Source organism: Erythrolamprus reginae, chromosome 2 (genome assembly GCF_031021105.1).
Source record: "Erythrolamprus reginae isolate rEryReg1 chromosome 2, rEryReg1.hap1, whole genome shotgun sequence".
NCBI classification, from domain to species: Eukaryota; Metazoa; Chordata; class Lepidosauria; order Squamata; family Dipsadidae; genus Erythrolamprus; species Erythrolamprus reginae.
In genome coordinates, this window is record NC_091951.1 from 61,485,309 (window position 1) to 61,629,487 (window position 144,179).

Below are 144,179 nucleotides of genomic sequence, written 5' to 3' on the forward strand. Positions count from 1 at the left end.
TTAAGAAAGATGCAGGAGGATTAGTAGCACTTTCCCCTTTCATTCCAGCTATCCCCTGGAGCCTCAAAGTGTTTGATAGAGAAATATACAGCAGTAGCAACTTCATGACAGTCCCAAAGCAAATTCTAAGAAGCTTTTTTATGCCACGGGATTGTCCCTAAATCTCAGCCACGGATGTTCTTACAAAGTTTTAAAATGAAGTTTTATAAGGATATCCCAAACTCTGGAATGCGCAGAAGTGGAAAAAAACTGGAGATAGTGGTCGTGCATGCACAAGGGGGGGGGGAAGCAGGGGCACACTCCCGGCCCATTCTGGTAGGGCCAGGAATGGTAGCCCGCTCCTGTACACAAACCAACTAAAGCTCCCCCAAAATTCTTAAGTAAACCAAAAGTCTTAAGTAAACCAAAAGCCCCCAAAGAACAAAAAGGAGTAACCTATAATAATTAGTGTAAGATCTATAAAAGCCATTATTTAGAACAAACATGCAAAAAGACTAACAGAGTACCTGAACACCAACTAGCAGTCAAAAGACACACTAAAAACTCCTTAATTACAGAATACATGTACAGATTCCACCGTAATTTCAACTTGGAAACTGTGAGCATCTGTGATCAAGCCAAATCTTTTTTAAAAAATGCCTAAGAATTCCTAGAAGGCTGGCACTCAGCCAAATCGGCCATCAATAGACGCAAAGAAATGCACAACACCTACGTGCCAGTCAAATGAGACAATTGAAAAGCTAAACGGAGAGTTTATGCAAATTATTTGTGTGCCAATCACACTTGGCCAATAAAGAATATTGATCAATCAGTTAATCAGCACAATGAACACCCAGATGAGCAGAGATTAACATCAAGATTAATACAAGATTAACAAACAAGCAATAAAGAGTTTCTCCAGTCAAAAAACTACCGCCTCTGGCAAGCCATGCAACAATAAACAACATTCTAGTCAAGGAATCTTCCAGAACACTTCCATCAACACCAGGGGTGGGCTACTAGCCAGAATGGGGGAATGGCGAGTGGCCACTTACCTCTTTTTAGTCTATTTCTGGGTTTTCCGCTTCTGCACATGTGGGAATCTCGTCCTCATGTGAGACTCGGCGTGCACACGCAGAGCGTGCACACATAGGGCGTGCGTACTCCCAGCCCGTTCCGGTAGGGCTGGGATTGGTAGCCCACCTCTGACCATCACTGAAAGCCTGAGCCACTTGTATGTAAACATAGAGCAAGCCCCACTCCCTTCTAGCACTGATGCTTGTTTATTTTTTTCTTTTATTTATTTGACAAACATGTATAGGATAGTAGTTTGTATAAACATAAGATAAGTAAAAAGTAACGATATGGCTTGCCGCCATTATGCACTCCCCTTACAGACCTCTTAGAAATGGGGAGAGGTCGACTGTAGACAGTCTAAGATTAAAGTTTTTGGGGTTTGGGGAAGAAACCACAGAGTCAGGTAGTGCATTCCAGACATTGATCACTCTGTTGCTGAAGTCGTAATTTCTGCAGTTGAGTTTGGAGAGGTTTACATTTAGTTTGAATCTATTACATGCTCATGTATTGCTGCGGTTCAAAGTGAATAATGTTGGGTAATGAAACATTTGCAAGAAAAAAAAACAAACTACGAAAGCACCAAGGACTCCACAGTTCAACCCTGAACAGCAATTATATCAACTCCTCTACCTTCTCAAATTACTCTCATCTTACTTTTCCATAGAGGGGAAGGGACAGATAGGTACATTTATAAACCTATTTTGTTAGTACCTAAAAAGCCTCTAAGGTCTATATCAGGGCTAGGCAATTAATTTTGCCATGGGGCCGCATGAGAAATTGGGATGGTTTTTAGAGGGCTGGACTAATATAACTCAGTTCTACCCAATACTGTATATCTGTGTACCACTCCTGTACTGTTCACTGTTAGGAGATTTTTTCAGCGTTGACCAGTCTAAAGACCCAGACCCTGGCCTGACCTAAAAACCCAGACCCACTCTACAGACCCCTACTTGTTTGCTTTAAGGCAACACGATGCACCACAGTCACTGTGCTGGAGTGTTTGCATGGTTTCTGTGCTCAGCCGCTCTCAGTAGGAGGTCGGAGTCTGCTCCAGTGCGAAGATGAAAGATCTCACCATGTCTGAGTAGTTCAGACAACTGGCTGGCCCCAGAGTGGGGAGGGAATAGGGATTTTGCAATATCCTACCCATTCCACACCCACCAAGCCGTGCCCACAGAACCAGTAGGGAATTTTTTTTGAATTTCACTCTAGATCTTTTTGCCTTTGAATGCAAAGTGTTGCACATGTCTATATTTTAGTAGTGTCTCCGGATTTTCAACCTAGCCCTTGAAAGCATCGATACATTCTATAACTTCTCCGAGTCTTCGGAGAGGGGCGGCATACAAGTCTAATAAATTATTATTAATTATTAATTATTCTTTCTGTCCAAATTGGTTGAATTTCATGAAGATTATTTTAATTGATAAAAATAAACAACTGGGAAACTGACATAATACAAAACCAAACACCAGCTTTTGGCATAATCTGTCTTCCCAAAAATTGAAGGGCACCATATAGACCAGACCTGGGCAAGGGGCAGCCTGCGGGCCACATGCGGCCTGTCTGCTGTTTGTGACCGGCCCACCCGCTATCTGTGACCAGTCCATGGAGGTCGAGGTGCGCTCCAGTGCAAGGATGAAAGAGCTCACCACATCTGCCGGGACTCCTTCGGTTCCTGCTTTCCGGAGAAGCTATAGAATGTATTGATGCTTTCAAGGGCTAGGTTGAAAATCCAGAGACACTACTAAAATATAGACATGTGCAACCCTTTGCATTCAAAGGCAAAAAGATCTAGAGTGAAATTCAAAAAAATTCCCTACTGGTTCTGTGGGCACGGCTTGGTGGGTGTGGAATGGGAAGGATATTGCAAAATCCATATTCCCTCACCACTCTGGGGCCAGCCAGGTGTGGTTTTTACCAGTTGTCCGAACTACTTAAAATTTCCGCTACTTGTGGTCTCTAAGCAAATCCCAGACTATAGTCTCCAGAGACAATATCTTGTAGCTACTCATATATGATGGTTTAAGCATGAACAAAACCGTGAAAATTCAGCACAGGTATTCTTTTAATGACTCGAAATTTCCGCTAAAATTTAACGACTCAAAATTTCCACTACTACTCAAAATTTCTGCTACAGGTTCTTCAGAACCTGTTAGAACCTGCTGGATTTCACCCCTGAAAAAGGTGCTTAAGACAGACGGGGATGTGAATAGCCTCTATCAGCAAGTTCTTAAACCAAGCATTTGCAGTCCTGAGAAAAACACTTCGCAGGATCAGAACATCTGACTGGCAAATCTAAGTTATTCCTCCTCAGCCATTTTCCAATTGTCTCTTTTAGCTCCAGTCCTCCCTGTCTTTAGTCTAATGCAAGATGTAAATCAGAAAGAAGAAGTGAGTGATTGCACTAGCCCCCATCTAAGCAATTGAAATGCCATAAATCAAGCCAAGCCAAATAAATAAAAAAAAGTGGATGAATGATGCTCAGCACTCCAGCTGGAGCTTTTGCCTGATTGCTATCAACTTCTATAATTCAAATCAGATGCCTGCCACTTTCCTTGGCTTTTACCCTAATGGGTTGCTCTGATTTATACTGAGATTGTGTGTGCAACACCAGAAAATGAGCTTATTTTCTGAATCTCCCAGAGGGTATATTCCCCTTGGGATTATTCCTTCTCTTTGAAATTTTTGTATATAATACTTCAAGGCGAAGATCGCAAATTACCTGTGGTCTCCGAAAATCCCAAATCATAGTCTCAAGAGACAATATCTCATACCTACTCATCTATGATGGTTTAAGCATGAGCAAAACCGTGAAAATTCAGCCCGGGTATTCTTTTTTTTTAAAAAAAAATTGACACTTGTATTGCCCACAAGATCATATGCAGCAACGTCCTGCCTGTCGGCGACTACTTCAGCTTCAACCACAACAACACAAGAGCACACAACAGATTTAAACTTAATATTAACCGCTCCAAACATGACTGTAAAAAATATGACTTCAGTAACCGAGTTGTCGAAGCATGGAACTCATTGCCGGACTCCATAGTGTCATCCCCAAACCCCCAACACTTTACCCTTAGATTATCTATGGTTGACCTATCCAGATTCCTAAGAGATCAGTAAGGGGCGAGTACAAGTGCACTAGAGTACCTTCCGTCCCCTGTCCTGTTGCTCTCCTATATCTCCTATACCTTTCTTCTATTCCTATATCTCTTCTATTCTTTCATTTATATGTTCTATTACTATAACTTCTTTTCAATTATCTCTTAAATATATTTTACTATGAGTATCTCCTCTATAACTTTCATCATGTATTTTACTATGTGTATATAGATATATACTTACTAAAACCTTCATTGTGTATTGGACTAACTAACTAACTAATTAAGTAACTAACTAACTAACTAACTAACTAACTAAATAAATAAATAAATAAATAAATAAATAAATAAATAAATAAATAAATAATTGTTGAATATTGGAAAATATGAAGGGCTTGGAAAATGCCCTTTCTTGCCATGGCTGAAACTTCCCTGAGATGCTTTGGGAGTTTATTTTCTTGTTACAGTCTTGTCCCAGCAGGAAGTCAATGCTCTTTAACCTGAGTCAACTTCTGACAGAGTTAGCTGCAACATATTAGCTTCAAATTTGAGCACATTCAATACTAAACCAGCTTGGGGGGGGGATCTTTGCTTGTTTGTAAAGGCATTTGGAGACAGACATCTGGGAAAGGAAGGCTCTAGGACAGGGGTGTCAGACTTACGGCTAGATGCATCACGTGCTGGCTACACCCAACCCAGTTTAGCGAAGGGGAAACTAGGCATGGTATGTCACATGATGGCAATGTGATGCCACGAGTTTGACACTTCTGGGCTAGGATAAGTTGCTGCAGCCAACTAGCTAAGAACAACTCACCATAGGACAGCTTGTCATGGAACAATCATTCAGTTACTTTTATTGTTGGTGACCGTGTTCTCTTTGAAATTGTAAACATTGTATTTCTGGATAGACTTTATTTTTTTAATAATAATAATAATAATAATAATAATAATAATAATAATAATAATAATAATTATTATTATTATTATTATTATTATTATTATTATTATTGGCCACAGTTCCGTCGAAATGAATTTAACTTTTGTATTTGTTGAATTGGCCCATGGCAAGTTGGCTGTGGTGAGATGGCCACGGCGAGTTGGCCACTATAAGTTAGGCAATTGTACACTAAAAATGGCTTATTGAAAGAAGAGCTGTTAACTAGGGCAGAATAAAGTGCTAGCATGCAGGTTAATTCTTCATAATTCCTCTCTGTACAAATAGATAATAATAATAATAATAATAATAATAATAATAATAATAATAATAATAATAATTTATTAGATTTGTATGCCACCCCTCTCCGAAGTCTCACAACAGCAATAAAAACAATATTATAGTAGAACAAATCTAATATTAAAAAACATACAAAACCCTATCATTATTTAAAAAACCAAACAACACATTCATACCAAACATAAAACAAAATATAAAAGGAGCCTGGGGGAAAGGTGTCTCAACTCCCCCATGCCTGGCGGAATAAGTGAGTCTTGAGTAGTTTACGAAAGACCAGGAGGGTGGGGGCAGTTCTAATCTCCGGGGGGAGTTGATTCCAGAGGGCTGGGGCTGCCACAGAGAAGGCTCTTCCCCTGGGGCCCACCAAACGACATTGTTTAGTCGACGGGACCCGGAGAAGGCCAACTCTGTGTGACCTTATCGGTCGCTGGGATTCGTGCGGTAGCAGGTGGTTCCGGAGGTACTCTAAGATTGCCCACAAGTGCTCCAGACAGTTGTTCCCCATAAGGAGTCTGCAAGACAGTGGTCTCCAGCAGGTTTAGATGAGGAAATGTTGTCTCTGCATAAACCACAGTCAATACCTTTATGAATACCTGGGTTGCACATTTCCTTTTCTAATCACTTTTGGACATTTTTTGTTAATTGCTATTAGAAACCTTGGGTTACACATATGTTACAGCACTGAGTAAATTTCCTTGTTTAAAATACAAGTTTAAGTGCTTTATAAAAATCTTTTTGGAAGAAACAGCAAGGTGATTAAAATGTAAATTTTGGAAAGTTACCAATGGACTAAGGGTCCAGACGGATTTGAAATAAAAATGTGGAATGAATTATAAGAATCCTCCTAGTGGGAAAATGTTGTTGTGGTATGGAACTTTGAGGGTTGTATATTACAGGGAATCAGAAGGAACTAAAGATTACAATTAAAGAGAAGAATACTTAAATTTGACATGCCCAATACATAGTGGAGCAAAATATTTTAACACTGGATGTATTGAAGGATATTTGTGAACAATGGACCCTAGGGCAGAAAGTCCCACAAGTGTCTTTTATCATATTTACTGATAAAAATAACAACTGGTGCCTCAGGCCTCTGCTTCATTCTGTATAACAATAGTACAGCAGTAGAACAATAGTCTTCTACATAACAGTAGAATCAGCTCAATAGCTTTCTTGCTTTCAAATGGACTTGGGCATAATTAATTTTAGGTAATTCATAAGGAGTTCAAACCTCATTAAACACATGCATTTTTAACAAGCAATCTACTGTATTTTTTCAGAGTATAAGACTAAGATGACCAGACGCTTTTGGCAGGACTGCCTTCTGCCACACGAATCCCAGCGACCGGTTAGGTCCCACAGAGTTGGTCTTCTCCGGGTCCCGTCGACTAAACAATGCCACCTAGGTTAAGGTTCATCTTACATCCCCCATACCCACAAGTTCATCACGAGAGTCAGTCTGTGTGCAGGGGCTTATCAACTTCCTCTTCTCTTCAGTTGAGGCAGAACAAACGGTGGCCTTGGCATGGAGAAAGGAATCTTTGGTTGTGTCTAGTAACTTTCCCCTCCGACTACTCACTACCCACCCATCCCCCCTTGTGTTGTGTCAGGCTGAACTCTCTAACTCTACATGAATACTTTGGCCTGGCATAAGGTGCCTCTTATACTCCAGTGCATCTTATACTCCAAAAAATACAGTAATAACATATAATCCAATATGATCACACTGCTTTTTATGGAACCTGAGAAACACTTTTAACTTTTCAGTGTTCTGGCTATTTGTACAATTTCTTATTTGACACTCTATTATTTTCCATTTGGTCAGGATGGTTTCCAGTGGAATCCATAATTTTAAAAGATTTGCCCAACTGAAATTCTTATAATAATAATAATAATAATAATAATAATAATAATAATAATAATAATGCACTGTAGAAAGAATAGCTTTTGAGACATCTATCTAGCATATACATCTAATAATAAAGCAGCTTTCTTCAGCGCCCTCCAGATATCATAATAATCACTCATATGATTGTGCTGACTAGGGCCAATGGAAATGAATATCCAATGCACTTTAAAATGATAGATAGACTAATGCTACTGGTTCTTTAGAACTGGTAGCAGAAATTTTGCACTGCTCATCGAACCAGCAGCGATGACCTGTGGTTCATGTTCCCAAACTAGTCCTCCAGTCACTGCAGATTGAAAAAACCCCCTCCTCTGCACATGTGCAAAGGCTTCTGCGCATGCGCAGAGTCATTTCCAGGAAGCGGCACACATGCAGAAAACATGCACTTCCATCGTGATGTGAAACGGTACTGGACAAGGGTTGGAAAAGTCATTCACTGCTCTGAAGGTTGTCCCTGGTATGTGTGCATGCATAGACAACATGGGACTGTGTGGAAGGCAAATTATGCACATACATGCAGGAGCCTTCAACATGGATACAGAAGAATGCCACTTCACCTCTTCAAGGAGCATCACTCTGGCAAATCACCTTTTACTGAAGCTTTTCATAACCATAATGCTTATTGAGAGTTATGACACTGTCCAAAGGTTTACTGTTTTCCAAGTCCTAGACTTAGAAAGCCATTGTGGCCATCAAGTTTAACTTTCTGCCCAGTACAGTAATTGAAGCAGACGCATCACTGACAGTGGCTGTTCAGCCTCTGCTTGAAGTCATCCTGTAAAAAAATGCTCAATATTTCCCTTGGTAATTGGCTCCCCTAACAACTCCTATCATTAGAAAGGGTTTTCTAACATTCAGCTGAAATCTATTTCCCTGTAAGTTCATTATTCTATATCCTGCACTTGGAAAGACAAAGAATAGGTTGGGTTTTTTGAAAGGACTCTTTTCTCACTCTTCCGCTATCTTTTTTAAATATCAAAGCTGAGCATTTCCCCAATTTCTCTTATTTTTCTTCATAACACTTAGTTCTCAATCCACTTATCAACCTTGTCACCTATCTTTGAATCTTTACTAAAGGGCACAGAAGTAAACACAGTAATTGAACTCAGATCTGACCAGTACAGGAGGTTCATGAGAATAAAAACATGTGATTTTAAAAATAAAGGCCTTTTTATTAACCTGACGTGACATTTAAGAGTGTGGAGTATGGTACTGCAAATATGCAGAAGATATCTAACTGTACATTGGTACTCCAAACTGCAAGGGAAATGCTACTAATATCCTTCTCGTTAAAGATCTGGAAGGGAGAAAACAGGTTGAAGTAGCTGCTTGTACCTTAAATTCAGTGATGGGCTCCTATGGGTATGGTCAGGTATGCAGAACCACTAGAAAAATTTGGATTCCCCCCCCCTTTTTTCCCCCCTTCTGGGCTCTGGGTATGTTTTTCCTATCACAGTAAATGATGTTGAATGTGTATAATTTTAGAAGAGCTCTGTGTGTGTGTACATACACATACAGTTTATATAGTAGATAATGTATATTTTTGTGTGCCTGTGTGTAATATGTATGTACACATATGGCATATATACATAGAATTAAATAGTATACTGTATTTTGGATGTTCAGTAATAGTAAATAGATAGGGAAATTGTATCTCTTTGAGGCGAGGACAGAGGCCAGGCACCCAACCCTAAACCAAATCCTTGACGTGACAGTCACATGACCTTTAAGCCACCTCCCGGTCACATGATCAAGCCACTCCCACCTGGTCACATGGTTTCCAAGCCACACCCATAAAATAAGCCATGCCCAGTGTGGTAGTAAAAAATGTTGTAGCTCTTCACTGCTTAAACTTCTCTATTGCCCCCAGGGTTGTTTCTTGACAGGTAAGCACCTTCTTTCAAAGGTGCCTTTTCAGCAAGAAAGTGAACTTTCTTGTTTTTCTTTGAAGATGTTTTGCATTTCACCCAAGAGGTTTCTTCAGCTCTGACTGGGTGGTGGGGTATAGAAGGATTCCTTGCAGAGAGCTGGTCATTTGCATTGTTTTAGAAATTCATTGAGGCTACTTGAGGGATTTGTCCATGTCAGTGATTCTCAACCTTTCTAATGTTGTGACCCCTTAATACAGTTCCTCATGTTGTGGTGACCCCCAACCATAAGTCTAGCACCAATTCTCCCAACAGAGCATTAAGCTGATTGGCAGGAAGGTCAGAGGGACACCTCCACTGTAAATGCATGATTGGATGGATTGTAAAAATATGTTCCGAGATGCCAGAATAGAAGCTTAGTTCATTCATTCATTCATTCATTCATTCATTCATTCATTCATTCATTCATTCATTCATTCATTCATTCAATTTTTATGCCGCCCTTCTCCTTAGACTCAGGGCGGCTTACAACATGTTAGCAATAGCACTTTTTAACAGAGCCAGCATATTGCCCCCACAATCCGGTTCCTCCTCCAAATTTGTCTTTTCCCATGGTCTTAGCAACCCCTGTGAAACGGTCATTTAACGGCAAGTGGGGTCCTGACCCCCCCAGGTTGAGAACCGCTGGTCTACAGGGTCACCTGACTAGTGCAAATGAATGTGGAGCATCATCTATGAAAGAGCAAGTCTGTAATTTGGAAGTCCTTCGTACTCATGACTTCTGCTTGAGTGGCAATAGAAACCATGGCTAGAGGGGCTTATGCCTATCTTAATTTACTGTACCAACTGCATTGCCATCATGCTGCACTAATGAGTTCTACATTGGAGTCCTTTTTAAAGACTCAATTATGTGGACCCTGTCCCTCCCTGTCCATTGATTTCCAGGTACACTTTAAGCACTGGTAGGTTTCAAAAATTTTTACTACCAGTTCTGTGGGAATAGTGTGCCTTGGTGGGCATGGCTTAATGGGCATGGCAGGGCTTAGGATACTGCAAAATCCCCATTTACTCCTGATCAGCTGAGACTCGGGAGGCAAAGAATAGATGGGAGTGGGGCCAGTCAGAGGTGATATTTACCAGTTCTCTGAACTACTCAAAATTTCTGCTACCAGTTCTCCAAAGCTGGTCAGAATAAGCTGCAACCCAATTTTGCTGCATATATACCGTATTTTACTACTTGAAGCATACTCATTTCATCTGCCGATGTAGGAGATGTGACAATTTTTTTAAAAGGCTCTTGATAATTATTTTTCATTAATTGATTTAACAGGCATACAGGCATCAACTCGGGATGTCATATCTTTTATTTATTTATTTATATATTTTATTTATTTATTGGATTTGTATGCCGCCCCTCTCCGTAGACTCGGGGCGGCTAACAACAATGATAAAAACAGCATGTAACAATCCAATCCAATACTAAATAACTAAAAAAAACCTTATTATAAAAACCAAACATACATACAGACATACCATGCGTAAATTGTAAGGGCCTAGGGGGAAAGAATATCTCAGTTCCCCCATGCCTGACGGCAGAGGTGGGTTTTAAGAAGTTTACTAAAGGCGAGGAGGGTGGGGGCAATTCTAATCTCTGGGGGGAGTTGGTTCCAGAGGGCCGGGGCCGCCACAGAGAAGGTTCTTCCCCTGGGTCCTGCCAAACGACATTGTTTAGTTGATGGGACCCGGAGAAGACCCACTCTGTGGGACCTAACTAGTCGCTGGGATTCGTGCAGCAGAACACTGTGGCATATGAGGCAAATCTGTAGTTTAAAAGCAAATCAACAAAACGGGATCAATTTGTGAACCGAGTGCATTTGCTCTAGGTAGGAATAATTGGTAGAGGTTTATGCATGGATTTCTTTCTGTGAGACTCTCAACCCAGCAGTCAAGTTGTCACTGTAAAAGAGATAATAAAACATACACATTGAAATATTCACGATGTGAGGTAGCTTGTAACTTCCCGTATAGTCATGTCATCAATCTGCCTTGCCCCCAAAGATATATTTCAAACATTTCAAATATTTGCTATCAAAAATATTTTGCAACGCCCTCCTTTATTTTTGTATTCTAATGGCTGCAAATTGTGTTATTGTCACAACATGCTTGTCATGCACCCATCACACTTGACATTTCTTTTACTTAGAAACTCCCTACTGAATAGATAAGTGCAGCTCAATGGTTATTTTTAAAACCCATCCTTGTTGCATATACAGAGGGCATTCTAGATTCAATCATGATTCCTGCCATCAAATTCCATATTAATAACAGCAATAGCATTTAGACATATGCCGCTTCATAGTGCTTTTACAGCCCTCTCTAAGCGGTTTACAGAATCAGCATATTGCCCCCATCCCGGCTCTGTAATAAGTAAAATTTTCATGGGATGATTGGAAAAAAAGTAGCAAATGGTGCTACATGTAGTCCCAAAGGTGCTTTTCCAAGAGGCAACTGGGCTTACTTTATTTATTTATTGTTAGAGTTGAAGGGGACCATGAAGGCCATCGAGTTCAACCCCCTGCCCAAGCAGGAACCCCATAGCACACCAGTCAAGTGGCAGTTCAATCTTCTCTTTAAAATGTCCAGAGTGTTGGAGTTCACAACGTCTGCTGGTAGGTTGTTCCATTGGTTGATCGCTCTGACCATCAGGAAGTTCCTCCTTATCTCCATGTTGAATCTCTCCTTGGTCAGCTTCCAGCCGTTGTTCCTCGTCTGTCCCTCTGGTGCCCTGGAGAATAAAGTGATCCCTTCCTCTCTGTGACATCCCCTCGTATATTTGTAGACTGCTATCATGTCCGCTCTGGCCCTCCTTTTCTCTAGGCTATCCATACCCAGTTCCCTCAGTCTCTCTTCGTAAGTCTTGGTTTCCAATCCCTTAATCATCTTGGTTGCTCTTTTTTGCAGAGTTTCAATGTCTCTTTTGAAGTGTGGTGACCAGAACTGAATACAGTACTCCAGGTGTGGTTGAACCAGGGCGTAGTAGAGTAGTATTAAGACTTCCCTGGTCTTGGAGTGTATTCCCCTGTTGTTGCAGCTTAGGATTGTGTTGGCTTTTTTAGCTGCTGCTGCACATTGTTGGCTCATGTTTAGTTGATTGTCCTTCAAGACTCCGAGGTCTCTTTCGCAGTCGCTACTGCTAAGAGGGGTTTCTCCCAGGGTTTTGGGGGTTTTTTGGAAGATGTTTCACTTCCCATCCAAGAAGCTTCTTCAGCTCTGACTGGATAGTGGGGAATGGAAGGATTTACAGCTGATCATTTGCATTCTCTTAGAGAGTCATTGAGGCCAACGGAGGTTTATTGGCCTCTTCAGGGTCACCTGATTAATGCAAATATGTATGGAGCCTTTTTGACTCCTAGGATGTTTTCTGCCCCGTGTCCCTTTACTGTATGTATGCTCCTGTATTCAGAAAAAATAATGAAAAACTTGTGTTCAAATGGAAAGGAAAAGCAAGAGATTAAGTCAAGAGAAAATTTATTTATGTATTAATTAGATTTGTATGCTGCCCCTCTCCGAAGACTCGGGGCGGCTAACAACAATATAAAAAGACAATGTAAACAAATCTAATATTAAAAATAATCTAAAAAACCCCAATTTAAAGAACCACTCATACATACAAGCATACCATGTATAAATTCTATAAGCCTAAGGGGAAGGGAAGTTTCAATTCCCCCATGCCTGACGACAGAGGTGGGTTTTAAGGAGCTTGCGAAAGGCAAGGAGGGTGGGGGCAACTCTGATATCTGGGGGCAGCTGGTTCCAGAGGGTCGGGCCCGCCACAGAGAAGGCTCTTCTCCAGGGTCCCGCCAAACGACATTGCTTAGTCGACAGGACCCGGAGAAGGCCAACTCTGTGGGACCTAACTGGTCACTGGGATTCATGCGGCAGAAGGCGGTCCCGGAGATAAGAGATGATGGCATTATCCGGTTATTATTATTTATTCGACTTCTATGCCGCCCAATCCTGAACGGCTCCGTTGAGAGTACTATAGCTCCCAGAATTCCCCAGCTAGTGTGGGCACTGAAACTGCTGTTAAGGATCCAATCTGGCTCATAATGAGTGAAAAAATGACTTGCATAAGTAATATTACTTCATAAAAATTTGCAATTAAAATTAAAAAAATGGGTCTCCAAATGCTCAGCGCTGAAGATATAAAAAGACCAGGTTAGTACACAGAAAAAAACCTATTCTTTTTCACTTACCATAATGGTGGACTCCTGATCCATCTGGGGACTCTGAATGGATGGACATGGCACTGTCTGTACTACACATATTTTGGTTCCTAAGAATCACTTTTAACTCTGGTAAAAGACAAGGGCTAAAATAGGACAATACTTCTTCTTTAGACAGAGACAGGATTTTCATTTTCTTCTTTTCTGTGGGGTAAAAATTTTGAGGTTTTCTTTGATTTTATAAAATAGAGCAAACCAACTTTTGAATTTATGCTTCATTTTTTTTTTACAATTGTAGGAGGTCTAAGGGGTAGAAAAGCCATTGTTGGATCCTTCCTTCCTTCTTTCCTTCTTTCCTTCCTTCCTTCCTTTGTAGCACCCTATCTTCCTATCATGTTTATACCACCCATCCTGCCTAATTGACTCCAGCTGGTTTACAATAAAACATAAAAAGTAGTATAGAGACATATACTACGATAGCATGCTTTCGCTATTTCAAAAATCATCATTTATAAACTTCAGTGAATAACTTGGTGCATTGCACAAGCCAACATGGAACAAATTTCATTATTGTTTAACAAGCTTTGTAAGTCTAAATAATGTATTTTGGAGGAATTTTACGATAATCAAATTAAGTAGTTCCCTCACATTAAAAATGACAACCCTATGTGTCAAAAAAATTAGTATCTATGAAGAAAATAGTTCTGGATTTCTCCTTCTTCTTCTTCTACTGAGCCTTTTTGTTTCCATGTAATTTTTTTAATCCAGTAGAGTACCTAATCCTAGATCCATAAATTGAATCAGGATAGCCCTTAGAAGCTCTATGCATTTGTTATTCTGAATGTGTACGAGTGCCCTGATGTTATGATCAAAGCCAATTGTCTTGAGTCTCATAGTCTTGCCTTTGTCTGAAAAACATCCAGATGATTTGGTTTCTCAACCATCTATTTCTGGTAATCTAGTTTATTCTTATTAAGTTATTCATCATAGATTTTGGCAGAGCTCTCGGGCTCTTGCTAATGCCTGATTGCCTCACATTATATAATCGGGTTTCTTCATCTTGTTACATCCACATACAATTTTCAAGCAACGAAAAATTCCATGGGCTACATGACTAGGTTTAATTTGCTTCCGCTAACAGTACACAGGAGACTTATTCTGCTTTATTTATGCAGAAGCAGAGCAACGGGAAATAAATAATAATGCTTTCCCCACCTTTATCCCTTTTCATAATCACTGCTCTCATAAAAATTAAACTCTTCATCTCTTCGTTGTAGATTAGTTGACTTTCTTCTTTAGGCTAAAAAAAAGGAACTGTCCCCAGAAAGCCTTGCTGGGTTATTCATTCAGAAAATGTAAGAAATATTCCCATTCCCATTTAAGTATCTCCTACAAGTGAAACATCTTTCAAAAGCTGTGGACTGATGAAATACGAAATCCAGCATAGTGATCTTGTTTGCCGTGTTATATTGACATAATAATAATAATAATAATAATAATAATAATAACAACAACAACAACAACAACAACAACAACAATTTATTAGACTCATATGCTGCCCCTCTCTGAAGACTCTGCTCTGTTTTTTAATATACAGGTGAAACTTAAAAAATTAGACTATAGTGCAAAAGTTCATATCAGTAATGCAATTTAGTGAAATGTAATATATGAGAGAGACTCATTACATGCCAGGCAAGACAGTTCAAGCAGTGATTTGTCATAATTGTGATAATTATGAAAACAGCAAATCCCCAATCTCAGAAAATTAGAATATTACATGCAATGCATAAGACAAGGATTGTACATAGAATAATATCAGACCTCTCAAAAGTATAAGCTTGCATATGTACTCAGTACTTGATTTGGGCCCCTTTGAAACAATTAGTGCCTCAATGAGGCATGGCATGGAAGCAATGGCACTGCTGAAGAATGCTTCGGCAGTGGCCTTCAGCTCTTCTGCATTGTTCAATCCCATGCCTCTCATCTTTCTCTCGGCGGTTCAGGTCTGGTGAGTTTGCTGGCCAATCAAGCACAATAATCCCACAGACATTGACCGAGATTTTGGTGCTTTTGGCACTGTGGGCAGGTGCCAAGTCCTCCTGCAAATGAAGTCAGAATCCCCGTAAAGATTGTCTGCAGAAGGAAGCATGCAGTGCTCCAAAATCTCCTGGTAGGTGGTTGTGTTGATCCTGAATTTAATGAAGCACAGTGGACCAACACCAGCAGATGACATGGCTCCCCAAATCAACACAGATTGTGGAAACTTTTGCATCTCATTTGGAAGCCATGGACCTAGAGTATGGAGAAAGAATGGAGACACACACACACTACAAGATGTTTGAAATCCATTGTGAAATTTCCACAGTCTGTGTTGATTTAGGAAGCCATGTCATCTGCTGATGTTGGTCCATCAAAAATTAAATTAAATTAGATTTATGAAGAAATTGAAAAAAAGACGGAACCTTAAGAAACCCCACCACTTATTTCCCTCCACATAGATGTAGATATAGTACAATCATTAAAGACCATAAACTGAGTGTGGTTGGTCAGCCAACTAAAAATACAGTACACGTGGTGGTGTCTATCTCACATTGTTCTATCTTACCAAGAAGGTGGCCTGGTCCACTTTATCGAATGTCTTTCTGAAATCTAAATATGCCATATCCACAGCATTTCCTTGATTCAGGAAATTAGTCCTTTTATCAGAGAAATTTGTTTGGGATAATCTGTTCTTAATATGTTGTAAGACGCCCTGAGTCTTTGGAAAGGGGCAGCATATAAATCCAATCAATCAATCAATCAATCAATCAATCAATCAATCAATCAAGCAAGCAAGCAAGCAAGCAAGCAAGCAAGCAAGCAAGCAAGCAAGCAAGCAAGCAAGCAAGCAAGCAAGCAAGCAAGCAAGCAAGCAAGCAAGCAAGCAAGCAAGCAAGCAAGCAAGCAAGCAAGCAAGCAAGCAAGCAAGCAAGCAAGCAAGCAAGCAACGAACCAACCAACCCATGCTGGATTTTAGTAATAACTTGTTTATTTCTAGGTACTCACAAATCTACCACTTTTTCCACGATTTCCCAGTATTGTTGTGTAGCTGATTGGTCTGTAGTTTCCTGGAAACCCCCCCCCCTTTAAAAAAAATCTGAACCACATGAACTCCTTTCCAGTCCAGTCCTTTGGCAGTTTCTCTGTGTTCAGTGGTAACTCACTAATTTGCTGATTGGTTTCAGAACCCACTTTTAAAGGAAACAAATCATTTACCTGACATTTTTCTTTCTTTTTCAGCTTAGTAGTTTTTGGAAAAACCTGTCTTTATTAAGCATTATCCACCAATTTTGTTAGGAGAGTTGATTAGTGGAGGCTGTTCCATGGTTCTCTTGAACTCCAAAAAGTTCTGAATCATTCACAGGCAAAAGGCTAAAAAGGAAAAAGAAAAAGTCCCTGGTAGTAGCACTGCATAAGAAGTAATCATGCAGAGTAGTGCAATCCTGCATGTACCAGCCCACAGAAATAAATCCCCTTGAGTTCAGCAGGGCTTGTTCTCAAACAAGGAGATGGAAAATCAGTCAAAATCGATTGCTCTGCTGAAAAGGCTGGAAGGAGCAGCTGGCTGTTGACTGTGAAATTTTGGTCCACCCGCAGGGACAATATTTCCCACTATAGCACAACTGTGCATTTTCCTGTTCATACTAGTTGAAATATTACATGATTTACAGGAGCTATGCAGGCAACATCAAAGTTACATGACTGCTGCATTTTTCTTCTTTGCCCTGGAGTTTTACAATCAAACAAAAATGTAGTGAATTTCTTAACAAGAAGTAACATTCTAACTTCAGTGGCTGACAGCCTTTGAAAATAATTCAGAAGGAATGCCTTCTTAAAAACAAACAAACCTAGAAACATCACACTTCTCTGCTGTTTGTTAAAGGAGCTGCTTCTCTCATGAAACTGGGGAAAAAAGTGCAGTTGCTTGAAAAGTTACTCCAACTTTATTATCTTCCTAAATCCATGGCATTTTTATTTAGATTCAAATGAAGAAAAGAGGACTGACAGCTTTAATAAGTGATAGATGTCCAAAACATATTTAAGCATACATTTTCCTAGTAGCCATTTTCAATAAAACTCTGGAACATCCATGAGAAGATACGAAGAACTGAATAAATATAATGAATGGTTATAATGAAAAGTACAAACCTAATTGCCCTTTTAATTGGGTATAACCTCTTTCATGTGGGTTCCTCTGAACTGTTACGATGTCTTGTTTCTTCATATCTGAAGCATTTCTTTCATCCCTCGATATAGATTTTAATTCCACAAGCTTGCACGTTTCCTGTTTCTAAAATTCAGTCAATGTGACTAATTACGGCAGCTTAATACTTTCTTAACACTATTGGCTCTGCAGCACAGAAATGTGCATTACGCAGAGAGTGTCTATGGAGGTTCTCATTCATTCACTCTTCTCGTTCATATGTATTACGCAGGGAATTTCACAGTACTTAAGTGAAATCTGTCAGCATTACATGCTTCAGATACTTCCAAGTCACCAGCTTACTAGAAGGCCAAGAAGCAGTGATGAGAATTTTCAGTTCTAAAGAGCAATGTTGAGCAGACAGTTTTATTAAATCTTAAGCGAGCTTCATTTCAAACAGGCAGCAGGAATGGCCTTTGAAATCCAAATGGGATGTAGCAATATTTGCCATTCCTAAATCAGTGCTTCCCAAATCTGGGTAAAATACCCCAAATCGGATAAAAGTGTTTCTCCCTCCCACTTTGGATAATAATACAGGAATCCATTAATAGTTTTGCAGGATAAATGATTGAGCTTTTGTCAAGCAGTCAGAGCAAAATGCTACTAGAAGAAAAGATGGACTATTTGAAATCCTTCTGGTTAACAATTCACAATGATAATCCTGTGGTATTATTTATTTATTCATTGGATTTACATGCCGCCCCTCTCCGAGGACTCGGGGTAGCTTACAACATATAAAAGAAACAATATAAACATCCTAAATATAATTAATATAACTAATTAATCTAAAAGCCCCAGTAACATTAAAAATCACTCATTCCCATTCAAACAATGGATGCACGTTACGTTCATTGGCCAGGGGGCTAGAGTCTAGTGGTCCTATGCTTGGCGGCATAGATGAGTCTTCAGACTTTTGCAGAAGGTGAAAAGGGGAGGCAGTACGAATCTCGGGGGGAAGCTGATTCCAGAGGGCTGGAGCACCCAAAGAGAAGGCTCTTCCCTAGGTCCTGCCAAGCGACATTGTCTAGTTGACGGCACCTGGAGAAGGCCGACTCTGTGAGACCTAACCGGTCACTGGGACTCATGCAGCAGGAGGCAGTTCTGCAGGTAATCTGGCCCAATGCCATGTAGGCCGTAACCAACACTTTGAATTTCATACGGAAACCAATAGGCAGCCAATGCAGTCCGCGGAGTGCTGGGAAAACAAGGGAATATTTAGGAAGACCCATGACCGCTCACATGGTTGCATTTTGCATGATTTGCAATTTCCGAACACTCTTCAAAAGTAGCCCCATGTACAGAGCATTGCAGTAGTCGGACCTCGAGGTGATAAGAGCATGAGTGACTGTGAGTAGAGACTCTCTGTCCAAATAGGGCCGCAACTGATGCACCAGTTGAACCTGAGCAAATGCCCCCTCACCACAGCCGAAAGATGATGTTCCAAAGTCAGCTGTGGATGGAGGAAGACACCCAAGTTGCGGACCCTCTCTGAGGGGGTCAAAAGTTCCCCCCTCAGAGTGATGGATGAATAGATGGATGTGTCCCTGGGAGGCATTGCTATTTCCAACCATCTGTATGCATGAAGTTATACATTCCAGGTCAGCTCCCTTCTCCAAGATTAAGTCTCGAATGAGGGGGATCTTGTTAACAATAGACCTGGCATTAAACACCTTGAGCCCAGGGCCTTGATATCCCAAATCACCAGGTATATGAGATGAGCCCAGTGAACCAGGACCAAAGGGACGGAACAAGTAATCACTTTGAAACAGCAAGTCCTAGTTCCCTGGGAGTGGCCTACCCTATGGCTCTCGCTATATCTGCCGCTTGATGCTGCCACTTGATGTTGGTTAGCAAATCTGCTTGATGTTGGCTAGTGGGTCCAGGACCAGGGCGCACACATCTCAGCACCATTCAGCTGCATGGGGATGGATGGCAATCGTAGCAGCATTTCAGAGTTCTTGGCATTGGGGTCAATGCTCAAAAAAGTTCTCAATAAGAGTCACCAGGACATGCAGCCATTGCTCAACTGGCATTCGCAGTTCCAGCAAGCCGTTCTTGGGCATTCTCTGGCACCATGCCTTTTGGTGGCAGGCAGTGCAGTGGCCAGAGCAAACCTACCAGAGTGACTGCAACGGCCTCTTCTTCAGATGATGATTCTTCATATCCTTTGAAAGTATAATTCTCTCTGTATATAAGTATAATTAAGCAATCAATTCTGCTCAAAGTAACATTAAATACCAAAATTATTTGCATCACGCATACCAGCCTTGAGATATATAATTATATTTTACACTTTACTTAAGTTAGAAAGATTCTACTTTGATGCTGTGTTAAATACAACTGTACTAATATCAACTAAGAAAAAGAGGAAAAATACAAAATCAAAATAAAGAAAAAAAGCGAAAAAAATATAAAAACAATTTCCCCTTCCCTTCAGACAAGGCAAACTTCAGTAACTAACTTTCTCTAGTATTAAAAGTAGAAAAAACAACCCATCTCATCTCAATAAATATATTGTAAAAATGCATCATTCAGTTTTAATCAGCATAAATCCGTTACTAGAAAGTGTAGCATATGTTGCAGGATCCAATCTGGGTTTGTCATTGAGGCAAAAGATTTAGTTTAAAGACCAGTGACTGACCTAGACGGAATCCTGCAACAATACCCTGCTACATGTACCCTTGCCTTCATTTGTAATATATGCATTTTAATTTTAAATAATTTTTGTATTCAAACTTACCACTTTCTTTGAAAAATAGAACAAAAGAGATATTTCCTCATTTATAAACAAATTTTCAAAACCTTCAGTCCTGGTTTTAAAAAATGTTAATACGTATCAGAAACCACAACAGTTTTATTTTAACCTTGCTTGAATAAATCGGTTTTATATTCCTTCCGTTTACTTTTGCAAAGCTTAATCTTTAATCTAGTTAAAAAGTGTTCCACACGTTGGTTTTTTAATATTTTCTCTTTGCTTCCTCTAAGGACAGCTTCAGTTATTTAATACATTCCTTTTGTAAATCCAAGATAAGAAAACTTTCCAAGTCACTCTTGTGATTTATTATTTGTATGTTCTCTTTAGTTATGAATGCATCAGCCGGTGTTAGTTGTAAATCCATTGTGGCATCTTTTTCAATGTCACTTTGGTAGTCTAGCATTTTAAGATTCATTTTCAAATCTATGACACCTTTTTTCTTGTCACTATCGTACTCTGATTTTTTTTTCAAAATCCATTTTCAAATCCGCATGTGCTTCAGTCTCTCATACAGTAAAATCTGTTCTTCTTGTATACTCTCTGTTAAATACATTCTTATGTTAGAGATTCTTGAAAGTAATTTGAGTATATTGGAACAAACAGCCTTTATTTCCATTGTGTTCTGCCTGGCTAATGGCAATTAGCCACCTACGAGTTCAGAATGAATTCAAACACACGGCAAGGAAATTCAGCAAGTCTCTTTTATATTCCGAGGCAAAAATACATGTTTGGAAAAGCACAAAAACCAATTTATTAGTCCCAAGAGGTGACAGTTACTCACACCAATAGTTCACTTGACATCGAGGCATGTGCCAAAGCAGAGGAGTAATTTATGGAGTAATAAAGCCAGAGTTTCACACTCCAATCCTCCCAGCCCTTTCCGGTTTAAGTGTGTCAGAGTTCACAGAAGTTCCGAAACAGAAAGCAGCCCCACGTGGTTCAATCTTCTTCCTTCTTCCAAACACGCTAACGATAAACACCCATGCCCAGTACTCCAAATCTCCCTTATTTATCAGAGTCTCTGCAGTGTAATTAACCCCTGAACAGCTGCACTCCATTATCTGTTTTAGTGCCTGTGCAGTTGTTCCCTCCTTCCCTGTGCTGATCCTGCGCAAGCGGGGATTCAAGATAGGGTCATCCATGACATCTTCCCCTTCTGAATCCGAGGACTCTCTAGCTGGGGAACTAGCTGGTGGGCTGGCTGCACCCATTCCTGTCTGACTCTTCCCCCACACTGCCTCCCTCTGCTACTGATTCATCTTCACTGTCCAAGGCAGTTGGCAAACAGACAGGTCATCTATAAACAGAGGACTCCCACAGATGCACATCAAAATCCCCAGCTACAGGAGCTGGTCTAGAGCCAATCACAACACATTGTGGCCCATTATGTTATCTGGTGTCTCCTCCTTTCCTTGGTTGTCTTAGGTTCCCTCTAGTCAACCTTTAAACTACCTTCTTATCCTATGTTTATTTTTCAATCAATAAAACTTTTCCAAGGGAAACTTTCTTATAATTTCAAAATATTCATATATGCTTTTATAAAATATTGAACAAACCACAGTAATCATTCTTTCAATTTCACTTGGCCTCTTAGCTTTCCAAAATCAACATTCTATTCTCCTTTTCTAATTTCCAAAGATAAAAACTTTATCATTAAAGCTTATGTGAAACTTCTCTCGTCCAGGATAGAAGGAAACTGTCCAAGTGATACGCTATTTGCTTTTCAGGTTTTCAACATCCAAAGATTCATTAACAAGCAATTCCTAAATGAAGTGGGTGAACCAGTGTCCAAATAAAGGCCCTGAACGGTCAATTCCTCTGGATCCGAGCCATCAAATCAGTTGGAGTTTTATGATATCTTCATGAGTAGCCTCTGTGTTGAGCAAACCTGTGGGTAATCCTAGTCCAGTTGGCTCTTCTGATTTGTGTACTGCAACTCCCAGAATTCCTGAGCCAATCATGCTAGCTCAGTAATTCTGGGAGTTGAAGTCCACATATCATAGAAGAGCCAACTTTGCCCACCCTTGTCCTAGCCAATCCATTCACTTGCTATTTTTTCCACCACAGTCATCAGCTCTGCTTCTCTGGAAGACCTGTTTTATAATTTTTTATAATCGGCATTATGAGTCAGCTGTTGTTTTTAATCAAAGGCTCTCTTGCTGCCCTATAAAAAACCACCACATGGCAATAGTACATAGACTTATGTAAGTGCTTTATAGCCTTCTCTAAACATATTACACAGTTAGCATATTGCCCCCAATAATCTGGGTCATCATTTTACCGACCTCGTAAGAATGGAAGGCTGAGTCAACCTTGAGCTGGGGAGACTCAAACTGCTGAATTGTTGGAGGTCAGCATCAGCAGAATTTGCCTGCAATACTGCATTCTAACCACTGGATCACATACTATTCATTCTAACACTTGTATGAGTTTATTCATTACTTCACCATTTTTTCTTTACTAGTGGTTGCTTAAGGAAAATGACTACAGCAGAAAATTTATATTCAGTGGTTTCTGATAAAATATATTTTGTATCATTTATTAAATGGCAACTTATATTTACCTCCCCCATGCATACTTAAGCTTGTTTCACCTTGATTTTTTCATGCATACTTTTTCATGCTAGGCATAATGAATTGTGAATATTTAAAGTTTTAAAATACTTTTCCATTCCTGCTTTTTCATTTTTTGCTTACACTTGAGTTATACTTCGGTCATCTTTTTTCCTACACTTATTTTCAATTTAGCTTTGTTGTCTAATTTATCTAAAAAAACAGCTAGTCAGTTTTACTTTGTCAGCCTTATTCATGTTATAATTCATCTGCCAGACATCATGATAAACCTTTAAATTGGGCACTTATTTCTTTACTAGATTTGTATGCCACCCACCCCGTCTAAATTATTTGCAAGCTTCCTTTCTCTATAAAATGTATATCTGAGAAAACTAGCAATAGGACTAAAATAGCCTCCCATTATTTATCAGGTTCCTATGCATTAAAAAAGTATTCATCAACTTTGAAGGTATTGAACTGTGAGCATCCCAAAAAGAAAAAAAATGCACAACTCTGCTTAATAAAATAACACCCATTTATAAATATAGTTGACACTAATATTAATGTAAACTATGGATTGTGAAAGAGCAATCAAGCATTGCATGGTGTAAAAATATTTACTTTGGAAAATATTATTCTTGGGAAGGGGTGGGAGGCTACATAGAAGAGAAAATCTGTAGCTCAGAGTTGGACTATGCAGTTCTTGCTGCTCTTGGGGCTTGGTTGTTTGCTGGCAGAAAATTGTGTTACATGACCAGATAACATCTTTAGTGCTACTGGTAGAAAGGATTGGCTCGCAGTTTATACATGGTGGCTTGCCCTGTCAGTGTTGGTGGAGGTATTGTTTTTTTCCTTGGTAGTTCCTTGATTAGGCTGTTGTTTACTACTGGTCTGGTGTAAATTGTGGTGTTAAATTCTGCTTACCTGGGCTTTGAATGCTTGCAAGATGTTCTTTTTTCTTTCTAGCTTTTTTTACTGTATCTTTTGAATCGATGTGTCTCATGATGGTTGATATGCCTGAGTGCCAAGTTTCCAGGATTTCCCTAGCATTTTTTGATTGAGCTTGGTCTAGTACGCTCACATTTTTCTGTAAAAAACTATGATTACATTTGTCCATGTGTTATGAAGTTAAGGTGAGCATAAATGCAGTTCAGTAACTCAAGAAACAAACCACCTACGTCAATAAAATGAATACCCACACAATTTTATCCCCATCCCCCAAAACAGCCTGACCAGTCAACCACTGTAGCAAAATCAACCTAAGTTATAAGAAACAACATTAGGAGCCAAGAGTCAGTCCTCACCGTTGGTAAGCGGCTGACTCGGTAAGAAGATTTCATCCCCATACTGTCCATTTCCTTGGTTCTAGTTTTTATATAGCTTTTAAAATTTTAATTGGTTTCATATTTTATTCTTTTTTACTCTTTGTAAGCTACTCAGAGCCACCTTATCAAAGAGATGGATGGCAAATTAATTTGATAAATAAATAAACAAACAGTTCCATCCATCAAAAATATCTCAGAAACAACCAATAGACAATTACAACCACACAGCATCATACACATATATATATAGCATTGCCTCAATAGATAAACCATCTAAAAACATCTAAAACATCTTAAGTTAATTAAGTTAATTTCCGGTTCTGGTGGAGCAGCAGGCGGAAGCTCGGAGACGCTGCTCTGCCGGACTACGGCAGAAACACCTAAAAATAGGGGACCTGTAGTCAGAACTTACAGCTTATTTCCACAGCCCCAGGGAGACAAGAAGTCACTGCACCCAACGATCCTGTTGATCTGCCTTTGGTGGTAATTCTTCATAGCTCCATGAGAACTGAGAGCTGACCAGCCGATCAGCTGGGGCTCAGAAAATGGCAGCCACCATCATTTTTTGAGCTGCCGGAGCCGCGGAAATTGCCAGAATCGCCTGCCGCTTGCTGTCTGTTGTTGCCGTCTGTTGTTTGCCAGCCTGCCTGCCTGCCGCTGCCATGGAAACGAGCTCTAAGACACCTGGGCTAGCTCTGTCCTGCTGGAACGGAGTCCTGGAACGCCAGGGTGCCGAATGATTGGGGCGCCTGACGTCGTAGGGACTACCAACGATGCGAGAATTCGGACCTTCCCCTGCCATGGGGTGGAGAGTTGATGCAGAGGAGGAGAGAGAGAATGAGAGGACCTGCTTTAGAACTAAATGGAGGCTGTCCAGAGATGGTACGGAGACTGTACGGGGATGCAGAAGGCAAGGGGGGCTGGAGATGTCGCCCAAGATTGACAACTTTTGGAGGGCGACTGACAAGAACCGCAATTGCTACAGGAGAAGAAGAACCCGAGATAAAATTAAGTGAGGTAAAGACAGGACCTCAGAGTGCTGAGCAGTGGCAGTGGTCAGCACTGAGGAGACTATCTTATCATTGTACTCAGAGACCTGGACATTTGCATTGGATTTTTAGAACTTGTCAGCCTGAAGTCTGGCACCATCTTGCTGCTGTTGCTGTTTTTAAGAACTTTTTAGCTGACTAATGATTAAGAACTATTAACTAACAATTTATTTTTGTATATTTTTTATATTTAAATTTTTTACTTATTGTATTAGTTAAATTATTTGGGTTTTTTTTAATTGATGGATAATTGGGGTGGGTGTAGTAATGTGTTTGAAATTAATGATTGGAATGGGTGGGTTGAGTGGGAATATGGTATGAATGACATGTTTGGCCCACCTGATGCTGAAGAGGCAGAAGGGAAGGAGGCACCGGGTGGCAGAGGGTTGGAATATTTCGGTAGTGCTGGGGAGAGGCAGATATGGCGGGAGCCACAGAGCTAGCCGTTCCAGCGGAAGGAGGGATCAGTGTTTAATAATGATCCCTTGTTCCGGCTCCGTGAGCTCAATCCAGGGTACTGGTGACGAATGAAATTTTGGTCCTGGGCTCAGGCTGCTGCTACTCAATGCCAGGTCGATGGTAAATAAAGCTCTCCTCATCCGGGATTTGATATTGAATGAGGAGGGCAACCTGGCATGTGTGACCGAGACCTGGCTGGGCCTGGAGGGAGGAGTTTGGCCTCAGCCTCGACCCCAGGGAAGGTGGGGAGGAGTGGCTATTGTAGCCAGGGAGAGCCTTTGCCTATGTAGACTCATTGCTCCAGAGATTGCGGGTTGTGAGTCCCTTCTGGTGAAGTTGGACTTAGGGGTTCAGGTGGGCTTGTTACTCACGTACCTGCCCCCCAGCTGCATGTCAACAGCCCTGCCTGTGCTGCTCGAGGAGGTAGTCGGGCTGGCGGTGGGGTTCCCCAGACTTATTGTCTTGGGAGACTTTAACCTGCCATTACTCAGTGAAACCTCGGGGCTAGCGCTGGAGTTCATGGCCACCATGATAGCCATGGACCTGACTCAAGTAGTACAGGGTCCAACTCACGAGATGGGGCACTCACCTGACATGGTATTCCTCTCTGAGCAATTGAGTAATGGTCTGAGACTGAGGGGCTTAGAAGTGTTGCCTTTGTCATGGTCAGACCATTTTCTACTATGGCTTGACTTCCTGGCTCCAATCCTTCCCCGCAGGGAGGCGGAACTGACTAGGTGGTTCCGCCCCAGATGCCTGATGGATCCAGATGGTTTTCAATGGGATTATTCCAGATGCACTCGTCCACAGTTTGGTGGAGTCTCTTGCTGAGGCCTGGAACAAGGCTGCAGCGGAGGCTCTTGACCGGATTGTGCCGTTGCGACCTCTCCATGGTGCTAGACCCCGTAGAGCTCTGTGGTTCAACGAGGAGCTCCGGGAGTTGAAATGCCAGAAGATACGCCTAGAGAAGCGATGGAGTAAGAGTAAGGCAGGTGACATGGTGCTGGGTCCAGGAGATTGTCAACGCTTCCTTGGGGAGGGGGTCCTTTCCAGCTCTTTATAAGGAGGCACTTGTGTGCCCCCTCCTTAAGAAACCTTCCCTGGACCCAGCCATTCTTAATAACTATCATCCAGTCTCCAAACTTCCCTTTATGGGGAAGGTTGTTGAGAAGGTGGTGGCGCTCCAGCAGTCCTTGGAAGAAGCCGATTATCTAGGCCCTCAATAGTCGGGTTTCAGGCCCGGTTACAGCACGGAAACTGCTTTGGTCGCGTTGATGGATGATCTCTGGCGGGCCCGAGACAGGGGTTTACCCTCTGTCCTGGTGCTTCTTGACCTCTCAGCAGCTTTCGATACCATCGACCATGGTATCCTTCTGCGCCGGCTGGAGGGGTTGGAGGTAGGAGGCACTGTCTTGCAGTGGTTCTCCTCCTACTTCTCCGGTCAGTTGCAGTCAGTGTTAGTGGGGGGGTCAGAGGTCGACCTCTAGGCTTCTCCCTTGTGGGGTGCCTCAGGGGTCGGTCCTCTCCCCCCTGCTATTTAATATCTACATGAAACCACTGGGTGAGATCATCCAAGGGCATGGGGTGAGGTATCATCAGTATGCTGATGATACCCAGTTGTACATCTCCACCCGATTTGCAATACATAGACAGACTTAACCATAATTTCAACTAGGAAACTGTAAGTATCCTAGACTAAGCAAAACAAAATAATAATAATAATAATAATAATAATAATAATAATAATAATTATTATTATTATTTATTAGATTTGTATGCCGCCCCTCTCCGAAGACTCGGGGCAGCTCACAACAATAATAAAAAACAATATTATAGCGAAACAAATCTAATATTAAAAAAGAAGCATATAAAACCCTATCATATTTAAAAACCAAACAACACATACATACCGAACATAAAATATAAAGAGACTGGGGGAAAGGTGTCTCAACTCCCCCATGCCTGGCGGTATAGGTGGTCTTGAGTAATTTACAAAAGACAAGGAGGGTGGGGGCTGTTCTAATCTCCGGGGGGAGTTGATTCCAGAGGGCCGAGGCCGCCACAGGGAAGGCGCTCTCTACATTGTCAAAGCTCTGCCCCTGGAATTCCCTATTGCATTTCCCCACTTCCGTTTGAGCCTCCCGACCGGCCGACAACTGCATGGCTCTTCTGCGAAGGTGACAGCCGAGCGGCACCGCTTCTCGTCGTTCTCCTGAACCCGAATGCCGAACCCGAACTTTTGCCGAACTTCCGGGTTCGGCATTCGCGGCGGCGGGTTCATAAGGTAAAAAAATTCTGAACCCCGGGTTCATATCTCGAAAAGTTCGTATGACGAGGGGTTCGTATCACAAGGTACTACTGTACTACGGAATTCCTGAAAGCTTGGAACTGAGACAAATCAGCCATCAATAGGCAAATAGAGATAAACCACCTTTCCCCCCATCTTTTAAGAGTCACACAGACATAGAAAAAGAAACTAAAATAATCCCAAAACGCCAGATTGCCTCCTCTCCTGTTATCAACACCAAGATAGATATAGAGATTAACAACAGATAAACAAGCAATAAACAATATTCTAATCGAGGAACAACCAACTCAACCCAGCAATAATAAATGTTTATTTACAATGCCCTTTTAACAAAGGGCACAACAGCATGTTAGCAATAGCACTTTTTAACAGAGCCAGCATATTGCCCGCACAATCTGGGTCCTCATTTTACCCACCTCGGAAGGATGAAACAAGAATAAACAACAGCCTAATCAAGGAACCCAATGAGAAAGCAACAACCATACCAATGTTGGGGCAAGATACTATATATAAGCAGAAAGCAAATCCTACTCCTTTCTGGCACTCAAGATGTCAGGTAACAAAATTTTTGCAAGCAAACAACCAAGCTCAGAATTACATAAATTTCCACAAATTACTTTAATAGCTGAAAACCATCACACACATTGGAGCAGTTCAACAGAAACAAATTTCAAATCCCCAAATGATGCTTCTACATGACAAACTCATTGTTTAATGACTTATACTTTACACAATTTTGCCCCTGTAAAAAGAGTAATTCCCCTGAGAGTTCAAAGTCTGAACTGGCAGTTTTGACAGGGTATACAGTAGAAACAGTGGTCATAGCAATCAAAACCAAGGGTATCAAACTCGTAGTGTCACATCGCCATCACATGACATATCACTGCGTGTTCCCCTTTGCGGAGCTCAGGTGGATGTGGTCTGTAAATGACGCATTCAGCCCACAGGCTGCCAGTTTAACACCCCTGATCTAGATTGTCTGTGGCTTCATTCTTATAGTCTCTATCTACTGTTTGAACTAGAAACAACATAGCTCAAAAACAGTGTTTCAGAGAACATGAATTTAAATTTATATGTATTCCTCATACATATTTAAACATTTGAACATGTGCCTCTTCATTCTAGGTACAGGGTTTCAAAAAACTTACAGTAATGATATTTTTCTATACAACTTGAGAAGGATATCTACTTCAGTAGAAACTTGTGGATATTAATAATCTAATAGAACATTAGATCCAACAAGGAACATGTTTGATTAATACTGTTTCTCACAAAATAAGACATCCCCTGATAATAAGCCCAATTGGGCTTTTGAATGCATGGCAATAAGGCAAAGCACTTATTTCAGGACTGAAAAAAATATAAGACAGGGTCTTATTTTCAAGGAAAAATGGTACATGTCCCCAACATATTAGTAAAATATATTCTTTTGCTGGGAAGAATGAAAAGGTACACATTTCCAAGTTTGGCACTTTATGTGCTAAGTGCAAAAAAAAAAAGTGTTAATATAAATGGCTTAACTGGCTTATCGGTATACTAAAACATATATACTGTTCATATTAAACATGTAAAATAAAATCAAAACTTTACCTAGAAAGATACTAGCACAGCAAACTGACTTGGTCCTTTCCTCAACACCAAAGAATAGAAAATCAGATTTAATTAAATGTTACTATTTTATTTGTGAAAAAACTACAAGCAGAATTCATAAATAGACATTTCTATTTAAAGCAAGAAAATGATAAAGTGGCTTCTAATAACAGTCGTGCACATGCCGGTAACAGGAATATATTAACATCTTTTATTTGCTAGACAAAGAGCAGTGTCCAATATAAATTTCCCGAAAACATTTAAGACCTGTGAATTTTTCTGACCAGTTCACAAAATCACCATTGACACTTTTAGCATGAAGATTAAAAACAAACCTAACAGGACTGTCAGCTCTAAAGACTTTACAGAGCAGAAAACTTCCAAAGCGTTATACAAGCTGTCTTTCTGGGCAAATGAAAAATAGAGCTCGTATAATACATTAACATAAAAATTCACAAGATAAAATTATGTTTTGACATACTTAAACAAGCATTCTCTATTTGTCTCCAAACAAACAAAGCTAAAGAAATAATGTAACCATCTTTACACAGTAAATTAAGGTTACAAGTCATACACAAGAACAGAACTGCTTGCGCATTAAAAACTGTTCAGCTCCATTGTAGTATTGTATGTTGGCTCTCAAATCATTTTTTTTTTCAGTTACATACAAGCAAAGGTTATATAGTCAGCAAGTAATAACTTCAATAATTTATGGTAACAGTTTTTTAAAAAGTAGACTGGAAATGGTACTGGTAAGGCAGATGTATTTCTATGAATATAGCCACTGCCCAGTTTTAAAATAGAAACTGATTTTGAAGAAGCAAAATGCTTTCAATTAAAACTGCCCATCTTAAACATTTTTGCTTTTCATTGTTCTCTTTGCATGACATATTTAAAATATTCAAATAGAAGAAGTCAAGCAACCTGTTGTGTGTATGGGTGTGCATGTGTGTGTGTGAAAATTTAACTTTGAAAATGTAACACTGTGCTTTTTCCTTACTTGCTTTCTGTGCCACTGGCTATGAAGCGTTTCTGGCCCTTCTTATACACTAATATTTTAAAGCATGCTCTCCAACTACTGAACAGTTAAATGAAATGCAGGAAATTAAGAAAACCCAATGTTTAAAACTCATGCTTTCTTTTTTTTTAAAGGGGTGTTTGCTTGGTTACAACACAACAGTAAAAAAATGCGGCCCAAGAAAGTTTGAATGCTTAGCTGACAATTTCAGCCAAATGCAGTTTCAATCACTCCTCTTGTGCCAAAGATGGATTTGCATAACTTTATTCTAACAAGATAATATAGCACAGAGGCACACATAAGGGAAAAAAAGGAAAAAGAATACCCAAAGAGGATTTCACTGAATTGGTAAGCCAATGAGCAGCTCATTATGGTTAAAGCTTTTATTTCCTAACCTAAGGGACAGGTTTCATAAGGAAGAACTCATCAACCCCTGCTGCTTACCCATTGGAATGACAGCCCACAAGAAGCCCCCTTAGAAATGAATGGAGCAGCAATGATTGGAGGGTGGTATCTGCTGTAACTGGTTTTCTTAAACACGCACACTGACCTCCCCTCCTCCAACCAAGACTGTATTCTAGCAAGCCACAGAAGGAAGCACACCATATATATACTGGTGAACTTCCAGCAGACATGCTCAGAGATTGAGTCTTTGCTGGGAAGGAGCTAAATGCACGCAGGCCTAATTCATTTAGATTTAGAAGTTTCTTTTTTTAAAAAATCTGTGCAAATCACACACATCTGGGACTAAGTTGAAAACATCTCTAAAAATTATTATTTCTCCAAAAATAAATTATGGCTGACCAATTTACCCTCCCTGAGATCCTTTAAATGAATAGTCAAAATTGCAAAAGGAATGTTTACCAACGTTAAAATGTGGATTGATGTGGACTATTGAAAAGTACGATAATATTGTATTATCAGAGTTTAAGAAACATCTGTTTTTCCTTTGGTTCTTTATTTTTTAATAAATACTTTAAAAATAAGTTTTTTAAAAAAGAATAGATATAAGAACAACTGAATGAGAAACCCATCAAAATAGATGCAGCCGCAAAGGCACTGCTCTGCTACTCTACCTCTTTGAGCAGAATTACTTTATTCAGTTAAGCACAGGTTAAAATTTTGATATAAAAGAAGTTTGGGTTTATGACTTTAAATTGATAAAACAACCATTTCATGCCTCTCTAGAACAGAAATAATTTATATTATTCAAACAAGAAATTAATACAGTAATTGTCTAGCACCAAGTTCTGCCAAGTGGCCTTTTGAGTAAACCTACAAGGAAATCATTCTGATAAAACTAAAAAATGGTTACTGAAATTATAGCAAAGCACTCTGGGTCGCCTAAAAAGCACACAATAAGAGTTTGAAGGTTTTTTTTTTTAAGTGTTCCATCTTCTTTCTAGTGTTTTAAGCAGAAAAACATACCGGCTAGATTAAACTGTAATAGAGTTTGGATCTGTAAGTAAACATTCTCAAAATAGCTTTCAAAGCAAAAATTGAAATTATTTGCCATTGTGATGCTCCCTTATTAGTATAAAATGTCTTCACAACTTTTGCTCTCATATCAAGTTATGGTAGAGATATACATCTAATCACTGATAATCTTAAGGAAATGGAATTAAATTACTAACAAAAAAGCAGAATCACATATAGAAGATTTGAACTGAAAACAAGTCGTGTGACAATAGATCTCGGTTCATATTATTATAAGGGGAGCACTTATTATTAAGGCCTTGGACTGCCTTCTATTATAAAAGCTGTCTGACATTTCCTACTGATATTTAAAAATCTTTTCCCATCACCGATATAAATCTGGATAATAAGAGAATGAGATTTGTTATTCAAAATAGGCAGTGTTAATGTGCAGTCATCAGTGACATTAATACTAAGCATTTTGAAATTGGTGTTGTTCATTATTTTTAAAATTTGTACACTGTGGTAGGAAAGGGCTAGAAATTTATTGTTTTCTGATACTCTAACTGGAAATGCAATGACTTGGAGCACCTTTTGGATTTCAAAAAAGAACAGAAAATAAGAAAATAGATATCTATTTTTGTCCAGTACTCTTCAGCCAAAGCACAAGAGAAAAACCAGGTCCCGTTTCTGTTAGAATCTCTGGGAACACTTTGTTGATCTAAGACTGGTTCCGGTTGGGTTTCAGCACTCACCATACAGCACTTGCTGTCCCAGATCTTAAATTGCTTAGCTTCACAGTGTTTCAAGCACCAGCGTTTCCATGTATTGGTTTCAAATAACCCTATATATACTTTATTTATATATATATTTATATATTTATATATATATAATTTATATCAAAACTGATAGTACACAGTATAACTGGAAGAGGGAGATTTGAACTCAAAAAATATGCTGAAAAAATGAGAGAATGAAGTTTGAGAATACAATAAATAAAAACCCTCCTATAAGCCCGCCCTTCCCCTTACATCACATTCCCTCACCCCAAACAAAAATAAAATTGATGGTAAGATTCATGGAAAAACTGTGCACAGCAGATTTATAAAAAAAGTAGAGTCAGAAGCACATCCAATTATAAATGATTGTTAGGAAAATCATATAAAACAATGGAATACATAAACATCAGAAAGTAATTCTCAGGGTGCGAAATTCCTTGATAGCCAGATGCCCACAGTCAGACCAAAGCATCCAGGTGTCATCAATTAAGGGAAGGATATCCAAAAAGCATGTTGAAGCACAAGGAGAAAAAGAAGTGGCACTGGCAGCTTTCTCAGGTTGTCCTGGTGGACAGGTGGAATATTTGAATTTCATACCCTGATCTCATAAGTTTCCCACAATTCCATGTGCAATTCTTAGAAAGATTCGTCGTTGACTGCTGACATGTCGCCCTTTGGCGTAGAAGAGCGGGATGAGCCCTTGTCTGTGCTCTCGGAGCCCGAGCTACTCTGATTTTGCTGTTCAGATCCAGCACTGGAGGTCACTGTGGATGAAGATGTGGAGGAAGAGCGAGTCTTTTCTTTAAAGTCTGTGATAATTACTGTGACATTCCCTACTGTGACTGCCAGCTGCTGAGCGGTACTTCTGTCCACATTTTTCAGTCTGGGTCTACAACAACAACAGTAAGAGAATAGTAATAGCAGCAGCAACAATGATAACAACAGCAACAACATAGAATATAAATAATAGATGAGCCTTCTGCTAAGACACTTTTATTCAGCTTATACATAAGAATTCTAAAAACTGCAGATGTTCTACAGTAAAAAAAAGAATGAAAGGAATACTGTTTACCCCTCCCAGTCCCTGCAGCATCTGATCTTCTGCTGTCTTTAAATGCTTAGTCTAAAAAGTCTGTAGCAGCAGCATTTTCAATTCCCAGTGGGTAAATGTACTTGGGAATCAATTTTTGAGCTCTGGAGTTGTAGGAAATTATTCTCTGTTGCACTCAGCCAAAAGTGTAGTAATATGCTAAAGATACAAAGGTATCAAAGAAGCTTTTGGGAGTCCCTTTTGGAATACAAAAATTCTATGCTTGGAATCCTTCAGCCTCTTAGGCGCCTCAAAGCTGCAATTTTGTAGGACAAAAAAAGCATCTGCATGTGACAATGTAAAGGATCAGGATCTAAACTGTTGCAAATGTATGAATGCCAGTAAAAGTTGGCATCTTTCCCAACTGCTGGAATGCAAAGGAGAAAAACCTCACATAACCTTATAAAAATGGCTTATAGTCTTTTCTGAATGCACTGCTGAATACAAGCTATGGAATATAAATACTGCTCAACAGAATTGCACATTTTTTTTTAAAAAAAGGGGCTTAGAATAGTGTAAATCTTACTATAATCTTAGATTTGTGCCATAATGTTAAGCAATTAAGCATTGGCTCACATTCACATATGGTTAAATGTTCAGATCACAACTTTAATAGAAATACAAAGTGATATTGTTGATTATTTGGGAAACTAAACAAAATCTCTATTATCATGTCAGAAAGGGAAAAAAAACAAGGAAGGTTTTGAGCAAACATGAATGGCTCCCTTTAACAGCCAAAATAAGAGACAGTAAAGGCTTATTTCAGAAACAAAGCTTTAAAAATTAAAATGCTCAAAGTAACTATTATTTATTCAGATAGTTGCCAAAGCATTTTTACAGAGTTGACCGAGTGTGATACAACTCATGATCCACTTGAGCTAGCAAAAGGCCAAGCTCAATATTCTTTTGCCAGGAAGCGAGGAATGTGGAAATTAGTTCTCATTATCCATATTAATGAAATAATTTGGTAGGCACTGAAATTGGAGGTGAAAACTAGCACTGTCAACTATCAGATGAATTTTTGTATTTCAGCTTCTTTCACTACTTAGTTATAACAAATGGGATGAATGAAAAACTTAGAAGAAAGATTGTTTTTCTACACATCACAGGTTAGTTGCATAGGCCAATCACAATGTTTTATTTTTTTTCAGAGAAAACATAACTGTACTTAGAAATGTTCAAAGGTTATGGGTTAAACAAGTAAATAAATGTTTAGAAGAAACTGGCAACCAGCTGAACAATTAGTTATATAATTGTATAATAAACTGTTGAATATTTTGATATACACTTCATATGCTGCTGTCATCAAATATACATGGTAACATTTCAAATTGTGATTCAAAAAACTTTGTGCAGGTCTACTGATTATTAATCCAATACAGCCAAAATTAATGAAACAACAAAGGTAAATCTAGGGAGCACATAGAGCCATGAGGCATTTATTTCAGGGCAAGCTTAATCCAACCCATGGCAAAACATTCACCAATGATTTAATGAAATCTGAGAATTCTCTATGGTGCTGAAAGAGCAAAGAAATCAAAGTCCTACAGTGCCTCTCTTGAAAGAAGTAAACAGGGAGTTTCATTGTTAAAAACCAACCTTCAATCTAGATTGAAAATGGTTTATATTCCACCAATTATTCTGTCATATAACCTGGAGCTCACCAGGAAGAAAAGTCCTTGAAAACAAAGTGGGATTTAGAGGCTGCCGTGAACAAATACAGTTCCATTCTTATAGCCAAAACAGAGACCCAAACAAAAAAATCATAATAGTCAATTGCTGTATGAATGCATAATATTTCTATATAGGGTATAGACAGTATAGAAAGGGCTCTCTATAAGAGAGGTATTCATCAGTTAGGCAGAGGCTTATTAGCATGATGTATAATGATTCTATGACTTTCTGTAGCCACTGAATAAGTGACTATTCCAAACTATTTGCAAAGATCAAGAGCACCTTCAAGGCACTGTAATAAACCGTCCAGGAGGATAAAGTAATAATCTAGTAGCATAATTGAGGAAAAAAGAGAATTCTGAAACTGGAATAATAATCATAAGTAGAAATAAAACTTACTCAACAGGAATGGGCCAAGCAAACGGAGAGTAGGAGTGATATTACATATGAAAAAAATATGATTTCTCAGGGAATGATACATGAACATTGAAAAGGAGATTAAATGTCCAGACAAAATTGATTACATTTGAGAGTCATCTCAGAACCCTTTTTGTGATTTTTTTTTAATAATATGGAGATCAGGCTAAGCAGCAGAGAACTGGAGAAGGGCAAATATTGTTACTATCCACACAAAGGAAAAAATAAGAATCAGATTAGGCAATGACAGTGATATTGGTCACTACACATAATATTTAGCTAGAACCATTTCCTTTAATAATAATTTGAATTTATGATCATCTTCAAATAACTACTTACAACCTTTACTTGCATTTGCCCCATTTCATGTGATTGTAACCCAGGGTCTCGGCAGTCAGCTTGCATTAACTATGGCTGCACTGCTCTGTGTTCATATGATTGCTATTTGTGATTGTTCATTGGGGAAGTTGGATTTGCTTAAAGACCACATGCTTTGCTTAATGGTCATCATAAAAATTGTATAAAATCAGATTTAATCATGTGATGACTCAACTTATGATTGCATTGATTTACAATTGCAATTTCCATACATAATACTATTTCCTCCTATTTGTTTTACAATAACAATCCAGTGTGGTGGGTTAATCTGAGAGGAGGTGACTGGCTCAAAATCACTCAGTTGGCTTTCATGATTAAGGCAGGACTAAACTCCTGGGTTCTAGGCCAGGATCTTAACCACTACAATGAAATAGCTTTGTTTGGGTTGATCAAATTAATTTAAATTAAATCAGCCCAGATCTGCTAAAAGTCAACTTAAATTATTATTAAGTTAAATGATGTGCATAAAACCACAGAATCACTGGATTAAGTCATGGGGGTACAGGGGTTAGAATGCAATATTTCAGGCTAATTCTGCCAACTGCTTCCTCTGTCCCCCAGAGGCCCTCTGGAGACCAGAAACGGCCTGTTTCCCAACTTCTGGTGGGCCCAGAAGGCTTTTGTTTTGCCCTCCCCAGGCTCCGAAGGCTTCCCTGGAGCCAGGGAAAAGTAAAAACACCCTCCCCCATCTCCCTGGAGGCTCAAAACGCCCTCCGAGAGCCAAAAATCAGCTGGCCGGCACACTTGCACATTGGAGCAGCTAAGCTAGGGCAACGCCTCACATGCCAGCAGATAAGGCTCCACATGCTACCTCTGTTCGCCATCACTGTTATAGAGAGACAACTCTTTATATTAAAAAGTTACCTTGAGGTGTGATTTGAGTCACTGGTCTTTGTTGTATTTCCAGATTGTATACTGTTTGCTTCACTAGGAGGATCTTTCACAATATCCGACTTTGGCCTAAAAAAAGAATGCCAGAAGAAAAGTTAACAATACATTATAAATATACTGGTATTTTGGGAATATCATTCTTGAAATTGGGATAATTAGTAACCTAAAGGTAAACCTTCCCTTGTGTGTGTGTGTGTATGGGGGTATATATGTATACATGTAGACATGTATACACATATACACACACAGACATACAGTATACATACATGTATATATATATGTGAATGTAAATACAAACAAAAAATAGATACATTATATAATTAATGCAGGTTTTATGCATTATTCATCTATGAAATCAATGAGTAGCTCAATAAAGTCACGTGGAGAAGAAAATAAAATAAATTCATGCTAATGTTTTTAACAAGAATTTTATTTCTTTCTATTGTGGAGAAATATGGCATATAACTATAAAATGAGGGCAGCATCCAGGAAAAAGTCATGTAACTTCAATTAAGTAGTAGAGTTGACATAGTGAAGGAGAGAATTACTGTGGGCTTACAATTTAGAAACCATCGCAAATTAGGATTAAGAATTCTTCAAAAAAATATCAGGCTATCTGGAATTTCAAGACTGGGAAATCAGGTATGCACATGCACATGAGTTACAGATACAAATTACTTTGTCTGCATAACTTTTAATGGGTGATCCAGAAACATACTTAGTCTTCTTGTTGATATTCTTCTTTATAACACTTTGACTAACTTCTTTTTCTTTGTCTGTTTTTTTCTCTTCTTGCTTTTCCACCTTTTCTTTCTTCTCCTTTTTAGGAGGTGGTGGGGTAGCATATTGCTGGGCAACTTGTTGTGCTACAAGCTGAGAATTTATCCTAGGTTTCCTATAAGATGGGAGGAAATAGAAAAGTAATACTCATTGTCAGTGACTTTATTAAAACAAATGGGCAACTGGTGAAAAACATTATCAATAAAAGAAGTGTTGTATCAATGTAAACAATGCTTAATCTTAGTTAGCAAAAATGTAATGTCTAAAATTTTTATACACTTTACCAAAATATTGAACATCCCTTATATGTAAATAGAATGCTTGTTTTGAAGAACACTCATACATTTCTCAAAAACATATGAATGTAATAATTTCATTTAAAATATGCAGATACGAAGATGTCCTCTATGGGCCACTGCATACTCTGTACACCATGATATTTCAAAGTAATTTCATTATTTCATTATATGGACACAGCTACTTTATTGAAGAATTAAGAATAGAGTTAGCAATGTTTCTTTAACTATAATCAACCAGAATAAAGCCTTCTTCCTTAAATTTAAAAGCTGAGAGTCTGTCAATCAGAGGAAAGTTAAAAACAAACAATACATTCAGAGTGTCATAATTAGAAGTCATGTCTCTACCAGCCTCAAACTGTTACTGGTTCTGAACACTACTTTCTGTAATTTTTTATAATTGTTATAACATACTGACACTTAGAGATGAGAGCAACTAGAAAACTAGAATTTGGAAGGGCTTTTTAGAATTTCTGCAAACAAAATACATAACATTGGCCAGTCATCATCACTAAGAAGTAACTGCTATGTGGCAGTTAGTAAGGTATAATCCAACAGTTAGAAAATGAGATTCATAAAGTCTTTGATTCAGGTCATGGTTTCTTTTTTGGCTACAGTCTGATCACCAGATTTTTAAGGATGTATCAGAACTGGAAAAGTGAAGAAGTATTCTACTAAAATGACTGAAGACTCAAAAGATGTTTCTTTCAGGAAAATACTGGGAAAAGATTTGACAACAGATGTTATTGAAGTGTATACAATCACACGTGACTTCTTGAAGACTTGTAGTCAAGGAGAACTTGCCAACTCATGTAACAGCTTGTTCCCCTGGTTGGCAATTTGTACGTACAGGACGCTCCTCTTGACATCAAGTAGAAGTTCCTTCCTTTAGTTTTAATCCAATCTATTGCTCTCTGGAACAATAGGGAATAAGTTAATTTCCTCTCCTGTGTGACAGCTCTTCAGATATTTTAAGATTACTAACATATTGTATCAAGTTTAATTTTACTATACTTTCTGTATTTTCTTTTTATAATTCAGTTAATTAGAGAAATATTTATCTGAGCTGCTTCCAAATATCTGGAAATTCAGGACTAAAAAAACCTGTAGCCCCATTTCCTTGCCAACAGTCAGCTTATCTTTGCAAAGTTATCCTTCTTAGTGTCTACATTAGTACTGCTCTAAATTTGCTCCAATGTTTTTGAATGTGGTGACCAGAACTGTAGAACGGAACAACTTTATGTGATCTGGACCTTACGTTTCTGTTGTTATTATCTTGTTGCACCCTAATATAATATTTGCCCTTTTAACAACTGCATTAGACTAAGGACTTGTTTTATTTGTGGTATACAAGGGAATCATAGAAACATAGAAAATTGACAGCAGAATAAGACCTCGTGGTCCATCTAGTCTGCCCTTATCCCAGGCATGTTTAATTTCAGTTACTGTGGATTTACCAACCACGTCTGCTGGAAGTTTGTTCCAAGGATCTACTACTCTTTCAGTAAAATAATATTTTCTCATGTTGCTTTTGATCTTTCCCCCAACTAACTTCAGATTGTGTCCCCTTGTTCTTGTGTTCACTTTCCTATTAAAAACACTTCCCTCCTGAACCTTATTTAACCCTTTAATATATTTAAATGTTTCGACCATGTCCCCCCTTTTCCTTCTGTCCTCCAGACTATACAGATTGAGTTCATTAAGTCTTTCCTGATACGTTTTATGCTTAAGACCTTCCACCATTCTTGTAGCCCGTCTTTGGACTTGTTCAATTTTGTCAATATCTTTTTGTAGGTGAGGTCTCCAGAACTGAACACAGTCTTCGGAGAGGGGCGGCATACAAATCTAATAAACAATAATAATAATAATAATAATAATAATAATAATAATAATAATAATAATAATAATTATTATTATTATTATTATTATTATTATTATTATTATTCCAAATGTGGTCTCACCAGCGCTCTATATAGAGGGATCACAACCTCCCTCTTCCTGCTTGTTATACCTCTAGCTATGCAGCCAAGCATCCTACTTGCTTTTCCTACCAGCCGACCACACTGCTCACCCATTTTGAGACTGTCAGAAATCACTACCCCTAAATCCTTCTCTTCTGAAGTTTTTGCTAACACAGAACTGCCAATACAATACTCAGATTGAGGATTCCTTTTCCCCAAGTGCATTATTTTACATTTGGAAACATTAAACTGCAGTTTCCATTGCTTTGACCACTTATCTAGTAAAGCTAAATCATTTGCCATATTACAGATGCCTCCAGGAATATCAACCCTATTGCACACTTTAGAGTCATCGGCAAATAGGCAAACCTTCCCTACCAAACCTTACCTTATGCCACTTACAAACATATTAAAAAGAATAGGATCCAGAACAGACCCTTGTAGCACACCGCTTGTAACCTGTCTCTGCTCAGAACTATTATTATTACTATTATTATTATTATTAATTAGATTTGTATGCCGCCCTTCTCCGGAGACTCGGAGCGGCTCACAACACAAATCCAATGGTTGAAACAATTGAAAACTCTTAATATAAAAAACAATCATACATCTCATAGAAACCATACGTAAAGCGGAAACGGCCCAGGGGAATCAATTTGAATGTTGTTGATGACTCCTGTCTTTTTCTTTTTCTTGGCCTTTTGCTTTACTTATTTATTTATTCATTAGATCTGTATGCCGCCCCTCTCCGCAGACTCGGGGCGACTCACAATAACAAAAAACAATGTATCACAAATCTAATATTAAAAAGTCTCTAAAAACCCCTTATTTTAAAAAAACAAGACACACACACAAACATACCATTCATAAATTATATAGGCCAGGGGGAGATGTCTCAGTTCCCCCATTCCTGACAGCAGAGGTGGGTTTTAAGGAGTTTGTGAAAGGCAAGGAGGGTGGGGGCAATCCTAATCCCCTGGTTCCAGAGGGTTGGGGCCGTCACAGAGAAGGATCTTCCCCTGGGTCCCGCCAGATGACATTGTTTTGTCAACAGGACCCAGAGAAGGCCAACTCTGTGGGACCTAACTGGTTGCTGGGATTCATGCGGCAGAAGGCGGTCCCAGAGATATTCTGGTCTGATGCCATGAAGGGCTTTATAGGTCATAACCAACACCGGCAACCAATGCAGACTGCGGAGTGTTGGTGTAACATGGGCATACCTGGGGAAGCCCATGATTGCTCTCGCAGCTGCATTCTGCACGATCTGAAGTTTCCGAACACTCTTCAAAGATAGCCCCATGTAGAGAGCATTACAGTACTCGAACCTCGAGGTGATGAGGGTATGAGTGACTGTGAGCATTGACTCCCGGTCCAGGAAGGGCCGCAACTGGTGCACCAGGAGAACCTGGGCAAACACCCCCCTGGGCAAACGCCACAGCTGAAAGATGGTTCTCTAATGTAAACTGTGGATCGAGGAGGACGCCCAAGTTGTAGACCCTCTCTGAGGGGGTCAGTAATTCCCCGCTGAGGGTGATGGACGGACAGATGGAATTGTCCTTGGGAGGCAAAACCCACAGCCATGATCACACTTCCAACATTCAGCAACTGGGCCACAGTTATGGTCATTTGTAGCATCTCATAGCTATATGATCTTGTTTTATGATGGTTTTCCTGAAAATTTGCATTTACTTCCAGTTTTTGGCAAAATTGCATTCACAGTAAATTATTGGTTTGCTTAATGAATGTCACAAAAAGGACATAAAACTAGGTTAGTCATATGACCAATCCACTTTATGACAATGATGGAGAGATTTCATTACAGTGGGAACTCAAAGGGTACTGACAGATGAGCAATTGAGGTATTTGCAATTATTATTTGGGGGATAAAAATCAATCAATATTCAAAAATGCTTATTTTCTTCACAAGGTAGATGAAGTTATGCCTCTTCATTTTCTACTTGTTATACAAACTGTACTGCCAACAGTCATTTCAAGGAGAATAGAATAGAAAAGAATGGAATAGAATAGAATTCTTTATTGGCCAAGTGTGATTGCACGCACAAGGAAGTTAAAAGTTTTAAAGCAAAAAGTTAGAAATAGCAGATGCCTGGAGGATGTGTCCCATGGAGATGTCTTTCAAGCAAAAGTACTGTTCATAAGGGATGGAAACCAATGTGGGGAACAAATACAATCTACTTCAGGAGCCTGACATAAATCACTGTAGTATAATCTTTACTTTTACATTCAAACTACTTCATATTGATAGCAGTGTATACAGCAACTAAGAGGTTAATACAACCATTAATTATAATAAAGAACTGAGTATTTGAAAGCAATAATCCAAAAACTCCATAAACATTAATTTATGGGTTATCCATTAACTTCCCATGCATAGCCCAAGTGTTGCCCATTCCACATTGATGCTATGTTGATGGCATCTGACTAAACATACATTTAAATATAGTTATTGCTTTAAATTGAATTCCTAATTGAGCAGGATTAAAAGGCACTTTTCACTTTTTAAGATTCTTACTTTTTAAAATTCTTACTTTGCCTTAAATTGATAAGAGTATTGTTGAGAAAACACCTAGCACACATTTGTTCTCTTCTTCTGATGCTTCATCCACCAAATACCTTCTTCAATCTATTGCCTATTCCACCTTTCATTTCTTTCAGTTAAATGGCCTCTCTTTCCCACTACTTTAGAAGAGCCGTTGTACTCACCTGAACGGTCTTCTCAATGCGCTGCGTGGAGAGTCCAACATGGGTTATACTCTAGTCTTATTGGTAGGGACTGAGTTTAAGATTTAAATATTTAAATTGGCTACACCCCCCAACCGACCCCTAGGGTCCAGTTTTAAACGAAGGCGTAGACAGGTGTAGTATAAATATATATAAAACTTTATTAACATAAAAACAATAACTGCGACCCTGAGCCGATAGGCCGGGTGGGTTTGGACTCTCCACGCAGCGCATTGAGAAGACCGTTCAGGTGAGTACAACGGCTCTTCTCCAATGCGCTGCTTAGGAGAGTCCAACATGGGATATACCCAAGCTACTGAGACAGGGAGGGAACAGGTCCGGCCAGGGGAGCAGTGGAGTTGTCAACACTCTGGAGGACCCGCCTGCCAAAGTCTGCTTCTGCCGCTGCAAAGAGGTCCAGCCGGTAGTGTCTAATAAACGTTGTTGGGGATGCCCACGTAGCTGCTCTGCAGATGTCCTCGACCGACGCTTGAGTGTTCCAAGCGGCGGAAGTAGCCGCGCTCCTTGTGGAGTGGGCTGTAATCCCCTGTGGCACTTGCAGGGATTGGGACTTATATGCTTCAGTTATGCAGGAGCGTATCCAACGTCCGATGGTTTGGGAAGACACCTTCTGACCCAAGGAAGCCGGCAGGAAGGAGATAAACATCGCCTCGGATTTCCTAAGATGTTGGGTCCTGTGAATGTATATTTCGAGGGCTCGTCTGACATCTAAATTGTGCCAACGGCGCTCGTTGGGGTCAGTGGTTTCCGCATAGAAATCCGGCAGAATGACTTCCTGAGCCCGGTGAAAAGGTGTGTTCACCTTTGGTAAAAATGCTGGATCTAACCTCAGCACCACCCTGTTTTGGTGGAACACACATAGGTCCTGTCTCACCGATAGGGCCGACAATTCCGATACCCTTCTGGCTGACGTCACTGCGATCAAGAAGGCTGTCTTTATTGAAAGATAGCGCAGTGGAACTGATTTTATTGGCTCGAATGGAGGGCCTGTTAGTGCCTGTAGCACTAGCGTGAGGTCCCAGGTAGGGTATCTGTGTACCACTTGAGGTCTCAGGTTCCCTGCACCACGGAGGAAGTCCCGGATGCAAGGGTGGTGGTACAGAGATCTCCACTTGTCCAAGTGGATTACCGTGGAGAGGGCCGCTACGTGCCGACGGAGGGTATTAGGTGCAAGTCCTTTATCCAGTCCTGCCTGAAGAAAGGATAAAATCTGTTCCAACGATTCCTTAAGCGGATCCAAGTTCTTCGATTTACAGAAATTGAAATATGTTGTCCATGTTGCACCGTAAATTCTGGTGGTTGAGGCTCGACGGGCTGCCTGTATTGTCGAGATTACATCTTCAGGTAGCGAGAGAGATCTTAGTCGACACCCCTCAAGCGCCAAGCGGTGAGATGCCACCACTGAGGATCCGGGTGGTGGACCGACCCTTGGGAGAGTGCTATCCGATTGTCCGGGATCCTCCATGGTCTGGAGACCGACAGATTCTGCAGGTCGGAGAACCAGGGGCGCCGCGGCCAGTGTGGTGCTATTAATATTAACTCCGCTCTCTCCTCCAGGAGCTTGGAGACAACTTTTGGAATGAGAGGGGTTGGTGGGAAGGCATAGAGGAGGCCCCTCGGCCAGGGGGATCTCAGGGCGTTGATTCCCTCTGCGTCCGTGGACGGGAAGCGTGAAAAGAATCGAGGGAGCTGTGTATTGTCCCTGGTGGCAAAGAGGTCGACCTGTGGTGTTCCGAACCGGAGGCAGATGTCGAGGAAAATGCTCGGATCCAAACGCCATTCTGCCGGGTCCAGTGTTGCCCGGCTCAGCCAGTCCGCCTGTGTATTCGAGGTTCCTGCTATGTGTTCCGCCCTCAAAGACTGCAGGTGTCTTTCCGCCCAGGATATCAGTGATTCTGCTTCCTTCATGAGGCAACTGGATTTGGTGCCTCCCTGATGGTTTATGTGCGCTCGTGTGGCCACGTTGTCCGTGAGGATGAGTACCGGACGGCCCGCAATTCGGGGAAGGAATTGTTGGAGTGCCAGTGAAACTGCCCTCAGCTCTAGGAAATTGATGCTGTTGTTGCTGAGGTCTTCTGGTGTCCAGCAGCCCTGGGCTATTTGTTGGGCAGTGTGTGCGCCCCAGCCGGAGAGGCTCGCATCTGTTGTTACTGTGATGCCCATCTGCTCCTTGAAACAGGTGCCCTGTTGTATGGCTGATGTTGTCCACCACCGAAGGGATCGACGAACCTTGGAGGGAAGTAATACCAGTCTGTTGGAATGACTGGTTCTTTCCTTCTGAAAGGGCAGAAGGAACCACTGCAGTTGACGGGCGTGGAGTCTTGCCCATGGTACTACATCGATACAGGACACAAATATCCCCAGGAGTCGGGATAGTAGGGATAGCTGTACCTTGTGGTTGTGTCGTATTGATTCCACCGTCTCCAGCAGAGAGGACTGGCGGTCCGGAGATAGGAAGACCTTGCAGCTGGTCGTATCTATGATGGTGCCCAGGTGTTGGAGGGATCTCGTGGGTATTAGATGGCTCTTGGGGACATTTATTGAAAACCCATGAGCCTGCAAGGATTGAATGGTGTGCCTGAGGTCTACCTCTGCTTGGCTGGGGGACCTGGAGAGGATGATGATGTCGTCTAGATATGCCTGTAGTCTTATCGACTGGAGGCGTAACTTTGCCATTACGACATCTAACAGCTTGGTGAAGGCCCTTGGTGCGGAAGATAGTCCGAAGGGCATGGCTCGATATTGGTAATGCCGCCCCTCCAGGTAGAAACGTAGGTACCTCCTGTGAGCTGGATGTATGGGTACATGCAGGTAAGCCTCCTGTAGATCTATGGAGGTCAGGAGATCGTGTTGCCGGATGCAGGCTAGGATGGACTTGAGCGACTGCATCTTGAACCTGCGGTATCTTATGTACACATTTAGCTGTTTGAGGTTCAGTATTAGCCTGTGACCCCCTGAGGCCTTGGGAACTAGGAAGATAAGTGAATAGAACCCTTGACCTTCCTGGTCTAGGGGCACCGGTTCGATGGCTGCAATGTCCAACAGATGTTGCACTTCTTGTCTCAGAAGGTTTTGTTCCGTTTTGCTGGTGGGAGTCGGGCATCTGAAGAACCGGTTTGGTGGAAAGGCAGTAAATTCTAGATTTAGTCCTGAACGAATGGTATTTAGAGCCCAGCGGTCGGAGGATGTTAACTCCCATTGTGTGAGAAAACGTTGTAGTCTGCCTCCGACGGGAATGTCTGCTGGGTAGTCACTTGGACTTCCTGAAGTTCCTGTATGACTGGCCTCGAAAGGGGCGTTTAGGCTGGGTATACTGGCGGTATCCTCCCGTGCTTCTGTCAGCAAAGGGCTGTCTGTCCTGCTGGTAGGATCCCTGGCCGTAGGGTCTCTGGGTTTGTGGAAAGGTAGATACTGCGGCAGAGTCCTGGCGAAAGGTTTGTCTACGAAAATAAGGGGCCGACCTTCTGTCGGCTCGCCTATAAGTCTTTGGTAAGACTTTTCGCTTATCCTTGTCTTCGACCAACACTGCATCCAAGGAATCGCCAAACAACTTTGACCCACTGAAGGGGGCTGCTGCCAGGCGCCACTTAGAGCGGGAGTCTGCTTGCCAGCTTTTGAGCCAGAGAAGACGGCGTGATGCCATAGTGGCTGCCATTGATCGAGACGCGAATTTAGCAGAGTTTAGGGTTGCGTCTGCCGAAAATTCGGCTGCGGCAAGGAGTTTTGTTAGATCTTGCCGAAGTCTGGCATCCTCTGGGCCCAACCTGGATTGCATCTCCTTGAGCCAGATGATTGACGTGCGGTTAAAGAAGGAAGCCGCATGCGCAGCCCGCAAGGCCCAGGCAGCTGACTGGTGTGATTTGCGGATGAGAGCCTCTGCTTTGCGGTCATCAGGCTTAAGTCCTTCCATATCTGCGGGGACTATGGCATTGGACACTAGGCTGGCGACCGGCTGGTCCACTGGTGGAAACAGTAGTAGTTCCTCAATATCCGGCCCGAAGCCGTAAAACTTCTTTTCGGTAGAAGAAGGGCCTGGGGCAGCCGTCGGGTGTTCCCACGGGCGCTTGATATTGTCTATGAAGATGGAAGACGAGGGAATGAAGTCAAGTTCCCTTTCTGGTTCCGAAAACAGACCGGCTGTTGGATCCAAGCCCACTGAAGCCTCTGCGGGTTTTGTGGTGGATCCCAGTTTGACTGTCATTTTAGCCTTGTGCAACAGTGTTTTGAACAGGGCCGGTTTGAAAAGGCCTGTGAACACTGGATGGTCTGTGGATGTCTCTTCATCCTCTGAAAATTCATCCTCCAGCTCACTACCTTCCTCATGCGATGGGGCCTGAGCCCCCAGAGAGTCCTGGTAAGGGTAGTGGATGTTGGCTGTGGACCAAGCCTCTGGGGGTTGGTTCGTAGTCTGCGTGGGAGGACGTTGTTGGATGCCAGTGGCAATGCCTTGTGAGTAGGCGTTGGCTATCATGTCCTGCACCGATGGAGAAAGATGGTGCCAAGTGTCTGGGCCAGACCGCAGACCTGCTGCTGTGGGTGAGAAGGAAGCTGATGTTCCTGGCCTTGGCATTAGATGAGGTGAGGCCTGGAGACCACCTTCCCGTTCTGGGATAGCTGGGGGAAGAGGGGGGACCGGCGTGGACCCCAACTCGCCCCGCTCTGGAGACCAGTCCTTGTTGGTGGTGGCTCCTGGAGGTTCTGGCATGTCTGAAGCAGAGGCCAGGAAATGGGCTGGTGCAGGCAGTTGAGGGGTTGTGGAGCCCCAAGGTTGCTGGGTTTGTGCACAGGATGAAGCCCAAGTTTGCTTCTGTGCCTGTTCCATCATTTTCTCCAGCGCTTTAATCCTTTTTTCAGCCTCCTTTAAGGAGCTTGAAGGCTGGGATGATTTGGACTTTGGCTTAGAAGAGGCAGCCTTGTCCTTTGGTCTAACAACCGCTGGGGGGGCTGAGAGTTCCTCCGCCCCCTGCTGGTGATCTTTGCCTTCAGCCATCCTGATAGGCAGCAAGTGGCAGGCAAGTCTGTCAGGTTAGCAATAGCCTGACCAAGGCACAGACGCCAGCCGATGTCTCCAGCCGCTCTTTGAATTTCGCGCCGCTCAGTAGCAAATGGCAAAAAAACGCCGAGAATTGCTTTTTAAAGTGGCTGCTGTCCGCGCCTGCGCTCCCGAAGGCTTTCGCGCCAAAGGAGCTCGGCAATTTCCGACTTCCTGGTTGTCGGCTTTCGCGCGTGCGCGCTTGCGACTCTGAGCTAGCTGGGCAGAAGATGATGGCCACCGGAGTGCTCCTTCCTCTGTTCGCAATGGCGACAGGACAGCGAGCTCAGCCTTGCGAGTTTTCCCCCTGGCCAACTGAAGGGGCCGATATCCCGAGCTTTTCAACGGCGGAGAGAAGACCCTCGCAACCGTAATGTTTGTAGCTCGTAGTTTGGCAATGCCCGCCGGGGGCAAGAGCCTGGAGGGGGGGGGACGCTCCTCGGTTCCTGAAACTTTGCCCCGGGGGGTTAGGCTTCATTCAGAGGGAGGAATGGGAGCGTCCTGGGTAGTATCCGCTGGGGAAAGGGACCCATTGCTTATCCTTGGCGGTTCTTGCCGGCGGACCGGTTAACCAGCCGATAGAAGAGTGGAGATTCACTTACCTCAATGTAGTTCGTGAAGGAGAGTCCAACATGTAGAATTCCAATCAGTCGGAGAGAAAATTATTACGTCCCTACTCTACGACTGAGTTTAAAAAAACTGGACCCTAGGGGTCGGTTGGGGGGTGTAGCCAATTTAAATATTTAAATCTTAAACTCAGTCCCTACCAATAAGACTAGAGTATAACCCATGTTGGACTCTCCTAAGCAGCGCATTGGAGAACAATCAGGATCTTTGTCTTGAATTAAATCACATTGGTAGGACAAAGTAACAACTTTGTTTTCCTTCATAAAAGCTGAACTGCAAACTCTTTCAATATGCTGAGCCAATAAACATTTTGTGCTTTTATACTACTCATCATTACCAAAGACTTCATACAGTACTTCAAGTCAATAAAATTCAAATGTCTTCAACAGCACTTCACAATTTTTGCAATTATAGGCTAAGAATTAGACATACATTTTGTAGTATTAGTGTATTTATACCCAAAATATCAAATATCCAAAATATCAAAGAATTAGACATATATTTTAGTATTAGTGTATTTATATCCAAAATATCAATTTTAACTGAACAAATACAATTAAGAATGCTATCTGAATTAAAAGAAAATGTACATGACATAATATCATAATAATGAAAGTGCATGAATTTTTAAATTTTTTATTGCTTCAATGTACAAAAGAAAAAGTTTAAAACAGAAAAAAAGAAAACGTCTTTATTTTTCTGTGTTTTAAAAAATATAAAACACTTTTAAATGCATTATTAAACCATGGGATTTAGTTGTTGCAAAATTTCATTGCCCAAACAATCAAACAGCAAACAACAACTTAATGAAAGAACAAGTACAGATGCATCTAAAGTCAGTGGCATCAAAATGGATTGTCAACTAGGCAATAAGCCCATCCCTTTAAATATGTCACATACATTGCAAACGCATGAAACGGGTGGCTTGTGCTTTGTCATGTATGTTATACTATAACTTGTGTTTTTCACTGTGGGTGGCCTGATATAGTGACAAGTGTGTGAGATGATCTTTAAAAGTCTGTATCTTACCCATTTTAAACTTCCAACAAAGCAAAATTGAGGGGGGGGGAACCTTCAGCTGAGTAAGTTTCATCTTCATAAAAAACAGACAATGTAGGCATCTGCAGAATGTTATGAATACCTAGAGGGATACACATGCATGTCATAGATATAAGGGATAGGTGCTTATATCCTGATGCTACTGTTATGTTATTTAATGTGGGATATTGTAATTTTTTAAAAAATTTCAGAGGTTTTATAAATAACTAATCCATCTTAACAAATATAAGTAACTTAAGAGTCAAATCACTTATAGGTGACATGGGCAGTTATAAATTTAGCAAATAAAAATACTCTTTGCTTGATTAAAAATACACTATAGTTGAAATAATTCAAATCTCATTTTAAAACTGCAATTATAGGCAATTCGAGTTCCTCTTGTAATAACTAAATGCTTGGCAATTAGACTGATTTAATTTTTTAATATGTCAATCTGCCTTTGACTATAATCAATCAGAAAGATTTACTGCAATTTTCAAATATGAATTATCCCAAGGTGTAACTCATATGATAGTGACTGAAATTATACTTTCATCCTATTAGCTCCAAATATCATGCACAGCTTTTCATGAGATAAAGAGAACTACTAGTAAAAATGAAACTAAGCCCCTGCCATTCTGTCTTAAAAAGGAATTCTCCTCCTAGTGATTTATGACTTGGTTTCTTGTGGAAATTACAAGAAACATGTTACTCATAAAACTGAAAGTTAGAAAGTTACCACCCCCACCTTATCATATGATAAACAAAATTTTGAAGAAGAAAACCTGCTGTGTTGTTTTTCACATTTTTAAAAAAAATAGTGATCTGCTAAAAATAGCTTACAAGTATTAGCATGTGAATCCTTGTAAGTCAAACATCAATCTAAAAATGATATTAATTTTAATATTTACTTTTCCCGTAAACCTGATAGATTTTTAAATATCAATTCATATTAAATTTTATCAGAAAAAGTTGATATATTTCCACCCCAAAATAAATAAAGTTTCCTTGGTTTTATTTTCCCAACTTATTCAACTTTTACTACTACTTTTACAGTTGTGCTGGGAGCATCTAAGTGCTTCTGGGTTGAAAAGTTTGGACTGTGACATCACCATTATCTAGAGGGATGCCCAGCTGAGCTCCTTTTATGTCACCATTAAGTTGCCTACTTAAACAGTACACATTTATCTACTCCTGTTTTCCCACTTTCAAACTGTTGGGTCGGCAGAAGTGTGTAATGGAAGCTTACCCCATCCCACTGCACCAACCAGGTATCAAACATGAGCCAGTGCAATGTCCTAACCTTAAGAGCCATCACACTCCTTTTATTTGAATTGTTTAAAGCAACAGATAAAATCCCATTTTATGGACTTATAGGTAGCATATGATGCTTATTTTAATGAACTGAATAATATTTTAAATTAATAAATTGTTGCACACTATCATAGGGTTAGGGATAGGAATGTTATTTAGGACATTCTTAATTGAAGAGGCAATATTACATTGTTGCAACCTTTTGAACTGAGAAGTGGGTAAGCACCATGTCTTTACAAATATTTTGGCTTTATATACAGATAATTCAACAAATATTCTGTTTCAAGTTAATAAAAAGAATTAACATTCTATTTAGCCATTTTAAAAATTCTACATAATTCCGGTATAGATTATTTTATATGTGTGCTTTTAAGTTCCTTAACATTTTTGTTCCTAAATTATTTTATTCTGAAATTATTTCTGTATATGATGTTAGAATATTTTCTGGAACTACTCTATTTCAAGCCTTAAAAATTCAAGTTAAAAGAAAAGAGTTATAAGAACTACAGCATCGAATATTCATGATCTTACAGGTTCTGGAGTTTTGTTTTGTTTTCAAATCTTTAGTCATTCCTATGAAAGAGTTCCCATTTACAAATTACGATACCTACAGTTTTTTCAACAGTGTGAAGTATATTCTAAGAGGTTCTGAAAGATCTAGAGTGGCCAGGAAAAAAGTTTGAAGCAGGAAGGAGGGGTTAGGTTCAGGGATAGCATCTTGTCTTATTTATCATTTCTGTAAATGAACTCCCATGGCTACGGGTTAAGTGGTGAATAGCTGTTTTCAAGCCGCCTGGCTTCTCTCCACGAATTCACAGCTGCTTTAATACAGCCAATCTTGCATGTGCACAGCAGGCTCTGACAGCAGCCTGCCAAGCTTCTTCCCTTTGCTCCCTCAGCATTCAACACAGGCAACCCTGCCCAAACTACTACCAACACAAACACTGCCAATTCTCTGCAACAATACAGGAAGTGACTGTTCAAGATCTAGGGCAGTATAAGCATAGGAAACAAGAAATAAATAAAGCAGAATACTGCCATCTAGAACAAGACATAACAAGATGATATCATTTAAAGAAGGCACTTGTCTAACGTCTTAACTTATTGTCCCACAAATTCATTATTCTGAGGAACAGTACTTTGAATGTCATTCTCATAGAAATGCTTAATGATGGAGGAAGTGTCAGGAGCTTCAAGTCACTTGACAATTAGCATCTACCTAGATTTATACCTGCAGTTTATTTGGCAAGATTTTCAGTGGTTTGTCACTGCTTTCTTTTTAGAGTGATTGGCCCAAAGTCATCCAGCTCGATTTGGACCTAAGACAGATGTTTTTCACTTTTTAGAGCTTGTGTCTTAAATTGCTATACCAAACTGACTCTCACTTAATGAAATAATAAAAACAAACATAAGAGAACCTTGCACAAGCAGAGGTTGGGCTGCTAAGATGGAACGGTGAGGTGTGCTCGCTCCTGTGGCTCTGAGTGCTAGCAGCGTCCAGTGCAATTCTGCTACTGCACATTTGCAGGTAGCAGAATCACACACGGAGATGCAGGTGAGCCCATGTTTTAGCGTGTTTTTTTGTGCGCATGCAGAAGCAAAAAACACACGCTGAAATACGGGTGCACCTTTGTCTCCACAGGTGCAGTAACAGAACTGCGCTGGAAGCTGCTAGCACTCAAAGCCACAGGGGCAAGCACATGTCAGCGTTCCACCTTAGCAGCCCACCTCTGTGCACAAGTAACTTTTGAAGGTCTATATTAAGAAGGTTAAAAGGGATTATAGTTCAATTGGTAAATATATTGTCAGTCTTGAGCTAGGAAATGTCTCAGGCCTCCAGGGAATCCATCGTACTTCTGAGCCAGGGAGGGGGCATCTGGTGCACGATGTATGTGGGAGCTCCTGCCCCCACGAGGATGGCCTTGCACTTGGGGGGGGGTGTTTGGGGCTGCTGCTCTTGGCCGGACCCTGCTTCCCAATGGGCTTTCTATAGGTTCCCCTTCCCCTTCTGCATCACTTTTTGGGCAGGAGCCCCCCTTCGTTTAACCCTTCCCGCTCCTTTTTTGGCTTCCTTCGCCGGGTTACATTTGCATCAGAGGGGGAGGATTCCTCTTCCAGGATATCACTAATGCCTACACCCATGGACCACTTAGCTGTTTTCTGAGGACAGACATTTAGTTGATCGTCTCCACACCAACTCCAAACTTCTTCCTTCTGAATGTGGGTTGGGGAAGGAAGCAGGCCAACGGCTTGCAGGCCATGTTTTGCTTTGCATGAATGAATTCCCTTTGCTGTTTTGTTGCCATGAAATGATCCTGATCTATGAGGTTTGGGGTGGGGGGGTTTTTGGGGTGGGGGAGCCACAGGAACAGTATGATGCCCCTGTTCAGCCATGACCTGTGTTAAAACTGATATCAGAACTTTCATCTAGTCCATAATCCCGGGTGATTGAAGACCAAGTGCTGTGGGAGTAAATGTGGCTTCAGGAGCCAGCTTCATCTTCTTTATTTGTGACTCCCACTGATTTTCAAATGCCTGGAAATTTTCCTGTGTATCAGCTAAAATCTCACTGTCATCTAAACAAAGAACTAACTGGAGAAATTGCTCTCTAGTGCCATCTGGTGTTTGAGCACAAATAATCAGTTGCTTTAACTTCATTGGCTGAGCTGGTGAAGCGCGGGAATTTCCAAACATTTCATCTCCATTTGTTTTGCCCTCCTTCCTTCGCTCCACCTCCTTCTCAGCTGTGGCAAATCTCTTATCAATAGCCTTTTTGTTGCTTGCTGGTGTCCTTTTCCTCAGCTTTTGAAGCTCCTTGAAAGGAAATAACTCTGGCTACTATTTTGTTTGCTGCTCCTCTAGTGGCAGATTTTGACCCTTTGGAGTCTTGTGAGTGATTTGGGGTCTGGATAGGGAGCTCCTGATCCTCTCTACTCGCCCCTAATGTTGCTGAATCCTCGTGATCAGCCATCTTTGCACTTTTCTCTCTCTTGGACAAAGCAGTCTTGTTCCAAAGGAACCTTAATGTTGCAGTTTTCTCTTTCAATTTCTTTGCCCCCTGAAGTATGCCCATACTGAACTGGGCAATGACTCTAGCTCCCCCCACTGTCTGAGTGTTTCTCCTTGGGGCCTTGACTCTGCCTGGAGTCGGATATGTAGCTTTTCTGGAGCTCTGGAAATTTTAGCCTTAATATTGCTTCTGAGATCGGCTGTTGTAGTACGGCTGAGTGTCTTCTGGTGACTGGGCCTGAACTGGTTGGCAAACAATTGTGGCTGGCCGAATTCAGCTCATATTGCTATTGTGGCTATAGGCGGGCCCATCAAACAGTTGTAGCCTGGCAAGCTATGCGTTCGCATCAGGGATTTTTAAATCGCTATACCTGGTAATCTGTAATGGCTGCCTTGGCTATTTCGGAAGCCTGCCAGTCAGCTGAGAGTTAATTAAGTCAGACAGCTGCCAGAGGACCGAGAGCCTGCCTAGTCATTTGCACATTGTGAAGGCTATTCAAGATGTTGGGGCTTATTGATCTGAAGAATCCAAGAATCTTGCTTTTTTTTACCAGCACCGCTTCTGTATGTCTTGTCTGCTCGAAGACCGAGTCAAAAACTGGGCATGTTCAAGCAGAGGAGATGGGACAAATGACCTCACTGACTCAGACTCCAAGCAGAAGAAGCAGAGTTTTGGTGTTCTGATTCTTTTTACCAATGTATAGGACAGAGCATTTTTTTGGTTGAGATTTGGAGTTGCCAGATGTTTGACCATTCAGACACAAAGTCAAGGTCTTTTTGGAGAGTAGCTATGTTATTGGAGGTATTGAAAAATCCTTATATATTTTTCTTTTTTATATAAAACTGTTTTATTTTAATCATTTGAAAGTTTGAGTTTATTTTAAAATCTTCTATTGCAACATTTATCGTCGTAACATTTTATTTATTTTTTATATTTTATCTTTTGCCAAAATATTCAGAGCAGCAAGAAGCAATAGTTGGATTTTGAAGAAGCAGGATAGGAAGAATATTACCATTTTGAACTTTGGTGTTGCATAAGATTTCTGAAAATATAATTGACAGCCAAGAAAACAAATTCATGGATAATCAAACAAACCAATTCAGAGTTTTTACTCTGGGCATGAATGTCCAGGTTTAAATTATACTTCTTTGGACACATTATATGTAATTTGTAATCACTCTGAGCATACTTTCACAAGCTATATTTTTAGTAGATACCTAACAGTGTCTATCTTCAACAGAGGACAAGTGCAGAAATTAGTAGTGAGACTACAATTTATTGCGCCCGATGATCTAGTGTATAGTAGAGCTGGGATGAATATAGTACAATTGTCTTAGTTTTTCTTGATTTCTCAGCAACTTTTGATTCAATCTGATGATCTTCCTACAGCAACTATAGAGAATAGGATTTGAAAATATGCTTCTTTCTCTGCAGCTGGTTCCATTCAGTATCCATGGATGATAGGGAATTGACTCCAAAGCCCCCAAATTTTGGTCTCCGGTCTCTTGGAAACTGCTCTTCTTTGCTCTCTGTTTCTATCTATCTATCATTTTCTACTTATTTTTAATTGGAAAGGCACCTTGCGTCATCCTGAAATTGGATGGGTCAATAATTTGATGAATTAATGAATAAATAACTGTGTCAAGCACTTATATGTGCAACCATAAAATAACTGTTTTGCCCTTTTGATGCTGTATGACCTGTGTATTTTTCCTCTTTCCTTTTTTTCACTGAAAGAATTGCAATTTCTTTTTGTTAAACATGTCAAGCAAACTTCATCTAGAACACATTTCAATATTCCATCTCAAACAACTCTGCCTGCTGATCTTACATAGATAAAAGGCAGGTTTCTTACATATACTGTTCAAAGGATTAAAGAAACTAAAAGATCTGATCAAACTGCTTGCTAGCGAAAAAGCAGGGAACTTCTACAGAAGAGTCTCACATGGCAGCCAATATGCGATTAGCCTGAAAAACTTTCTTTTTTGAGTGAGGAGAAGTGGCAAATACATCAGATTTATTCAAAGGGGGTGGGTGGGCTTTTATGAACAAAATAAACCAATAAGCATTATTTTTTTATTTCAATTTTCATTTCATTGTGTGCAGAAATGTTCAACCTAGTTTAGAAGGGAAAGAAGTTTTCAAATTGACCAAATATAAGCACTTAAAATAGGCGTTGATATGCTTACCTGAACGCCTCTTCTCGTACGGTGAGTGGGTACAGCAGTCACATGGGTTTGCTCTGTCCAATCCGGTGGAACTGAGCCTAGTATTAAAAAAGACTGCTGGATCCGCCCCTTCCCCAGAATTCGCGAATCCGTAGACTAGGCTCAGTAGTGAAGCTCTTTAAAGTTCAACTCCCGTGTTAAAAGAAGTTAGAATAGAAAGTGAAGAAGACCACACAAAGGGAGGGAAGTGACTGCTGTACCCACTCACCGTACGAGAAGAGGCGTTCAGGTAAGCATATCAACGCCTATTCTCCGTACTGAAGGAGTGGGTCCAGCAGTCACATGGGACATACCCAATAGATAGGTCCCTAGGGTGGGAGTACATGGCTATCGTGAGAGATAACGGATTGGAGTACTCTTCTGCCGAAGGCAGCGTCCGCTGATGCGTACGAATCAATTTTGTAGTGCTTTATGAAGGAATTTGGTGAGGCCCAAGTGGCTGCTTTGCAGACTTCTTCCAACGGAGCCTGAGTTGCTCAAGTGGCAGATGTGGCAGCACTTCTGGTGGAGTGCGCTGTAATATTCCTTGGAATGGAAAGGGAAGCTGTCTCGTAGGCCTTAGAGATGGTCCCTCTGATCCAACGGCCTATTACTGTGGAAGACACTCTAGATCCCCGGGATCTGGGGTGGTAAGCCCCGAAGAGTGCTTCTGACCTTCCTATGGGTCCTGTGCGTTGGATATAGATCTTTAGCGCCCTAGTGAAAACCAGGATGTGCCATCTAATTTGCCAGGGGATGCTCTCGTTGGAGACAGAAGGAAGGAAGACGATATCCTGAGATCTGTGGAACATGGAACTGACCTTTGGGAGAAAGGTGGGGTCCAGTCGCAGAACCACCTTGTCCTGGTGGAACTGACAGAGGTCCTGTCTGGTAGAAAGGGCTGCCAATTCAGACATGCGTCGGGCAGATGTAATCGCCACCAGGAATGCTACCTTGAAGGATAGGTACCTGAGGGACGCAGACTTCAGGGGTTCGTAAGGTGCCTGAGTAAGGGAGTGGAGAACCCGTGGCAAGTCCCAGGTAGGATATCTGTGGATCTTGGAAGGCCTGAGGTTGGCCACTCCTCTTAGGAATTCTTGGATTTCCGGGAAGGAGCGTAGGGGCTGCCTGGGAGGCCCCGCCAGGACGGAAGAAATGACTGCCAGGTGACGCCGGATGGTGCTGGTAAAGAGGCCTTGGTGGAAAACCTTTCATGAGGAAGGCGATTATCCTGTGTATGGAAAGACACAGGGGAGATAAGCCCTCCTGTGAGCACCATTGATGGAATTTGGACCAAGTATGGTCGTAGATCCGATTGGTAGACCCCCATCTGGACTACAGGATGACTTCCACTGTGTCCGGGTCATTCCCTCGCAGGTCTAGGTCCCTCCGGATAATAGCCAGGCGGTGAGGTGGAACCACTCCGGGTCCGGATGGAAGGGGGCCCCTTGCCGCAACATCTCCTCCGAAACGGGGAGTCGCCAGGGGTCCTGGATGGACAGTTGTTGGAGGTCCGCGAACCATGGCCTGCGAGGCCAGTGAGGGGCTATCAGGATTACCCGGCTTTTTCCAGAAGAATTTTGTGGATCACGTCTGACAGAATTGAAATTGGAGGGAGGGCATACAGAAGACCCGGAGGCCAAGGACTCCTGAGAGCATTTATTGCCTCTGCTCCCGGAGACGGGAACCAGGAGATGAAGCGAGGGAGCTGGGCATTGGCTTTGGTCGCAAACAGATCTAACACTGGGTGGCCGAACCTGAGGCAGATTAGGTGGAACAGTGACTGATGGAGGTTCCACTCGCCTGGGTCTATGGTCGCTCGCGAGAGCCAGTCCACTTGGACGTTTAGGCTCCCCGAGATGTGATCGACTAGAAGCGACTGGAGATGTTTCTCTGCCCAGAGGCCTAACTTCAGGGCCTCCCTCATGAGATCCTTGGATCTTGTGCCTCCCTGTCTGCAAATATGGCTATTGGTGGCTATATTGTCCGTGAGGACCAACACATGCTGATTGGAGATGTGAGATTGGGATTGTTTTAGAGCTAGAGACACGGCTCGTAATTCTAGTCAATTGATGGGCCTGGAAGCCTCCTCCGGTGACCCTGTGCCCTGAGCTAAAAGACCTTGGGCGAGGGCTCCCCAGCCCGAGAGGCTGGCATCTGTGGTGACTACAAACTGGTCGGGGCACCGGAAGAGAGATCCCTTTGCTAGGGCTGGAGGCGACCACCACTTGAGGGATCTGCGAACCGCAGAAGAAGATGCGGCGATTTGAGTTTCTGTGGCCCGATCTCTGAAACGGTAACAGAAGCCACTGTAGTTCCCTGGCGTGAAGGCGGGCCCAGGGGACAATACCAATACATGACACCATTTTACCCAAAAGGGAAGATAGGGTGGCAATGGAGGCAGATTGTTGGGGCATAATGCGAGCAATGAGATCCCAAAAAAACTACGTTTTCTCTCAGTGGAGAGGAAACCTGGGCTAACTCAGAATTAATGATAGTTCCCAGATGCAGAATGGAAGTGGAAGGATCCAGGTGGCTCTTTTTGAAATTTATGGAGAAACCATGATTCTGTAGAACCGACATGGTAGGGGAGAGGTCTGCAGCCACTCCAGTTCTGGAATTCCCATGAATTTAAATGTCATCTAAATAACATAAGATATGAATGGGAGAGGCTCGGGAATGAGCCGTCAAGGATCCCAAGAGTTTAGTGAGGACTCTGGGAGCTGAGGAGAGCCCAAATGGCATAGCCCTATACTGGAAGTGCCTGCCTTGAAAGGCGAAGCGCAAAAATTTCCTATGGGCCTTGGCAATGGGAAGATGGAGGAAGGCCTCCGTGAGATCCAGAGACACCATAAAGTCTCCCCGATGAAGGGCTGCTAGGATGGAAAATAAGGAATGCGTTTGAATTTCCTATATTTTATGAACCGGTTCAATTTCTTTAGGTCCAAAAAGGCTCTCCGGCCTCCAGAGGTCTTAGGGACCATGAAGAGGATGGAATAGAAGCCAGAACCTCTCTGGAGAGAGGGGACCGGTTGAATAGCTCTAATAGCCAACAAAAGGGAAATAGCCTCCTCCATTCGGAAACTATCTGAAGGGAGGCTGGGAGAAGAACAAGAAACAAGCGGTTAGGGGGAGAAGAATGAACTCTAATCTTAGGCCCCTGTTCACAGTGTCAATGACCCAGGGGTCCTTACAAGAACGGTGCCAGGCGGAAGAGAACCAGGCTAGGCAACCGCCTATGGGGAAAAAGGAGTACTTACCATCTGGCTCTTTTGGAAGCCCTGGTAGAGGAGGATCCTCTCTGATAACGGGAACCTCTGCCCCTGGTGGTTCTAGAATGGGATCGAAACCGAGGGGAATATTGACCTGGACTCCTTTGAAGGGTGAAGCCCTGATCCTGTTGCCGTCCTGTGCGCCGAAAGGGCTGCGGCTTAGGGGCCTTCTTGGTGGTGGGTCCTAAGACCTTTTTCTTGTCTGTGGTCTCTGTAAGGAGAGGATCCAGGAGGTCTCCGAAGAGCAAGTTGCGTTTCAGCGGACCCATGGCTAGCTGCCACTTTTGTCTTACTCCCGCCTGCCAAGGGCGGAGCCACAGAAGTCTTCTGGCCGTTGTTGAGGCTGCTACTGACCTGGCTGAAAATCTTGAAGATTGGAAGGTAGCATCTGCTACGTATTGGGCAGCTGCGAAGACTTTGTTGAAATCCTGTTGGCCCCTTAGATCATCTGGAGGCAGGTGAGAATGGAGCTGACGGAGCCACAAGAGCATAGCTCTGGAGAAGAAGGATGCCGCTGCAGCACTCTTAATGGCCCATGAATCTGCGAAGAGGCTTCTTTTGAGCATCTGCTCAAGGCGTTTGTCCTCCGGCCGGAGGACCTCCTCTGCTTCGCCAGGCATGGCGGCCGTTGAGTGGAGCGTTTTCACTGGCTCATCTGGCCTAGGACATGTTAGGAGCTCCTCATAGGAGGGAGAAAGCTTGTAAAGCTTCTTGTCCTTGGAAGTGGGAGTGAGGCGAGCAGTTGGGTGGTCCCACTGTTTGAGCAAGGCATCCTTAAATAATTTGGGCATAGGAATTACCTCATTGTCTTCCTGTTCTTCCATGAAGTAAGGAAGATTTTCCTCCGGAGGGTCTGAAGGAGTAGTAGCCTGTTTTTCCTGTCCGGCTAGCCCCGTGGATACTCTTGCTTTAAGCAGGAGAGATTTGAAAAGCTGAGAAGGGAAGATAGCAGCTGGGGCTGGAATCTTGATCTGGGATTCCTCGTCTTCCGACAGCCCTTGAAAGGGGTCATCATCCTCTGCTGCATCCACGTCCTCATCCTCTTCCTGAGAGGAGTCAGAGACCTCCATGAATGGGGCTCTGTAGGAAGGAGCAGAACTCACGGGACGGGAGGAGCGTGGGAGGGGATGAGACAAAGAAGACACATGGAAAGATGAGAGTTTAGCGTCCATGGTGTTAGTCAAAATAGTCAAGATAGACTGAAACTCCGGAGGCAAGGAAGAAACATCAGCCGGAAAGGAAGGAGGATCCCTGAAGGCCTGAGCAGATTCTGGCTGGGAAGGATCCTCAGTAATATCTGGCTCCTCTGGACCTAAACCCCATAGGTTAGGTTGGGGTGGATTTAGGTTTGGCTCATCCAGGGATAACACAGGAACCCCAGAGGGAGGCAGGTTAGAGGCCTCCGGGGGGGTGTATTGGTATGCACTTGGACCTGCACTTTAAAACGTTTGGCTGATTTATCATGTAATTTTTGTAGGGCTAGGTCCCTTCTCTTCTCAGCCCTGGTGGGCCCGGCTAAAGAATGGGCGCCAGAGGAAGAGGAGGAATAGGCCTGGGGAACTTCAGTAGAATTAACAGTAGGCCTAACCTCTTTGGGACTCTTAGTAGTGCCTCTCTTGGGAAAAGAAGCCATAGTCTGAAACAAATTACAGAGGACAAGGCTTGAGCCAATAAAATAGGGGGGAGAAGAATTTTTTGTGAGCTTTCCCAAGAGGAGAGGTGACCCTGCTCCTAGGCCCAGGAGCAGCTGCGCCTTAAGGGGCAATCCTGGACGGTACCAGAGAGTTCGTGTCCCTAAGTGCAGCGTGGCAGGCCTCACAAACTTAACTTTAAGAAAAACCAAGGCACAACTGGTTGGAGGCCACTTCCGTGGAGAATAGGTTCGAGGGAACTCGAACGACGACTCCAAGGGTCAGGCGGCGGGCTGGAAGCACTAATGGCCGACCTCTTAGGGCAGAACCGAAAGTGCAATTACTGGGCGCGAGGGCCTTTGGCGCCAAAAACAAACGCTCCGTTAATTTATGATCGGAGACACTAAGCCCGGGAGACAATTCAAGTCCCACACCGCGGGAGGTAATTAGCCCTTAATAGTTTGTTTATTTTAGTTAAAGAAGGCTTGCTCTCGGCGGGACCTCCAGACCGTAATAGTAAAATAACGGCCGCGGCAGCAGCACGGAGGGAAAAACCGCGGGGGCTGAGCTGCTAACTTCTCCCCCAACTCAAAGCCCAGGAGGGCTGAGTGGAATCCCCAGCCGGCAAGCTTAATACAGTAATGGAAAATTCTTACTAGATTTGAAGAGAGATCGAAGGGAAGGTGTTTTGGGAGGAACGAGCATTCACACACATCCGAAGGAATGCGAACTGAGCGAATTCTGGGGAAGGGGCGGATCCAGCAGTCTTTTTTAATACTAGGCTCAGTTCCACCGGATTGGACAGAGCAAACCCATGTGACTGCTGGACCCACTCCTTCAGTACGGAGAATAAAGAATTTGCGGTGTGAGTCACACAGACTCGTAAACAGTACAAGTGTGACTTTTTTTACCCAGCAAAAACTAAGCCCCCCAAAAATTATCATATCGAGAACCCCTAAAATGATGAAAAGTCATGAAATTTCAAGTTTCAGAAATGCAGGGAAAATTTTTTACAGGGTCTCAAACTTCGATTTCGTGTTGCACAGTCTCGAACAGAACAGCAGGGTTAAATAGCAGAGAAAGGGTGTTGGTCCTACCTGATATGCCTCTTCTAAGATGGTGGAGATAGCAGCCATGTATGGGTTAATCCGGTCTGCTCATTGATTGGACTGAGCCTGCCAAAGCTTCTTGTGATGTCATTGTTGCTTTGCCTTCCCAGTTTCGGATGAAGAAGCGTAGTTACAGACTCTGTAGTGCTATAGCCAAACTGAATCCATCAACCAAAGAACAGCAGAGGCCAACCGAAGAAACAATAAACCGGGAGGGTCTGGCTGCTATATCCACCATTGTAGAAGAGGCATATCAGGTAGAACCAACACCCCTTGTCCCTCATGGGGGATATAGCAGTCATGTATGGAACATGTCCAAGCCAAAGACAGAAGATGGGAGGGACAGTTGTCGAGGCCTCAATCCCTGATGACCTGCTTCAAAATCCTCTGGCTGAAGGACACCTCCGCTGACGCATAACAGCCGATTTTATAATGGCTAAGAGGGAGATGAAGGCAGCCAGGTTGCCGCTTGGCAAACCTCCTCCAGAGATACTTGGATTGCCCATGCTCTAGCCATGAGGGAGAATAATGTATACTTCCAGAAAGCCACATCAATTTTAACAGCATCTGTACAAGTATAATCTGAAATGTAACAATATCCTGTTTTAATTATTAAGATAAGCCAGCTGAGTTAAACCTGATTTAGTCATGTTTGGAGTAGATCTATTTAAATAATTGGGAGGAATTAGTGTGGCTACATTTAAGAAAACTTTCCGGCATTAATATACTGCCATAATGTACATTTCTCCAATTCTTTGCTATTTCTATGGGTCAAGCACACATGCACAGAAATACACAGCAAACGGTGTATATCATCTGTGCTGTTTGCTGTTTTCTGGGAGGCAGATTTTTTTCCTCCTTGTTTTCCTCCCCCAAAACTAAGATGTATCTTATACTCAGGTGCATCTTATACTCCAAATTAAGTATTTTGGAGGTCAAACTTCTATCACATCTGAAAGGTGAAGAATGTGTCAAATATTTGGAATGTAGCATTTTTGAAGCTTTTTTCCCAGCTCTAAGGAGGTGCTAATGATCTGCCCAATTTCCTATTTCCTCCAAAGAAGGTTTTTTTCAGCCCTAAGTTTTTGGAGACTTGTTTTCATTCCTACTCCCTCTGAAAAAGCAGTGCTTTTCAGCCCTAATGCGGTACTAATGATCTTCCTAGCTTGCTGCATTTTTTCTTATTACTACTCCCTTCAAAGCAGTTTTTCCTGCCCTAAGTCTTTGCAGGGTTGCTTTCATTCCTACTTCCTCAGAAAAGCTTTTTCAGCCCTAACCAGGATAAAATAATGTGCTGAAGCTGAACAGACTAAGGACGATGAATAACCCCCTATTTTCCTCACCCAAAACTAAGGTACGTCTTATACTCCGAAAAATATAGTATAAGGGGGAAAAAAGCTACATCAAGTCGAAGAGATAGAGTATTTTAGAAATGACCGAGAAACAGTGTAGACAGTATTCAATTGTAAGGGAAAATGTGGGAATAAAATAAGGTAGGGAAACAACAACAGAAATGTCTCTTTCCTATCATACCATAATTCTCAGACAATTCTTTTATTTAGTAGTAAGCTTGCTACCTAGAGAGACTATTTTTTTCTCTCCAAATGAAGCTGGTAGAATCATAGGGTGGGATCTTCTAGTCCAGCATGACTATCTCGGGAATTTGGGGAGTTGAAATCCATAAATCATAAAAGGGCCATTGTTCCCCACTCCTATTTTAGTCCAACCACCTGATTAAAACAGGAGTTCTCATACAGTCTGAAATGGTTCACCAATTGTTTCCTGAAAACCTATAATGAAGGAGTAGCCACAACTCCAGGAGGCAACCTGTTCTACTGCCTAAGGTTCAGGAAAGACAACACTTACCCACATCCATATCATTCAACAACATTTGTTGTACTCCTAGTTTCCATCAGCCACAAAATAATGAAGAGAATTAGAAAAGAAAGGCCAAAAAGAATCACACCTCTGAGATCATTCTAAAAACATTAGAAGAGAATTATCTACTTCCAGATGCCACAATGTGCCCACCTTCATTTTTCTAAATGGCATCCAGTCTAAAATTGATAAGCTTATTCAAATTCAAACAATCCCTGGTGTTAGAAGTCCCCCAACATCTAACAATGCAAGTGGGATTCTATTAAAAATCAATATGTGTATAATTAGAGTGTTTCAAAATAACTAAGTTCTGCTGTCTATTCCTTTAAATAGGTTGTGTGCTAGGAATCTTACACATCAGAAAACTGTAATAAATCTACTATGTGAAATCCTAAATTATTATCCCAAACATATAGATTTGGATACATTTAGGATGGCAAAAACTTCAATAAAAATATGGGGGGGAGGGTTTTTCCTTCTAGAATTTTTAAAGAACCCTGAGCCAGCCTTGGATTTAGTCTCACTCTGTTCAATTGACCAAGACTAATGACTTCTGCCAAGAGCAGAGGATAATCTCTAGAGCAGGGGTGTCATACTTGAGTTCATTGAGGCCGCATCAGGGTTGTGTTTGAACTTGGGAGGCCAAGATGGGTATGACCACGGAGGGTATGGCTAACTCAATGTCACTCGTAACAGGGGCACCTGTGGAGGCCTGAGTGCTCTGCCAGCAAAAACGGGCTCCCAAGCTCCATTTTTGCCTACGACGTCTTCCTACAACCCTCTGGCTAGCAAAAATGGAGTTCGGGAAAGCCACTTGCAGCCCTTGCAAGCTCCAGTTTTGGCTGCAACAGAATCCTGCATCTCTCTGCCAGTGAAAACAGTGCTCAAGAGGACCACACACAGCCCTAACGAGTTCCGTTTACTCTAGCAGAGGGTTGCAGGAAGCCATCAGCCAAAAATGGAGCTTGGGAGCCTATTTTTGCTGGCAGACCAAATTGGCAGAGGTACCGCTGGCCAGTCCTTTACTGTTTCCTGATCTGGCCCCCGGGTCTTGAGCTTGACACCCCTGCACTAGAGAAACCAGTGCTCCAAAGCAGAGAGAATGTAATCCTCCTCTCTCCCCAATAACTTCTTTTGTGCCTAATTAATAAAGTTTCAAAACAGATTTCAGATATTTTTTTTTAAAAAAAAAGCTTTGTCATTTATATCTCTTATCACTCAATCACACAGGTCAATAACTTAAAAGAGAATACCCATAGTCCTCGATTTTCAGCAATTCATTTAGTGACGTTCAAAGTTATGACACTGAAAAAAGTAACTTATGATTATTTTACTGAAGGCAAATCATGTCAGACTAATCTCATTGATTTCTTTGACTATGTCACAAAGGTGTTGGATGAAGGTGGTGCCGTGGATATTGCCTACCTGGACTTCAGCAAAGCCTTTGATACGGTTCCACATAAAGAGCTGATAGATAAATTAGTGAAGATTGGACTTAATCCCTGGATAGTTCAATGGATTTGCAGCTGGCTGAAGCGTAGACATCAGAGAGTTATTGTTAATGGCGAGTATTCTGAGCAGAGTCAGGTTACAAGCGGTGTGCCACAAGGATCTGTTCTGGGTCCTATTCTTTTTAATATATTTGTGAGTGACATAGGGGAAGGTTTGGTAGGGAAGGTTTGCCTATTTGCCGATGACTCTAAAGTGTGCAATAGGGTTGATATTCCTGGAGGCGTCTGTAATATGGTAAATGATTTAGCTTTACTAGATAAATGGTCAAAGCAATGGAAACTGCAGTTTAATGTTTCCAAATGTAAAATAATGCACTTGGGGAAAAGGAATCCTCAATCTGAGTATTGTATTGGCAGTTCAGTGTTGGCAAATACTTCAAAAGAAAAGGATTTAGGGGTAGTGATTTCTGACAGTCTCAAAATGGGTGAACAGTGCAGTCAGGCGGTAGGGAAAGCAAGTAGGATGCTTGGCTGCATAGCTAGAGGTATAACAAGCAGGAAGAGGGAGATTATGATCCCACTATATAGAATGATGGTGAGACCACATTTGGAATACTGTGTTCAGTTCTGGAGACCTCACCTACAAAAAGATATAGACAAAATTGAACGGGTCCAAAGACGGGCTACAAGAATGGTGGAAGGTCTTAAGCATAAAACGTATCAGGAAAGACTTAATGAACTCAATCTGTATAGTCTGGAGGACAGAAGGAAAAGGGGGGACATGATCAAAACATTTAAATATATTAAAGGGTTAAATAAGGTCCAGGAGGGAAGTGTTTTTAATAGGAAAGTGAACACAAGAACAAGGGGACACAATCTGAAGTTAGTTGGGGGAAAGATCAAAAGCAACATGAGAAAATATTATTTCACTGAAAGAGTAGTAGATCCTTGGAACAAACTTCCAGCAGATGTGGTAGATAAATCCACAGTAACTGAATTTAAACATGCCTGGGATAAACATATATCCATCCTAAGATAAAATACAGAAAATAGTATAAGGGCAGACTAGATGGACCATGAGGTCTTTTTCTGCCGTCAGACTTCTATGTTTCTATGTTTCTATTTTTCACACTTTCGACCACTGCTGCAGCATCCTCATGGTCACATGATCAAAATTAAGGGCCTTGACAACTGACTCATTGCAGTGTCCTGGGCTCATGTGATCACTTTTTGGAACCTTCTGACGAGCAGTCAATGGGGAAGTCAGATTCACTTAACAGCTGTGCTACTAACTTAACAATGGCAATGATTCACTTAACGAATGTGGCAAACCTCATTTAACACCTGTCTTGCTCAACAACAGAAGATTTGGGCTCAATTGTAATCATAAACTGTATAATTTAGCAACTTATATGTTCAATATAGTACCAAGAGGGGGAAATTACCCCTGTAGGCTGAGACATACAACAGGGCCCATGAGCGGGAATAGATAGATAAAATAAGCATTAATGTGGTATATTCCTCAAAGGAAAAAACTTGTTTCATATCTGACTGATATAACAATTTGTTAAACAATAGTGAAGTACAGTGGTACCTCGAGATACGAGTTTAATTCGTTCCGGACCTGGGCTCTTAAATCGAGCAGCTCTTATCTCGAACGACTTTTCCCCATAGGAATTAATGTAAATAATTTTAATTGGTTCCAGCCCTCAAAAAACTCACAAAGTTAGTCTAAATTATGCAGAAAGACATGTTTTTAATGAAGAAATGTACATGTACATATAAATGAATAATGAAGTTTCTTTCACTTAACTTGTAAACTTTCTTAAACTTTTAAATTTACATATGTTCAACTTCTCTGCCACCCAATCCTGTAGGACAGAGGTCCCCAACCCTTTTTGCACCAGGGACCGGCTTTAAGCGATCAAGAGAGGAATGGGTGAATGAATGGACGGAGGGTGGGAAGGAAGGAAAGAGGGAAGGGACAGGAACAGAGGAAGGAAGCAAGGAAACTTATGAAAGGGGAGAGTAAGAGAGGAATGAGTGAAGGGAGGGAGGGAGGGAAGAAGGTGGGAAGGAGAAAGAAAAGAAGAAATAGAGGAAGGGAAGGTAAAAGAGAGAAAGAAAAAGAGCAAGAAAGAAAGAAAGAAAGAAAGAAAGAAAGAAAGGGGGAAGGGACAGGAACAGAGGAAGGAAGCAAGGAAACTTATGAAAGGGGAGAGTAAGAGAGGAATGAGTGAAGGGAGGGAGGGAGGGAAGAAGGTGGGAAGGAGAAAGAAAAGAAGAAATAGAGGAAGGGAAGGTAAAAGAGAGAAAGAAAAAGAGCAAGAAAGAAAGCTGCAAGCACCCCCCCGAGCCCCCCAGGCCGGCTGCAACCTTTTAAAACATGCGCGCCGCTTCGCAGCTGTCTCCTGAAGCCGAACGCGGAAGTTAGCGTTTGGCTTCAGGAGACAGCTCCTTGGCGCTTGTATCTCGAATTTGGGCTTGTAAGTAGAACAAAAATATCTCTCCCCTCCCAGCTCTTATCTCGAGTTGCTCTTAAGTAGAGCAGCTCTTATGTCGGGGTTCCACTGTATTACCCTACCTACAGTATTTACAGGAAAGTTGCTAAATCATTCCACAGACTACCCCAAATTTTATTTTGATGGGGGGGGAACTGACAGTTTCCATTTTTATAAGTTACCAGTAGCCACTGCATTTTCTAACCTCGGCTTATACTCAGGTCAATAAGTTTTCCCAGTTTTGTGGCAAAAACTGGTGCCTCGGCTTATACTCGGGTCGGCTTATACTCGAGTATATACGGTATTTGGAAACTGCAAGTTGTGCAGAATGCGGTCGCGTGAGTAGTCATGAGCCTCCCAAGGTATGCCCATGTTTCCCCAGCACTCCACGAACTGCATTGGCTTGTGGGACCACCTCCTGTCGCATGAGTCCCAGCGACCGGTCAGGTCCCACAGAGTCAGCCTTCTTCAGGTCCTGTCAACTAGACACTGTCATTGGAGGGGCCTAGGGGAAGAGCCTTTTCTGTGGGGGCTCCGGCTATCTGGAATCAGCTCCTCCAGAGATCTGTACTCCCCACACCCTCCTCGCCTTCTGTAAGAACTTGAAAACCCATCTATGCTGCCAGGCCAGGGGTCACTAGATCTTAGCTTCCAGCCGACAAGTGTGATGTATGCTTGTTGTTTGAATGTGAATGATTTTTAATGATCCAGAGTTTTTAGAGTAGTTAAGTTATATTAATTGGATTTTAGATTTTGATATTGTATACTGTTGTTATATTGTGAGCCACCACGAGTCTTCAGAGAGGGGTGGTATTTACAAATCCAATAAATAAATAAATAAATATATTTACTTCTGTTATACCTTACTCAAGGGAACTGACAGGATTCTTTTTTTTTAAAAAAAAAAGTCCTTTGGGATTGGGCAGCATAGAAGTCGAATGAATGAATGAATGAATGAATGAATGAAATTTCTCTCTAATTGTACAATATGTGTTCTTGTATCCGATTAAACTTTGAAAAGTATGAGATGTCCATTGCCAAAGAATAAATCTAGATGTTCATTCCAGATATTGAAATGAGATCAAACAAGAAAGAATCATAAATCAGAAAGAAGACAATCAAAAACACCTCTGAATTGGGTATAATGCCCTTATCACCTCGAGGGCTGACTACTGCAATGCTCTCTACATGGGGCTACCTTTGAAGTGTGTTCAGAAACTTCAAATCGTTCAAAAATGTATCCACATGAGCAGTTATAGGCTTCCCAAGGCATACCCATATTTCTCCATCATTCCGTGGACTGCATTGGCTGCCGATTAGTTTCCGGACACAATTCAAAGTGTTGGTTATGCCCTTTAAAGCCCCACATGGCATCAGACCAGATTACCTCAGGGACCGCCTTCTGCCACGTGAGTCCCAGCGACCAGTTAGATCCCAGAGTCGGCCTTCTCCAGGCCCCATCAACTAGACAATGTTGTTTGGCAGGACCTAGGAGAAGAGCCTTCTCTGTGGAGGCCCCAGTCCTCTGGAATCAGCTCCCCCCAGAAATTTGCACTGCCCCCACCCTCCTCGCCTTCTGTAAAAGCTTAAAGACCTATTTATGCCACCAGGCCTGGGGCCATTAGACCCTTGCCCCTGGCCAATGAATGTAGTATGTTTTGTTGTGTGAATGGTAATGAATGCTTTTAAATCTTATTAGAGGTTTTAAAGTTTTGTAGTTATATTAATTGGATTTTTAGATATGTACATGATATATTGTTTTTGATATGTTGTGAGCCACCCCGAGTCCTCAGGGAGGGGCGGCATACAAATCCAATTAATAATAAATAATCATACAAGCAATGATGACAACCATAAGAAAGCACCAAATAAATGATTGAAACATGGCATTAGTAATGCTGAAGCAGCCACCTAGATCTTTATATTCATGCAAGGCACTTTGGACATTTCTATGTAACAAGAGTCAAATTCCTAGAGATATAGCCATGAAAATTAAAATCTCACTACATCCAAATATATTTCCAAATAAGGCCTGAAGACAACACTTCCATCAGTATTGGATTCCCTATTTACACAACATTCAAGAGACATTAGTCAGTTTACTACATGTTAAATTAAGCACTGTGACATATCATATATGTCCTTCAAAATAAGCAATAGATTATTTTAATAAAATCATTAAGTGTGATATCCTCAGAACACAATTATGTTAAAAATTGCTTTGGGCACACCAAATCTTGTATTTACCTATTCAGGAAAGTGACTTTTAAGATATGGAACATGATCACATCTAGCCTGAAGCTTTCTTACTGTGCCATTTATTCATTTAAAATTATACATGACATCTACCTTTATCACTCTGAATGACTTACAAATATTGATTCAAGTAACAAGCTATTAAAGCCCAATTAAGATATTACAAACACTTTAAAAAAATATCTAAATAGCTTGTGTAAGAATAACAGTTTAAGTTTCCTTAAAGTATTATTTGAGATATACAGCTTCAACTCCAATGGCAAACTTGTTCTAGGTCTAGCCCTTGACCAAAACAACAGAACTGATTTTCTTGTGCAACAAAATGCTAAGATTATAAGTGAAATAGATAAAGTTCTTGTATACTATAGTAAAGTAGTGGTCCCCAACCTTTTGACCACTAGAGACCAGTTCTGTGGAGAGAGGTTTTTCCAGACTGGAGGGGGCATGGTCTCACATGCTGCCTGCATCCCGCAGATAGGACTTTGCTTGTTTGCACTCCAATTTGCATGGACTGGGAGTTGGGGAGGGACCACTGTAGTAAAGCATTGATTAATAGCAAAACCAAAAAAGGTCTAGTCTATCTTCAACACTCCCTGACATAATACAATGGTTCTCTCTCTCTCTCTCTCTCTCACACACACACACACCTCAAACTAACTCATATGTTTATGTGAGGGGGAAAAATAGGAGAATGTGTTGGGAAAATGACTTTCCTAGGATTGCATATCCCTCAAAGCAGTGAATGCAGCTCAGAAATAAAATGTCAGATTGTACTGGGTCACACAGCAATGATAAACATGAGCCAAATATGGAAAAGCAAGGACATTGGCCTGGCAACCAAATGTAAGTTAGTCCAGTCTTAGTGTTCCCCATAACTACCTATAGTTGTGAACGTTGGATCTTAAAAAAGCAAGACATAGAAAAAAATTAATTCATTTGAACTGTGATGTTACAGAAGGCTCCTGCGTATTCCTTGGATGTGAAAGTGACTAACAACCAAAAGCGGCCTGAAAAACAGTCAAAACCAGCTAAAAAACAGACATGCCTGTACTGGCTAGCTAATCTTCAAGTTTCTGGTGCTCTGGCATATGCATATGCCCACACATGCATGCACTTTCCCGTTTGGGCATTCGGTGCTGAAAAGGTTCACCATCACCAGAATATTACATAACTTTTTTTTACAAATCAGATTGCTGTCCTACATCCTGGCTTTCTCTGTTCATCGATCCCAGGAGCACCCGCCTGCCGAAAGTCGCTTCAGGTGAACCGAAGGCATAGTGTCTTTTAGTGTTTGTAGTGTCTTATGAATGGAGATGGTGAAGGCCATGTTGCTGCCCTACAGATGTCCTCAATAGTGGCCTATGTCGCCCATGAAGCTGTCATGGCCGCATTTCTGGTGGAATGGGCCGTCACTCGCCTAGGCATTGGGAGAGCCTGAAGCTCATAGGCTTTGGCGATGCATGCTCGTATCTAACGGGTTCACTCCTCCTTCAGTTGGTGGTTTCAGAAAATAATTACACAGCAGGAAACATAGTACAATGGCTCCAATATGTTTCTTTATAGTTCAATTCTCTTCCCTCTATGTTAAAACACCTCCATATACCTCTGGTAGAGGATATCTGTAGATTCAAGGTACAGCATCATCAAAATGCTGCATTATGACACCAGGACACAAGAAATACAGTCAAAATCTTGTACCAGATATGAACTTTTAAGGTCTAGTTGCCAAGAAAGAGATTGAAACTGAACCCAAGCAAGATCAAGTTTTTATTTGTACACTAAGGTCTCATTGGTTCTTGAAGGGTTAGCTAGCATTTTTCCTGAGGCAGCAAATATCTTCCTGGACTCATGGCTATTGTTGCATAGGCAGGTGAGGGCCATGGCTGGAGAGTCATTGCCTACCCTTATCTTTACTGGTTTATTTGCATCGATTTAAAGAATGTTCAATTTTGGGTACTTTATGTAAGAAAAATATTTCCACTAATGAACTGTTTTGTAATATTCAAAAGAATGCTTTCTGAACAGCTTTCTAGGAGGAAGCTGTTGATTCACATCAGAATTTTTGTTTTTATTCTAAGAAACTTGCTTTGAAATATCACTGTTATATATGAATGTATTTGTTAAATAAGTTTGAGATAATATAGCAAGCACACAGTCATATAATCAAGTTTCTATTTTACAATCTCATAGCCACATCAATTTTTTCTCAGCTATTCTGGTAAACATTAAATTGATATTTTTGTTTATTATTCAGAAAAATTCAGACCAATTGTTTTCTAAAATATACCCTTTTTAAAAAATGAATCATTTTTATTTGTTGAATATTGCAACTGTTATCTAGTGTAGATCAGTGGAACATGCATACCTAACCTATGACCATAAGTCAAAAGCTCCTTGTTATAGAAAATGACCTATATATTTCAAGAGACCGAATGACATATAGAACTACTATATAAGCTCTTGAAGTAGACTGTTAAGGTTTATCATTTGTAAGCTGGAAAAAAAGACCAACAACAACTAAGCCTAGATAAAAATAAATAGTTTTCCAATCAAATGACCCAGTCTAAGAATAATGCTTTCACATCACTTAGCTGGTTTCTTCTTCCTATAAAGAAATCACTTAATATTCTATTTAGATTCTCCAAAGATACAATAATGTATAGAAAAACAATATTTATATACCAAAAACATGGGGGGGGGGGGAATTGAGAAAAGGGGAAGATTGAAAAGGTATGGTTGAATGGAATTAATTATATCCTCAGAGGGGGGGGAGAGAAAAGAAGTTTCAAGTACAGTGGTACCTCAAGATACGAACCCCTCGTCTTACGAACAACTCGTGATACGAACCCGGGGTTCAGAAAAAATTTGCCTCTTCTTGCGAACTTTTTTCGAGTTACAAACCGGCGTTCGGAGACAGCTGGGAAACCGCGCGGCTGTCTTAAAAGGTGACAGCCGGGCGGCGGGGCTTCCCAGCAGCCCCCCGAACGCCGGTTCGTAACTCGAAAAAAGTTCGGAAGAAGAGACAAAATTTTTCTGAACGCCGGGTTCGGTTCGGGAGGTTGCTGGGAAGCCCCCCCAGCCCGGCTGTGACCTTTTAAAACAGCCGCGCGGCTTCCCAGCTCTCTCCGAACGCCGAACGTGGAAGTTCGGCTTTGGCGTTCGGCTTCGGGAGACAGCTGGGAAGCCGCGCGGCTGTTTTAAAAGGTCACAGCCGCGCTGGGGGGCTTCCCACCACCCCCCCGAACCCTGAACCCGGAAGTTCGGCAAAAGTTCAGGGTTCGGGGGGGGTGCTGGGAAGCCCCCCAGCGCGGCTGTGACCTTTTAAAACAGCCGCGCGGCTTCCCAGCTGTCTCCCGAAGCCGAACGCCAAAGCCGAACTTCCGCGTTCGGCATTTGGAGAGAGCTGGGAAGCCGCGCGGCTGTTTTAAAAGGTCACAGCCGCGCTGGGGGACTTCCCAGCAACCCCCCCAACCCCGAACCCGGAAGTTCGGCAAAAGTTCAGGGTTCGGGGGGGTGCTGGGAAGCCCCCCAGCGCGGCTGTGACCTTTTAAAACAGCCGCGCGGCTTCCCAGCTGTCTCCCAAAGCCGAACGCCAAAGCCGAACTTCCGCGTTCGGCGTTTGGAGACAGCTGGGAAGCCTCACGGCTGTTTTAAAAGGTCACAGCCGCACTGGGGGGCTTCCCAGCACCCCCCCAATCCCGAACTCGGAAGTTCGGCAAAAGTTTGGGGTTCAGGGGGGTGCTGGGAAGCCCCCCAGCGCGGCTGTGACATTTTAAAACAGCCGCGCGGCTTCCCAGCCATCTCCCGAAGCCAAACGCCAAACCCAAACTTCCGCGTTTGGCGTTTGGAGGCTGCTGGAAAGCCGCGCGGCTGTTTTAAAAGGTGACAGCCGGGCTGGGGGGCTTTCCAGCAGCCTCCAAACGCCAAACGCGGAAGTTTGGGTTTGGCGTTTGGCTTCGGGAGACGGCTGGGAAGCCATGCGGCTGTTTTAAAAGGTCACAGCCGGGCGGCAGCGGTTTTTTTGCAGGTTTTTTTTTGGTTGCACGGATTAATTGACTTTACATTGTTTCCTATGGGAAACAGTGTTTCGTCTTACGAACCTTTCGTGTTACGAACCTCCCCCTGGAACCAATTAGGTCCGTATCTTGAGGTTCCACTGTATACTGTATATCTGAAGGGGACATTTTTCAAACAACATTTTATACTATTAAGACCGTTGTGTAGGTTTTAATACATCTAACCTATTAATCTTTTAGGGTGCAGTAGTACAGTACTTTTAGATGTTATAAGAATCTGGAAAAAATTTCTTTCTCTTCCAAAATGTTCCCATAACAAATCCTGATAAATAGTTCGGAAAAAATATTTTTTATATAAAAAGTACTTTATAATTAAGACATAGAGATAGCATCCAGGAGATGGGAGATACGTTTTTGTTTTATTTAGGTTGTGGAAACATGCTCTCATGTGAAAGAAACATGAACAAAACATGCTTACATTTTAGCTTAGTTGGTTTTTTTTTAATAAAAATTAAATCTACAAAGAATGCAACATACCCTATTTTTAAGTATAAGGTTGAAAATTTGGGTACATCTAATACTCCGAATGTAGCTTTTTTCCCCAGCCCTAAGCAGGTGCTAACAGTCTTCCCTCTTGCAAGCTTATTTCCATTACTACTCTGAAGAACCTTTATTCCAGCCCTGAATCTTTGCAGGCTTGTCATTGCTACTCACTCCAAATAATATTTTTTTCCAGTCCTAACCAGGGGATAAAACAATGTGCTGAAGCTGACTAAACTAAGGACATTGGACAGATAAATACCTGGAAAAATCTTTCCCCTATTTTCCTCCCCCAAAACTAAGGTGCATCTTATACTCCAAAAATATGATAAATAGACTTAATTTGTAAAAGAGCAGGTAGAGCTGGGGAAGGAATTAAGCACACTATCAGCTTAGAAATTTTATGCTACCATAAATGGTCCTAGTTCAACCTCATTACCTGGAACCAATTTAGTATTGAACTTTACTTGACTAGATTCTTGTATATAGGCTTAAGCAATAAATCTTCTGAACTGCAACTTGACTTTTGCATATTCCTTTGTGCCTGACAAATTCTTGACTAAACTTTACTTAAAAAATGCAAAAGACTTTATATTTTAATTAACATGCTTCTCCATTATACTAATCTTAATTCCACTGAACTTTTATTTTCATGATTACTACACTTAATATACTTAGTTATCTATAACTAGATCCAAAAGTGATAAATCCACTTAAATAAAAAACATGAAACTTTCTTTGGGGTCAAGGACTACTGGTTTTTGTGTGATAAATTGAAGATCCCAATCAAAAAACTGAATAGTGCATATATGGAAAAACTCCTATTTATATACTATTAAATTATTTCTTCCATCTTCCCCAAACTTTTATTTTTTACCTAGAAACAACACTAAATTTATCCTCCATCTGTAAAATAAACTTGCCTTAAAATAATTGCTCTCCCCTGTAATAAACTAGCTAAATATCCATGCTCCACTACATAACTATATGATTGGGTTTGATAAATCAACATTTAGTTTGAAAATTAATAGTAGTTATGATCGGCATCTCCTGTCCCTTTCTTTCCTCAGAAGCCTCTCCTATCTCCGTCTCTCTCTCAAGCTTGCCCCATAAAGCTTTCCCTATCCTATCCCCTGCTTCCTGCGTGAAAGTAAAATTGAACCTGAAACTCCTCTGCCTGTGTTTTGCATTTGTAACAGGGTTTTTTTCAGGTGGGTAGGGGGAGTAAAACTCCTTAGCATTAGAGGGCTGAGCACCTAGAAGCCAAGAGGAACATACGTGGCAAATTTCAAGTTTGTAGAACTTTAACAGATTAACAGAGTTGGAAGGAACCGTGTAGATCATCTAGTCCACCCCCTGTTCAAGCAGGAGACTCTATATCATTTCTGACAAATGGCAGTTCAATCTCTTCCTGAAAGTCTCAAGTGATAAAACTCCTACAACCTTTGAAGGCAAGCTGTTCCATTGGTTGATTGTTCTGTCAGAAAAGCTTTATTGTTCTAGAGATTTCCTGATTACGACGTGAGTGGTTTTTGCTTTTTTACATATAGATAGCCATGTTCTCCACGGCAGAACATCAGAGGATACTGGAGAACATCATAGGCACAATGCATCTCACTGTTTCGTAACAACCTGTTGTCTCTGCTGTGAAAAACTATATCTCTCTTTTCTCAAAATTCTGGCTGACAATGAGAACAACCACTTATGTAGTCATGGGGGCATTGAAATGACCTGAGTGCTCTCCAGAAGGCTTCCTATCAGCATTAATCCCCACTTGGAAGTCCTTGCATCCTAACCAACAGCAGCCAAAATATACTTGTTGCACTCACTCAGCAACTTCTGTAGTTGGCTAATCAGTTGTGGATTAACGCCTAGATAAATTCTACAACGGATGTCCCTCTCATTGTCATCATCACCAACAAAGTATATCTGGAGAAATGAAGGCTGCTACTGAGGCCTCGCCATGATACCCCCTATCATGTAGTAGACCTGCCCCTAAACATTGAATATTGGCATAAAATTTCCCTTCTTCACCTCTCTGGCTCCAAAAGACATCATTTGGAAGTATCCATTGTACTTCCTGACAGCAGAAAGAAAGTGCTTTACCATTGGAGGCTGTGTAAGGGTTCAGGGGAGGTGGACTTTACCACAACTACAGCACATCCTGACTCTCATCCTGTCACTTTAGAACATGGCCCAGGAACAGGGTAACCGAGGTCCGAGATCAACAACACTGCCCCTGGAGTAATCAAACTGATGTTCATATTTAAAATCAGACAAATTAGTCCAAAGCATTGATCTCGTTTATGACTGACTAACATTAAGAGTTATTAGATATATACTTTTTTACAGCCTGTCTACTGACTTGGAGATCAGTTTGAAGATATGTGTGCAGCTTCCCTTACTTGTGGTTTCCTAATCACATCGGTAAATCTTTTCTTGTGTTTTTTGCCTCTTTTCCCTTTAACTGATGTTACAATAGAAGGAACAAATTCATCTCAACTGAGGAGAAAAATAAGGAAAATAATTTGGTGTCTGCCTACCAGCATCCATCAGTATTCATGTGGCTAGTGTGTGAGAGAGTTAAGGGGTGTTTGGAAACTCAAACTGTATTTGCTGTGTGAGCAAGGAGACAGGAAGGAGCCTGGGCATAACTTAGCTCAACTGTTCTATAGAAAAAGTGCTTGCTGCTATGAAAGCAAAAGTGAAACTGAAACTCCTATGCTTTTGTTTTACATTTGGATCAGATTTCTTTTCAGGTGGGGAGGAGGAGTAGAATTCCTTAGCATCAGAGAATGTTAATAATAACATAGAAAATACAAATGATCCAAATGGTCATTTTGAAAAATCCTTTCTTGGTGAGCACCTAAAAGGCAAGAGGAACATATATGGCAAATTTCAAGTTTGTAGGCTTTACAGTTCTGGAGATTTCCTGATTAATGCATGAGTGGTTTTCGCTTTTATATGTATATATAGATTTTAGATATATACAGCAAGTCTGTGACACACACTGAGTTGATATTTCAATTTTGAACAATGCCATCAGCTGCTGCTTTCTGAGTTATCAGTGGAGATTAGCTGAATGGCTTCATGTGGATAGTTTCTTAACTCCTGAAGTTAAAGCATCTGTTGGGAAGCACTCTGTCTTCAAGATTCAGAGAACAAGAAGGAAGTATGTTACTAAAAAATAGCGATTCAGTGTCTCCTTTTGTTTCTAGCCTGATCTCAGTTAATGAATTTGTCCTCTAAGGTTCTGGAAAAGTGTCCCCATTGTTTCTTACACTATATAATGATAAGCTATCTAAATGAGCAGGATTATTAATTTTATCTTATACTTTGAAACCAGCATATGGGATTTGACAGTATTGTCAAAATACTGTGCAACAGTCAATTAAAAATATACACTTTACACAAATATATCTAGGTATACTATAATCATTGCTAATAATGATGTTAATTCCTTCACTATATTATACTGCTTATGCCCAAGATTACCATTTTCAAAGCATAAGACAATACAAGAATAAAAATACTACTTTAAATCAATTTATTCAAAACAGACATTAAGGTTCTTTTTGTGTGTATAAATACATACCGGTAAGTACAAAGAAAAAAATATTTCCTACTTGTAGCAGAATAAGAGAAAAATATTATTTACAAACAATAACTAAATCCACCCTACGTAAATATAAGTATTGTTAATTCAAAGTTAATTTTTAGGGAGAAATGTCTAGTGGCACAATATGGTTCACCAGATGGAACGGGAATCCAGAAAGTATGATATGAAGTCATAGGGGAAAAGTATAAAAGATTTGTTCCCTCTCCTCCCTATTTTCCCCAGCTGACTGGTCACTTATTGTTAGTCAGCTCTCCTCATCCCCCAAGCACTCTTATCTTCTCTAGATATACAGTGATCCCCCGAGTTTCGCGATCTCGATCTTTGCGAAACGCTATATCGCGATTTTTCCACCCGATGACGTCAATCCCTTCCTTTCTCATCTTTCTTTCTCTCTCTCTTTCTCTATCTTGCTTCTTCCTCTCTCACACTCTCTTCCTCCCTCTCTCATCTCTTTCTTTCCTTCTCTCTCTTTCTCTATCTCTCCCCCTCTTGCTCTCGAGCGGCAAGCGAGCAGCCGGGCGGGCGGGTGAACGGGCAAGCGGAGCGGCCGGGCGGGCGGGTGAACGGGCAAGTGAGCGGCCGGGCTGGGCAACGGGGAAACCCCATCTTCGGCTCCTCGCTGCTGCCGCGCTGCGGAGCAGATCAGCTGTTGGGCGGCCGAAGGAACCTTCCCTGGGTCTTCCCCGCCGCCCACACGCAAACTCCACCATCTGCGCATGTGCGGCCATGGAAAAAGGGGCGCGCATGCGCAGATGGTGTTTTTACTTCCGCACCACTACATCCCGAAAAATCGATTATCGCGAGGGGTCTTGGAACGGAACCCTCGCGATAATCGGGGGATCACTGTAGTTGAAATTAGTTAAGAACACAGAAAGATACAAACTGTTGAAAGAGATAAACAAAAGACAGTTTTCAGAATAAAAATATTACTATTATCACTCAAGTGTCAAACAATATTAAAAGTAGAAGTACTATATATCTAAAAGTCAAAACTAAAAGCTGTTCCTTGTGAATACCATATTCTTTGCTCCTATCATTCAAACATATTGTCCTATTCTTTTTAATATGTTTATGAGTGACATAGGGGAAAGTTTGGTAGGGAAGGTTTGCCTATTTGCTGATGACTCTAAAGTGTGCAATAGGGTTGATATTCCTGGAGGCGTCTGTAATATAGTAAATTATTTAGCTTTACTAGATAAATGGTCAAAGCAATGGAAACTGTCATTTAATGTTTCCAAATGTAAAATAATGCACTTGAGGAAAAGGAATCCTCAATCTGAGTATTGTATTGGCAGTTCTGTGTTAGCAAAAACTTCAGAAGAAAAGGATTTAGGGGTAGTGATTTCTGACAGTCTCAAAGTGGGTGAACAGTGCAGTCAGGCGGTAGCGAAAGCAAGTAGGATGCTTGGCTGCATAGCTAGAGGTATAACAAGCAGGAAGAGGGAGATTATGATCCCGCTATATAGAGTGCTGGTGAGACCACATTTGGAATACTGTGTTCAGTTCTGGAGACCTCACCTACAAAAAGATATTGACAAAATTGAACGGGTCCAAAGATGGGCTACAAGAATGGTGGAAGGTCTTAAGCATAAAACGTATCAGGAAAGACTTAATGAACTCAATCTGTATAGTCTGGGGGACAGAAGGAAAAGGGGGGACATGATCGAAACATTTAAATATGTTAAAGGGTTAAATAAGGTCCAGGAGGGAAGTGTTTTTAATAGGAAAGTGAATACAAGAACAAGGGGACACAATCTGAAGTTAGTTGGGGGAAAGATCAAAAGCAACAGGAAAAAATATTATTTTACTGAAAGAGTAGTAGATCCTTGGAACAAACTTCCAGCAGACGTGGTAGATAAATCCACAGTAACTGAATTTAAACATGCCTGGGATAAACATATATCCATCCTAAGATAAAATACAGAAAATAGTATAAGGGCAGACTAGATGGACCATGGGGTCTTTTTCTGCCGTCAGACTTCTATGTTTCTATTACATAGTATTTTAAAAAAATAGAAAGAGCTTTAAAAGTTGTTGCTGGAAGTTTCAAAATCCAATGTAGTTCCTAAGTACCATATTTTTTTAGAGTATAAGATGCCCCTGGATTTTAGAGGTGGAAAACAAGGGAAAAAGGATTCTGAATCAAATGGTGTAGTAAGTATATTATTTAATAAAATACGAGTGTAGCAGAATACTGTACTTGTTACAAACATGTATACTTTTTACCACCATGCACACTTTTTAAAAACTTCAAAGTTGACGGCTTTAAGACTTGTGGGCTTCAACTCCCAGAATTCCTCCTCCAGTCATGCTAGCTCAGGAATGGGAGTTGAAGTACAAAAGTCTTAAACTTACCAAGTTTGAAAACCCTTGCACCCCTAACCCAGGTTCTTCAAAATTGTCAGCTTTAAGACTAGTGGACTTCAACTCCCAGAATTCCTCCTCTAGTCATGCTATATGGCAGGGATGGGCAATTAATTTTGCCATGGGGCCGCATGAGAAATTGGGATGGTTTTAGAGGGCCGGATTAATATAATTAACTCAGTTCTACCCAAGACTGTATATTATTGGGTAGAACTGAGTTAATTTTATTATAATTATAAATTAATTGCCCACCCCTTCCTTCCTTCCTCCCTCCCTCCATTTCTCCTCCCTTCCTTCTTTCCTTCCTTCCTTCCTCCCTCCCTCCATTTCTCCTTCCTTCCTCCCTCCCTCCCTCCCTCCATTTCTCTTTCCTTCCTTCCTCCCTCCATTTCTCCTTCCTTCCTTCCTTCCTTCCAACCTCCACGGGCCGGTCACAGACAGCGGGCAGGCCGCATCCGACCCCCGGGCTGCACTTTGCCCAGGTCTGCTATATGGGGTAATTAGAAGGCAAAACAGCCCAATTTTTGCAAAAAACAAGCCATTTTTCACCTGCGTTTCTTCTTCTTCTTTTTTTTTTTTGTTGCAAAAATGGCCATATTTCACCCATATTTTCACAAAAGTGGAGGCATTTTTGCCTTCCCCCAGCTCCCAGGAGCTCTCCCCAGACCCTTTGCCCACCCCACTTTTGTGGGGGGAAAAACCAGCTGAAAAACAGGCCATTTTTCATAAAAATAGGAGCATTTTTGCCACACCCCATTAGCTCTCTATAGGTGGGGGTGGGGCTTCGGGGGCAGCATTCAGTGTATAAGATGCAGTGACATTTCCACCCTCCTTTTTTTGGGGGGGGGAGGTGCATCTTATACTCTGAAAAATATGGTATTTTTACAAAACTATATTTTCAAGCTGCAAAAAATAAGGTGAAAGTCTAAAATGATAAGCACTGTTATGTCTCCAATGCTTTTCAACTCTTGTGTTTCTATTACCTCCTTTAATTTCTAACCTGCTCTCATTTTCTTTATATACTTGACTGTGAAACCTAATACACTACAATGTAATGGAGAAACGTCTGCTGCAATATTACTTAAAATAATTATGAAACAAGGGTACTTTTCTTTTTCCTCCGTAACAGGCAACCTTTTACTTATGACCATTCATTCAATAACTATTTGAAGTTATGACGGCTTTTGCAATTGGCCCCTGAAGTTACAGCTATGGTAGTGCTCCCACAATCATGTGGTGAAAATTTGGGGCAGAGGTACTTCAACTCTTCCTCCCTGACTATCTCTCCCCATATATATGCCCCATTGGAAGCTTGCATGTTCTGCATTCATGGGTTTTGCAGCCCTTGCAGGCCTTGCTGCTCCCATTTTCTTCCTGCCACTGCTGACAAGACATGCCTTGCCTGCCTCTTAGTAAAGCAGCTGCTGGCTTCCCAGACTTTCTTCCCAAGACTGTGCCCGGCCCTGTTCTAAATTGCAAGTGGCCTTATTTAAATTGCCTGTACCTTTCTCGTGAGGTTTTGGAAAGTAGTGTGCACAAAAGGCCCCAGCCGCTCCAGTGTGAGAGAAGGGAATGGCTAGAAGAATCTTTGGCACTGGCACAGGTAAGGGTCTTTCTTTCATGCACCTTCCCCTAAAAAAAGGGCAGGTGCACAAAAGACGGACCCATGTTGTTAGCATGAAAGAAGGACCTGGCTAGAAGGTGCATAAAAGAAGGACTTCTTCATATGAGGCTTTTTTAAGGTTGAGCATGACAGTTTCTTTGCAAGACTTGGAGAAGATGGCCTTTGTGAATGGTCAGGGAAAGATGCCTCATCAAGTTGCACGAGTAAAAAGATATCAAAGGTTAGTTGGGGTAGTGAATCCAGAGTGGCAGAGACCTTTGTGTTCAGGTTGGCAAGGGCAACTGCAGTTAGTACTGGGCTAGGGCTTCTCAGGGCATTTGCACTGTGCTATTGGGGCACCTCAGGGTGTTGCAGGTTTGCACTGTGGGTGGGAGCTTCCCTCCCCGCAGCGGTTTTGCACTGTAGTGCTGGAGCTCCCCAGGATACTGCTTTACACTGGACTGTTGTAGCAACTAGGGCTTCATGCCATGAGGCTGGAGTAGGCTAGGGTAGCTGAAGCTTCCAGGGGTGCATGTGGCTTTGTTATGGCACAAGGCAGAATGCAGGATGGGCAGACAGAGATGGGGAGTTGATAGGTAGGCAGGGGAAACTGAAGATGACACAGCTTCTTATCAAGGCTTGGGAAGAAGGGTGAACACAGCTCAAAATGGCTTATACTAAGGTGGGTGCTCAACTAATAACTGACAGAATTTGCTTTATAACAACAACAGGGAGTCTGGGATTGCCATCACATGTCATGTGACATTGTGCTTTATGACTGCATCAATTAGTGCTAGAAATTCCATTCGCAATTATTCTCAAAAAGACAATCACTACCATTTTAATATATTTAAATGTTTCTGATATTTAAAATGCGTAAGATGATCAGAAACTTGTAAAGAGAGGTAACTTACTATATAGTCCCTTCCCATATCAATACAACAAATCCTTATTTTAATAATAGTTTTATACTTATTTGAACACTGCAGAATTTCCTTAAGTTAAAAAAAAAGCAATGTTTTCACTTTTAGTCATAACTACCAACACATCAACATATCAAAAAAGTATTAGGGAAAGTTAAAGTTAAGAAGCATCAATATACAACAACTCTCATAACTCAATTCAAAATCTATAAACAAACATACAAAACTATAGTAAACCAATACTTAACTCATCTGTTCTATAGTATGTGGCCTGCATTAATTCCCCCTTATTATTAAAGGCGTATAGAAAACACAACAAAATATTACACAGGGTAAGAAGTAGACTGCTCTAATTCATACATCCTCCTGCTGCTACTACTACAAACAGTAACTCCAACTTCAATTCAGATTTAGGTACAAGTCATTCGTCCACCCCTTATTGACAACATATCTTTGTACCCCTCTTCCTCTAAATGCTACACATGGATTATACAATGCTATACAAAACATCTTCTCTAAATAGCTCAATTAATGGACAATATCACTACTCAATCTTCAGGGATTTTTAAAATTCCAGCATAATCAACAAGTGGGGTGGGGGGAGGCACAGGTGCAAGAATGGAATTCTATGCATACTGTTTGAGGTGGCTGTAAGGAAGGCAGGTCACTAATCAAATACATAGTCACGTTAATTTCTCTGTATAATTTTGGAGGAAAGGGATATAAAAGTGTATCTGCATCAATCCAATTTCAGTTCTAAATGTCCTCTCAGTAATATCACCCAAATTTATTAAAAATTGCTATTAATACAGAGAAGTTGAATTAAATTTTAAATTATCTTAACAGGCAACTTTTTTGTATGAAAACATGCAAACAACTGTTGCTTTAGATGTAAATATTCTGAGTAATAGTCAACTAGTGTGGCATTTTTTTACTTCAAGTATCTATTAAAAAAAAATTCCCCTAGAAAACAACATGCGTCATATACAGTAACACATAATTCCAAGCCACAATCAGAAACTCATATCTAAAGTTCAAATACCTAATGTTATTTAAACTGTTTGCCATATTCAGTTTCACTCTATAGTTAAAATTATATAAAACATCATGAATATCATTGTAAATAACTATGTTACCTTAAAATTGTTTTATTTTTAAAAAAAATATTAAATGCATTACACTAATAAATATACATAGAGGTCTTGGAATTTAGTTATACAGATGTGGTGATGAGCTTCTGCATCTCACAAGGAAAAAAATTCATCAGCTGTATTATGGGAGGGCTTGAAGTTTGTTTTATTTCATAAATGCAATTGCTCATGGGAATGAAATCTGCATTATAAAGTCGGCCCAGCCCTATAGAAAGGGCTTACAATTGATCTCAAACACTGTATACCTAATATACAGAGAAATCATAACTGATTATCCTGATTATCCAAGATCCTTGGAACAAACTTCCAGCAGACGTGGTTGGTAAATCCACAGTAACTGAATTTAAACATGCCTGGGATAAACATATATCCATCCTAAGATAAAATACAAAAAAATAGTATAAGGGCAGACTAGATGGATCATGAGGTCTTTTTCGGCCACCAGTCTTCCATGTTTCTATGATTACCAATGTAAAATAAATTAAACACAAGACAGTACTTATAACATTCCAAAGGGGGGGGGGGACTACAGAGAAAATTTAGCCAGTAGTCCTGTATGTGAAGCACACTGAAATAGGTGATGGAATGAGGGGATAAGTAACTTCACGAGTTCTCTAACTTGCACAAAGGACTTTTAACTAACCCAAAGAGTGTTAGATATTGCCCCTAACAGACACAATCTTATAATGGACTATATTTATCTGAGTTATATTTATCTAGGTTACCTGAGGAACCGATTTTCTACAATTATATCTGCCTGTGCCACTAGGTTTGGCAGAGAGGGCATGCTTTGCGCCCCATCTGCTAGGGACTTATATTTGGTGGTCTCAGGAGGCAGACCCTTGCTGTAGGGTCTGCCTCTGAAATCTTCTCCCCCACCCCACAAAGTGAGGTTAGTTTCATCCTGCTAATGTTCCATTAACTCCCTCAAGACCTGCCTTTGTCATTAGGCTGGAGGTCCTGGGGGACTGGAGATATTTTTAGATAGCTCTTTTATTCATTTATAATCTTTCCTATATCTGATGGTTTACATTTTCAAGAATGATTTTTAAGAATCATATTTTAATGATGTTTTTATGTATTGTTTTATTGTTGTATGTCATCCAGAATCTTCTGTTGTGAGATGGCCAGTTATATATGGTAATTTATTTTAAAAAAAATACATATTCATTCCCTAATCCAGAGGTAGGCAAAGTTGGCTCTTCTATGACTTGTGGACTTCAACTCCCAGAATTCCTGAGGTAGCATGATTGGCTCAGGAATTCTGGGAGTTGAAGTCCACAAGTCATAAAAGAGCCAACTTTGCCTACCTCTGCCCTAGTCAACTGTTCTGTGTATCAAAAACAACAATAACCCCTAATTACTGGGGAATTAGTTGACCTTTCTTATTTCTGAGACAAACCCAAACCGACAGAACTTATGAAAACTCCTGTCCATCTCCTTGGTGGGCTCTTCCACAGCCCTGCAAAGAATGTGAAAGAGGCAGAAAGAGGTGAAGGTGGATAAGAATCTACTACAAAGAACTAAGTAACATCATACCACAACTGAAAAAATATTCCAAAGCAGGGTGGTGGGAATAGAGAATTAAAAAACAATTGTATTTGGAAATAATAACCTTCCAGTCTCCTTTGTAACAGCTAAAGCTAAAAGATCCACACAACTTGTTAGATGTACTACCAGTATACAAAGGTGATTTTCTTGGTTGGAAAAGAGTCTCAATCATGCACAATGTAAGCACGCTGTGTTTATAGATACAGACTATATCTATCCAAAAGCTGGATGTCTATCGCCAATAAATGTAGGCTAAAATGCTAATCTTAAAAATATTTTAATAAAGGAACAAATGAATATTAACAGGTTTGAAAATAAGAGCTACAGGAGGATTCAGACAAGTATTGTCTCTTTACAATACTTACTTTCTCAAGGCTAAATCAGTTCTGTTTACAAAAGTATAAGACTTGCAAAGATAAAGGTATTATCTATAGCAGTGATGGCAAATCTTTTTTCCTCAGCTGCCCAAAATGTGGGCCCATGCGCTATTGCACACGCATGCATGCCCACACCCATAATACAATGCCCCTGCTCCCCACCCACCACATTGTGTACATGGCCCTCACAAACTTCCCCCTAAGCATGACCCCCTGCTCTCCTGATTCCCAACTTACAATAGGCCCCATAGACTCATTTTTCACCCTCTTCGGGTGCCAGAGGCTTTCTTGAAGCTTAGGGAGAGGGGGAAACAGCCTTCCCCACTCCCTGGAGGTCCTCCAGAGGCCACAAATGCTCTCGCAGAGCTTCAGCGCAAGCCAAAAATCAGCTGGAACTGAACTAGGGCAATGGCTCGTATGCCGGTAGATATGGCTCAACGTGCCACCTGTGGCTCACATGCCATAGGTTTGCCATTACAGATCTATAGGAATGTATTCAGAAGACACACACAAAAAAGCCTTCATGTCATATAGAGCTTTCGCTCCTGTAAAAGGATTTTATTTGATTAAATAAATATCCAAATATTGTGAATATATTCTGAACTGTTCCAAGTCACTTAACTCCCCAAATAATCTGCTGCCTAAAAGTTTAAACTTCACACAAATAACTATTTTTATAGAAATAATTAACATAAAAAGTCTGCAACAACATATACCATTACTTTCATCATTAAAAAATCCCTGTGAGGATACAGAATAGGTGACTTCTAAACTTAACTACCTGAAAGAAGTATCTGTAACAGCTTTAATCTTTTGAAAGAATTTCCAGAAATCTAAATAACAATCAGAATGAGAGAAAGGACACCCCAAGTTCTCATAAATAATTATTTCTACATTTATCATATACTTTTATATCTAGTTTTATACTTTATATTATTCTGGAAAACACAGGCTTTCTACTAAGCTCTGGTATTTCACATATAACATCCAATATACTTAAAATGCACACAAATCTAAATGTTTACACTCTTCATACTGTAGCATACTATTTCACATCCAAATATATTGATAAATTGAAGATATTAATGCCGCTTTCTCTCATCACCTCTTATTTTATTCAGCAACATTCCTGAAACCAAAATGGCACAGAAAAACCCAAGCTTCCAATTATATCTAAATGTCCCAAGAAATACTCAGTAACTTTTGACTTATAAACAGGCCATATTATTAACAATATCAAATATTATACCTTTACAAATATTCAAACCTTTTATTGAAAGGTCACAACACAAAATACCAAGTTTAAACACCTTTCTCTTCCAGTTATTTCATGCTGTTACCACTATGGTAAATCAACAAGTCAACTTTATTACAATTAAGAATGGAGACATTTCAGTATGATTATGTACCTTGTAGAGGTGCCTTTCCTGACATCACATATGCTGCATTTGAAGGCTTCAGCGCTGTTTCTAAAAGTGCAGACACTACAATCCCAAAAACCTTCATCAGCTACAGGTTTAGCTTGCCTTTTGGGTCTTGAGAAGTGCATATATGAAGAAGGGTAAAGGAGGAGAGAAGAAATAAAATGTGTTAGAAACAATATAATAAAACAAGGCTATTTCATGTTACATTCTGCTTGCCTGCTTCTTTTCTTGCTAAAAAAAAAGTAATCATATTTTTTGGAAAGAGGTAAAAGGGAGGGGGGAGCAGGAAGAGGTTATAAACACTTATAAACCTGAACCACAATGTGCTTCACTCTCACCAGATACATATTCTGCTTTCCCCCATTACTATATCCCTGAGTGAGAGAGGAAAGGATAACATTTCCTCTCAATCTTCAATCCCAAGACAATCGATTTTCACTCAACACGGAGTACCAGTGAATCTAGAAGGGAAGGGGAAAGGATGGTGAAAGGCATCTGAGAGGGCTTGAAACCCTCCCTCTTTTTTTGGTGGGGAGGGGGAGCTTAATTGTACTTTAAAGGATTGTAGGCGTGTCCCTGCATGCGCCCCCTCTGTCTGTCTGTCTCTGTCTGTCTGTCTCTCTCTCCCTCTTTTACCTTGTTAAATCTCCCTTTGTCTGGAAGAAGTCAGTGTGAGGAGATGTATGTGTGTGAAAAGAGAGTGAGGAGCCGCCATAGCTGCTCTAACACCAGATTAGCCCTGGCACCGACACACATGCATACACACAGAGAGAGAGAGAGAGAGAGAGAGAGAGAGAGAGAGAGAGAGAGAGGAACACAAACATTTGCTCTCCGCTTTGCTTTTACACACTCCCTCCATCTTAAGAGCCACCCTGGGCACAGAATGCAGCCTCACCCCCCAACCCCCACTCCGTCTTACCACACAAGGAGCTTCCAGCTTCCCTTCCTCTCCACCCAACCCCATTGGAAAAAAAGGAGTTTTCCCTACCTGGCTGGGAGGGAGGCAGGCAAACAAATAAGGCTCTCTTCCTTACCCACTTCCTCCATCTTAAAAGCCCCCTCTCCTTCTACCACCACCACTACTCCTACTAGCACCACCACTACTCCTACTACCACTCTGTGGCCTAGTCCCCACACGCAGCGCCTCCCCAGAGCATAAGGCGGAGGTGGGTGCTCTAGCTGGCACCCGCGCATACTCCTTTCTATTCCCTTTCCACACTCCCTCCATCTTAGGAGAAGCCCTCGCTCTTTCTCTCTCTCTCTTTAGAACCCGCTTCGCCAAAGCGCCCCGACTTCTTTCCCTCTTCCTCACCTGGTCGGGCTCTTCTTGTCGCCCATGGTCATGGATCGGTGGAGAAGGGGCCCCCTCTCCTCGCCTCGCGCACCCGGAGCGGAAGGCAACGGGGCGGACTCCTCCGACCAGCAGGCTCCGGCGGCTCCTCAGCAGCCGCCGCCGCCGCCGCTCCTGCCGCTGCCAGGCTCCCGCTCCAGACTAGGCAGCGCAGGGGAGCGCAGCCCCGCTCTTCTTCCCCTCCCTCCCTCTCGCTCTCTCTCTCCAAGCCAAGCAAGCACGGCTACAGCGGGCGGAGCTCGCGGCCCTCCCCGGCCAATCCGGGCAGCTCGGCCTTGGGCTACCGCTAGCGCGAGGGAAGGGGAACGTGCAGCGCACCCCCCCTCCACCTCACACGCGCGGCACCCCCTTCAAGCCCGTCAGTCGCGACGGCGGCGGGCAAACGGCTCCCTCGGCGGCAAAGGGAGGTCGCCCCGCTTTCGTGCGAGAACCGAGAGGAGCGTGTCGTCGTCGTCGTCGTTTGGGCGGCGCCTGGCCACCCACAAGGCCAGCATGTGACCCCGCCTCGGTTCAGCCGCCTGCCACTGGGAGCCGAGAGGGTGGCCGAGGTGCGGGTCGGGTATGCCCCCTCCCCCACTCCGGCGAAAGTGTGACGGGGAGGGGGAGTGAGTGATGGTGGGGAGGCGTGCGCTTCGCCCTCCTCTGCGTTGGTGGAGCGGGGGGGGGGGGGACAAGTGTGAGGAGTTGGTCGGAAGAGGACGCGGAGGAGCCCGCCGCGTCTCCGAAGTTGCTGCGCCCCCTCCCCCCTCGCGCGGAAGGTGCCTTCAAACTGTCGCCCGCCTGTCAACGCCCGCGTCACCTAGCCCGGGTTTATCCCGTTAAAGCGTGTCACCTGGCTCGCGCCGTGGCTAGTGCCCTCTCTGACGCCCGCCGGTTGCCAAGCAAGGGGGGGAGGGACGGCGGCCCGGTCGACGGGTTAACATTAGAGAAAGAGGAAGCGAGCCCACCTCCCCCACCCAATATCTTTTTATTTTAGCCCCGCTGGAACATGAATTGGAGAGAAGACGTGCCCACCACACCTTGATCCTCCGGACTGTTGAGATTTACTCTGCCTCATCTGACGAAAACTACACCTCCCCAAAAAGTAGAGGGGTGGTGCGTGCCAACGCTCACATACACTTTGCTTAGCCATCGGTACCACAGCCTCTTTTTTTTTTTAAGTCTTCTTTTCAGTCACGTTTTTCTGGGAATTGAGAAATGTGTCAACATTGGCTCTTCCCCTGTCATTACCTGCGAAGCTGCATGATTCAAGGTTACTCTGCGAGCAGTCCTTGATACACTGGGTGCACGCCCCGCCATGGGATTGCATCATGCATGTAGATGAATTTCGAATTAACAATCGTGGAAAGCTTTTTTAACCACTTCAGGTGGTTAAAATGCAGCAATTTTTTTAAAAAAAATTCTGCAGTCTCCGGGATTAAATTGCCAGTGATGTAGAGGTCATAACAGGAGAGTCATGTCAGTCTGGCGGAAAATAGCCCAGTGGGGGAGAAGAACTTGCCACCTTTTCTGACTTACACGTATTATTTAAATGCAAACCCTTCTGATTTATGGCATATGACATTTATCCCATGTGTATATGTTTACTTGTGAATATTTTCATCTGTTGCACAAACTAGTTCAAAATTAGATGTACTATTAGAAACATGAAGTCAGAAAACTTTGTCACCAAGATCTTGGAAGACACTTCCATCACAGAGGAGAAAGAATATGCCACCAAACTAGCACCTGAAATAGCTTCTTGGCTTCGCTCAGAAATTGGATCTCTTGCATATATTTTTTTATTGCCAACTAAGCTATACATACATTTATTTATTTATTATTTATTGCCTAACAATTTGATATCTAAAGGATGAAGAGACTTCATCCATGAGTGTTTTTTTCCTCTCAGTGTAAGGTTTTGTTATTTTGGAGTGTAACTTCCAAAAAATCCCTAAAATTTACGTGAAAATTAAATACTTCAATATCACATAACAGGACAATGATTAAAGCTAATTTTAAAAAATTCTTGTTTTATTGTCATCTTAAAATATGTAATTCTATAGTAATTTAAATTGTTCTTTATTCTTGCTTTTCCTTTATGAAATAAAGTGGAGTATAAAACAGTATTTTTCACTGCTAGGGATTTCTTTATGTGTCACTTGATTCTCATTTAGAAACAGAAATCAGTCATTGTTTTGTCTAGATTTCTGTCTTCAAAAACCATAGCATGATTTATCAGTGGAGGAAAAATATAGTCTCTAGAAGTATGCAATCCTGTGATGCTCCTCCAAGTTCAATAGTGTCTTTGGACTGTTTTCATTCTCAAATTTCAATCTGAGCTTTATTAATCCTCTCCAGAAGAAGAAAAGTATTCTGGAGATAAAATATGTAGTATATATTCTCTCTGAATATTCACTGTCATTAACTCAAAGACTAAGCATGACACAAAATCCAGGATTCAAAAAAAAAACCCAAGGAAAAATTAGTTAAAATTTGCCATATGGACATTTACAGAATCTTGTGCTACTGATATGTAATTTTCCATCACTTGTTTGTGTAAACAAAATTTTTATTATCAATAATAATATTTTCATAAACGTATATGCTTAATGAAGCATGGAAAAATAAAATAGAACTACACATATACAAAGGTCTACATGTATCTCAGTTCTATACATAACTAAAATAAGGCTTAATCTCATATAGGTGTTTATAGGTTGGAACCTAAGGATTTTGTGAAGATTCCTAATTAGTGTGATGTCTCAATGACTTTGGAAAATAATATTTTCATGACCCAGTGGAATCTCTTGTAATAATTAATATAATCCATCAAACGGAAGACCCAAGAGCCTTAAGACTTGACTCCTGATGTAGATGTTTTAGGCTGGAGGTAGTTGGTGTAGGTGCAGCATCCCCAATTGAATGTGATTTTAACCTATATTTAATACTTTATAAATTTTAATTGTTCTCTTAATTGATTTCTGTATTGCTATTTTTATTACTTCTCAGCCATTCAGGGTCACTCTGGACAGTGAGATGGGTAGCATATAAATTTAATAATAACAACAGCAATAACAACTGGATCATTGCATTGACAAATTCGTCATCAGTCAATTGCAAAACTCAGCTTTGCTGAGAACTGTTTCCATCCTGTGACGATATCAAACATCCAAATCTAACTATCCCGGGTCCTTGGTAAGGACTCGATAGACAAAAATGCTAATTCCAATGAGCATCTGCTAATTTTTTAAAATAATAATAATAATAATAATAAACCGAACACTTAAAAAAGTGTTACAAATACCACTGATTGGTGCTAAAGGTTAATAAGAATAATAAGAATAATATAATAATTATTAATATTAATATTAATATTAGCCATTAGCACCAATCAGTGGTATTTGTGACACTTTTTTAAGTGTTTGGTTTACTGAGTTTTGTGTTTAATGAAAAAAAAGAGATAATAATAATCTACTGACAATCCAAACTGCCAAATTGGCAACGAAAAGGTTGAAACTGTTTCACACTTAGTGCAGCAAAATAGCACAAACCAATTACATAGTTAGACATGATTGAGTTGCAAAATTAGTCCACTCATTATGTAAAAAATATGGCATACCTGTATCAGAAAAGTCATGGGAGCACAAAATGGAAAAAGTTACTGAAGATGAGATGGTAAAGATCTTGTGGGACTTTCAAATACAGATCGTCATTTGCAACACAACACACCAGATGTCACGGTTGTCGAGAGCCGTAGAGTACAGTTTATTGATATTGCTGTAACAGGAGATGCCAGAGTTGAAGAAAAAGAACTGAAAAAATATTAGGAATTATCGCAACCTGGCCATTGAAACTACACAGCTATGGATGAAACATGTAATAGTGATACCCATTGTCATCAGGGCACTTGGTACCACGTCCAAGAATTTCACAAAACACATCAAGAAATTGCAGCTTCCTGCAATAACACCAGCAGAACTGCAAAAAACTGCACTAGTTGGAACATCATACACTTTAAGAAGATACTTGGTTGATACCCATGATGCTGCAATCAGTATCAACCATTAGCACCAGTCAGTGGTATTTGTGACACTTTTAAAAATGTTCAGTTGACTGAGTTTCATGTAATAACAACAACAACCTGTTGGTTTCTGTGAAAATACGATTCAAGTATTAAATAAATATGGACAATAACTGACAACTTGTAATCTTATTTTGAGAGCAAGTTCTGATTACTGCTTGTCCTGATTCATTTCTTCTGTGTGATTACCTTCTCCATAACAGGCAGACAGGCAGCAAAGAAGAGGCATACAGGTAGCCAAAAAGGGAAAATAAAGAACACCAGTGTCTGTTGCCTTGCTTACCGATACATCTGCCCAAAGGAAAAAGAAATGCTCTACAATCATAGTGAGCCTAGGTATAGAAGAGACATGTAGTTATATAAAAGTCTTGTAAGCTGCATAATCAACTAGACTACATACTACATGTAAACTATGTTGAATATAACAGAAAAGGGCAATTGAAGAAGGAAAAGAGATTAAAGAGCAGGTGAATGGAAGACAAGCAGAATTAAAGCAGATCTAAACCTAGTTGTGCTATCAGGTCTTGGGACTCCAGGTGACTGGTGAATTAGTGAGGTGGCTCTGTTTGTTTTTATAATTTTTACAATATTTTCAACAGCAATTACTAATTACTTGAGATCTTTATTATCTAATTGTTTTGAGCTTTGTTGTATGATGTTCAGAGTTACTTGTTTTGTGATATGGGTAGCTATTTGAATTCAACAAATAAAAACTCAAAACTTGTTTTTTAAATGAAGGAATAAGAAAAAAAGAGAAGTAGCATAGATAAGCTGAACTTTGATATAGATATCATATTTGTACTTTCCATGAAAGATAAAATGAAAGGCTATATAAGAACCAGTAACTAGTTATATGGAAGAGAAAAAACAGGAAGTCATGGCAATTTCGGCAAGGAAATAAACAGTGAAGATCCACATGTTCTAAAATCAGATAAATTCAAGCATGGCAGAGTTGTATGAAAGATTCAGTCTGCATTCAGAAGAGGAATGCTTTCATGTGCTTTTCGCAAATGGCAACTTCCCTAATTGTCCAGCTGGTGAATCTTTCAGAGCTGTTTGGGTGGTCAAACAGTCACTATAAGAAACTAACCTTGGACTCTAAATTTATAGCTAATTTTGCTCTTTTTTGCAGATGACATATAAACTGTAAATAAAAAGATTTCACCAAGAATTAGAACTCTGGACAATATTGATAAGATTATTTGCTTTCCCCATGATATAAACCTTCTGAAGAAGAAATATTACAGTAATGAGAAATTGTATCCAGGAAGACATTTGGACAAGGCCATTCAAATAACAAAAAATGCCAATTCATCCCCTCCTTTATGTTAAACATCATTCCATACAAATGCAGAGTAACTGTGAGATGAACTAGAATGCCTGGGCAGAGTACAAGAACAATTATTTATTATTTGAAAAGTTGTGCTTCTTTTTCATTACAACATTGAGCTTTCATAGCAAAAGATTAATTATGTAGTTCTTCAGTCTTCTTTGTTTCTTATCAAATATTATAACATTAAACACTGAAAGCCTGCCAGCCCTTCTTACGAGAGTGTAATTTCACATGATTTATAACATATGTGACACAAGGTAATTATTCTATTCATGAAATACACCCTTAATGTGTAATTTTCAGACCTAGTTTTGAGGGTTGTGTTTTTATTGATTGTGCAACTTTAAGTCTGTCAAGAGATTTCAGTTTTGATTCCAGAGATCAGAGAACAATTCTGAGATTAATATAAAGTAGGAATGACTGTGATCTCATGTGGCTATTATCAAAGGTCACACTTCTGCATCAATGACTTTCATAGGATAGTGTAAAGTGCTGCCATTCCTGTTGATTTATGCTGACATTTTAAATCCATCTCTCAATTCTGCCAAAGTTCACGCAAGTGCTTTTCCTTACCTGCTGAGGGTTAATCTTGTCTGCAAAGGGAGAGAAAGATGATTAGGCTCACCATAGTTATTTGGGTTTTGTTTAGCATCTGTATTCCCAGCCATTTCTCGCCCAATATTCAATAAACTGTTTTATACAATACATTGTGTGGGCTAATGTTAATGTATATAGTAACTCACTTTTCACATAGCACTGCAGTGGAGTGACAGTGGGACTATGATATTTGAGTTGCAAAATTTCAGATGTTGAGACTTTTCTGGTTGGTTTTTCTTTTCGGGCTGTCTAATGTTTGTCTGAATTTTTGTAATCCATCTATGAGAGCTTTAAGTGAAGGGTCTATGGACTAGGTAGTATTTGTAAGTATTCTATACCTGTAAAACCCTTACCCTCTTTCAGTGAGAGATGAGCACTGAGATTAAGAGCATTTCAATCAAGATTCTTAAATCAGCAAAGGATTTTTGAAGCAAATTTTCTCTTATTATATCTGGAATTTAAACCCTCTGTCCAAACCCCTGGAGAATCTGGCAAGATAAAATTAGCAAATATGTGTGGATAGAAACATTATCTTTTTTTTCAGTGGTGCTTTGCTTAGCTGGGTAGCTTTATCATTATTTCCCTTCTCTGTCCTGTCCCTCTTTGTTTTGCTTCCTGGATTGTTAATGGCTTGTTTTGGTATTCAGATCTAAGTCTAGTGGCTGATAATCTATTTTTCAAGTTCTTATTTCTTGCCTTTATTAAATAAAAAATTAAAAATAAAGCACCAAGTTTGTATCAGCAGCCCTTTCTTGGCCTTGGTAACTCCTACTTAAAAAATAAAACTGGAACAATTTATTAAGTCTAGTCCTGTAGATTTCCTATTCTGCCTCATCCAGATTCCATGGGAGGGATACCTCTGTATTTAAGAACAGAAGGTAGCAGCTTAACTATCAGCTCAGAAGGGAAAATTTTATCTGGAGAGAACAGTATCACCTATACTTTGGGAACTTCAAGTGTTTTATTTATTTCTATTAGCATATGCCAGTTATGCCACCCAGACTCACATTCATGTGATTGGGTGGGTATCTATCTATCTATCTATCTATCTATCTATCTATCTATCTATCTATCTATCTATCTATCTGTCTGTCTATCTATCTATCCGATTTGTATACCGCCCCTCTCCAAAGACAAATCTATATAGATTTGATAAACAAATTCAAGGGGATTGATTGGCAATAAGGCATATTTAAGTGTATATTGATGATAACTGGTGACCTTACAAGATGAGGTATATTTTTTGTACGAGTACATATAAAACAGTGTCCAAGGGCATAGATTACCAGTCTCTGACTTACAAGATGATCCTCCAAATCTTTTGATGACAAAAAGAACAGGAATAAAATATCTCTCCACAACTGTAAATTTTGAATCTGGAGTTTCCATTTTCCTTCATTTATTAAGTGTAGCTGATGTATTTTGCCTTTTGCTTTTGCTAAGTAGATGTGTCATGTCCACCTTATGCAAATACAAATACAAATTCAGCTGGCAGGGGGCTTTCCCTTGCTTTGAAAAGAAGCCACCCTTAAAGCAACCTCTAACCTGATTGTTTCTCTTGTGTCTGGATTCTCACCAGCACAGAGCTGATGAGATCCCCGGTTTATTTACCAGCACTGCCATCAGAAAGTTTGTTAAACTGCTATAAAATGTTACAAATCTATGCCAGCATTTTTGTGTAACATTAATGCTAACTATAAATGTTAACTCATTACTTCACAAAGTATTTAATGTACCCAGTCCAGCCTTGAAGTTTGTCATTAATTGGTTTGGGTTCTTAGAAATGCCATCTTTCTGTTGAAAAATGATTTGGTGAGTGAATATTTTCAAAAATAAATGAAATTTCAGGACATAACAAGGAACAAGCTTTTCTTTATTATTGCAGAGCCACCACAGAGTAGTTCAATGATCAGCCTAGCAAGACTTGCTTCAAGGAAATCTAAATTCAAATGCACACACAAATTATGGAACTCCTTGGTACCATCAACTGATGACTAAGAAGGCACTTGAATAAAAAATGCACCATAAAGTAGCCGACCAAATTTTTGCAGCTCCGTAACAAATGTATCTACAAATACCAGAATTGTGCAAGCAATGATCATCCCTGTGACACTCTATGGAAGGGAAAGATGGACTTTGAAAAAGCAGAAGTATTGATGCTTTTGGCATAGAAGACGACTCCTGAGTGTACCAGAGAAAGCCAAGAAAAGAAACAAATGGTACATCAAATAAACCAATTCAGAGTTCTCACTCACAGCACAAATGTCCAGGCTCAAATTATCCTAATGTGGCCACATTATGCCAAGACCTAGCATTCTACTGAAAGCTCTGGGGGGGGGGGGAGAAGATGACCACAAGTGGGTGCAATACTAGACCTGAAAAGCCTGATCAGGACAGATTGTCATGGGGAAAAAGCTATGTATATATATGTTTGCTACAAGTAGGTACCAACTTGATGGCATATAATCAAGCAAGCAAAGCATCCTCTGAAAATGTTAATATATAGTCAGTAAAGGGCAGCCATTCGTGGTTTTACTGGAACGCTCCGTGGAGGGTGCGCGTGTGTGCGCTCCCTTCAGATTCCTGGTGGCCCAAAGCAGATTTTTTCCACTGGTGGCTCCCGGCTGGGATTCACTGCCGCCAACAGGCAGCCAACCACAGCAGCAGCAGCAGCAGCAGTAGCTGCAGAGGCGCCCCAGTCAATCCTAGCCGGGAGCCACTAGTGAAAAGAAATCCTCCAGGAAGGAGAGCAGCTCGTCAGGGAGACAACGTCACTCCCCCATTGCCCACGTCGCCCACTTGCCAGATTCTCCCTGAGGAGCTGCTCTCCTTCTCTCCCTTTCAGGTGGGGAGGGGAAATAGAATGTCTAACTCCTTAACATCAGAGCATGTTAATATAAGTTGGACAGCCCGTAGCCAGATGAGTCACAAGCTGGCCACGCCCACTGGCAGTTGGAACAGAGTTCTTTTCAGGTGGGGGGAAGGAGGAGAAGATGTAACTCCTTAGCATCAGCATATATTCTTTATACTAATGATCTGATGGTCATTTTGAAAAATCCTTTCTTAGCACCTAGAAGCCAAGAGGAACATATGTGCCGAGTTTCAGTTTGTAAGTTTTATAGTTCTGGAGATTTCATGAAGATGTATGAGTGATATTTGGCTTTTATATAGAGAGAAATTCAAAGGGATTTACGTCTGAGAAAACATTGTTAAGATCAGGTCTATTAATATAAATGGAATTTAAGTTTTAATCATATACATATCTATGTGTGAATAAATGTGAGTAAAAATTATTTATTTATTATTTGGATTTTTATGCCGCCCTTCTCTGTAGACACAGGGCGGCTTAAAAAGCAGGAACAATGCAAAAAGACATATGACAAACCCATTAGTTAAAACTCATCTAAATTTTATCTGAAATCCTAATTTATTAAAAAAAAAACCCTAATCATTCACACTAATTCCATTTATGCTCATGGCCGGAGCAGAGTACCAGCGCTCAACGGCCCCAAACAATGGGAGTTACAAGGGGAGTTACCTTTGTGGAAATGCCACCAGTTGTACTACATATTGTACACTCTTTTATAAAGCAATAGGACCTACTTTCTTCCCAAAGTGAAATAAAGCACCTGTACCATCTGGCTTTGTCCTGCTTTGATCTCCTCTGCAACCTCTTTGAGAGCATCCTGTGGTACTTCAAACAACTGGAAGAGGCAAACAGAAGGTGAATCAAAATAACCCCTCTCAGATCTAGGACATTATTACTGTGTTATAGGTTGTACAAACACAAGCAATAAATTATGAGTAAAGGTCACGAAAAAACCAGTCTGTTGGTGATATCTCTTATGTTCAAACCTTTCTAAAGAAAATGGTATGTTCTTGTTTACATTCATTCATTCATTCATACATACAATATTTATAGAACATCCCAATGCTAATGGATTCTGGATTCTGGGTTGGGTACTACAAAACCCACTGCCTCATGCACTAAAAAATTCATATAAATAATCTAAGGGGCCCAAAGCCCACCTTCATCTATTGTAAAAATAGTTGTAAAGTTGAGGCTATCTTTTCTCTGGGAGGAAAGTGTTTCATTAAGTGAAGGCCTGTTGCTTGCCACTTTAACTCAGGAACCTCATGAGGCGAAAACCTACAACAGGTCCTCTCCAAAGGGCTAGGCTGGATGGGCAGATCTGAGTTTGAGAATACTTCACCTGATATACACTGGTGCTGTACTATAAAGGGCTTTAAAAGTGATAATGAGCATTTTGAATTGGATCCAGTAGCCTAATAGCAACCAATGCAGCAACTTTTTTTTTAAAAAAAGTTACCTTCTCAGACAAGATTAACTTAGCAAGCGTCAATGTCAGAGTTAGCCAGGAAAGAAAATTGACAGAACAAAGATTTCAGGAATGCTACTTAACTGAGGTATGCCAAATGGAAATAAGGCAGAATAATTCTGAATTTATTTCTCATGTCTTCCTCTTTCTCAAGGCTGAGTTTTCCTTTATTTTCTATTTTTTATTTATTTATTTATTTATTTATTTTCATTCATTCATTCATTCAATTTTTAAGCCCCTCTTCTCCTTAGACTCAGGGCGGCTTACATGTTAACAATAGCACTTTTTAACAGAGCCAGCATATTGCCACCACAATCTGGGTACTCATTTTACCCACCTCGGAAGGATGGAAGGCTGAGTCAACCTTGAGCCGGTGATGAGATTTGAACCACTGACCTGCAAATCTAGCAATCAGCTTTAGTGGTCTGCAGTACTGCATTCTACCTACTGTGCCACCTCAGCTCTTATAATTCTTATAATTGATGTTGGTTATCAGTGTTATCTTCTTATTTCTCAACAAGCTTTACATTAGGTTGATGGTCACAATCTGAATTATTGTTGCTAGAGGCTCTTGATCCATGGAGAGTCATCAGTGGTATACTAGATAAAGTTGAGTAAGGGATTCCCTGGCAAACACTTCCAGGAGCTTAAAATCCCAAATTTTAAGTGCATTTCATAGGAATTGTACACCACCCAGAATAACTACCACAGCAGATGTTACAACATTACCATTATATCTATTGAAGACAACCGTAGTTCTATCTCATCAGGATTTAATCTGATTTTTTTTGTCCCATCCAGGTCCTTACAGCCTCCAAACATTAGTTCAGACTTTAATGGCACTAATGGCTTATCTTGAGGTGGCAAGGTATAATTAGATGTCATCAATATGTAATGAATCTCACCCTGTACCAACAAATGACCATTCCAAGCAGTTTTATGTAAAACTGGGCGAAGGTGAGGAAAAAGGCTGGGCCGAGACGGACCCACCTTTATTTGCCAGGCAAGCTGATGCTTGGAAAGAGCAGACAGGTTTTCCCGCCTGGCACAAATGCTGCTCTGTCCATCCACATGCCCCCAAGCACAGCGGACGGGCTATTGGAGGAGGAGGGAGGCAAACGCCTAAGCTGCTGCTTCCCTTTCCTTCCCCAGCCTTTGCTGTTGCAACCAGCGAGGCCTCCTGCCTGGGTGGCTCAGCCCCATGGTGGTGGCCATGGGAAGGTGTCAAGCCAGGGACGAGAAGTGAGCAAGAGTGGAAGAGGAAGAGGGGGGAAGTGAGCAAATGAAATGAAAGAAATAAAAATAACAGGGGGGGAGAAAGGTGGGAAGGGGCACCAGATGTATTAATCGACGACTGCGTGAGGCTGAGGGGGCAAAGAGCAAAAAGTTGCGAGACTGGAAGCCAGTGTTCCCTCAAATTTTTTGGGGGGGTGGGCAGAAAAGTATAGTGTCTGAGCGGCAGTCCCTTTGGGACTGGGCGGCACAGAAATAATAACTAACTAACTAACTAACTAACTAACTAACTAACTAACTAACTAAACAAACAAACAAACAAACAAACAAACAAACAACCCACCCTGTTTTGCCTTAGAGAATTTCAAAATAAAATACTGTACTGTGTGTCTATAACAGTGAGCTCATAATAGGGCAACTCTATCAATATGAAAATGCTTTCAAACTAGATTTTGATTTTCTTTCTTCCTTACTCCCATTCTTTTTCTTTCTCTTTTCCTTCCTCTCTTTTTTCTATCTGATTCTCTCTCTTCCTCTCTTCCTCTCTCTCTCCTTCCCTCTCACTCTTTCCCTCTCGGCTTCTGGGCAGGTTTGGAAAACTCTGAGTTGATGATGATTTTTAAGTGAGCGATTGCTCACTGCTCAGCTTAGAGGGAACTATGCGGAAGCTGAGCTTACTTCTTTGCGGCTTCCAAATTTTTTCCTGGCCCCGGCGATAGAATCTGCCGGGGGAAAACTTGGAGGCCATGAAGAAGGAAGCTCAGCTTTCACGCTACCCAAAATCGGCTGATGCAGAGGTCCAGCAATCTCCAACCGGCAGCTTGTTTCAAAAAATTGGAACTTTTTAAAAATGCCCCGGGATGCAGGACAAATTGCTAAAAAGCGTGGCATAAAGCGGGACGTCTGGTCATCATAACCTAGTTAGGGTAATGAAACATTTGCAAGCAAACAAGCAAGCTCAGAGAGAGCACCGAGGACTCCTTATTTCAACCTTGAGCTACAAAATATTTTCATTTATTAGTAAGAAATATAATAATAATAATAATAATAATAATAATAATTATTATTATTATTATTATTATTATTATTAATTAGATTTGTATGCCGTCCCTCTACGAAGACTCTATTATTTGTGGAATTGCAGAACAGTTCATGACTTCCTTATTGCCTGTGCATTCTTCTTTTATACACTCTAGTAGCCCAGTAATATGTACCCAGACATCTATTTACATATCATTCAACCATCTGTTTAAAGGCCATTTTATTGAATGTAAAACATTTTCTAACTAGAGTATTGTTTTTCTTGGAAGACTTTTTTTTTAATCCCAGGCTTTGTTCCTATGTTTAAAAATGGCAACTATTATAAATAACAACAGCTGAGTTATACTTTTTTAAAAAATATGTCAATATATCAGTATCTATGACACTCATATAAATTTTAACATAACCTGAAATCATTTTTTCCATAAACTACATTGTCTGTTCAATGTGTTATTGCTCTGGCTTGGTAGATCTAAATAATCAGAAGTGCATTTGTATCCATCCATATTCATTAATTTAGTTTTACCAACTGAGTAATATTATATCCTTTAAATACAAAACTTTACCAATGCTTCCCCAATGTCACTTACAGTCTTATTTAACCTAAAACCAATTATTCTCAGTCTGTATTTAAGTGAAATAAAGTCTTGCTACTAAAAGTGTATGATACTCAATATTTGTCAGACTTCTCCAATCCGAGATAATGGTATTACAACTAGCAGCCTCCCAAGGAACATACTGACTGCTGATGTTCAAATTTCAAATTTTATAATTACAGTCATAGACCAAAACAAATAAAAACACTCAGTGAAGACACAATCAAATGTTGTAGGATAAAATGATAAATAACAGATAAAATCCAGTCTATCAGTTATGCATTGTCAATACTACTAAAATTACAATCCATAATCTCTGAGGTCTATATTCAGTTTGATACTATGAGGGAAAGGAATAAACAAGGTTGCCATATTTGTCGTATAAATTGGCTAAGGTGTATTAGGCACTTAAAAGCTGGCCACAAATAATAATAATAATAATAATAATAATAATAATAATAATAATAATAATAATAATTATTATTATTATTATTATTATTATTATTATTATTATTATTATTTATTAGATTTGTATGCCGCCCCTCTCCGTAGACTCGGGCCGGCTCACAACAGTAATAATACAATATATAACAAATCTAATAATTAAAATCACTAAAATCCCTTATTAAAAGGAAACATACATACAAACATACCATGCATAAACTGTATAGGCCCGGGGGAAATATCTCAGTTCCCCCATGCCTGGCGGCAAAGGTGGGTTTTAAGAAGTTTACAAAAGGCAAGGAGGGTGGGGGCAGTTCTAATCTCCGGGTGGAGCTGGTTCCAGAGGGTCGGGGCCGCCACAGAGAAGGCTCTTCCCCTGGGTCCTGCCAGACGACATTGTTTAGTCGACGGGACCCGGAGAAGGCCAATTGGTATACATACATACATACATACATACACACACACACACACACACACACACACATACATATACATAGCTCGCTATGATAAAGGCACATATTTGCAACGAATCCCCGCTGCTGCTGTTCAAAAAGCACCAGGATGGGGAAAGCCCACTTAAGCATCATCTCCATTGTTAATAATAATAATAATAATTAATAATTTATTAGATTTGTATGCCGTACATCTCCGAAGACTCGGAGCGGCTAAACTAGTTCTAAACACCGACCCAGCCCAAATATTCATCTGGCAGTTTTGTGCAGTTGTTAAACACCATGGGAACAGTAACCCATTCACACATAGAATGTTTGATTATGTTACAAGCTCATGGAGAAAGGATCTTTCAGCGGTTATTAGCCGGAAGAATTTTGTATCCAAAATTCCAAGGCTTCTAGAGTTGTTAACCTGATCCTACACAGCTTCTGCTCTGGCAATCTCACGCTACTCACCAGAGCCTACAAAACTTTTGCCAGACCCATCCTTGAATACAGTTCATCTGTCTGGAACCCATACCACATCTCGGACATCAACATCCTTGAAAATGTCCAAAGATACTTCACCAGAAGAGCCATTCACTCCTCCACTCGAAACAGAATACCCTACAAAAGCAGACTATCAATCCTAGGTCTAGAAAGCTTAGAACTACGTCGCCTAAAACAAGATCTAAGTATTGCCCACAAGATCATATGCTGCAACGTTCTACCTGTCAATGACTATTTCAGCTTCAATCGCAACAACACAAGAGCACGCAACAGATTCAAACTTAATATTAACCGCTCCAAACTTGACTGTAAAAAATATCACTTCAGCAACCGAGTTGTCGAAGCGTGGAACTCATTACCTGACTCAGTAGTGTCAACAACTAACCCCAAACATTTCTCCCTTAGACTATCCACGATTGACCTCTCCAGGTTCCTTAGAGGTCAGTAAGGAGCATGCATAAGTGCACCGGTGTGCCTTCCGTCCCCTGTCCAATTGTCTCTCCTTATCTCATTTATCTTTTCTTCCTTTCAAATATGTTCACCTATACTTTTATATCTTTTCTTCTATTCTTTTCTTTACTTATATTATTACATATCTTTCTCTTCAATGTGTATTATGTATTGGACAAAATAAATAAATAAATAAAATAAATAAATAAAATAAATAAATATAGGATGCCTTATTGTCAAACTATCTGGGTTGGCTAAATTTTAGCCAACTGCTAGATAGCCACAAGAGTTAATCTCTCTCTTTGCTTTTCTCTACAGCTGTCCTGATTTTAGCAACTTGGATCCTGTAGCCTTAAGACAGGATGAAAACCTGTCATGTGCAGAGGCTACCATTCTTCCTTACAGATTATTGGGCAGGATGGGTGTTATCTTAATTCATGGAGCTAATTGCTTTCTTTTAATACTATAGATAAGTAGATAATAATTAGACATGGTTCAACTGGTATTTCCATTGTAAGGATTCATAGCATTATGGAACGCACAAGCCAGAGCCAGACCCACTATTTAGACTGAACGAACGTGCAGATGGCAAAGGCACTCTAATGCAAATCTGTGATCTCTTTCCCATTGAGTTTGCAATATTGCAGCCTGGATGTCGCCAGTGTTTGAATGAGCACCTTGAGACTGCTCTAGGGAGCATAGGTCAAAGTTTAGTGATGTATGTAGTTGTCTCACTAATGGGCCTTATTGATTATAATCCATAGAAACAACAAAGAGCTCTGACTCCTCCCCCAGCCATTGTGAAGCTAGCAACCAAGAAAAACTACAGTGGCCTTTGAGCCCTGAACAATTTGTAGGACAGTCGGGCTCCCAGTGTGAATCGACACCAAGACAGCTTATAGATTGCTGCAACCAGATAATGGAACATGATAAATGGGTCTGAGGCAATGATAATTAGAAGCAAAAAATGCAAAAGGAAAATAAACACTGATTAAAATATGATTTTAAGTGCAAAGGTACCCTGTGGAAGGGGACTCCAGAGCAAAATCCACTTAGCCAGCCGAGCCAAGAGACACACATGTGAGCAATGCTTGTGATGAAAGAGAAACATGCAGAGGGCTTTTCTATTCTAACTGTTCTAAACATTGGCTTTATTTGCAATATAAGTGCTAAAGCCTACTGCAACAATATCGCCAAAAAGGCTTCTAGAGTTGTTAACCTGATCCTACGCAGCTTCTGCTCCGGCAATCTCACACTACTCACCAGAACCTACAAAACTTTTGCCAGACCAATCCTTGAATACAGTTCATCTGTCTGGAACCCATACCACATCTCGGACATCAACACCCTAGAAAATGTCCAAAGATACTTCACCAGAAGAGCCCTTCACTCCTCCACTCGAAACAGAATGCCCTACGAAAGCAGACTATCAATCCTAGGTCTAGAAAGCTTAGAACTACGACACCTAAAACACGATCTAAGTATTGCCCACAAAATCATATGCTGCAACGTCCTGCCTGTCAATGACTACTTTAGCTTCAACCGCAACAACACAAGAGCACGCAACAAATTCAAACTTAATATTAATCGCTCCAAGCTTGACTGTAAAAAATATGACTTTAGCAATCGAGTTGTCGAAGCGTGGAACTCATTACCGGACTCAGTAGTGTCAACCCCTAACCCCCAACATTTCTCCCTTAGACTATCCACGATTGACCTCTCCAGGTTCCTAAGAGGTCAGTAAGGGGCGTACATAAGTGCACTAGCCTGCCTTTCATCCCCTGTCTAATTGTCTCTCCTTATCCCATATATCATATATCTTTTCTTCCTTTCATATATCTTCTCCTCTACTTTTATATCTTTTCTTTATATATAATGCTTCATGTCTATCCTCTTCAATATGTATTGTGTATTGGACAAAATAAACAAACAAACAAACAGACAGACAGACAAACAAACAAACAAACAAACAAATAAATAAAATATTCTATGCATCAAGTGAAAGTTGGGATAGGATTGGCTGTTCAACTTCAGCATTTCTGTGTGGGCCGTAATTCTTCCAGGCAGCAATTGGACACACCGTCTTTCCTGGGAGAACCAAGAGATGCTAATATTTTGGGACAGAGATCTTGGTAATTAAAGACCTTTTTAATCCTATAAGGTAAAAGTACAGATAAAGGTTCCCCTCGCACATACATGCTAGTCATTCCCGACTCTAGGGGGCAGTGCTCATCTCTGTTTCAAAGCCGAAGAGCCAGCGCTGCCTGATGATGATTCCGTGGTCATGTGACCAGCATAACTAAATGTCGAAGGCACACGGAACTCTGTTACCTTCCCACCAAAGGTGATCCTTATTTTTCTACTTGCATTTTTAGATGCTTTCGAATGGTTAGGTTGGCAGAAATTAGGAGAAGCAACAGGAGCTCACTCTGTTACGCGGTGCTAGGGATTCGAAGCGCCGAACTGCCGACCTTTCTGATCAACAAGCTCAGCATCTTAGCCACTGAGCCAATTGTTTTAAACATAGTTGGTTAAATAAGTCATAGTTGGCTGGAATCATATAACAAGATTGTCAAGCAAGCCCTATCAAAATTTAATTAATTTCACATTTAAGATGTGAAATTGATCAGTCTTCTTACCTTGTCCTATAATCTGTATTCACCACAGTCACTGGTTATATGTAAGCTGATTTGTTGCTCATGTGGTGTTTACTCTGTAAAACAAAGATCTTAATAAAGCCTAATTTTAATATTAAAAGAAATACATATGGGGAAAAAGAATTGCTTGTTTGCTTTTTCCCCTCCTTCACTGTGTACCTTGTTTTAATGATAAATAAATTGCCCTGTTCTTGTAGGTCTGGCATTTTTTCCAATGGGGAAGAACTTGTATTTTTGATGAACATAAAAAGAGGCCAGTAAGGGGCGTATATAAGTGCACTGATGTGCCTATCGTCCCCTGTCCAATTGCCTTTCCTTATATCATATATCATATACAGTATATTCTCTCCTTATCTCTCTCTCTCTCTCTCTCTCTCTCTCTGTATATATATATATATACATACATACATACATACATACATACATACATACATACATACATACATATATATATACACACACACATACATATATGTTTTATATATATATATATAAATATATATATGTAGATTGTTCTGAGTTCGGGTTTTGCCCTGTGTAATGTTTTGCATGTCTATGCGACGTTTCGGCGAAATCACATTCACCATCTTCAGGCTGTAGTTCCAATCTTTGTGTTGTTTTAAATGGAATGTTTGCAACTGACATTTCTTCCTAGTATGTAGTGTGGGGGTGGAGATTTGCTTTGAATGTAGCAAATAGATTGGGTGACCACGTTTCAGTGATCTGATTGGTTGGTGTAATCATAGTTATTAGAAGGAATGATATGGAGATTTTTTTGAGGTGTTTTGTTTAAGGCTGATTTCCAAATATAAAATTCTAAAATCATAATTATTAGAAGGATTGACATGCTGATTATTATGAAGTGTTTATTTTGTTTAAGGCTGGTTTCCAAATCTCTGGCAGGCGGGAGGTATCATCTCTTTTATTTAGACAATAAATATATATATATATATATATATATATATATATATATATATATATATATATATATATATACACACACACACATATATGTTATATATATATCATATATATTCTCTCCCTATCTCTTATATCATATATATTCTCTCCCTCCCATCTACTTCTCTTCTTTTTTACTTTCTATCTTTATATATATTACTTAATGTCTATTCTCTTCCATATGTATTGTATATTGGACAAAGAATAAATAAATAAATAAAAAATGAATAAAATAAAATAAATAAATCAGTGGACCCCATTATCAACTTTTAATAAACTAGATTTAATTTAAGTAGCTGAGGTATGTTCAGAGTTAATGTCACCACCTCCGAGAGTTAAAACAACATCCTAGAGGGGACAAAATAAAGACTTTCTAGGCATTCAGTGGCTCTCTATGTTTCTATCTCTTCATAGTTTCTTGGAGATGTAAAGCAGTAGAAATGGATAGGATTTCTCAGCAGTACACAAGGTAGCACCGATCACAATTGTGCCATCACGGGTTTCTGTTCTTCTGCTCCAGTGGAAAAGAACAATAGTCATTGAGAAGGAAAAGACTTGGGTTCTTCATGTCCTTTTACAAGGTTGTAAAAACTGCTAGCATAGCGACTGAATGACTGAGTAGTTCCAGATCATGTATTACCGGTGCATGGAATTAATAACAAGGGGATGCCGTAAACAACCTTGCAGTCTGAATGTGTCCTTTTTTAAGTGAGCTAGTTTTTAGAACTGGCACGTTATGGAGAAAAGCCCTAACTTGAAGAAGAATGGAGGTAGTATGGTGGAAAACCAATGAGTTATCTCCATACGTCAAAATTAGAACTCCCACCATCACTCCTGCTTAATCAATATCAGTTATACAAATGAATAAACAAATACTTTATTTTAGTTTGTGGCTATTAGCAAGATTTTATGGAAGAATATAGCTGTCTGGTTTTTCAGTTTTGTCTTTTCTCAACTTTTCTGACAGCCAGATTTGTTCCATCTACATTTTATCTCTTTTTTGATAATTGCAGCTGCAATGGGCTCAAAGTATAACAAACAACATTTGGTTGGTACATAATAAATATCAGAAATAGGTTTGAATTGGAAAGGCATATGATTCTAAAGTTCTTTCAGAAGCAAAAAAAATCATATTTCAAAAAAATTAAGGATTAACAGTAAATGTAAGACAAAAGTTTTGAAAGTTTTAGAAAGTTTTGAAAAACAGGAGATATAGCTGGAATTTTGAAATCCAGCTATACCATAAGCTTTTAATAGGAGAATATATCTGTAGCTTGGAGTTCAACTGTGAAGTTAGTATGCTTGCACTGGTGATGTAACCTACCATAGTTGGATAACAAAAGGTCTGCAAGCAAACAGCCAAATTAAGAAAACACCAAGGATTTCACCTTATTACCTTTACATAACTTTCATAAAATGGCTGCCCTACTAGGCATAACCAATCACATTTCTTACCAAGTAGATGCACTGATACATTTTCTATCCACTCCTTGCATTCACTTTTCTGAGCCGCCATCAGCCTCCATTTTAAGTTCCAGGAATAATCAAGAGGAATTCTTCAAAGCAGAGATTAACCTTAAAGCTAGAGATTTGCTTCATAGGAAGTTAATTTACATTTATGTTTAACTTTAAATTTATTTAAATTATTGAAAGACATAAGATGTATATGGTGGGGAGTTGGACGGGACCTAACTCTGAAGAAGAAATACATTTTCTTTAATTTTTAAGGTTTATGGGTATTTTTTTGGAGGGCTATCATTTAGTCTTTTTGCTTTTTTAAACTTCTTTTGTATTATTTGGAAGATAAATTTTTTGAAATTCCACCTTCGGTTTACATTCTTTGTTGTCGGCATGCCATACTTAACTTGTCACCAACAAACCACAGCTGTTCCTGACACTGTATGCATCAACTAAAATCCAATTAAAAAGCTCCTATCTAATATTTATAAAATAAAAATTTAAATTTAGCAGATGGAGTTCATATACATGCAACCTTCTGCATCACCATCTCTACCCAAGGCCAATGGGATATCTCATTTTACATTCTTTTTAAAGTAAATCTCTGAAAATTTTATTCGGGTGAAAGCTGTATCGTACTTTTATAAATGGAATAGAATAGAATTCCTTATTGGCCAAGTGTGATTAGACACATAAGGAATTTGTCTTTGGTGCATATTCTCTCAGTGTACATAAAAGGACAAGATGCATTCATCAAGAATCATGAGGTACAACATTTAATGATTATAATAGGGTACAAATAAGCAATTAGGAAATAATCAATATTAATATAAATCATACGGACACAAGCAACAAGCTACAGTCCTGCAGTCATAAGTGAGAGGAGATGGGTGACAGGAACAATGAGAAGACTAATAGCAATAGTAATGCAAACTTAGTGAATAGTTTGAAAATGTTGAGGGGATTATTTGTTTAGCACAGTGATAGCATTCAGGGGGAAACTGTTCTTGTGTCTAATTGTCTTGGTGTGCAGTGCTCTATATCTAAATCTGTATTCCTATAGGGTAGTGGTTCTCAACCTTTCTAATGCTGCGACCAGTGTTCCCTCTAATTTTTGTGTCTATAACAGTGAGCTCATAATAGGGCAACTCTATCAATATCAAAATGCCACTTAAATAGTTGAGCTAGTTTCAAACTAGATTTTGATTTTCTTTCTGTCTTCCTTACTCCCATTCTTTTTTTTCTCTTTTCCTTCCTCTCTTTTTTCTATCTGTTTCTCTCTCTTCCTCTCTCTCTCCTTCCCTCTCACTCTTTCCCTCTCGGCTTCTGGGCAGGTTTGGAAAACTCTGAGTTGATGATGATTTTTAAGTGAGCGATTGCTCACTGCTCAGCTTAGAGGGAACTATGGCTGCGACCCCTTAATACAGTTCTTCATCTTATGGTGACCTCAAACTATAGGTTTAGCACCCATTCTTCCAACAGATCTTTAAGCTGATTGGCAAGAGTCAGAGGGACACCCCCCTGTAAACGCCTGATTGATTGGATTGTAAAAATATACTCCGAGATGCCAGAATAGAATCTTTAGTTGCTAACACCATTGGAAATTTGTCTTTTTCCCGTGGTCTTAATTGTGAAATGGTCATTTGACCCCCAAATGGGTTCTGACCCCAAGGTTGAGAACCGCTGCTATAGAGCTATTTGGAATAATAATAATAATAATAATAATAATAATAATAATAATAATAATAATAATAATTATTATTATTATTATTATTATTATTATTATTATTATTATTATTTATTAGATTTGTATGCCGCCCCTCTCTGAAGACTCGGGGCGGCTCACAACAGTAATAAAAACAATATAGTAGTGGAACAAATCTAATATTAAAAACCATATAAAACCCTATCATTATTTAAAAAACCAAACAGCACATTCAAACCAAACATTAAACAAAGTATAAAAAAGCCTGGGGGAAAGGTGTCTCAACTCCCACATGCCTGGCGGTATAAGTGAGTCTTGAGTGGTTTACGAAAGAAAAGGAGGGTGGGGGCAGTTCTAATCTCCGGGGGGAGTTGGTTCCAGAGGGCTGGGGCCACCACAGAGAAGGCTCTTCCCCTGGGGCCCACCAAACGACATTGTTTAGTCAACGGGACCCGGAGAAGGCCAACTTTGTGGGACCTTATCAGTCGCTGGGATTCTGGGATAATGACCACAGCATCTGGCTAGAAATGTGGGAGACTGTGAATTCCAGTCCTGTCTTAGGTCTAAAGCCTGCTTGGTGACCTTGGGCCAGTCACTTTCTTTCAGCCCTGAGAAGGAAGGAAGTAAAAACCACTTCTGGAAATCTTGCCAAGAAACCTGCAGGGGGATTTGTCCAAGCAGTTTCCAGGAGACAAAGAATAACTTAAAGAAAAAAGCAAAAGCAAAACTAAGAGTATAAAACTCTGCTCTTCGGTTAAAATATCCTGATCTAGAATTGCAAGTTGCAGTAAAAGCCATGGTTTACGAAATAACCCCAAATTGAATAGATTTGCATAAACTACTTACAATCACAGTGACAATATTCATATTGAGACAAAACCAAGTAAACAATTTTATGCATTAATGTGTCACACAACACAAATTGTGTAGAACACAAAATTATATAGGACTTGTTTCAAATTTTAATTTATGAAGTTATCACCTTTCCTTTTCGATGTGATATTTTGCTTTTCCTGAGAGGATTATTAGTCACTTATTTCTCTAGTTGATTGAAGAAAATATAGTATAGAAAAACTATAGCACATACAAACACAGAGAGAGGGGGGGGGGAGAGAGAGAGAGAGAGAGGAAGAGAGATTTTGTAGCACAATTTATTTTGTCATAAAACAACAGAGAATCAGAGATAGTATTTAATTGATTCAGACCTGTTCAAGTGAATCGGTAATACAGTGTTTCTTAAATAGTGGGGTGGCCCTCCCTGGGGGTGTGTGAAGCAGTGCCGGGGGTGGCACGCGACTCCAGGGAACATGCATTTTTACCACAGGGAGTAGGGGGGGGGGGGTTTGCACCAAACAATAGCTCAGAGCACAGAATAAGAGATATGAAGTGCATATAACAAACCCTTAAGAGACACCATGGAAAAATATTTAACAGGGATGAAAAGAAAGGAGGAGAGAGATGAAGATAATGAGACAAACGTAAGTCTCACGAAAGCTAAAATGAGGAAATATGACGAAGCCTATGTGGTACTTGGCTTCACTGTGACCACGGTGGGAGACAAGGAAAAACCACTATGTTTACTGTGTCTAAAAATGTTGGCAGCGGACAGCATGAAGCCAAATAAATTAAGGCGTCACTTAAACACATTACACCCCAATCACGCTGATAAGCCGCTTGAGTTTTTTCAGCGAAAACGTGCTGAATATTCGTCCTGGCAGAGAGTTGGGGGGGGGGGAGAGTGAAAAATGTTTACTTCTTCCGAGGGAGGCCGTAACAGAAAATAATTGAGAAACACTGGGTAATAGCAACCTGCAGTAGGCCCACCCAGCCCGGTGGTATGCTGTCCTATTTAGCCATGTTTTCAAGCTGTGTGCATGCCTGCAAGCACAGGCACGGAAGATGTGGGTGACTGAAGTGACCATGCATGCTTGCACACTCACATTTTTTTGTGCTGGGCAAACCAATAGGGAAATTATGTGAATCCCACAGAAATACTATGGCTTTTATTCTGGACTTGGATAAGCCCAGTTATCTTCTATTTTCAATGAGGTTGTATATACTATAAGCACAGCTACATACTTAAAATTTGCAGAACATGCTGTGCTTGGAAAACAAGGAACAGCATGTTAGAGTAAGCAAAACAAAACTTTCTGGCACAGTTAAGTCACTGGGCTACTTTAGACATTCCTGTGAGGAAAAACTAGGTTGTCATAACCATGCACATAAAAGAGATACTTCAGCAAACAGAAATTGTGTGCAGCATGTAGCCTCAGCAAACCTTTCTTAGAAAAGTGTTTTAAAATATAAAGGGTCATAATTCCACAGTAACCTGCCCGAAACTGATGGTTTTTAGAATTGCATTGGGATTGCAATTCCCATAATTTACTAATAGAAACATAGAAGATTGACGGTAGAAAAAGACCTCATGATCCATCTAGTTTGCCCTTATACTATTTCCTGTATTTTATCTTAGGATGGATATAGGTTTATCCCAGGCATGTTTAAATTCAGTTACTGTGGATTTACCAACCACGTCTGCTGGAAGTTTCTTCCTAGCATCTACTACTCTTTCAGTAAAATAATATTTTCTCACCTTACTTCTAATCTTTCCCTCAACTAACCTCAGATTGTGCCCCCTAGTTCTTGTGTTCACTTTCCTATTAAAAACACTTCTGAACCTTGTTTAACTCTTTAACATATTTAAATGTTTCAATCATGTCCCCCCCTTTCCCTTCTGTCCTCCAGACTATACAGATTGAGCTCATTATGTCTTTCCTGATAAGTTTTATGCTTAAGACCTTCCACCATTTTTGTAGTCCATCTTTGGACCTGTTCAATTTCTGAAATCTAATGTTTAGATTTCTAATGTTTAAAATCTAATGTTTAGATTTAGTGTAGGAAATTGGGTTGGGACATGAAGTAGGATGGAACCCAGTTTTATTCTTAGGGTTCTGACTTACTTATCCGGAGAAAGCATCAACTTCTCATCTACATTTCCAGTGGGGCAATGAAAACTGGTATAAGGAGTTGGGAAGAGGGAGGGTCCAATCTATTTCTTGGTGAGTGGTGGTGGTGGATAGTGGTGAGCAACCTGGCAATACCTTGAATGGCCAGTTTTTCAAATTTCCCACCTAAATGCTACAGAGAAGAATCTGCCTGAACCAAAAGCCTTATTTCCCCAAAAAGGGGGAGATTAAGTGACTATACATACATCTATATGCATGTTTATACATTTGGAAATATACTAATCTAATCTAAAGCTGATCTCAACTCTTTACTTTTAAAAATACTGCTATCCTCTATGACAGCGATGTCGAACCTTTTTGACACTGAGTGCCTAAACCGGAATGCGCATGCGCATTCACTTGCATGCACCAGAATAGCTGGCGATGGCAGCTGCGCCCAGAAAGAGGGCTCTGTGTGCCACTACCGGCACACATGCCATAGGTTCGCCATCCTGGCTCTATGTTAAGAAATGACTGATAAATCAGAATGCTCAGATTTCACAGTTTGGTCTAGTGGTTTAGGACACTGAGCTAAAATTCAGATACTATGAGTTGTAGTATTGCCTTAGGCATGTAAACCGGCTGGGTGACTTTGGGCCAGTTCCTTTTCCTCAGATGAACCCACTTCACTGTTGCTGTGAGGAAAAAAAGGAGGGGGAAGGAATATTAGATATGTTTGCCAACTTGAATTATTTATAAAAATAATAAAGGCAGGATATAAATAAAATATTTTAAAAAACGTTCTACTCTGAATTAAGGGATTATAGCAGAGGTGGATTCCTGCCTGTTCAGACTGGTTTTATAGAACTGGTAATAAAAATAGGGCCTGGTTCTCCGAACCAGCAGTAACAGCAGCCTGGCCACGCCTCTGAGCTCGTTCTTTCAGCAGCACCATAGGTGCCGCCATCTTGGTTTTTTGCTTCTGCACATGCGCCACTGAGCAAACTGGCGACGAAAACCGGAACCACCCCTGGATTACAGGATTGCAAAAAAGGAGTTCTATTATATTTTTTAATAAATATTTTTTTAAATAGATTTCATCAAAAGTTTGAAAGGAAACATAAAAAGTAATACAAACTAAAACAAAATAGAACAAAGAAAAAGTCCAGCAGGAAAGACGTTTCTGATTTCAAAGACTGTAAGTATGATTACAAAATTATCTCTTGCTCTATGTTTAAAAAAATTCTCACTTTTTCCTATTATCAATATTTGTCTCTCATCATCAAAACATAGATAACGAATGCACTTTTTCTCCATTTCATTAAAAAATGTCTATAAGGGAGTGCCAGTGGAGTATAAATTTAAGTATTGCCTTTTTGCTGATTGAGGTAGTTAATTTAGCCATCTCTGCAACTTCCGTCATCTTCACTAACTATTTTTGGTGGTGTCAGATCTTTCCATCTTTGAGCATTCAGTAGTCTCTCTGCAGTTGTTATATACAGTATAAAAGCAAAGTGCCATGCCCTTTCCCCTAGTTATTCGTCTATTAGTTCCAAAAGAAAAGTTTTAGTAATGTAGTACCCTGTTTTCTCCAAAACAAGACATTCCCTGATAATAAGCCCAATCAGGCTTTTGAGTGCATGGCAATAAGGCCAAGCACTTATTTCAGAGTTCAAAAAGATAAAAGGCAGGGTCTTATTGTTGGGGAAACATTTTTAATCTTCAAAATCTTTTAAATTAAAGTATGTATTTGTATCCAAACATAATAAAATGTCCCTTCATGTTCACATTTCCAGTAAAGATATAAAGCACTTTTATACAATTTAGACAATTTCTCTGGTGACAAATAACAGCAACGCAGCATGTTATAAAAATTATCTTTCAAGTTAGAACATAAAGTAAATTTAAGTTCTTTCAGTCACATATTTTCCCATTGTTCCATTTGTATATTGTAACTAAACTTTTAGTCCATTTTATCATACATTCTTTCAGTTGCTCTAATTTCAACAAAAGTTTTTATGTTTTAACAATACCACATTTATCTAAAGTACATAATTATGTTTCAAATTCAGTCTTATTTATTTATTTATTCATTCATTCATTCATTCATTCATTCATACATTCATTCATTCAGTCATTCATTCATTCATTCAATTTTTATGCCGCCCTTCTCCTTAGACTCAGGGTGGCTTATAACATGTTAGCAATAACACTTTTTAACAGAGCCAACATATTGCCCCCACAATCCTTATTTTACCCACCTCGGAAGGATGGAAGGCTGAGTCAACCTTGAGCCAGTGATGAGATTTGACCTGCTGACCTACAGATCTACAGTCAGCTTCACTGGTTTGCAGTACATCACTCTACCTGCTGCGCCACCCTGGCTCTTACATTGTTCAATACCAAAAATATTTTAATCCACTTTAAATCTTATGATAATTGTACATAAGAAAACCATTGATAGAGATTCCTTTCTATGTCAAATCTTCTCTTGATTTTATTTTGCATTCTCCCTAAGAAAAATCTAATGCACTATGGTAAGTTAACCATTGACCATTTCTCATTTATAAAATGCTTATTGTGCTGAAATCCACAAATACATTTTAAGTCAAAACCTAAGTTTATATATACTCCATACCTCAATAACAGCACATCTGACATAATTATTTAAAAAATCTAATTTACACATAGCTTTGGCCAACCATAACTATGCATGCTACCCAGCTCTCAGTTCATGCCCTTTTTAATTCCAATAATCTTCTATTTCTCAACAATACCCATTCTTTCATGAAATTAAACATCAGGCAGCGGAATACAATTTCAAATTTGGTAGACCCAATCTTCCTCTTTTCCTTTCATCTTATGGTACCTTATATTTAACTCAATTTTTTTCCTCTGCCATGCAAATTTAGCTTTATCCTTCTGCCATTGTTTAAATGATACATCAGTTGTCAAAACAGGCATTGTCTGAAACAAAAATAACATTCCAGATAAAGTATTCATCTTAATCAGAGAAATAACCTATAATTTGTATTTGTCATAGTTATACTCAAGTATTTTACTTTCTTTTCTATCTTAAGTTCTATTTGTTCATAAATGCTATATAAAGTAAGACTCTTGTTTTACAGAATTATTAGAATCTCAGATAAGGCATGGTATATGTGATGAATTCTTGAATTCCTATAGAGGAAGAGCACAATAAAAGCTAGCAATATGCTAAGACTGCCCAATCTATTTTGAGGATTGGCTTTATTTCTATTCAGGGATGGTGTCAATTCAAAACGGAGATTCCCATCATGTAGAAAGGAAAATATATATAAAATCAACTTCTATGTAATCTTCCGTCCCACTCTTCAGCTCATTGTGGCCATTTAAAGAGATCGCCTTACATTAGTCAGAGTATCTTACAATAGCTCAGAGCCAAACTATCTATCTAGTCTGGAGACCTTTGGAACCTGAACTGTTGATTTCTATTGAACCTGGTGTGTCATTTCAAAATTTTAAAAACAAATGTTTTTGAACCTAATTTTAATTGTTATCATTATCATTTTATGTTTAATATTTTGTTTTAATTTTATTTGCAAGGTGGTAGAATTTACCATGGCTGTTGTATTTCCAAATTTTTATATTTGAAAAACATCCTTTTTTATTATGGGGACCAGAACTAAATGCAGTAATCTAAGTATGGTTTTACCAGATGAAAAAAATGTGGTGTAGACAATATCATCACCAGATGGACTCACAACTGGCTAATCAACTACACTCAATGTGTAGTCTGCTATAAAACCACTTCTAAATGAAGGAAAACATGGAGTGGGGTACTTCAAGGTTCTGTCTTAGGCCCAGTACTCTTCAATATCCTCATAAATGATTTATATAAGGGCATAGAAGACAATTTATTTATTCGACTTCTATGCTGCCCAATCCTGAAGGACTCATGCAACACTATGCTGGTGCATGTGTATATGTGTGAAATAGCTAACACTGTGAAAGATAGGCTCAAGATTCAAAAGATCTTGACAGACTTGAACATTGGACCCCATCAAATAAAATGCAATTCAGTGGTAAGAAAAGTAAGGTCCAGTGAAAGGCTACCAATATTTTTACTACCACACTGTGGGCATGGCTTATGCAGGATGCCCTGCATTTTCTTTCAACATCTTTCAGTGCAAATTGGGTACTCTGGGGTGGAGCTCCATTTTCACTACCCCACTGTGTGTCCCCACCCCCGGTCCAGGCAGTAGCCCACCCCTAGTAAGGTCTTACCTTTCCACAAGAAAAATCAAATACACAGGTATAAAATAGTAGTGTCTGATTCAATAGAAATCACAGAGAAGATAGCCAAAGGACCTGTTGGTAAGACAAGAAGTAACAGATGTACAAATCATATAACAATAAATATTGAAAATGCTGTGATAAAGACAATATTTCACCAAAAGTGGTGTTTTTTTTAAAAAAAATCCTCCAAAGTACTAGAAAAAATATAGCATATCCTAAATCTCAAACAAAAAAAAATTAACAATGATTTGTTCTCCAGACTTGCCATTTAATTCATGAGCATTTCATTACCAAACTAACCTCTTCAGCAGGATTTTGGATGAAGAGTCTTGTTCCATTCTGTAAAACTACAATTATTATTATTGGGTATTATTCCCCAAAACATAAGTGGAATATACAGTACTGGTATATTCACAACAGTATGTAACCAAATTTAAGCAAGAATGGCTCCCTTATATACTATAGATTGCACAGCAGGACATTTAAAACATTTGGAATACGGTTTTCAGGGAGAAATTTATGAGACCTATAAAAATAATAGATGAAAGAATTTAAATGATTACTAGCAATAATTTTTAATGTTTAATGTAAAGCATAAATACCTTGGTAAGGTCAGTGGCAGGGGAAATAAATGGAAGAGAAGGAGAGAATGTATTACTAGAAAATGTTTTTATGTTGCTTTAATTTATGTTTTATTTATGCTTAGTTACTTTTTCTGTTATTTAACTTTTATTATCCAATGTAACCAATTATCTCTGTTTTCCTTTATATTTCATTATTCTAACAATAAAAATATCTTTTAAAAAAACAGCCATCATCTGATAGCATTTTGTGTAAAATGAAGGGAAACTACTTTAATCTTAATTTGATTGTTAAGAGTTGACTCAGAAGTATAAAGATCAGGTTATTGATCTTTTCTCTAAAACTAATGAGTTGTTAAGGTAGAAAATCTAACTCACATAGGTCACAAAAAATTGTCATAACAACTGCTCCGATTGAAAGACAGATCTATAATTGTGAGTATTCTTGATTAAGTGTTCAGGGTTCCAAGTAGCTAGCTTGGAGTGAATGTCATCCCATTCACTTGTTTTGTTCTCTTCTCCCTTCTCCCTTACCTTCCCATCCACAAAATCAGTCTGTGGTGGATCCTGAAAATAGACAATAATGGTTTGTTTTGGAGACGCCACTCCTTCCTCTTTTTCTGTACTTGTGTGCAATCAGCAGGCTGCATTGGTTGCCGATCAGTTTCCGGTCACAATTCAAAGTGTTGGTTATGACCTATAAAGCCCTTCATGGCATCGGACCAGAATATCTCCGGGACCGCCTTCTGCCGCACAAATCCCAGCGACCGATTAGGTCCCACAGAGTTGGCATTCTCCGGGTCCCGCTGACGAAACAATGTCGTCTGGCGGGACCCAGGGGAAGAGCCTTCTCTGTGGGGGGCCCGACCCTCTGGAATCAACTCCCCCCCGGAGATTAGGACTGCCCCCACCCTCCTTGCCTTTTGCAAACTCCTGAAAACCCACCTCTGCCGTCAGGCATGGGGAAATTGATTCCCCTGGACCGTTTCCACGTTATGTATGGCCTGTATGAGATGTATGATTGTTTTTATGTTAAGGGTTTTAGATAGTTTTTTAAATATTGGATTTGTACTGTTTCCTCTTGTTGTGAGACGCTCCGAGTCCTTGGAGAGGACTAAATAAAATAATAAATTAAAATAAAATAAAAAATAAATAAATCTCAAAAACTTAATACACTGCCTTTTGAGTTACATCATTTATGTAACAAGGGAATCAATTATAATAAAGTGTATCCATAATAACGAAAAAATCTTTTTTTGTTCTCTGCCATGCTACATACCACCAAGAAAGTGATTTTTTTAATGGTCAGCCACCTAGCAATTCCATTAAAATCTATAAAAGAAATGATACCTATGTAGAGTAGGACAGACAAATGTAGGCACTATTTCCCATAGATTTTAATAGTTTGACACATCCAACTGATCACCAGTTGGTTTCCAAGTACTGATCATCAGTAAGAGATGTTAGATTTAGGAAATAGGGAATATTGGCAAGAAGAGCGTAGGAGTATTAAGGGAGAAAGACATACCACCCCTTGCTCAGATTAAAATCACAAACAAGGGGAAAACATTCCATGTTGTAAATGCACACATCATATTCATATTGTTTCAGAGTCAAGAAATACAAACTTGTGACATCACAAGGAATTGTAAAGGTATTTTATAAGAACTAGAACACATTAACAACACATATTTGCGTTGTTAATATATTAGAAGACTTTAGGAAAAATGGGAGCACAGAAACCTGCTGAATTAAAAACTCATATTCCTATGATACCAAAAGCTGGTAGCTTTACTGCTAAACGTTTTATTCTTTTCTATTTGCTTTTAAGATTCAGATGTGCTAAGGTACAAAGGCTCTTCCAGGTGTTTTTCAGTTACAGATCCAGAAAGTAATGAGGAGGAAGGGGATTATATTGCTCTCTGGTTTCTCTTGTCAAGGCCCAAAAGGGAAGGAAACCTCCCTGCTCGGATGCAGTGCTCAGTCTAATTGCTAATAGCAATTCTGCTTAATTAGATAATTAGATTAACTACCCAATTAACAGAAATTGTTGTTTGACAAAGACAGGTGGAAGCTCAGAGGTAATGAGAAAGAAGTCCCGTTTCTCTTCTAGTCTTTAGTGTTATGTCCCCGCCCATTTCAGGAAGTGGCTTGGAGACAAGCCATAGTGACGTGTAACGCCTCGTCCTATTGGATATGTTAATCCGGGGTGTGTCAGCCGGGAGCGGGAAGCTACTCAGTTGGTGATTGGTTCTTACCTCACGAAGCTGTCAGCATATAAGTAATAATAATAATAATAATAATAATAATAATAATAATTTATTAGATTTGTATGCCGTCCCTCTCCGAAGTAATGTTGTTGGTTCTGTTATGTTCCTGTTTAACTGAGCTTAATAAATAATAGTTGATTCCAACTGGACGTGTCCGACTCTACACTTAACAGTCCACAAGTCTCAGGGCAGGGGTGAAATGCTCCCAGTTTGGGTGTGCCAATCAGTCATTGGAGAGCCAGATGCGAAGGCAGCATGAGGCTTCGGCCACCCATCTGGTTTGTGCATGTGCAGAGGGTAAAAGAACCCAAATGGCGGCTCCAAGCAGGTGGGCAGAGCCTCATGCTGCCTTCGCAACCCGCTCTCCGACAAACAACAGGCATACCTGAACCGGGGGCATTTCATCCCTGTCTCAGTGCCTTTCCTAACTATTTGCCTAGGCCTAAGGGATAGAATTACTATTATAAAGAGATTTTTTTAAAAAAAAGTTAAATAAAACACATTTGAATAGAATATAATTTTATTGGCCAAGTGTGATTGGACACACAAGGAATTTGTCTTGGTGCATATGCTCTCAGAGTACATAGAAGAAAAAGATACATTTGTCAAGAATTATGTGGTACAACACTTAATGATTGTCATAGGGGCCAAATAAGCAATGAAGAAACAATCAATATTAATAAAAATCTTAGGATACAAGCAACAAGTTATACAGTCCTAAGTGGGAGGAAAAGGATGATAGGAATGATGAGAAAAACTAGTAGAATAGAAGTGCAGATTTAGTATAAAGTCTGACAGTGTTGAGGGAATTATTTGTTTAGTAGAGTGATGGCGTTCGGGAAAAAACTGTTCTTGTGTCTAGTTGTCTTGGTGTGCAGTGCTCTGTAGCGACGTTTTGAGGGTAGGAGTTGAAACAGTTTATGTCCAGGATGCGAGGGGGTCAGTAAATATTTTCCCCACCCTCTTTTTGACTCGTGCAGTATACAGGTCCTCAATGGAAGGCAGATTGGCAGCAATTGTTTTTTCTGCAGTTCTGTCTCAACAATTTGTCTCAACAATATGAATTCCTAAGGCTAGTGGTATGATCTGTGAAGGATTGCAAAAAATTTTACTACCACACTGTAGGCGAGGCTTATTTTGTGGGTGTGGCTTGCAGCCATGTGACCAGGTGGGAATGGCTTGATGATCATGTGACCGAGGGTAGCTTAAAGTTCATGTGACTGGCTTAAAGGTGACCAACTTGATGTCATTCATGTTAAAGGTTTGGGATAGGGTTAGGGTGCCTGGCTTCTCCTTGCCTCAAAGAGATACAATTTCCCTATCTATTTACTATTACTGAACATCCAAAATATACTATGTACATATGCCATATGTGTACATACTTATTACACACAGGCGCACAAAAATATACATTATCTACTATATAAACTGTATGTGTATGTACACACACACACACAGATCTTCTAAAATTATACACATTCAACCTCATTTACTGCAATAGGAAAAACATACCCAGAGCCCAGAAGGAGAAAAAAGAAAAATATTCAAAAATTTTCTACGGGTTCTGTGTACCTGACCGTATCACTAGGTATGATCTATCTCCAATTATTTGTGCCAGTCCAAGAAGAGAATAGGCAGATACTGTCTATTAAATAATACTATGTACCAGAATCCAGGAAGTGCCACATCTATCACTGTACTGTGGGGTAGCATCTCCCATGTCCTGGGAAACTTCCAGCCTGATGACCTTTTAAAAGCCCTGAAGACCTGGATCCAGAGGTGGTCTTCAGCTGGTTTGGACTGGTTCAGGACTGGTTCAGGCGAGCTGGTAGTAGCGAACTGCAGACCCACCTCGCCCACCCACCCCAGTGCTATGCCGTCCTATTTAGCCACATTTTCAAGATACGTGCATGTGGGCAAGCCACATGTACAGGCAAAGTGCATGCCTGGAAGGCCATGCACATGCGTAGAAAGCACGCAAACACATTTTTGGTGCTGGGCAAACCAGTAGGGAAGATTGGGAATATATGTTAATATGTATGAGGTTGACCCAACCGCTTTAAGAGTTTTGATATGGATTGCTTATATTATTTTTCTTTTGGAGTTTTGATTATTTGTATGTTTTTTGTTGTTTTTACTGTTGTCAACTGCCCAGAGTCGTGAAAGGATGGCCATTAAAATGACATCCATCCATCCATACAGAAGCCTACAGATTATGCTAAAAGTCTTCTAATGGGATTTCTGGCAGCTTGGGATGTTGAAGCTTTTCTTCCTAGAAAGCCAGAAGGAAAGGAAAACTGCAGGTGCCAACAGTTCTGCATGCAATGACACTGTTGTAAAAGCATAGAAGCAGTTCCAGCAAATGAAACAAAAGGAAAAACAAGACAAAAAATTGTTAAGCCAATTAGTCCACAGTATAATTGCTGTAGCAATTCCACAATGATTCAGAAAACCTCCAGCTCTAATCATTGGCCAAAGAATATTTTCACGGTTTGCTAAAGATGAGGAAAAGGAAAAGCACTAGTAGTCAAATCAAAAGTAACTATAGCTGGAATGATTCTTTGCACATGGAGCATATGCTGTAAGAATGTAACTTTTCACTGTTTAGTGTCTATGAAATGTTTGGGATTTGAACTTCCAAGTAATTTGGAGGGGAGCTGAGGGAGCATGCTGGCAGTATGATTTTGGAAGGCAATGATCACAATGTGGAAAATTCGAATCTGTGTAACCTTTGTGTTTGCACATGCTTATCCATGGTTAATTAAACCAAGATTCGGGGAATTAATCCAGTTTGGGAGATCTCATAATTGTGAACTATAAACTAACCACATAGGCTTGGTTTGGACAACACACTAACTGAAAATGGAGTTGGCTGGTTTGTAGCTCATTGTATTGCGCACAGTTGTTGCCAAATCCAACTGGCTCAGGAGGAGTCATATAATAGCCATAATTATAGAAATGCTCTCCTTGCCATGGCTGCCATCCGAGTATCCAGTGACAACTAAAGCAGTCTCAGCTGTGGGCCTGATGTTTCAGAGAAGTGCAATTTATTCAGAGCAAGCTGAACTGAGTTAATTGTTATATATTTTAAAAGAATTAGTTTTCTGTATCTCCCTTTTAGCTAAGACATTGGTTCACCCATTACTGGATACACCCAGAATCTTTAAAACTTATGAGACTTTTTTCCTGGGTTCTTTGATACAGAGTTTTTTTGTTTTAAAATCATTCTTTAAATAAGTATGTTTTCTCTCTCTTTCTCTGCCCTGTCTCATTTTAGAACAAATCAAGTTCAATCAACTCTTTATTTGAATGGATTGGGGGTCTGCCATTAATTTTAGAGTCTATAAAAGTAAAAAGATAGAAAATACAAACGCATATAAGTTAAAAACTGAACCTTTGCATAAAACAATCTAAACGAAGAGGTAAGGAGCAATAGAGGTATTATTTTGTTTTGTTGCACAGTCAGCCAGATATTCAGAGTGGATCTGGCACTTTTGTTCGCCTATTGAGTTCTTCTCAAGGACCTGAGATAGGCAGCTGTGAATGTTTGATATTACAGATATTGCCACAGGATGTAAGCTCTTCCAAGTAAATTTTGCAGTTGATTGATGGTGAATTTTTCAGTGATGATATTGTTTTTCTTCCATTCGGTTGTGTCAGATTCTCAAAGACGAGATGGACAAGTTCCAGCAGTTTTCTTGGGAAGGCTTTTCAGAACTATTTGAGTCTTTCCTAGGATTAAGAGAAGGTGATTGATCCAAGGTCACCGAACTGGCTTTGTAACTAAGAAAGGCTAGAACTCCCAGTCTCCCAGTCTATAGCCTGATGTTTTAACCACTATATCAAATTGGTTCTTTGTTTGTTTGTTTGTTTGTTTGTTTGTTTGTTTGTTTGTTTGTTCGTTCGTTCGTTCGTTCGTTCATTCATTCATTTATATTTGAATGCCGCCCCTCTCCGCAGACTCGGGGCGGCTCACAAGAATAATAATAACAATATGACAATGTAACAAATCTAATATTTAAAAAACATTTAAAAACCCGTCATTAAAACCATGCAAGACAAGCATACCATACATAAAACTATATAAGCCTGGAGGAGGTATCTCAATTCCCCCACCCCTGGTGATACAGGTGGGACTTAAGCAATTTACGAAAGACAAGGAGGGTGGGGGCAATTCTGATCTCTGGGGGAGTTGATTGCAGAGGACTGGGACCACCACAGAGAAGGCTCTTCCCCTAGGGCCCGCCAGACGACATTGTTTAGTTGACAGGATCCGGAGAAGGCCAACTCTGTGGGACCTTATCAGCCGCTGGGATTCGTATTACAGGGATCACCAACCTTTTGGACCTCAGGGACTACTAAATTCATTATTTTAAATCCCGCAGACCACTATTATGATTTTTTTTAAAAAATAAATAGTATTTAGTGCAATATAAAAATGAAATGTTTTCTGTGGACCACCAAAATTTTCTCATGGATCAACAGTAGTCCATGGACCACCAATTGGTGACCACTGCTCTATTGGATGGTATGGGACAGCTTCATATTAAGAATGATTTCAACTTAAAAAGTACTCTAACATGGTGAACTAGGTGCTCATTAAATCTAGTTTTTAAAGTTGAACCTCAGACACAGTTCATCTTCAGACAAATTTTGGGGAGCCGCTGCAAAAATCTGCCAATATTGTAATATTTGTCAGAAATAAGTTCATTTCTGAAGGTACTATCACAATGCAAGTAAATGGTTTGTAACAATGGGAGAGGCTGATATAAGCCATAATCTGCATGGAATCATGGGTTTGCTAATTATGCTGTAACCTGGTTGGCTGTATCCTATATAAAGAGGAACACCCTTGTATGGGTGTAGTTTGTTACAGAGAATGGTTTGATACAGAGCGATTTGTTATAATATGGAGTGGTTTGTAATTTAGTGGTTAATGTTTAGTGGTTATAAGAGTTATATGATTGTATGATATTTTATTTCGAGGAGCAGTTTGATAAAACAGAAGTAAATATATTTTTACAAGAAAGTCTGCTGCTGTGTTTCATTGAAGACTTCAATTAGGTGTAGTGGTTAACTGTGGCTACTTGATGGGTTAACTTCCGTGCGCACAAAACTCTCTCTGCCCAACAGTATTGTATTGTAGTATTGTTGATAGTTGAAAGCAGCAGGTTTGTGTGTAAAGTTATCCTGTGGGCCCTGAGTTTTTATGTAGCAATTGTGTGATGAAGCTAGTACAAATGTCTCTGTGGTACAGGTTTTAACACATATCAAACAGAAGTAGACAGCCATCTGTCTGGGATGTTTTAATTTGAATGCCTGAGTTGAACAGAGGGTTGGCTTCATAGCCTAAATGGGCCTTTCCATCTCTGATTGAAAGAGACAAAAACAGTATCAAAGGAATGCCGAGTTAGTTTAAGCAAGGTGCAGCTTTCCCATAATCATCACTAACATTTTCCCATTGAGGTTTGCAAAATAATTACTTCATTGTCTTTGTGAACCACGTGTTAAGTAAACGAGAGGTGTCTAAAATTGCTGAAGTGAGTTTAGCACCAGTTTTCCTTCCTAATCTAACATTTACATAATAGTTCACATCTAATTCTTCATAGGTATTCTGGGACAAATGACTGAGAGAATTCCCTCTTTTTTCCTAATTCTTAGGGCAGACCTCTTTATCACTTTATATTCCTGACACGGATTTACATAGGTCATTTAACACTGCAGATATCTGAAATACATATTCAACTTTTCCATCTCCGTATAGAAGCATGCTCTCCAAGAAATAGACTAGAAAACTTACCTTAGCCTCCTTCATTTTATGGCCATTTTATCTTTATTTAATTGCCTGGACAACTCCCTGCAGTTTTCTTGGCAAGATTTCAGAAGTGGTTTGTTTTTGTCTGCTTCTTGCTAGGGCTGAAAGTATCTGGTCCAAGGTCACCCTGCTGGCTTTGTGCTTAAGATAAAACTAGAATTCAAAGTCTCCCAGTTTCTAGCCTGATTCTAGCAAGATCTATAGTAAGGAATATTATTTTTTTTCTATTAATATCCTAGTGAATAAGGTGTCATACTCCATTGAAAGCAAATGCCATTTCCCCCCAATGCTTTTCTCATTCCTTCTTCACTCTTCCCTTTATGTGCAAATAAATTATTGTCTATATTTAGCTATTCAGGTGCATGTAGTCTCGTAGTTTACAACTGATTAGTCAATCTTTTGAGAGGGTTCCCCTAAAAGGTACATTTCAATGTTCTGATGTTCAGATTATTGTATTTGGGATGCTCAGCAACCACCCCCATTTATGGCCATTTGTGGTGTCCTGCGGTCACACGCGATTTATGATAGTTTTGCCCCAAACTGGAGTTTAGTTTTGGTGTTCCTCAAAAATGCCCCATAACAAACTATGAGGTTGCTTAATGATGGTGCCATTGGCTTAAGAAATGCTGATTCACTTAATAACAATAATCCACTACCAAAAAAATAATAATACTAAAATGAAATTGCTCACATGTTTACCTGCTTTATGACCATCACAACTTGCAATCACCACGGGCAAGCTCCATTTTGGTTGTAAGGAGGGGGCTTCCTCTAATTTAATTAAATTAAATTAAATTTATTAAATTTATAAGCCGTCTAACTCCTTTTGGACTCTGGACGGAGTACAACAATAAAAACAATGTAAAACAATTTAAAACCCCTAAAATAAAACATTCATTACTTCTAGGCTGGAGTTAGATGGTACTGCTCAACAACCCCAGGTTTACTGGCAAAGCCAGGTTTTCAAGCTTTCCAGAAGTCCAGGAGAGTAGAGGCGGTAGTTGGTTCCAGAGAGCCGGAGTCACCACAGAAAAGGCCCTCCCATTGGTCCTGCCAGTCGCCATTGTTTGGATGATTGGATCTGGAGAAGGCCAACCCTGTGGGCTCTAATCAGTTGCTGGGAGGTATGGTGCAGAAGATGGTTCTGTAAATAGTTTGGCCCTAAGTCAGGTAGGGCTTTATAGGTGATAACCAACACCTTGAATTGCATACAGAGAGCAATTGGAAACCAGTGCAGCTTGTGAGTGTTGGTGTGATGTGGGTATAACTAGGCATATCCACAACAGCTCGTGTGGCTGCATTCTGGACTTATTAAACATTGATTTAAAAGAGAATTTCTCACATTTGTGCTACAGGAATATTCAGGAATATTCAAATGGGGTGAGTTATGTTCTGCTGGGCTCTCTGATAGGAGCCTCCTGAAAATTCAAGGGTACAAATTTCAGACACACACACACGTTTGAAAATTCAAAACAATGTTCTTTATCACAAAATTCAAAATAAACAAAGCACTCTTTTTGTATTGCAAAGAGCATTCTTCCCAAAACATTTCCCTTAAGCAGTCATTAAGTACTTAGCTAGCAGCTGTGAAGAAACTTCACACCCCTTCTTCTTCCAACGAAGTGAGGCACACACACACACGTTGCTCTGCTTTGGTTTCAAAGGAGTGAAAAACAACAAAGTCCAGCAACACAAGTTTCCTGATGAACTCCGATCAGATATTCTTCCAAAATGGCCAAACCCACATGCTGCTATTTATAGAAGCAGCCCTAATTACTGGAGCCCCACAGGTGGCCTCATTTTTTCTTGTAATAATCCTTTAGTTGTTGTCTCCTATGCATCACTCTACGCATGCGTGGATGTGTCATTAATTCTTGTTCAGAATCCAAAGATGATACAGATGATTGATCTCCTCCTGGGCTGTCTGCCAAACGCCCCTCTTCCCTGTCACTCATGCTGCCTTGGTCAGAGGAGGCTTCATCAGCAGATTCCATCGGGAGCAAAACAGGCCTGCGGCATGTGGATGTCTCCCCCACATCCATCTGCACATTCCTTGGGGCAGGAGCTGGGCCAGAGCTAACCACAACAAGTTACGTCTTAGTATTTGGGCATCAACTCCAAAGTATTTTCAATTTTATTTTGCTTAGAGGACTGGGCCAAAGAAGGTGGTTAGTTTAATGTAGTGGTTGGGATGTGGGCACATCACAAGTCCTTCCTAAGATATGAAAGTCGGCTTGGTAACTTTGGGCCAGTTCTTCTCTCTCAGCGCAACCAACCTCTCAAGATTGTTGTTGTGGAGCAAATAGGAACATGTCCAGCATTTGGAGCTCTACAAAATGTAAATAAAATAAAGTTAGGGTTAAAAATCTAACTTAGGTAAAAGAAAATGGTATCTGAAAGTTCAACCTATGCTTACGACCTTGGAATTTGGGCACTGTCAAGTGCCCTTCTATTCCAGAAGGGGAAAAAAGAGCTGGATTGAATGCTGGACATATAAACAGAAAGGCAAGATACAGATTCAAAAGTCAGTCAACCCATCAGCAGATTTGTGGAGGATCTTGGTAACTGGTCACTTATAAGTAGTGTGTGCCCTTAGGGTACATCATTCTTTCACACGCATGCAGTAGGTGTTAATGGCCACCATCCTGCAGCCAGCTAAAAACCCACAGGTTTCAGTGGCTCTAATCATGCCAAGTTCTGCCTTGGACTGCTTCCAGTTTGTGGCAAATGATGATACAAACACCAGCACGCTAATTCTGCCTGTTGACAGAAACTGGGCACAGCTGACAAGTGCTGCAAAATGCAGAGTGTGGGAAGGAGAGCGGTTCCAGCTGGTACAGGACCAAACGGGAGATCTTCAGAGGGTGCCTTTCCTCAGCTTCTGGAGCTCCAGTTTCACTTGAGGCCTTCCCCAATTGCAGTTCTGAATCGATTCCAGCTGGAAGGCAAGAAAGAAAGAAAGAAAGAAAGAAAGAAAGAAAGAAAGAAAGAAAGAAAGAAAGAAAGAAAGAAAGAAGGTCTTTGGAGTCTTCGGAGAGGGGCAGCATACAAATTTAATAAATAATAATAATAATAATTATTATTATTATTATTATTATTATTTTATTATTATTATTATTATTATTATTATTATTATTATTATTATTATTATTATTATGGAAGGAAGGAAGAAAGAAAGAAAGAAAGAGAGAAAGAAAGAAAGAAAGAAAGAAAGCTGTCTGACTCCCGTATCCCTGAGAGTGCCATGTGAAAGAATGAGGCATCCCCATCTTCCACAGGCTTCCTTAGCAGAAAAGGAGAGAGGAAAGCCTTTTGTCATATGGAGTGTGCCTCCTTCTCCGTTCTTTACGGGAATTGCTTTTTATCATTGTCATTAAAACGGTTCTCTCGGAAGAACAAATGAGGTGATTTGTTGTTATGTAAAAGCTAAGGAAAGATTGACTGGGAGCGGTGGGCCTGTTAAAAGACAGTGAATTCCATGCCTACAGATTGGGCAGGCTTCTTACCAACTCTGTCATGTGGTAAAACCACAAAGTGCGGGGAGGATATTGTGCAGTTCATTGACTAAGATTTAAAGCAGACTTTGTGGGCTAAAATCTCCATCAAAGCTCCTGGTGTCCAAAAATCTATCCTGTATTCAGGCATACTTACACAAGATTTGTGCATATCCCCTATAATTGCCGGGGCAATTATAGGGGATATGCACAGGAACTGGGGGGTTGCTAGTCATGACTGTGTATTCTTTGCACAATATAGCTAAATACGACAAGCTAAATTAAAGCCAAGCTTAGCTAGCTCGCCTGCCTTTTCTCACTAAGTTCGTCCCTTTTAAGTAGAGTTGGAGATGTATGTGGCCAGTGAAGGGCTGTTAATTTTTTTACTCCAACACTTTGGGCGTGGCTTATTTTGTGGATGTAATTTGCCAGCCATGTGACCAGGCAGGAGTGACTTGATGGTCATGTGACCTGGGGGTGGCTTAAAGGTCATGCGACTGGCTTAAAGGTGGCCAACTTGACGTCACTCATGTCAAGAGTTTGGGTTAGTGTGCTTAGTCTCTCCTCCCCTCAAAGAGATACAATTTCCCTATCTATTTACTATTACTGAACATCCAAAATATACTATTTAATTCTATGTATATATGCCATATGTGTATATACATATTACGTGCAAGCACACAAATATATATATTATCTACTATATAAATAGTATGTGTATGTGCACACACACACATGCACACACAGCTCTTCTAAAAGAGGCCACAAAGGGGGGGGGAATCTAAATTTTTCTACTGATTCTGCATACCTGACCGTACCTGTAGGAGCCCATCACTATATGTGGCTCAGCTTCTCTTTGTTTTACAGACGGACATTTCCTTAGAAACATAGAAGACTGATGGCAGAAAGAGACCTCATGGTCCATCTAGTCTGCCCTTATACTATTTCCTGTATTTTATCTTGCAATGAATATATGTTTATCCCAGGCATGTTTAAATTCATTTACTGTGGATTTACCAACAACTTCTGCTGGAAGTTTGTTCCAAGGATCTACTACTCTTTCAGTGAAATAATATTTCCTCACGTTGATTTTGATCTTTCCCCCAACTAACTTCAGATTGTGTCCCCTTGTTCTTGTGTTCACTTTCCTATTAAAAACACTTCCCTCCTGAACCTTATTTAACCCTTTAACATATTTAAATGTTTCAATCATGTCCCCCCTTTTCCTTCTGTCCTCTAGACTATACAGATTGAGTTCATTAAGTCTTTCCTGATACGTTTTATGCTTAAGACCTTCCACCATTCTTTGGACCCATTGTTGTGAGCCGCCCCGAGTCTTCGGAGAGGGGCGGCATACAAATCCAAATAATAAATAATAATAAATAAATAAATTCAATTTTGTCAATATCTTTTTGTAGGTGAGGTCTCCAGAACTGAACACAGTATTCCAAATGTGGTCTCACCAGCGCTCTATATAAGGGGATAACAATCTCCCTCTTCCTGCTTGTTATACCTCTAGCTATGCAGCCAAGCATCCTACTTGCTTTTCCTACTGCCCGACCACACTGCTCACCCATTTTGAGACTGTCAGAAATCACTACCCCTAAATCCTTCTCTTCTGAAGTTTTTGCTAACACAGAACTGCCAATGCAATACTCAGATTGAGGATTCCTTTTCCCCAAGTGCATTATTTTACATTTGGAAACATTAAACTGCAGTTTCCATTACTTTGACCATTTATCTAGTAAAACTAAATCATTTACCATATTACAGACCCCTCCAGGAATATCAACCCTATTGCACACTTTAGAGTAATCGGCAAATAGGCAAACCTTCCCTACCAAACCTTCCCCTCTGTCACTCACAAACATATTAAAAAGAATAGGACCCAGAACAGACCCTTGTGGCACACCACTTGTAACCTCTCTCTGCTCAGAATATTCGCCATTAACAATAACTCTCTGATGTCTCTCCTTCTTTTCCTCTTCTCTCCATCCCCTCTGCAGAACCTCAATGTGATGTCTTCTTCCTGCCTTGGGGAGATCAGGTTGACCTCCCCAAGTCAAAACTGACATAGACTGATATAAGTCTGGAGGAGCCCTGATGGCTCGGTGGTTAGATTGCAGTATTGTAGGCTAATTCTGCCCACAGTCAGGAATTTGATCCTGATGGGCTCAAGGTTGATTCAGCCTTCTCCCCTCACAAGTTTGGTAAAATCAGGACCCTGATTATTGGGGACAATATGCTAATTCTGTAAACCACTTACAGAGTGCTATGGAGCAGTGTATAACTCTTAAGTGCTATTGCTAAGATTACACAATCTTCACCAAATTTACTTGACTCACACAGGTATGAACAGCATCCAGTCCTCTTTCTAGTATCTGATTTACAGTGCTCTTCCATACAAATACAATAACAGTGAAAGGAACCAAGACAGTAGGTCAGGCAAATATTGAAGAATAGCTCTAAACCAGAAGTTAGAGAGCAAGCAGAATCCTTTGAAGGGATGTTTGCACGTTATACTGTATGTGCTCCTTAGCTGATTCAAACTAGGCTTCCACAGCACAGGAAATAGAGTGAAGCAGGAAAGAGAAGAGAAGACGATTGGAGAGGAGAGGAGAGAGGAGGGAAGGGGAGAAGAGTGGGGTGGAGTGGGGGAGGGGGCTGAGGGAATTCACTAGGTTGCAAAATTCCAAATAAACCTTAGCAAGGAGAAATAGATTTTACTACCTTTGGTTGCACTTTTTTTTTTTTGTATATGGCAAATACATGGGCTTATAGTGATTCAAATGTTAATGTCCAATCTATCCAGCTATTCAATGACACGGTGGTCTATGTTGAAAAAACATGGGCTGCTCTAAGTTCTTGATGGACATTCAGACACAATGTGATGGATATCTCACTGTCACACTGAGGGGTAGAGACAAAACCCCACTTAAACAATGAGTCCTGGCAGACACCATGTTGGATACGGATCCAGTTTCAGAGTTGACCATTGCTGGTGAGGAAGGTCAAAACCTAGCACCTTTTATCTAGGGTCATCTATGTAAATGCCTGTATCTGGGCGTTCAACAATCCATCTGGCTTTCCACTGTGTGTTGATGTCAAAGTTGTTAGACAGCTGTTGAGCAAACTTCCTGGATTTAAGCCTGACTAATTGATAGATGAGGAAGATCAGCATGCACAGGAAGAAGTGGGTTTCTCATAATTTTGTTGTACTCCTTCATTAAGGCTTCCTGTCTTCGTAGAATTGGTGGAGCAATATGACTTAAGACGGGGAGTAGATTTTATGCAGCCACTTATGATTCTCATTGTATCATTTAGTCTAGCATCGCTCTTGCTAATGTGCTAGCTATTAAGCCAAACAGAGGTGCCATATTCAGCCATGGAATACGTGGTGACTCGTAGAAAAGTTTGTAAGAAGAAGCAATTTTTCCCATAGGAATCAATGTAAAAGCAAATAACGTGTATGATTGGGGAAACCACAGGGAGGGTGGAGGCCCTGTTTCTCCCAGGTGATTCCTAGAAAGGCCCCATGGAGGCTTCTCCCCAACCTTTTCCAGCCCTGTTTCCTCACAGTAGATTCCTAAAGAGGTCCCATGGAGGCTTCTCCCCACCTTTTCTGGCTCTGTTTCCTCCCAGGAGATTCCTAGATAGGCCCCACAGAGGTTTCTCCCTGCCTTTTCCGGTTACAGCTTCCGAGGCTCAGATTTGTAAGTGAAAAATGGTTCTTGAGAAGATGCAAAAAAATCTTGAACACCCGTTTCTTATCTAATAAAGTTCATAAGTAGAGGCATTCGTAGGTAGAGGTACCACTGTATTTCTTATAGGAGAGAGTTTGATCCAGAGTTACTCCGAGGTACTGTATCTGGACTGAGGATCATAAGGGAGTGGGTTGTTGCACTGTCAAGTCTGGACACAATCATCCAAGCACATGACCCCAAAAGAAAATGTAGCAGAAAAGCATTGTGGAAGGAATTAAGTGCCCCTGCAGCTGTTGCTGTTATCATCTCTCCCACTGCTATTTCAATGCCAGATGTTGACTTTGTAGCAGCAGCAACAACAACATGCAATGGAAATGAAGCCATCAGAGCAGGTGGGGGTTCCAACTTACCACTGCTACCGATGCTGATGTGCATGCTATTATCCTTAGTTGCCCATGTCACCGTTTAGAATACAAGCCAGGATTTGAAGGAAATTTTGATTATATGATCATAAAAGAAGAGAGCTCAAACAAATTTTGCTTCTAATTGAGAAAGCTCTGGAACATGTTTATTCAATTTCCTGACACAAGTGTCTTATTCAGGTGCGCGCACGCATCTGGTGCATGTTTTGGAGTGAGATTTGGCTTCTGTGCAAGAAACAAATCTCATGAAAAGACACAGAGGCGTGTGAGATTTCAATTATTACCTTGCTTTTGCGCATGCATGGAAGCAAAAAATCACCGAAATCTCTCGCGTGCACATCCTCTCACATGATTTTGCTTCTTGTGTATGTGCAGAAACCAAATGTTTTTCCGGCATGCGTGCATGCGCCCTCCATTTCCACTATCAGTGTGGTGTCCCTGCTATTCCGGTAGCAACCCAATACTGCATCAGAACATTTGAGAGATTATTATTATTATTATTTATTAGATTTGTATGCCGCCCCTCTCTGGAGCCTCGGAGCAGCTCACAACAATAAAACAGTACAAATCCAATGGTTAAAACAATTTAAAACCCTTAATATAAAAAACAATCATACATCTCATACAAACCATACGTAAAGCGGAAACGGCCTGGGGGAATCAATTTCCCCATGCCTGGCGACAGAGGTGGGTTTTTAGGAGTTTGTGAAAGGCAAGGATGGTGGGGGTGATCCTAATCTCTGGGGGGAGTTGATTCCAGAGGGTCGGGGCCGCCACAGAGAAGGCTCTTCCCCTGGATCCTGCCAGATGACATTGTTTTGTCGCTGGGACTCGGTGAAGGCCAACTCTGTGGGACCTAACCAGTTGCTGGGATTCGTGCGGCAGAAGGCGGTCTCGGAAATATTCTGGCCCGATGCCATGAAGGGCTCTATAGGTCATAACCAATACTTTGAATTGTGACCGGAAACTGATCAGCAACCAATGCAAACTGCGGAGTGTTGGTGTAACATGGGCATACCTGGGGAAGCCCATGATTGCTCTCTTAGCTGCATTCTGCACAATCTGAAGTTTCCGAACACTCTTCAAAGGTAGAGAGCATTGAACACTCTTCAAAGGTAGAGAGCATTGAACCTCGAGGTGATGAGGGCATGAGTGACTGTGAGCAGTGACTCCCGGTCCAGGTAGGGCCACAACTGGTGCACCAGGCGAACCTGGGCAAACGCCCCCCTCGCCACAGCTGAAAGATGGTTCTCTAATGTAAGCTGTGGATCGAGGAGGACACCCAAGTTGCAGACCCTCTCTGAGGGGGTCAATAATCCCCCCCCCCAGGGTGATTGGCTCCGAGTATGAAGGAACCAACTATACTGCAAAAATGTGGATGGCCCTCACAGATGCTTTCTAGTGGTCATCCAGAATTTAGCAGCTCTGGTAAAGTAAGCTTAAAAGGGAGACATTTTCAGGTGCCTGAATGTCTGTTGGTTCTTCCGAAGGAAGGGAGTTGGAGAAGAACAAGGACACTTTGGGTGACTGAGAAGCGAGAGGGCAACCCTAGTGAGTGCCAAACCTGCTACGACAGTGACAAGAATAAATAACCATGTAACTCTCTCTTCCATTTCTCCTGCCCTTCCTTGCTGAAGCTTATGAGTGGTGCGCAAGTTGGCAGCATTTGGGGCGCCCCACCTGGCAGGTTTGTCTTGGATCCGGGAGAGATCCTCATACATCCCTACCTAGGGCAGATTTACTCACTGGGTGCCTCTGGAGATGTTGTCCAGCCATCATGGTCCTTTTATTATGATACAAATCTTAGTTAATTGGAAATAACAAGACAATTTTTATGACCAAGATGGAAGGTGAGTCGGGAACAAACTGAAGATGCTACCTAGTTTGGCAATGAAACATTCCGAAACCAACCCACAAGCTTGTGAATGAAGTAATTTATTTGTTTCTTCCTTTTAAATGACCGTTCCGAATCTCCAGAGAGGGGCGGCATACAAATCTAATTAATAATAATAGTAGTAATAATAATAATAATAATAATAATAATAATAATAATAATAATAATAATAATAATTGTTAATTAAATGCAACTGTATTTGAATAGATCAGATACTTATTTTGAAGCAATTGTGCTTACTGTGTTTGACCCAATAGGCAGTATGTAGCAATCTGATTACCACCGAAACCTTCCACAATCCCCACCCCACCCAAGTACACAGCAGAGAATTATGCTGGTTCCCCACTAGCCTTGAAACCTAATTTTTTTGCGTGTGGGAGGTTCTTTTTCTTAATGTCACATTTGCTTAATAACTTTCTTGCATCTCTCCAGAGCAGAAAATTGTCAGGGTCACATAAGGTATTGGTGAGGTGCACAGCTGGCAAGAAGACACACTAGATGGACCGTCACTCACCGCCCCCCATCCCCCATATGGAACAGATTCTCACTAATTTGCTCGTCCAAGGAGCTACAGGAGTCAGCTGCCCCTTCTAAAGTGCTTCACCCTGCATCATGTAATGGACTTGGCAGCGACACATGTATAATACCCTGGGTGTTGGTTGACTGACAGTGTGTAGCTGTGCTGTAATGGCACACCAAGGATAATCATGGTTGACACCTAAGAAAAGATTACACACACAGCCTATCCATTCATTAGCTCACTTTGCTAGGAGGCGCTCTCATTAAATGGAATCACAGCTGCTCTCTGTAAATTCTATTTTAGATATCCTGGCTAGAAAAATGATGAGCCAAATCCTATCACCTGTACTTTCAATGGGAGCTTTGTAAGCCTGATTCACCTATTTGACTACGTAAGGTTGCTGGGAATAAATTTGGTGGTGGTGGGGGTTTCTTCTCCTTCTCCTGGTCTCCTTCCCTTTATTATTTCATCTCTCCTCCTTCTTAGACCGCTATTATTGCAACACAGTATTGTTATAGCTTATAAATCTTTTTTTAAATTCATCTTGCCGCAGCATAATATTCTGCAACTAGGGGCTATAAAATATTTTGCCCAATAAAAATGTCACAGAGAGAGCTGATAAGGCCACTTTGTGATTTCTTTAACTGAAAAGGGAATAATGAAATGTTTATTTATTTTAAATAAACAAATAAACAAATAGCTTCCTTTTGCTATCTTAACTGAGTGCATAGACACGGAACTTCCAGGTTCTCTCCCTCCAATGATTTCATTTTTAAAAAATTTAAAATCCAGCATTTACAAACCTTTCTCAATCTGCTGGGATTTAAATGCATCTTGAGCTACAGTTCTTCAGATTTCTAGTTATACACTGTTTGTGATATTTTGCTCAATCTGAGAAAAACGCAGGCCTAATGCAGGGGTGCTTTCTAACTTACCTTACTGCCAGTTTGCGTCCTCCCATGCACAACAGTGATGGGTTCCTATGGGTACGGTCAGGTATGTAGAACCTGTAGGAAAAAAAATTGGTCAGGTTCTCAGAACCGGTAGAAAAAAAATTGCGTTTTTTTCTCTTCCCCCCCCCCTCTTCTGGGCTATGTTTTTCCTATCTCAGTAAATGAGGTTGAATGTGTATAATTTTAACAGAGCTGTGCATGTGTGTGTACATACACATATAGTGTATATATAGTAGATAATGTATATTTTTGTGTGCCTGTAATATATGTCATATATACATAAAATTGAATAGTATATTTTGGATGTTCAGAAATAGTAAATAGATAGGGAAGTTGTATCTCTTTGAGGCAAGGAGAGGCCAGGCACCCTATCCCAAACCCTTGACGTGAGTGGCGTCAAGTTGGCCACCTTTAAGCTAGTCACATGACCTTTAAAGCCCTACATGGCATCGGACCAGAATACCTCTGGGACCGTCTTCTGCTGCATGAATCCCAGCAGCCGATAAGGTCCCAAAGAGTTGGCCTTCTGTGGGTCCCATCGACTAAATAATGTCATCTGGCGGGCCCCAAGGGAAGAGCCTTCTCTGTGGCAGTCCCGGCCCTCTGGAATCAACTCCCCCCAGAGATTAGAACTGTCCCCACCCTCCTTGTCTTTCGTAAATTGCTTAAAACCCACCTATATCACCAGGCATGGGGGAATTGAGACATTTTCCCCAGGCTTATATAGTTTTATGAATGGTATGCTTTTGTTGTATGGTTTTTAAAAGATGGGTTTTTAGATGCTTTCTTATACATATTAGATTTGTTACATTGTCACATTGTTATTATTATTCTTGTGAGCCACCCCGAGTCTACAGAGAGGGGCAGCATACAAATCTAATAAATTATTATTATTATTATTATTATTATTATTATTATTATTATTATTAAAGCCACCATCCCTGGTCACATGATCATCAAGCCACTCCCACATGGTCATATGGCTGGGCAAGCCACACCCACAAAATAAGCCACGCCCACAGTGTGGTAGTAAACTTTTTTGCAGCCCTTCACTGATGCACACGCATCTGCAGTGCCAAAATTCCCCCCTCCCAAAAGCCAAAACCAAGATGGTGACACATGTACAATGTCAGAAACTCGGCTTCTGAGCATGTGCAGAAGGGGAAAAAAAGATGGCAGCATCCATTAACCTGCACCTACAGAACTGATTCCGTAACGTCACCAGTAGCTTGCTACTGATTTGGGTGAACCCGTCCGAACCAGGAGGAACCACTTCTACTCTAATGTAGATACTGGATTTTTTTCATGTAAACATATCTATTTTTCCCTAATGAACATAAAAGCTATCACCTAATCTAAATTCAAACAGCTGCAATAAAGTAAGCTAGACAGGAAGTGGCCTTTATGTGTATGTGTCTCTGTGTGAAAAGTCTGTACTTAGTTACAATTTGGTTACACATCATAGCAGATAATAACACTGAATTTCATACTTTCAGCAAATCACATATGATTATACTTGTACTTCTTGTTATGTATCCATGTAAATAAGACTATGTAAATAAGTTATGTAAATATCCATTTAAACCTGCTCATCTGCATAGCCGCCCGTGGATTGGCCAAGCCGCAGGTGGGAGAAACCCTTTAAATTCAGATACCCGCGCGCGTGCCTTGCTTTTTTCGCAAATTCCAATATAGATACTTTTTCTTGTTACTTTGTTAAATGGGCTGATTCCTGTTCTGTTGAGCTCTCTGGTAGAATCCTCCCAAAAATTCACAGATACAAATTTCAGACAAACACACACGTTTGAAAATTCAAAACAATGTTCTTTATACCGAAAATTCAAATAAACTAAGCACTCTTTTTGTATAGCAAAGAGCACTCGTCTCCAAACAAACAGGTAATTTGTACAAGTCCCTTATCAGTCCTGAGATACTTAGCTTGCAGCTCTGAGGCAATTCACAGTCCTTCTTCTTTCACAAAGTGAAACACACTATGCTCTGGTTTAGTTTCAAAGCGGGGAAAAATCAGCACACAAAGGACAAAGTCAGCAAGGCAGGCACGAAACACAACGATCAGATAATCCTCCATAATGGCCAAACCCACAGGCTGCTATTTATAGCAGCCTCACTAATTATCATAGCCACACCCAACCACAGGTGGCCTCATTTTCTTTGATAATAATCTCTCAGTTGTTGCTGCCTATGCATCGCTCTCCGCATGCATGGCTATATCATTAACTCTTGTTCCGAATCCAAGGAGGAGCTAGATAATTGATCTCCTTCTGAGCTGTCTGCCACACTCTCCTCCTCCCTGTCACTCATGTCTTCTTAGTCAGAGGAGCCTTCATCAGCAGATTCCACCAGGAGCAAAACAGGCCTGCGGCATGTGGATGTCTCCCCCACATCCACAGTCCTTGGGGCAGGAACTGGGCCAGAGCTAACCACAACAATTCCTAATAAAGACGAATTCGGCAATCATGTGTCTTCTAGTTATTCAGATCTAACACTTCTGTATGCCTTTTTTCCACTGCCCTTTTAATGGTCTTTTAAATTAAAATATGTATCAAAATTTTAAATCCAAAATTAAATAATTTACTTAGTGTTTTAAATTAGTGCCATGACATTGATCAAGACTTGATCAAGAATAATCTTCAATGCCTAAGTACTATAAGGCAAGAAATAAATGTATCTCCAGCCCATGGAAATCTTATTTTTAGATTTCTATAGGATTTATTTTTAGATTTCTAAAACAGTCCTAGACTGCATTAACAGAAGGGCGTAATCAAGATCATGTGAAGTGTTAATATCACTTTACATGCCTTGGTAAGGTCACACTTGGAATACTGCATCCAGTTTTGTTTGCCACCATGTAAAAAAGTTGTTGAGACTCTTGTTGACAATGCAGAGAAGATGCATCTTCGTTGAAGATGATTAAGGGATTGGAGGCCGCAACATATAAAGAACTGTTGCTGGAATTGTCTAGTTTAATGAAAGGATGGACTAGGGGTAACATGATAGCAGTGTTTCCATATCCAAGAGACTGCCACCTAGAAAAGGAGGGCCAACGTATTGTCCAAAGCACCTGAAGGCAAGGACAAGAAGCAATGGATAGAAACTAATCAAGAAAAAAAGCAACCTAGAAATAAGGAGAAATTTCCTGGCAGAAGACTTAATCAGCGGAACAACTTGACTCAAGAAGTTGTGGGTACTCCAATACCGAAGGTTTTTAAGAAAAGATTGGATAGCTATTTGTCTGAAATGATATAGGGTTTCCTGCCTGAGCTGTGGGTTGGACTAGAAGAATTCAAACTCCCTTCCAACTCTGTTATTCTGTTATTTTGGAGGAGGGCTGTTTGCATGAGGTTTACGAATATTTACTACAATGCATATGGACTTCCAGTGATAAAACTCCTATTTTCTACTTGCAATTTTTGGAATTTTAGTATTCAGGTTGCTACTTATATCATGCTACTTTATATAATTGCAATATGCCGTTCGGGGTCTTGAAGTAGCATATAAAATCCAATTAAGAAACACAGTATATACTCACTGATAAATCCTCAACCCTCAATTTTTTAACTAAAATACCATGGGAAAAAATGTCATTCAAGGAAAAATCAACTCTCACATTTTAATATAGTCTTGTTTTAATTAGTCACCTTGCATTTTTGAATTTTCCCAATTGGCTTATCTGCTTATTTTTCGTAGTATTTCAGTTCAAAATTGGAGGGTTGGCTTATTGGTGGATGGATTTATCTGGGATTATATACAGATGCTTTAAATGGGGGGTTACCTTTTTATACTTACAGATAAACCTACCTGTGGATAAGCCAGACCCAATTTTGTCAATGTGTCTTGGAACCTAAACTTCTCTATTTATCCACAAATACTGTAGAACAAGGATTTCCAACTACAGATTTGTGGGACGCAACATGCCAGAAACCGGGCCACACTAACAAGCAAAGCCCCATCCATGGGATGCAGGCAACATGTAAAATCACGCCCCCCTCCAGTCCACAGAAAAACCTTTCTCCATGGAACCAGTCACTGGTTCACTTGTATTGAGTATAAGGGAAAGGTCCCTTGGACACTTCAGCAAAGCAGTTTTCATCCATTGATCTATAGTGGTACCTCTACCTAAGAACACCTCTACTTTTCTAGATAAGAACAGGGTGTTCAATATTTTTTTGCCTCTTCTCAAGAACCATTTTCCACTTACAAATGCGAACCTCTGAAACTGTAATCAGAAAAGGCAGAGAGAAACCTCCGTAGGGCCTCTCTAGTAATCTCCTGGGAAGAAACAGGGCCGGAAAAGGCGGAGAGAAGCCTCTGTGGGGCCTCTCTAGGAATCTCCTGGGAGGAAACAGGGCCTCCACCCTCCCTGTGGTTTCCCCAATTGCATGCATTATTTGCTTTTCCATTGATTCCAATGGGAGAAATTGCTTCTTCTTACAAACTTTTCTACTTAGGAACCTGGTCATGGAACAAATTAAATTCGTAAGTAGAGGTACCACTCTATTTTGGGATTCCAGATGACTGGCAGTCATTGTGAGAAGGTGAAGCTGAAAAGATGAGCTGGCTATAGTTTGGCTAGTGACTGTCAGTGAGTGTAAAAGTCTACAGTGGGTCACCAGCAGACCAGAATCTGAGAATTAGAATCATAGAGTTGAAAGGATGGAAGAGATCTTGGAACTCTTCTGAGTCCAACCCTCTACCAGAGGCAGAAGTCATCCTTACACCACCCTGGACAAATGGTTGTCCCAAACTGTTCTTGAAAATCTCCAGTGATGGAGCACCCACAACCTCTGGAGGCAAGTCATTCCACTGATTAATTGTTCTCAGGGTCAGGAAATTCCTCCTTATATCCAGGTTGGATCTCTCTCTCTCTGATGAGCTTCCACGCATTGCTTCTTGTTCTACATTCTAATAAAAATGAAATAGATTCCAGATGTCTGTGGTTTCCCACCCTTGGCCTTAAAAAAATCAACTCTGGGATTAGTTTGGCCAAGTTAATTAAGTTCTTCTGTAAGCTTATTGCTGCAACTTCCAACACAGTGAATGCTACATTATCCCGATTTCACAGAGTGGAAATGCTTTATTAGTGCATTCATTCCGATTAGCATTCTTATTTTCTCTTTTTCTGGGCATAAGTTTCTAAGGGAAAATGCATCCAAGGAAAAATCCATCAACTCTGATGCACAAAAAATGGGCACATAAGAAACAGTAGCAATCTGACCATCTCATAGGATCTTGAACTTGCATTCAGTGCTGTGAATGTAAGCCAAATTCAAATTGGTTCGCTTGCCATAGCTACTGTATTTTAAAAAAATTATTTTATAAAAGGTTACTGAGTACCTTATACAAAAGTTATTTAAACTTGTTTGCTAAATTACTTTCCTCCAGTCCACAGTGAAAAATAGGAAGGTTAAAAGTGGTTTTGAACTAGTTTCATTCTTTTTCATACATTTCTGAGGCCTCAAGTACCATAAACTTGTTTTTTTAAAAAAACAAAATCTAGAAGCTAGAAATTTTGAGCAAGGCACTGAAGGAAAGAAAAGACATTCATCTTTTTAAAAAAATAACGCTATTATGATGGATTCAACTGCCACATTACAGCTAATGGGTAATGTGAAATAAAACATAATTACTTGAGTGTAACAAATTTTTCTAAAAAGCCTTGTGTCCATAGAAACCCCACCAAAGCCAGCAGATTTATTTCAAAGAGAGATAGGGAGAAAGAGGGGGGCGGCAGAGAAAGAGAGTGCAGGGGAGGGCACACCACAGTCATTTGCTAAAGTTTTGAATGCTAGGTATGTGTAGTCTAATTTAATCCAAAAGTCATTGCTATCTTCTCTTGATAGGGGATCCTGAGATCATCAAGCCCATCCAAATATTGATGATCAGGCCAAATTAAAAATTGTATGCAAGTGTGCGTAATGGGCTCTAATCTCCACAGAAATCTTAACTGGTCAGGGGGTGATTTTAGAGAATTGCAAGAACAGCTAAACTCGATCATCTTCAGGAATAATGGGGTTCATGTTGGACCCATAATTGTTTGGGCATTGACCATAATTAGCTATCCAACCCAAGCTTTAAGAGAGA

At 40.4% G+C, this 144,179-nt stretch overlaps 1 protein-coding gene across 2 annotated transcripts; it reads right to left on the reverse strand.

Moving 5' to 3' along the window:
• Positions 1-29,742: 29,742 nt before the first annotated feature.
• Positions 29,743-90,184, reverse strand: RYBP (RING1 and YY1 binding protein). 2 transcript variants are annotated; one of them, XM_070738240.1, is made up of 5 exons: positions 89,345-90,184; positions 88,018-88,143; positions 38,057-38,233; positions 37,312-37,407; positions 29,743-33,777 (listed from the first exon to the last, which is right to left on the reverse strand). In XM_070738240.1, the coding sequence occupies exons 1-5, from the start codon at positions 89,374-89,376 to the stop codon at positions 33,525-33,527; spliced, it is 684 nt and encodes a 227-aa protein (XP_070594341.1). In that variant the 5' UTR covers positions 89,377-90,184; the 3' UTR covers positions 29,743-33,524. The 2 variants fall into 2 exon arrangements, with proteins under 2 accessions (XP_070594341.1, XP_070594339.1); XM_070738238.1 differs by lacking the exon at positions 89,345-90,184 and adding an exon at positions 89,021-89,094.
• Positions 90,185-144,179: the final 53,995 nt, after the last annotated feature.

Excerpts from the sequence above, each read along its gene's own strand:
- RYBP (XM_070738238.1), bottom strand. The coding sequence starts at position 89,079 with ATGGAGGAAGTGGGTAAGGAAGAGAGCCTTATTTGTTTGCCTGCCTCC. Across the intron at positions 88,144-89,020 it reads CCTGCCTCCCTCCCAGCCAG|ACCCAAAAGGCAAGCTAAAC; the intron begins GTAGGGAAAACT and ends GCACTTCTCAAG. Across the intron at positions 38,234-88,017 it reads AGGAAAGGCACCTCTACAAG|GAAACCTAGGATAAATTCTC; the intron begins GTACATAATCAT and ends CCCATCTTATAG.